This window comes from Gobio gobio (genome assembly GCF_949357685.1).
Source record: "Gobio gobio genome assembly, chromosome: 24".
NCBI lineage: Eukaryota > Metazoa > Chordata > Actinopteri > Cypriniformes > Gobionidae > Gobio > Gobio gobio.
The window spans coordinates 15276562-15420740 of record NC_137120.1 but is presented as its reverse complement, the minus strand read 5'-3'; the positions used below and the strand labels follow the sequence as shown (position 1 = coordinate 15420740).

Genomic DNA, 144179 nt, shown 5'->3' with positions numbered 1-144179 from the left:
TTCCTAATGTTGTATAATGCAAATCTGCAGGACCGGGTTGTTGCAGTAATGTGGTCAGTGAATTTTAGCTGATCATCGATCACAACTCCAAGATTCCTGGCTGTCCTGGACGGAGTTATGGTTGATGATCCTAGCTGAATGGAGAGATTGTGATGAAGTGCTGGGTTGGCTGAGACCACAAGCAGTTCACCCGTGCAGTGTTAAAAAAACAAAAAACATTTATCATTTATCTATTATAACTTTTATGTTGGTTTGGCTGTTTCCTTATAAAGGTCCAGACATTCGTGGGGTTTTTATTGTATAATTTGTCAAGATTTTTGCATGGATTTTTTAATTATATGATGTCATTACGTTGCTGTCTTGACGCCAGCCAATCGCTGCATTGCTGATCGTGGTTTCGAGTATCGATGCATCTGCCCTCTTCAGGGAACACAAGAACGCTCAGTAATCTTAGATCATTTAATTCAGATATTTTAATCCAATCCGCAAATTCGTTTGAAGAACCAAATTAGCCTGAGATCAGTTATCTCGATTAAAAGATCTGGGATCTGTCAAATCATCTCAGATGTAATAAGCAACGTACGAAGAACGGGCCCCTAGAACGATCAGCGAGTAAACGCATCTGCTTTAGTAAGCTTGCACTGCACTGCTGTTTGAGTCGAGCTGATAAATGGTCCATGTGGCGCGATTCAAATGAGTTATCGGGTTATCGCCCAGCCCTAATACTTATAGAGTAATAAATACTTATATTATAAATATAGTCTACTTTAATTGTAAGTCCACAGAATTCTAAGTCCAAAGAAGGCGAGTTGCATAACCCATGTGCAGTTTATCAACTTAAACGTAGACAAAATATACAATAAACAAAGACTTGGCATAACTTGACTTGAACTAAACTGAACACAAACAAACTCACCAAACAGTGGATTACACGAAAGTTAGACAAAGGAACAATGGGAACATGAGGTCTAGCCTTGTTTATACTCGCCGCGGCCGCAAGAGCGCGAGGGTGCGCACGGTAAAAATTACGTCAACGCGGAGGGGGCGGTCTCGCGCGTTGGCTCCGCAAGACCCCATTTCGCCTGGCGATGAGCAGCGCATTTTTTGTTACTCCGCGCGCACCTTCGCATCCGAAGATGTACGATTTTGAGGCGACTTTGTCCGAGCTGGTGCGTCAGTACCGGCATATTTATGACCCTTCCATGAGGGATCATCGCGACAGCCAAATGGCACAGAATTCATGGAAAGAAATTGCAAAAATTTTGGGGAAGGAAGAATCTATTTGTTAGCCTGGGAAAACCCAGACAACTTCCGGCAAATTTAGATTTGCTCTGCAAGTAGTCTGGCAAAGAGCCCATTCAAACCCATTTCTAAGCCCCAGAAATCGAGGCACCAATCAGAAACGTTGAGGCGGGCTTTACACGATGGCGACAGCACAGCGACAGTGAAGCAGATTTTGTACACTGACTACAAAGATGGATGCAGCAGTGGAACATCACTATCAGCTATCGCGGCTATTTTAAGCGATTTAAACTTTCCCATTCCGTTAAAACTAGAGCAAAGAACAACACTAGAAGCCTTCATATCTTAAAAAAGATGTTATCACTGTCTTACCGACTGGATTCGGCAAAAGTCTGATATACCAGCTTGCTTTACTTTTGCTTACAATTGTCTTAGCGAGAGCCCTCTGGTAGTGTTAATGTTTCACAAAATATAGTTTTAAGTCCTTTTCAGGCGAGAATGTAGTTGTTTTTAAAGCTCAAATCTGTGGTTTATTTATAAAGAGAGCGCCTTTTTGAAAATTTGATCTGCCGTTTTCGGGAGTTGTGAGCTCCAGTGAACCAGCGGCGCTCAATTGCTCAACCCCACCGAGAGGCGCCTTTCCTCGGCCAGTCCTTCTGCCATCTGCCGCTGGCTCTGATGTGAAGATATGATTCGTCTTGTGTAGATCTAATGGCTGATCTTTGCTCTCATTAATCTATAATTTGTTCCCTGACAGATCGTTTTGTCTGAGGGCAAAGTGAAGTTTCATAACTTTATATTTGTAAGCTATTAAACTTTATCGTTGTAGTCTCCTAGCGCTGACTTTCTTTGACTGAATTGCTTTATGTATTGTATAGCTTCTTATACCTTTTACTTATACTTTTAAAATGGATATTGATCACGCATTAAACTAACATTTAACAAAAAGAGACTGGATTTTGTTTTATGTCATATCTCATTGTATTACAGTGATAATCATTGCCTATATTATGCACACATATTACATGTTTTTATTTTTTAATGTAAACGAAAAGAGGCCGGGTTTTTTAAATATTTTGTTTTGTTATATACATGCATTGAAGATAATATGCATTGCCTTCACTACATTTGTGTGGCTATAATATGTTTAATATTAACTATTACCGTCATCGGGAGTTCATTCTCCACGCAAGTCAGAAGTTCGCGTACAAAATATGTCATAAAACACCACTGCCTCATTTCATTTCAAAAACTTAAACATATTAGCCACACACATGTGGTTCAGGCAACGCGTAGTTAGGCCTACATTCATTATCTTATATATTTATAATAAAACGAAGTAAAAAAACACCCTGCCTCTTTTCGTTTACATTTTAAAAATAATTAAACATTAATATGTGGTTTAGGTAAGGTGACCAGACTTTTCCTATTTGAGAACACAAGTACAGACCATAGACAGTGGTACAGACAAAAACGCATATTGAGAAACGGCCAGAGTAGATATTTCTCCGTCGCTCTGCATAGGCTACGTCATCTCCCTCATCGCTCTGATTGGTTTTAGGTCTATCCAATTGCGCCCAGAGGCATTTGAGCGACGCCCGTTGGTGACGCCCCTTTGGAAATGATTTGTCTATGAAGCTTTGCCAGACCACAACTCAGTCACTACTGAGAATGGTCTGGTTTTAACCAGGCTATCTATTGTAGGAAAACCTGGAAAATGCATTGATGGCCATCCATCCGTCCAACCATCCATTCCTTTTGTGAATAGGACTTTAGAATACATTTGCATTAAGCACCCAGTTTGCACTTGTCTTAAGTAGCCTAACTGCTTACATTTTCAAAATTAGCCTACACTAAGTGAAATAGAACCATTGATACAATAAGGCATGTTTTATAAAAACTAACTGTACAAAGAGGCTTAATTTAGTACGTTATTTTACAAGACACTTTCTACAGCATTTATTGTGCTTGTTTAGTGTTAATTTCAGAATGTACAAACAAAATCAGAAATTAGTTGTCATCTTCAGTTAACGCACTGTGAACTAATATAGTTAAAATATAGTATATATATATATATATATATATATATATATATATATATATATATATATATATATATATATATATATATATATATATATATATATATATATATATAGTATAAAAATATCAATATAGTGTATGCATGTTTTCACATCCATCTATTTTGTTCTAATGTCGACCAATGATTGGTCTTTGATGCTATAACAAGAAGGAAGACACAAACCACGCTTTCAGTTTTATGGTTTTATTACAAACATTCCATCTTCTTCGCCTTCGTCTTTTTGATAACATCAGCATACACAACAACTCTTCTTCAGCATTCCGCAACTCCACGCGGGACGCCATGTTCACCTGTATTGTTGTTCCGGTTAACTACTTCTTCGCTCCTGCTTTCGACGGATTTAAGAACAATTACTTCAAGTCGCCCCCTGTCGTTTCACAGAATACTACAACGGCATTTGGATCTCCTTCGTCTCCTGAGTGTCTCCTCGTCTCGTCCTGTCTCCTGGTCCTCGTCTCCTTCGATCCATTGTCCTGTTGTTCAACCAAGAAGAAACGTATCGTATTACCACCATATCCAGTATTCACCTGACCTCCCATATCTGACTCTCACCTCATCTGCTCACATCCTGGTTCTGCAAATAAACTCTGCTTTCACCTGCTTCTGTTATCCGTGTCACCTCTGTTTGTAACAATAGTATTATAGCGAAAACATACTGGTCAATGAAGTGCAAACTGTGAACGTCACTGGCAAGACAAAATGGGCAAATAATTGAGAATTATAAAATGGATAGTTCCAGATAGTTAGTGGAGCTCGCGCTGCGGAGCCAGGCGCGAGTATAACCGGCGCTTAATGAGTAACATGAAACAGAACTGATGAACACATGACCAAAAACAACCAATGAGAACATAATACATGAGACTAAGCTCGGGTATGGCACCCATGACGGCTGGAGGCTCAGGCATGGTGGCCATGACATGAAGAGGCTCTGGCATGGTGGCTATGACTTGAAAAGGCTCTGGCGTGGCGGCCATGATGTGAAGATGCTCTGACGTGGTGGCCATGTTGTGACAAGGCTAAGGCTTGGCATCATGATGTGATGAGGCTCTGGCTTGGTGGTCATTGGTATGGGGGCCACGACATTAAGAAACGTTTGACTGATGTGACTTGAATCTGGTGTGGAATAAAGAATAACTAAAGAATAAAGGCCCTGGCATGGCAGTCATGACATGAACGAGCCCTGGCGTGGCAGGCAGGACATGAACGGCACGACTTTGTTTGTCTGTCCTGGGCCTGGAACAAATTCTCCATAGAAAGCCGCCTCAGCATGTGGAGTTTTGGCACAAATGGCCCTCATTTTCATAGTGGAAGTGCTCTAACCCAACTCTCAACCTTGGCTTGTAGGTATGAACCCTTGTATAACTCTTGTGGTCACTAACTGAAAAGTAGAACATTTTCTTCCCACATGATTAAATTTTGAGATTTGTTTGTCATAATAAAATTTAATTTAAGTTTATTAAGATAAGCAGATACCTGTGATAATACCAATATTTGCTGAAACAAGCCTCCAGATTAAGCTAATTCAAAGGCATTATTGTGGCAGATAACTGAATCACTGAACAGACACCGCAAAAAAGCAGCTTGGCTTTAGCAGTCAATAGATTGTGATGTTTGTTTTATTTCCATACCATTGGTCTACATTCTACACTGATCCATTTTACAAGTGAGGTTGTCAATCTGCTTAGGGTGCTTTAACACTGGGCTTATTTGCTGCGGTCCTAGTCCGAGCGATTGTTCCTGACGCCCCCTGTACGCTTGGTCTGCTTTCACACTTTACTTGATTCTATCGAACCCTGGTGTACTTGCATTCATTTTGCACCATTACAAACGTGCATGCCTCATGATAGAAAACAGGACACGGGTCAATTTATTGTGTCTTTTATTCATTTGGTGGTATTATGCACAGCAGAGTGAACAACACTTGGGTTTACTGTATGTGTGTCACTTGAAGGCGGCTCTCTGACTCTTTTGATGAGACAGTGGATTGTGAGCTATTCATTTATCACAGTAGCTTTCACGCAAATCGTGCCACGGCACAAGTTTTAACCTCCACTAACTCCTCAAACTGTGGTGACTAGGGTGTGGTGTCCAAACATTGCAGCCGAGAGCAGAGCATTCTCAAGGGTAGACGCTCGCAATGCTCGCAATCAACCCCCTCGAGGGCTGACCAAGCATGCTCCGCTCCCAAACAGCTAACACAAAGATTGTGTGTATCCCCACCAGGAATGAAGCACCATGAAGCTGGTGTACAACATGACATGGGATGACGTTGCACCAATCAGAATTGGACTAAGTTGCACGTGTTTCAGACGCAGTCGCGCTGAAAACGTTCCCCAAAGTTTCGTCATTGGTGCAGGGCGAATTCCCTCGAAAGGGAACTATGTATAAAGCTTAAATAAACAATTTAATAATCAATTAAAAACGAATTTATGCCTGTGTGATATTACGCTGTAGCCACATTGGACCAGCGGTTTGGAAAACATTGGATGGATGGATGGATGGATGGATGGATGGATGGATGGATGGATGGATGGATGGATGGATGATTCAGTTGCAAGCGCCATCTTCTGGTCAGATGCGGGAATTACGGCACAAAGAAACAATATAATATGAATCACTTTTTTTTTTCAGCTGGTGAATGATAAAAACATTAACAGCCAATCAGAATCCAGTCTGCTTTAAAGTGCTAGAGAATTTAAAGTGGGAGACAACAAAACTGCAGCACACGTTTAGAATAAAGAGAACATTATTGTGTGTTGGTGTGGATGCTAATATAGTTATCGTTATTATAGTTATCATTCTTCATGTGAATGGGCCTTTAGGCTTCGTCTTCTCTACATTAATCCGAATACATCTGAAAACAGAGTTTTCATTTTAAACCACTTTCCATCCACACTAGCGTTTTCTAAAAGTTGCTCATCCACACTGAAACATCTGTAAAGTGTTATGTCATCTCTCAGCATAATACATCATAAAAGCTCGATGAGATGATACTGAGACACCAGACATAATGCATTTCTCATGCTATTCTTTTGCCACGATCGTTTTATTAGCAAAATATCTCACCACTCAATGGTGCATCCAGGTCGCACTCAATGGCCATTCCATTTGTACTCCATATTCACTGGACAACACTGTCTCAGTGTGGATGAAAGATGGTGAAAAAGAGGAAGATAGCAAGAGATCAAAGACAATGCAGGATCTGGTTGTTTGATTTTAATCAAATGTGCAGGTTTTACAAATGTCCATCATTTACATAGTGTAAGGGCTCTAACCCATTTCTCAACCTCGGTTTGCTTGGTTTGTATGATCCATCAAACCCTTGTGGTTACGGCTCGAGTATGAAAACATGTGAGGTTGTTATTCCTCTCATGATTTAATTTTGAGATTTGGTTGCCATTGTTTTTTGGTTACATTTTATGCCGCCTTTACATGCTATCGGAATGATCATAAATAAAAGTTTTCTAGGTGAAAATTGGATATGAACGCCCTCTCAAGTCATATTTACCACTGAAAAGCTGTGGATTAATTTTTATACCCAGATTCCTGTGTTGGATGTGCCATAAACTTTAAACATGGCGGAGGGGAGAGAACCATTGCTGCTGTGACTGCTATTCTTTATTAGTTTTTCGACAAAAGCTACATCACCTTCTCTTGTTGTTAAAGTAGTGCATATTTACATATATGAATAATCGTGTGAAGCGTACTTCATATTTTATACACGGTGAAAATAGCATGTAGTTGACCGCAATTCCAGAATTGTCATCAAACTGGCTATGAATGTTTATATGGTTGTCAATGAACGGAAAATCATTTTGGCTTTAAAAAGTAAAAAAAAGTTTAAAGTTTCCTTAAGAAATAGTCAAGAATAAACCTGGTGTCCTCCATGATTACTGTTCTTTCCGACAACAAAGCACTTGAATGCGGCAAGCTCGAAATCACGACTTCAGAAGTGGGAAATTTCCGATAGCATGTGAAGGAAAGCACAAATCCTCAACTGTTCTTATAGCATTTTATGCTAATAGGCCTACCTGTTGTCCATCTTAAACAGGAAAATATGAAGCATTAAGGTGTCTTATATGGATTCCATATAGCAACAGATTGATTTTTTTCTACACTGATGTTTGCCCTCTGGCTGAATGCCCTGTTTCAAGGGGCGTGTCTGCTGTGAGACTTCAGTGAAAACGCACACTGTTGTGATTGGCTGACATCTTTGCATTTGAAATGAGTATTAGATCTTGTAGCGGAGGGGGCGTGGTTTAACGAGGTCTACGAGGCACTAGCCTGCCAGAGAGACGGACGGACCTGAGTTCACTTCTCATCAGTTCTCTCAGCACGTCTCAGTTCAGTGAACTGTTGTAGTTACTAGCATATAGGATGAGGACTGTTGTAGTTTATTGAGGATGTCCTGCATCCTCAATAAACAAACTACAGTTAGTCCAAAACGCGGCTGCTAGAGTTCTTACTAGGTCAAGAAAATATGATCATATAACACCAATTTTATCATCTCTACACTGGTTACCTGTGAAGTTCCGTATCAATTACAAAGTATTGCTACTAACCTATAAAGCCCTAAATGGTTTAGCTCCAGTGTATCTAACGGATCTTCCATCGCCCTACAATCCATCGCGCTCTTTAAGATCACTAAACTCTAGGCTTCTGGTCATTCCTAGGATATCTAAGTCCACTAAAGGAGGGAGGGCTTTTTCACATTTAGCTCCTAAACTCTGGAATAGTCTTCCTGATATTGTTCGAGGTTCAGACTCGCTGTCCCAGTTTAAAACTAGATTAAAGACGCATCTCTTTAGCCAAGCATTCACATTATAATTATCTTTTTATACTACAGTTAAATCGGATCAAAAGCATTAATATAATATTCTGAACAGCAGCTACGCTAATCATTTCCCATCTGCTTTTCTGTTGTTATCTCGGGACACTAGTCCCGAGGTAAATAGTTCATCAGCTCCAGTTTGTATCCAGCCTCTCATGGAGACTTCGGATGCCCCGACACCTGTGATGAGACGACTCCACGCCTGTGAAGAGACGACTCAACGCCAGCGTTGTTATGGCCTAAATTAATACACGATTGATTAACTTTTTCGAACATTATTCTTTAACATTGTCTTTCTAACATTTTTACTGTACATCTATGAAATGCACTTTCTGTAAAGCTGCTTTGAAACAATGTGTATTGTGAAAAGCGCTATACAAATAAATTTGAATTGAATTGAATTGAATATACTCCAGGTTATTCGTTTATTTCTAGTCGAAGGGACTGTCACTCATGTCAGAAAGTTGGTAACTTTAGTAAATGATTGATCAGCGCTGACTCGAGACATGAACCGTTTAGAATGACTCAGTCCGATTTGGTGAACTGATTCGACCGGTTCACTAAAAAGAACCGGTTCAAAAGAACGATTTGTTGGCGAACCGGACATCACTAGAGATGGAGCGATTGCTAAGAAAGTTATATTGTAACTACTGAGTTGTGAGAGCGCTGTCGGTGTGAGTATTTTGTTTGTATCTGAGAGTTCTGAATAAACACGAGTCCCAGTCACGCCAAGTTATGACGTCATAACTGGAAAATTCAAGATCAGCTCGTCTGAGCTGTCATTTTCTCAAAGGCAGAGAAAGACAGCCAGAACTCGGTTTACACCGATTAAAATTTCTAGCCACTTGGGGATAATATTCAGGCTAGGGGAACTCATATTAATGTATGCATATTAACCTTAGTCAGTGGTGCAATATAGCACCTTAGCAAAAGAACCACTGAAGAACCGCTGAAGAACCACTGAAGAACCACTGAAGCACCAAAATTGGTGCTATATAGCACTTAAAAAGGTCCCCCTATGATTACGAGCCAAGAACCAATTTTCGTGCCATATAGAACCTTTTTTTTTTAGAGTGTAGTGTTGTATCAATATTCTTGTCTTTGTGAGTGGGTGAGATGGTTGAGTTGACCAGGTTCTTGGCTGTTTCTGATTTTATCTATTAAAATATTTGACTTTGAAAGACCTTTGTAACCACTTAGCAAAAATAATACAACTGTACCAACAAGCCAAAACTGCCAGTTACTGCCTGGCAAATAATCCTTTGGAAAACAAATGTCTGTTGGAAATGATGGTTCTTCAGGTAAAAAAAAAAAAACTATAATAATCAAACGCATGAATATTGAGATATGGAATATTGTGGAATAGCTGTAAAATATTGAGACTGAAAATAGAGAAATGGGTGTGAAAAAGGCATCGCCCCTTCTGGTTATTCTAATTTGTGTAAACAAATAAGTCACATAAAAAGCAAGTATTTAGGTTATGTTCACTAGCCATGGTGCTGTACAGACCTCCACCAAAGTAAACCCTGCTAAACATTTTGTTGCAGTCCAGTTGATTAAGGACCTGATGGCTTTTGTCCATCTTCCAAGAACACAGGTAAGACTAAGAAATGTATGATAAGTTTTGTTTCAACATTTAATTTAAATTGTATGTGTATTGGGCAAGGAAACTTAATTAATTTAGCTTTTTTTATTAAGGTTTCCTTATTTTGAAGTATGCCAAAATGTTAGTTGTTTCTTTTTATCTTGTGTTGAGGTTTTAATTTCCCCATTTATCACAAAAATCTAATTTTGCACTGTTTAATATCTTGGTAATGTTAAAGAATCTTGGTTAAGCTTTTGTACAGAAGGGAAGCCCCTAAAAGCACGTGGTGGTGGGAAAAAAAAATATCTTGAAACTTTCCCTCTTGAAACTTTGCCTTTCGACTTTTGCGTAAAGTTTCTTGATGGAACGCAAATGTTTGTGTGAGAACGCAAAAGCATTGAAATATAATTTTTCCACCCATCTCACATGTTTTTTTCCACCACCATGTCTTTGTACTTTTGTTTTAATTACTAGATGACATTGTAATTATTTTGTGCATATTTGCCATATATTGCAAATATTGATTCAACAGGCTACAACATGGTGTCCCGCTCACACTTGGTTCCAGTGGATCACCAACTGCGTCATTATACAATGTATGATATATTTCCATACAAATATATATTTTTTCTATTATAATTCATTTTATCCTTAACCTATTTTAAACGACTGCGGTTTTACAGCAAGAACATTTGAGTTTATTTGATAGTAGATTTATAAAAAATATATATTTTGACGGACCACTTTAGACATTCTACTGACTATAAGTAACTTCGCATGCAACATATTCTACTAACCCGAACCCTAACCTAACAGTCTACTAATACTCTAATGAGAGTTAGTTGACATGTAGTTGCAAAGTTACTTATAGTTAGTTGAATGTGGACAGTCGAAATAAAGTGTATCCAAAAAGATGCATTTACCAGACCTTTAATGTCTAGTCTGATTGACTTACATAGAATGTCAAATCCTGTATCAAGTTTTTTTCCTCCAGCTCTCTTGCTAGGATCTGTGGAGCAGCTAAATTGTTCAGAACCAACAACAAAGTCACTCCTCAATGCCTTGAAAGAGGAAGTCATCAGCTACAGCGAGGCAAGGCCGGTTATAAGTCTGAAAACTCCCACCAACGTCAGTGTGGATTTGACACTTTACGGCATTTTAGGAGTGGTAAACAAATCTATGGAAGCCTACAACTTTTATTATAATACTAATCCCACAAAAAAATGGTTACAGAATCCATATATCTTCCCTTTCAGAATGAAAAATCACAGGTGTTGGAAACATATCTGTGGGTGAGGATGGTAAGAGTCAACAAAGACACTGTTTAGACCTGGTATTAATAGGTTTGCGTGATCCAATCACATTTTACAATGCTTAATACATCCGTTTTAACTATTGCAAGTGCACTATTTGAAGAGCTGTGCTGATAGAGTTATCATTTTTTTGAAGTGGTGGCAGATTGAAGGTTTGACCTGGGATCCTGCTGAGTGTGGATCAGACAAGATCTCACTACCAAGAGAGAAGATATGGGTTCCAGATATTGTCATTAATGAATTGTAAGTTTGACTAGTGACTAGGAAATAACAACAAAATAGTTGTTCTATAGGGTTATTTCTTATGAATTGCCATTAGTGAGTGTGTTGGATTGTGCATATGCAAAAAGTACAATTCTTGGTGAATTTCCCTTTCTGTCTTTACTACCCACTGTCATTTTGCAGCATGGATGAAAACCGAGCCCCGGACACGTTTTACGTCTATGTGACCTCCACTGGTAAAGTGCTTGACGGACGGCCGTTTCACGTGTTTAGCTCATGCAAACTGGACATCTACACCTTTCCATTTGATTTCCAAAACTGCTCATATACTTTCAACTCCTACAAACACACTCGTGAGTGAGCAAAACTGAAAACTCGACATCCCTCGTTTGGCTACTTGTGATTACATTGTACCCGTTGGTGTCTTTCTCCACAGGTGAAGATGTTCAGTTGTTCTTCTTTCGGCCAGTGGAGCAGATATTCAAGCAGTCTCTTGAAGCAATGACAACTAAAGGAGAGTGGGAGCTGATCGACATGCGGGCAGAAAAACCTGTACAGCTCTTTCTGGACGGAAGATGGGATAACCTCATTGTTTATGTTGGTGGCATTTTAGATTTAGGGGTAATTCACTAAGAAAGAATCGAGGCATTGATTTCCTGTCATCATTTGGCACGTTACTCCGACTGTTCAGCATCAGCACAATCTGTTATACATTTTTACACAATATTCTGCTTTCACAGCCTCCTTATGTTTAGAATTACGGTCTTGCACACTATCATAACTCAATCCTTTAGGGAAAATGTTTTTTAACTCTTTCTCCGCCAGCATTTAAAAAAAAAAAAGCCACCGCCAGCGTTTTTGATCATTTTCATAAAATGTTCATGGCCCCTACAATATTTTGTTGTATTAATATCTGAACATGCAATATATCACAAGAAGAACACGAGGCCAACGGCACGCAGCTGGCGATCATCATCACTAATGACCGCGGCCTCGTCCCGTTCCCACAGTCCCTCAGCCTCGTTGCTCGACACATACCCCCAACGCCCTACGCAGGCCGGGGGGTACTCCCGAGCCTGCGCTCTACGCCCGGGGGGGGGGGGGGGGGGAGGGTAAGGGGGTAAGGAAGTCGGGAGAGAGAACGGAGTCGGGAGCACGAGGAGCGACAGAGACGAGAGAGTGGAGAGAGGAGAGAAAAAAAAAGTGGTCCGGTTCCCTGACACACTGCCGCTCGGTCCTCAGCCTGCTGAGAGGCTCTTCCTCACGGTGCCATGCGATGGCACTGGACGCTCGGTGGACGGCTCGATCCTCCTCCGCCCCCTGGCGGCCGATGGTGGCTCCTCCTGTCGAGGGCAGCCGGCAGCGAGTCCCGCGTGCTCCCTGCTCCTCCCCTACACGGCGGATGGACGCAGGCTCCGGCCCACGGCGAACGCCGGCAACTCCTCCGCTCCCTCTAGGACGGCAGCCACCCCACCTCAACCCAGGGGCACGGCAGCGAGCTTTCCGTCCCATCAGATCTGTACTCGCTCCAGCACCACCGCCTCGGGCAGCCACTTGTGGTCTTCTCTCTTCCGCGCTGCCCGAACTCCTCAGCACTGCAATCCCCCTCAGCAGCGAGGGCTCTTCGACAGCATGTCTCTCCTTCCTCCTGGGTTTCGGGACCAATGTAGTAAGATTTGTTCGTGTGGGAAGAAGGAGGCGAGAACCGGCAAACAATACAACATACTTCAATAAAACAAACAAACAAAGTGAAAGTAAAAGCGGCAGCCCCTCACGGACGACTGCCGCGCACACACATAACAAAACATAAATAAAAAGCAACTTAAAGTCCAGGCCTGGTCCTCTCTCGTCCTTCACTGTCGTCACTCCTCCTTTATACTCCCGTCACTCCTCCGTGAGACACGAGGCCGACGGCACACAGCTGGCGATCATCATCACTAATGACCGCGGCCTCGTCCTGTTCCCACGGTCCCTTAGCCTCGCTGCTCGCCATAGTATTATTGTAGCTTAATTTTTTTATCAACACTTGAATGTGGGTAAGTTTAATTTAAAAAAGCAACATTTTGATAATCTGACGTCGTCATACTAAGATTCTAGTCAGAATATGAGTCTGATACTTCTCAATTGGGCTGTGATTATGGGGCGTGTTTCAACCGAACCAGGAAAGAAAATGCCACTGCACACAATTGGATAGACCTACAACCAATCAGAGCAAGTGGCGTATGTTGAGCGATGCATAGTTGTCAACAGAACTCAACTGCACGTACGCTGGAAGAAGTAGAAGAAGAAGATGAGTGTAAACAATCTTTGCCGGTGTTGTAAAAATAATTTAAGGATACACAGAGTACTTACCAACACGATCCTCATTTTTGAGAGAAATAGTAAAGGTGAATGTATATACGAACAAGTTCTCTGTTTAGGATTAGAACTAATTCAACCCAAGTGCTCTTTGGTGACATGGATTCTTATCATCTGTCCATCATCAATTGGTCCGAACAGCTCTGGTTCGAGCATAGCTGCTCCACAACGGATCAAGTCCAGACCGAACTTCCCGACCGCAAATGTTGTGGGCGGGGCTAAGTTCAGCTAGCATTTTGAACAAAAATCTGAGAAAACAAAAAACTCCTTTTTGCTACTTCTATTTTTAAGAGTGCCGATCTTTTTTTCTGCAATAATCTAAAAGCCAATGAAAAAATCCCGTTTGGTGTTTGGTCAAATGAACCCGGGTGATGCTAACTTCCAGGAAGGCCTACAAAATTATGTCATCACTGCATCTCTCTATATCTCCGCAGATAGCACATGGTTAGATGGTTAGTAAACAAGCAAAAAGTATGATGTCATGCATGACATTAGTTTCACCATAAGTATAATGACACACTAACTCAGGGAAGGTAGAAGAAGGAGCAGGAGTTTATTGAAACAAACGTAGATGTGGAATGTGAGGTAAATATGCAGGTAAGTTATGCAGTCTTTATGCAGTTCAGAAAATATAAACAGAATGCGATTTACAGACGAATTATTACAGGTCTTTTCAAATCAGAAACTTAAAATCTCAGTAATTTCAAGAAATCAGGCGAACAAAACATTAAAAGGTCTTTTAAAATCCAAAAATGAAGGCACAGGTAGGTAATACAGGTAAGTATCCAATAAACAGTTCATATAATCACTTATCTCTTTAACTCAGGAAAAATCGTTCATCAACAGGTACCAAAAAATACAGGTAAGTCTTTTCCAACAAACAATAGTGCAAAAGGTGAGTCCATTTAACATACAAAAGGCCAGACTCTGACTGAGTGCAAGTCAACAGTTTAAATACAAGTCCAAATGAGACGGTGATTAGTAGAGGTGGGAATTGCCAGAGGCTCAACGATACAATATTATCGCGATACTTGAGCCATGATACGGTATATTGCGATTTTTTTTTTAAAAGCGATATGCTGAGTATTGCAATAACATATTAATATGGCTATTAACAATGGCCGTGCCCATTTTACTTTCACTTTAGAATTAGTGCCAATTCAGGGGAGGGTTGCTTGAATGGTGGGTTCGTTGTTATTCTAAATGAAAAACACAACAACAAAACAATACAATGACAAAGTCACTTAAATAGGCGCTTTTACATTTTGTTTTGTCTTGTCATCCAGCATCCACAGTATCTCGTGATGAATGAGATCTGACTCCTGTTGCTGTTCTGTGCTGTGACTCTCATTCGGCTCACGCTGCACATTCAGTTTTTAATTGTAGTGTCTTCTCTAACTGAACAAAATGATTTTTACTACTATAAATAATCAAAATGACAGTGGGGTGGTGCCGTGGTAGGCAAGTTATGTTACCTGTATTGCAGCTGAACACTGGTAACACTGGCCACACCGACTATCGCAGCAAGCCTTTTGTGTTGTATAATGAACGATTGCGCTGACAGTGTAGATATATCATAATATAGACAGCTTTTTTTATTGTAATTGCGAGCGAAGTTCTGTTGCATTGCAGTGCGCAGCTGGCTTGCACAACACGTAATTAACACATACACATGGACAGAGCAGTCCACGTTCAGAAATATGCAAGAATACGCTTACTGCACACAGAGCTTACCGTGTGAGAGTGATGTACTGTTTGTGATATTACAGTCTGAAAGAAATATTTTTAATTATTATTTCCCGCCTTAGCTCAGAGCTTACTGTAAAATTTTGCATAATACGAGTTACTTGCTGTCCTTGTATTGATATATATATATATATATATATATATATATATATATATATATATATATATATATATATATATATATATATATATATATATATATATATATATATATATATATATATATATATATATATATATTAGTACGATATGGATAGATCCCCAGACAAAATATAGCAATACTATGCTGTATCGATTTCCCCCACCCCACTGTCAAGGAGGAGGAGATGGAGGGAGTCCCACAGAAGAGTCGAAGGAGGGAGCAACCATAGTGGAGCCTTGGTGGAGAGGCCAGGGGGCCAGGAAGGCCAGGAAGTCCATGGCGAAGGCAGAGTGACGACTTACCAAGGTGGAGCCAGAAGGACAAGGAAGCCTAGTGCAGCCGTAAGGACGACTGTCCCAGGTGGAGCCAAGGACCTAAGTTGGAGCTGACAGTTCAAAGGGCCGGATATTGTGCCAGGGTCATGCTGGAATCTCCCACTGGTAACATTAGGCTGATATTGTTGTCCAGTCCACTCAGAAAAATGTCCGTCAAAATATGATCATCCCACAATGTCATGTGGCAGTATTCCAAAAACTCCTCTACATACTCAATTTCCCGGGCATTCTGGAAAATGAAACACTGGTCCGAGAAAAACTCATGCTGGGTTCATGGTCATTGGCCTGGCCTTTCTGTAATGACACACCAACATTGAGCGGGTAAAAGAACCCAGGAGCGGGAGTTTAAAACAAGAGGAGATCAAACAGGTGAGGAATGTGAGGTAAGTATATAGGTACGTTATGCAATCTTTTAGCAGTTCAGAAAACATAAACAGAATTTGATTTACCAATGAGGTATTACAGGTCTTTTCTTTTAAAAATCAGGAACTATAAATGTCAGTAATTTCAAGAAATCAGGCAATCAAAACATCATTAAAAGAAACAGGTCTTCAAAAATCCAAGAATGAAGGCACAGGTAAGTAATACAGGTAAGTATCCAATAAACAATTCACATAATCACTTATCTCTAACTCAGGAAAGACTGTCCATCAACAGGTAACAAAAACGCAGGTGAGTCTTTTCCAACAAACAATAACGCAAAAGGTGAGTCTATGTAACATACAGTCCAGGTCCAAATGAGACGGTTATTAGCTGAGATAGAGAGCGGGTGACTGAAGGAGGTTACAGAGTCCAGAATGTGCTGTGAGAATAAGCAGGTTCCACACAGACTGTGCACATTGCTTGACGTCTGCATTTGTGCCAGGATCTGAATGCACTATTTGGTGGGACCACCAGGTGGCAACACTCACAGTTGGGTCGTTATTTAATTTAAGAAGAGGATGGAAAATGTCAGAAATAAAATAAAAACAACAGAAGACTAAGTTGAAAACAACAAAAATGGATATACACTACAAGGAGGTTAGACATTGCGCTGCAATACCACACACAAAGTTGTGCAACTTCTTAGTGAATTCACCCCAAGTGTTATGTTGCTACTGTGAAAAGTTGTTTGCATTTTAGAAGTTCTAATATTCTCACTCAATGTTGTGGACTAGATTGTCTTGAGACGTCGAGCTACGCTGTATGTGGTGAACCTCCTGATTCCCAGCAGCTTCCTGCTTTCTTTGGATCTCTTCAGCTTCCTCCTGCCTCCTCAAAGTGTGGACCGTGCATCCTTCAAAATGACCCTCATCCTGGGTTACACCGTCTTCCTGCTGCTAATGAACGACCTGCTGCCTGTCACAGGAAACAACTTGCCTCTTATAAGTACGTTCTCAACCCTTATTCTCAAATTTTGCATCTTTTTATCTTTCTACCCTGCTGAAAAGGCCAGATGGTCATGCAACCTACCCAATAAGAGTATTTTGGTAAACCAAAGGGGTTAAAGTTTGGTTAGCAAGGCACAGTTAGTGCTGGAATATCATAAAAACCATCTGGGAGCACATTTCTCCATTGACGGCCATCCTTGAGATGAATGGGAATGCTAACGGCTAGCTTTTTCAAGGCATTAAAGACCTCCTTGAGTTGACCCGTTTAATCATGAAGATTGTTCTGGTCAGGGGCGCCGCTAGCAATTTTGGGCCCTATGGAGAGAATATGAGGTTGGGCTCCCTGCCGCACCAAACATACAGGCCAACCTATAGCGATCCAAAATCGCTGTCAGCTATTTAATTATATGTATATCTGTGTTAAATAGCACAATACCAGCTTCTCATCTCCATCACCTTCTCCCTCCTGACCTGCATATTTCCCTTCCCAAAGCTGAGCATTGGTTGATACAGTCTATGCAAACCGATTGTTTCTGTCGCGCGTTTTAAAACTTCTATCGTAACACAGCTGTTTAGTTTAGATACACATCTCATCTTACACTTTATGACCATCAACTGAAGCGTTGCGCTGGAATTTGCGCTAAGAAGCTGTGAACATAAAGCTTGCAGAACTTTGTCCGGTTAACTGTATTTTATTTTGGCAATAAACAGGCTGCGATGTCAAATTGGCAGTGCTAGAACTGACATATTATGCGCGCGTGTGAGGCGCCGGCGCGATCACTTGGATATTTCCCTCAGCAGTGGAAAAAACGTAATACTCTGTTATTTATAGTAATTTTATTTTTGTACATTAAAAATGACTTCAAAATATCAAGCCATTGAAAACTAAAGAAAACAAAAGGGATGCGCTTTTCTGTCTCCGTCTCCTTGAACATCTTTCTGGCTCACGTGCACAAAAATTAACCAAAACACTGTGAATACTTGACGCACGTAATTACATTACATCTGACAGTATTTTTGAGCTAATTTAAACAAAGAAAGCTTCAATACGTTGGCGTCCTCGCACAGGTTAAGAGGTTAAATGCATTATATAAGTCACATTTACAAAAGCCAACATTACATTCTTTTTATTTCAGTAGTGAAAAACATAACCTTTTGAATAGACTATCAGGTAGTGGTTGGCTATGCAACTAGCGCTAACATTACAGCAAAGGAAGCTCCGCGAAAAAAACATATAACCTTTCTTTTTGAAGAACTGGGTGAGTAATTGTCAGGCTGTTTTCTCTCTCTCTGCCCTCTGTAACCTCGGGTTTGATGACCGGACTTATACTTCTTTGTCGAACTTGAAGACATCTCTAATGGATGGAAAAACTGCAGTGAATGGGGGTGGGGGGTAATATTGCCGGAAATGCACAAATAAGACGTCATTTTGTTTTATTTGTAACTCTGGTAGATTATACATTTATAATTTCTATTACATTACTACTAGTACTATTGGACCTTAGAATTGTCCTAATTGTTCTTATAGCTTGTACATGTGTCTGTCTTATCTGTTTATTCTGTGTTTTCTTTGGCTATCTTGTGAATTTATGGCCCAAGGGCACTGTTGCCACCTTGTTAATAAAGTTAATTAGTGCACCAAAAAAGAATTGCGACCTGCGCAGTAAGCATGGTTAGAAAAATTGGGCTGCATGCATAAAGTATGTGTGTACTGTTTGGTGACACGCTGTGAAAAGTGAAGTATACTTTGGCCTTAGTTTTTCAGGGTCGAGGTTCTGGCATAAACCAGCCTGGGCTGCGTTTCTCAAAAGCATCATAGACCATCAATGGTACTACGATCAACTGTAATTATGCTTATGAGGCTTTTTGGAAAACAGCCCAGGACATTTTCAGAAGCATAGGTAATCCTTTTTCACCTCCAGCCTTGTCTGATCTTATCTTTCTCTCTCGGTCTAGATGTGTTTTTCTCTCTCTGCATGGCCTTGATGGTGGCAAGTCTGCTTGAGACTGTCATCATCACCAATATCTTGTGTCGTTCCCGTGACTTTCCTCCCTTACCTAAGTGGCTCAGGATTCTGGTCCTGAAATATCTGGCTCAACTTGCTTGTATGAAGAAATCTTGTGAAGAAAACGCTGAAGGTAAGCAGATATTTTCGTCTTCCTGCTTTTATACTAGAGTTATTGGTGCGATCTTGATGTCAGAGTTCATATCACTGTGTGATATGAATGTTTCTTGCCTACAGCAAACAGATCTGAGAGCACTTTCTACAAAAACACCATGATTGATATTCCAAAGAAAGAACAAGTTAGTGCAAGTCCAGCGAGAGTCTGGGAACAATGTCTAGAGGAAATTAAGAAGATGAGTAAAGATTTATTGGCCATCCGCCACCAAGTTGAAGAGCACTTCAGCAATGACAACAGCACCGATGAATGGATCATGTTTGGTCAGGTCATTGACCGTGTGCTCTTTATGCTGTATACTCTCTTTATTGTTGTGAGTTTAAGCACAATCATGGTTCTGTGGCTGTACTCGTACAGTCTGGACAAAAAGTCATAGAATATTATGGCCTGCTCTGTGAATTAATGCAAGGAATCATAAACAAAATACTCTTTATCGGGGCAAGCATAGATATGTATACGTAGATGCCTCATTAGCGACTGTTTCTATGGGCCACTATATGTTAACTGTCCGCCATTTTCAAACGGTCAAACCGGTCGTGAACGCGCATTGTGATGTGTGAACATTCAAAAGTTGCCTGTGCATCTGCAAATGTAGTTATACGCATGCTGCATGTATGTATATCTATATCTGCAATAGACTGAAGCAGATGATTTTATAGGATTTAGTTGATCATAAATGGTAGATAATTCTGCATGCTAAAAAAATATTGGTTATGGTTTATATTGGAAAGTAAACCATCAACCAATCAGCCATCAAAATAAAATTATAAAAATAGTAATAAATTAATGTGAATGTGTTTAATATAGCCTATTTATCAATTTCACACCATGTTTAATCACCATAAACTAGGTATTATTTGAAAGCTTAAATTCTCAAAAATCATCCTGTTTTGCAATCGTTTTATAAAAAAACTTTATAAAATTATGAACATCATTTTTAAGAACAGGGAAATTATAAATTAGGAGTCAAAATTATAAAATATTATAAATTTATTTAAAATACGAAATTATATGATATTCTAGATAGCTTATTATTCTACATTATTTGAATGCACATATAGATTTACAACACTGCGTGTGTAAAAATAGGGCTCGTCAGGGTCGATCTTTTGCATTCGTCTGAACTCGCTGAATGAAAATGCACTTTCACTCTCAGACATTAGGACGCGCTTATGGAAAAGCAGAAATATGTCGGTTTCTCTTCTTTATCTTGAATTTAGTTTAATTAAAGCACTTTCAAAGACCAATGTTTGTTTCCAGTTTCTTTCCAGTCCTTGAATACTGTGTCTGAAATTCAAGAACCGTGAAGCCTGTTATTAACTAACAAATGTTACGTGTTTTTGTGCAGATGCAAACATTATAATTCCCAAACATGAAGAACGCGTCAGCTTAGCTAACACGACATTAAAAAGTAGCCTAACCATAGTTAAATCCCTGTAATATTGAGTTAAAACATATAGGCTATAAAAACACTAACCAACACATTCTAACATGGTAAAGGTTATCCCATGTCTTCGCGTCGAGTTTTACAGAGGCTGCGCGTTTTTTTTTTATTGCGAGTAATGACAGCTTCTGAAGTGTTGACGTGTGTTGACCGTTCTAAAATGGTGGCACATCGACGTGCATGGAGCGGTCGAATGAGGCATCTACGTATACACATCTATGGGGGCAAGTGTCGCAATCATAGATGGTAAAAAAATATATACGTAGTGTCCCTGACGTCACCCATAGGGTTCTGAAGAGCAGTTTTGAAGCGTGGGTCGAGCTGGCCGTCGCCATCTTGGCAGCACGTCATTGCGTGTTACTCCCGGATAACAGAAAATGGGCAAAGAGGCGGGACGTGGCCGGAGCTGAGGTGACGACTAACAGACAGCAGACAAATGGCTATTCACTTGTCATTCAAAGTGACCACGCCCTTAATTATGCAGAACTTTAAAGCTTTATATAATGTAAACGAATGAGTTATAAAAAAAATCACCCCCTCACAGTTGTCATAAAGGGCAAAATTAGCCATATAGATCAAAACCACAATTTGTACCAGGCTGTAAACACGTTTTTTTTTCTGCTGTAAAGTTGGGCATTTTAACATGGGGCTCAATGAGATTCTGCTCCCTTCTGGAGCCTGTCCCTAATGGCCAGTCGATGAATTGCAGTTTAAGTCACTTCCGTATTGGCTTCAAGAGAAACTGGGGGAGGTTGCCGCTTTTTCCCATTACTTAAAATTGCATAGAATTATGGGATTTTTTTGCACTAGAATTTATATATATATATATATAAACGTAGTAAATGTGTAAACTTAATCTGACATTCTGTTTTATCTGTATCATGTAAATGTTTTATTAGTTTTGGTGCAGCATGAATAGTAATTTCAATTTTAGTCTTGAGAAAAGTTTGAGAAAATAATAATAATAATTAAACTATCAATCAAACATTGCTCTTGGTTTTGTGGTTGTTTATTGAGTTGAGTTACTGTGGCTGTACATTACATTTATCGAAATTAATAATTTTGAAATGTTTTAAAATATATTTTTTATGGTAAATAATGAAAATGCAATAAAAATGGCAGCATAATACAAATAATACAAACATACTAACAAGGCTGTTGAAGGTGGGATTGTGAAAACATAAAACTAGTCATGGCATATATATATATATATATATATATATATATATATATATATATATATATATATATATATATATATATATATATATATATATATATATATATAAAAAACAGATATACACGACAAATATTTTCAAGTAGATTTAATAAAGAAAGTATGGCAACATCTTGAAGAGCCATAATAGCTATTGTGTGAATCATTTGTACTTTCCTCTAATTAAATGTGTGGCACATGTTTTTTTCATCTAATGGAAAAACAAGGTAGATCACTAATGAGTTCAACCAAAGCTGTTAAAACGTGACAGGTCAGTGGTTACCAAAGGTGTTAAACAACATATGTTACCGCACATGATGTTGCCAGTAAAGAGTCAGTACATTTCACCTGTGGAAGTAAGGGTTATGATTTAAACTCAAAAGGATATCTCATCTACACGGAGCGCTATGGGACATCTTTGGCGTCTTCTTTTGGCATGTTTCATTCTACTTACAGGTAATGAATTGAACTTATATGTCGATCAGGGACTTTATACTTTTGGTCAATGTTGTCTTTGACAAAATGATAAAATATCTTCAATAAGGAAATATCTTCAATGTCTTACATTTTATACAAAATCAATTGTCCCTTTGTTCTTGTTTAGACTTTCACTGTTTACTCAAAAAAGTACATATTTACTTCTTGACATGAAGTTGTTTTTTTTTCTTTCTTCATTTGTTATCAGTTGTCATTTATCATCTAAAATGATTGCAAATCAAATTGTAAACCAGACGTGATATTTTACTTTCTTAACTCGAAAAGGTTTTTGTACAACTTCTCAGTCTTAATTCTGCTGTCATTGTGAATTTATTTGGCTTTCTAAGTGCAGTCAAATCGATTAATCGTGATTAATCACATCTAACATACAAGTTTGTTAGTATAATATGTCTGTATATATATTATTATAATTATACACTGATAACTGATAAGGCATAACATTATGAGCATTATGACCACTGACAGGTGAAGTAAATAACACTGATTATCTCTTCATCACAGCACCTGTGGGATATATTAGGCAGCAAGTGAACATTTTCTCCTCAATGTTGATGTGTTAGAAGCAGGAAAAATAGCCAAGCTTAAGGATTTGATTGAGTTTGACAAGGGCTCAATTATGATGGCTAGACGACTGGGATCATGGATTGGATCATCTCCAAAACTGCAGCTCTTGTGAGGTGTTCCTGGTCTGCAGTGGTCAGTATCTATCAAAAGTGTTCCAAGGAAGGAACAACAGTGAACCTTTGACAGGGTCATGGGCGGCCAAGGCTCATTGATGCACGTGGGATTTGAAGGCTGGCCCGTGTGGTCCGATCAAATAGACGTAGCTCAAATTGTAGCTCTACTTTATCTCAAATTGCTCAAGAAGTTAATGCTGGTTCTGGTAGAAAGGTGTCAGAATACACAGTGGCCGTGACTATGACCAGTCAGGGTGTCCATGCGCCAACAGTGGGCATGTGAGCATCAGAACGTACACATACCACCTACCTAAGCATTGTTGCAGAACATGTACACCCTTTCATGGAAACGGTAGGCCTATTCCCTGGTGGCCGTGGCCAGATACCACAGCACACCTTCAGGGGTCTAGTGGAGTCCATGCCTTGACGGGTCAGGGCTGTTTTGGCAGCAAAAGGGGGACCAACACAATATTAGGAATTCATTGTTATTCAATGTTATGCCTGTTCAGTGTACATAGACACATATAGTATACGCACACATAAAAATGGATTGATATACATACACACATATAAATTGATATATAAATGTATTAATCGCATCCAACCTAAACATTTGTTTATAAAATGTGTGTGTGTGAAAACATAAAACTAGTCATGACATTATATATATATATAAAACAGATATATGCATTTAGCTTCAATGCATTTAGGGCTGTGGTCCTGGTCAAGACAATCTCCTGAACATTTAAAGCTACACTGTGTGATATTTTCCCCCATCTAGTGGTGAAAAGGTATATGACCATCCAGTGAATATCAGTTTCTCTTCCTCTCAATTCCGATTTCGTTTTAACTCCTACGGTGGCCGATTTAGTCCAAGATTAATATGGCTTCCAGTTCGACCTCGTCCACATTCGACACGGTGCCATCGAGTGTTAAAACGCGAAAGGCGAAGCTTGAATTCATGGGTATGTCCCTCTTTGGCTGATGTACTTTCAAGATGGAGGGGCAACATGGCGACCGGCATTCGAACCCATTACCGTATGTATTTTAAATGCCATATTATAAACTTACGAGAATACTTTATTACTTGAAAGAAGTAAATATACATTAATGAGCACATATATTTTTGAAAGAACTAAGTGTTTTTAGCTAAGAATAAACTAAAAAAGTTACACAGTGTAGCTTTAAGCAATTTTGAGCGTGGCATGGTTGTTGGTGCCAGACGGGCCGGTCTGAGTATTTCACAATCTGCTCAGTTACTGGGATTTTCACGCACAACCATTTCTAGGGTTTACAAAGAATGGTGTGAAAAGGGAAAAACATCCAGTATGCGGCAGTCCTGTGGGCGAAAATGCCTTGTTGATGCTAGAGGTCAGAGGAGAATGGGCCGACTGATTCAAGCTGATAGAAGAGCAACTTTGACTGAAATAACCACTCGTTACAACCGAGGTATGCAGCAAAGCATTTGTGAAGCCACAACACACACAACCTTGAGGCGGATGGGCTACAACAGCAGAAGACCCCACCGGGTACCACTCATCTCCACTACAAATTGGAAAAAGAGGCTACAATTTGCACGAGCTCACCAAAATTGGACAGTTGAAATCTGGAAAAATGTTGCTTGGTTTGATGAGTCTCAATTTCTGTTGAGACATTCAGATGGCAGAGTCAGAATTTGGTGTAAACAGAATGAGAACATGGATCCATTATGCCTTGTTACCACTGTGCAGGCTGCTGGTGGTGGTGTAATGGTGTGGGGGATGTTTTCTTGGCACACTTTAGGCCCCTTAGTGCCAATTGGGCATCGTTTAAATGCCACGGCCTACCTGACCATTGTTTCTGACCATGTCCATCCCTTTATGACCGAAAGGGGGTCAAACACAGTATTAGTATGGTGTTCCTAATAATCCTTTAGTTGAGTGTATATACACACACTATACTGCCAAAAGTTTTGGGACGCCTGCCTTTACATGCACATGAACTTTAATGACATCCCATTCTTAATCCGTAGGGTTTAATATGGAGTTGGCCCTCTCTTTGCAGGGATCAACTCTTCTGGGAAGTCTTGCCACAAGGTTTAGGAGTGTGTTTATGGGAATTGTTATGAGGCACTGATGTTGCATGAGAAGGCCTGGCTAGCAGGCTCTGCTCAAATTCATCCCAAAGGTGATCTATCGGGTTGAGGTCAGGACTCTGTGCAGGCCAGTCAAGTTCCTCCACACCAAACTCGCTCATCCATGTCTTTATGGACCTTGCTTTGTGCACTGGTGCGCAGTCATGTTGGAACAGGAAGGGGACATCCCCAAACTGTTCCCACAAAGTTGGGAGCATGAAATTAGTAGTGAGGAAATTTCACGAATGGACACCTGGCAACCTATCACGGTACCACGCTTGAATTCACTGAGCCTCTGAGAGTGACTCATTCTTTCATAAATGTTTGTAGAAACGTCTGCATTCCTAGTGCTCGATTTTATACACCTGTGGACATAGAAGTGATTTGAACACATGAATTCAATGATTTGTAGGGGTGTCCCAATACTTTTGCCAATATATATATATATATATAATACACACGCACACAGATTATATAAACAAACTTTTATGTTGGATGTGTTTTCTCACGATTAATCGATTTGACAGCACTACTTTCTATACAATAATAAGATTAGAAAATGCCTTTAATGTACTGTGAAAATAGTTTCTACACCTAATTTTCAGTGTACAACTGTTTACAAAAATACTGAATAGTACAGTATTTGCATCTGACTTCAAATAAAAAGTGCAAATAAATGTGAAAATGGCCATCAGATGAAGTAAGTTTCCCTGGTTTATTGTGTTATTAAGTGTTGCCGTGTCTGGTGAATGTGCTTCGGTGTGAAGACGGACAAAGTGGACCCACGTATGAATCAATACAGAAAGTCATTGACAATAAGTCCTTCAGACCTTCTCTCAACCTCAGCAGCCCCACCATCACCAACATTTCCTTCACCCTCTACGCTATCTTAGGAGTTGTGAGTCAATACGGGACTAGCTATATGTGTCTGGTTGTGTAAATGATACTTGCGTCTGAACATTGGATGCCTGTTCTGTTTTGCAGAATGAAAAAGCACAAATTCTTACCACATTCCTCTGGCTCAGGCTGGTAAGTTTGCTGCATAAACACTAAAAGATGTTTGAATAATCACCTGAATATGACACAATCCTGTTCTTTAATCATGTTTGGTTATAGTACTGGTTCCATGAGTTCCTCATTTGGGATCCAGAACCCTGTGATGGCATCACGAAGATCTCTCTTCCTGTCAAAGATCTCTGGACTCCTGACATTATCGTTTATGAGTTGTAAGTGTGAAGGATCAGGACATTTTTAATTGCTATCAAGAGAATTAATAAAGTTCACAATATTTTGCCCACCTGCAGAATTCAGCACAAATTCCTTATATTCACTGTCATTTGTGACTTTCTGACTTCATAACACAATTATGAGTTTATATCTCACAATTTGGACTTTAAAACAAACTATGAGTTTATATCTCACGATTCAGACTTTATAACACAATTGTGAGTTTATATCTCACGATTCAGACTTTATAACACAATTGTGAGTTTATATCTCACGATTCAGACTTTATAAAAAAATTTGAGTTTATATCTCACGATTCAGACTTTATAACACAATTGTGAGTTTATATCTCCCGATTCAGACTTTATAACACAATTGTGAGTTTATATCTCACGATTCAGACTTTACAACACAATTGTGAGTTTATATCTCCCGATTCAGACTTTATAACACAATTGTGTGTTTATATCTCCCGATTCAGACTTTATGACACAATTGTGAGTTTATATCTCACGATTCAGACTTTACAACACAATTGTGAGTTTATATCTCCCGATTCAGACTTTACAACACAATTGTGAGTTTATATCTCACGATTCAGACTTTATAACACAACTGTGAGTTTATATCTCCCGATTCAGACTTTATGACACAATTGTGAGTTTATATCTCACGATTCAGACTTTATAACACAATTGTGAGTTTATATCTCCCGATTCAGACTTTATAACACAATTGTGAGTTTATACCTCCCGATTCAGACTTTATAACACAATTGTGTGTTTATATCTCACGATTCAGACTTTATAACACAATTGTGAGTTTATATCTCAAGATTCAGACTTTATAACACAATTGTGAGTTTATATCTCACAATTCAGACTTTACACAAAAAAATTGAGTTTATATCTCACAATTCAGACTTTATAACACAATTGTGAGTTTATATCTCACGATTCAGGCTTTATAACACAATTGTGAGTTTATATCTCATAATTCAGACTTTATAACACAATTGTGAGTTTATATCTCCCGATTCAGACTTTATAACACAATTGTGAGTTTATATCTCCCGATTCAGACTTTATAACACAATTGTGTGTTTATATCTCACGATTCAGACTTTATGACACAATTGTGTGTTTATATCTCACGATTCAGACTTTATAACACAATTGTGAGTTTATATCTCAAGATTCAGACTTTATAACACAATTGTGAGTTTATATCTCACAATTCAGACTTTACACAAAAAAATTGAGTTTATATCTCACAATTCAGACTTTATAACACAATTGTGAGTTTATATCTCACGATTCAGACTTTATAACACAATTGTGAGTTTATATCTCATAATTCAGACTTTATAACACAATTGTGAGTTTATATCTCACGATTCAGACTTTATAACTCAATTGTGAGTTTATATCTCACGATTCAGACTTTATAACAAATTGTGAGTTTATATCTCCCGATTCACACTTTATAACAAATTGTGAGTTTATACCTCACGATTCAGACTTTATAACACAATTGTGAGTTTATATCTCACGATTCAGACTTTATAACACAATTGTGAGTTTATATCTCACGATTCAGACTTTATAACACAATTGTGAGTTTATATCTCACAATTCCGACTTTATAACACAATTGTGAGTTTATATCTCACGATTCAGACTTTATAACAAATTGTGAGTTTATATCTCCCGATTCACACTTTATAACAAATTGTGAGTTTATACCTCACAATTCAGACTTTATAACACAATTGTGAGTTTATACCTCACGATTCGGATTAAATAACTCCCAATTGTATGTTTATATCTCACGATTTGAACTTTATAACTTGTAGTTGCGAGTTTATAGCACAATTCGGTCTATATAACTCTACGTGTTACTGCGTGTTTCAGAATCATTCAAAAGTAACATTCCCAATAAATAATAATGTTTGCAAAATTATAAAATGGAATGTTCACTTAACGTTCGCATTACGAAGAAAATGTAAAAAAAAACAGAACATTTTTTGAGTGTTCAGAGAACATTTAGAAATAATGTTTTCATAACTTAATGGGAGCGTTAGCAAAGCGTTCTTTGAACATATTTTCGTTAGCTGGGATACCGTTCATCTGGGTAATTTCCATTCACACAGAATGATAACTATAAATATAAAGTTTCAATTATCTATGTAATTTTATGAGAATAGAGACGTCCAAATCACAACTGTAACAATAATGGCTTAGAGGAATGTTATCATTGAATTCATGTTCAGAAGAATTTTTTTCTCCAGCTAATGAACGATAAAAACATTGACAGCCAATCAGACTGTACCTTTCTTGATGTGAAAGGGATTTAACTGAAACAGGCGCTACGTTTATGTCTCGCGTCACACTGAACATAAATTGGCTTCAAAACAATTTTCACAGAAATTTACACAGAAATGGCAAGTAATACTTTGAAATAAACATGACATTTAAAAGTTTTGAAACTGAAATTGTATTTTTCCTCGTAAAACGTATAAATTCACTCTCTTGTGTTTCATACAAACGAAATGGGTACCATCTTTCATCTTGGATATTGACAGTAGGGATATTGGCCTCAGAAGGTTTGTAGTAAGAATATTAGCTATGTAATATTTTTGCAGTGATCATCTTGCCAATTCTTTAAATTGTAATGGATTATTAGAAGACATACTACAGAAGATAAGTAATTTTATCATTTAAAAGTTAACTCAATATTTGTCCTCTCTCTCTCTTGTGGTGTTTAGTGTGGATGACGATGTATCCCAGGCCTGTCCTTATGTGTACGTGAACCACACGGGCCACATCCGCTATGACAGGATGTTGAGGCTGGTTAGCGCCTGTAACCTACAGATCTTCAATTTCCCTTTCGACATACAGAACTGCTCTTTCACCTTCGGCTCCTACATGCATACCAGTAACGTCTCCGCTTTCATTGCTCTCCACATTTCCTGCCATCTCAGCGCATATTTGCCATAGAGGCATTTCCTCTTGTGTGTTTCTGAGGTCTGTGAAGGTCCACTTAATCTGTCTTTGTGTCTGTGGACTTTCACATAGTTATTTAAAGTCAACACATATGGCAATAAGAGAATGTACATTTTAAACTGTTTAAATGTAATGCTTCTAAAGTGTCATGTGGTGTAACCATCAAGTAAAAAGTAATATAAAAATAAAAATACATCAGATAAAAAGTAACATATTCTATATCTCACGATTTGGACTTTATAACACGATTGTGAATTTATATCTCACGATTCAGACTTTATAACACAAGTGTGAGTTTATATCACGATTTGGACTTCATAACACAAGTGTGAGTTTAAATCTCACGATTTGGACTTTATAACACAATTGTGAGTTTATATCTCACGATTTTGACTTTATAACTCACAATTGTGAGTCTATATCTCATGATTCTGACTTTATAACACAATTGAGAGTTTATATTTCACGATTCAGACTTTATAACACAAGTGTGAGTTTAAATCTCACGATTTGGACTTTATAACACAATTGTGAGTTTATATCTCACAATTCTGACTTTTAAATTGTGAGTTTATAAATTCTGACTTTTAAATTGTGAGTTTATATCTCACGATTTGGACTTTATAACACAATTGTGAGCTTAAATCTCACGATTCTGACTTTTAAATTGTGAGTTTATCGATTCTGACTTTTAAATTGTGAGTTTGTATCTCACGATTTTGACTTTATGACTCACAATTGTGTGTCTATATCAAATGATTCTGACTTTATAACACAATTGAGAGTTTATATCTCACGATTCAGACTAACACAAGTGTGAGTTTATATCTCACGATTTGGACTTTTAAATTGTGAGTTTATATCTCATGGTTTGGAATTTATAATTCACAATTGAGAGTTTATATCTCACGATTCAGACTTTATAACACAAGTGTGAGTTTATATCTCACGATTCAGACTTAAATTGTGAGTTTATATCTCACGATTTGGACTTTATAACACAATTGTTAGTTTATATCTCACGATTCAGACTTTATAACACAAGTGTGAGTTTATATCTCACGATTCAGACTTAAATTGTGAGTTTATATCTCACGATTTGGACTTTATAACACAATTGTTAGTTTATATCTCATGATTCAGACTTTATAATACAATTATGAGTTTATATCTCACGATTCAGACTTTATAACACAATTGTGAGTTTATATCTCACAAATCAGACTTTTTAACACAATTGTGAGTTTATATCTCACGATTCAGACTAAATAACATAATTGTAAGTTTATATCTTACGATTTGGACTAAACACTATTGTGAATTTATATCTCATGATTTAGACTTTATAACACAATTGTGAGTTTATATCTCACGATTCAGACTAAATAACATAATTGTGAGTTTATATCTTACGATTTGGACTAAACTATTGTGAGTTTATATCTCACGATTCGGACTAAATAACATAATTGTGAGTTTATATCTCACAATTCAGACTTTTTTCTCAGAATCGTCAAAAAGTCCAAATTGTGAGACAAAATCACAGTTGTGAGTTATAAAGTCAGAATTGTGAGATTTAAATTCACAATCGTGTTTTAAAGACCTAATCTTGATATAAAAATAATAGTGAGCATTAACTGATTGCATGTTGACATGAAAACACAAATGATTACAATTCAACAACTAATTTAGCTGATAATCAAAGCAAGTTTCTGAATGTGTCTTTAATTGTCACCTGTAACCCCTTCAGTAAAGGATGTCCGTGTCAGTCCTGCCCTGTCCTTCGCGGAGATGACTGAAAACTCCTTGCGATACCTGCAGGCCAGTGGAGAATGGGAGCTGGTGGTTATACTGGGCGACGCAAGCATTTTGAATTTCGGAATTGACGAATGGGACATCATCACTTTCTGGGTAAGAACGAGATAAAAGCAGGCGGTATTAATGGCTATATTAAGAATAGCATACTACTATAATTTCCAGTATCGAGTTATGTGCTCATTAACTTTAATAAGTTGTGGGAACAAATTCTTATTGAATGGCCACAGTATTATTTTTTTTCACTTTGCATGTCATGAATTAATTCATTTTCAAAACTAATTAATTTGTGGTCGTTTTTTCCTTCGTTTTATTTAAACCATGGCAACATTGTACTAATTTGTTCTGCGATTTAACTACAAGGAAGGAAAAAATTAATGGCCATGGAATGTATGTCAGTCCACATCTTAAGGCCCGTCCACACCAAGAATGATGGCTATTATTATACAATTAAAAAAATCATTCTAAATTTAAAAGAATAGCCGTCTACACCAACTATAACGTTAAATGTCACAAATCACTTTTAGAATGTTTTTTTTTCCCCAGATGATGAACGAATCAGAATCCATCCTGCTTTAAAGAGCTTGAGCATAAAACAGCAGACGACATAAATGCAGTGTTTATAATAAACAGAATGTGCATTGGTGTGGACGCTAATACAGTTATCATTCTTGGAGTGAACAAGCCTTTCCTGTTTCCATCCTGCAGGTGGTGATAAGGCGACGGCCAATACTGTACGTGGTGAACCTGATCATCCCCAGCTCCTTCCTCATGATCATTGACATCTTGTCGTTCTACTTGCCGCCGCACAGCGTGGATCGATCCTCCTTCAAAATGACTCTCATCCTGGGCTACACAGTGTTTCTTCTCATTATGAACGACCTGCTTCCCAGCACTGCTAATGGAACACCTTTAATAGGTCAATTAGCCAAAATACACCTGTGTGAGGCGATGTGTGAACGCCAAATGACAAACACTGGTCAATTACATCGGGAGAGTAAAGTAGGCTGCTTTATTAAGACTCTAGTTAAAGGAACAGGTCATCTAATAATTGAATTAGGTTATTTACTCCCCGCATGCTGATAATTCCATAAACAAATCTGGAATTTCTTCAAAAGCCATGCAAAGACAATGTTCATATGTATATTTAAATACAGAAAGTTCATCAGCCTTGAATTAGCATTAGCAATGTTAGCCATTAAACAACGATAAAATTGCATTTGATTGTGTTGTGAACCACTATCTTTTAGTGGTTGATATTCTGAGCAAGTTTTGTTCTCTTGCTTCAGTTGGAGAATCTCTCGCTTCTAACCATCTATCAAAGGTTTTATGCTGCTCTTAACTCTTTCCCCGCCAGCGTTTTTGAGAAAAGTTGCCAGAAAAAAGTTGCCAAAAAAAAAGTAATAATAATTCACGCTTTTGTCAAAGACTACATGATCAATGATCATGTAGTCGATGATTAAAACACAGAGGGAGTAGACATTTCATTCAGTAACATTAGGCAGTTTTGATTTACACTCACCTAAAGGATTAATAGGAACACCTGTTCAATTTCTCATTAATGCAATTATCTAATCAACCAATCATATGGCAGTTGCTTCAATGCATTTAGGGGTGTGGTCCTGGTCAAGACAATCTCCTGAACTCCAAACTGAATGTCAGAATGGGAAAGAAAGGTGATTTAAGCAATTTTGAGCGTGGCATGGTTGTTGGTGCCAGACGGGCCGGTCTGAGTATTTCACAATCTGCTCAGTTACTGGGATTTTCACACACAACCATTTCTAGGGTTTACAAAGAATGGTGTGAAAAGGGAAAAACATCCAGTATGCGGCAGTCCTGTAGGCGAAAATGCCTTGTTGATGCTAGAGGTCAGAGGAGAATGGGGCTGACTGATTCAAGCTGATAGAAGAGCAACTTTGACTGAAATAACCACTCGTTACAACCGAGGTATGCACCAAAGCATTTGTGAAGCCACAACACGCACAACCTTGAGGCGGATGGGCTACAACAGCAGAAGACCCCACCGGGGACCACTCATCTCCACTACAAATAGGAAAAAGAAGCTACAATTTGCACGAGCTCACCAAAATTGGACAGTTGAAGACTGGAAAAATGTTGCCTGGTCTGATGAGTCTCGATTTCTGTTGAGACATTCAGATGGTAGAGTCAGAATTTGGCGTAAACAGAATGAGAACATGGATCCATCATGCCTTGTTAATAATAATAATAATAATAATAATAATAATAATAATAATAAATTTTATTTGTACTGCACTTTACATTTGGAACAAATCTCAAAGTGCTACAGTTAAGATCATTTAAGAAGGATAAAATACTAATAGATTGAATGGTTAAAAGTCATAAGTTCTCCTAAAAAGAAATGTTTTTAGTCCTTTTTTAAAAGTCTCAGTAGTTTGAGGTGCCCTCAGATGGTCGGGGAGGGCATTCCAAATCCGAGGAGCGGCAGAACAGAAAGCCCGATCACCCATAGTGCTGAGCTTTGTCTTGGGGAGAAGGAGGCGGTTTGAGTTTGTTGATCGAGTTGTAGTTGAATGTGTGAGTAGTTCTTTCAGATAGGGGGGGGGCATTTCCATAGATGCACTGGTGGGTTAGAAGGGAGACCTTATAGTCAATCCTGGCGGTAACAGGAAGCCAGTGAAGTGAATGGAGAATGGGTGTGATGTGATCGTATTTTCGAACTCTCATCAGGATCCTAGAAGCACTATTCTGAACGTACTGCAGTCTCTGCAAGCTTTTGTTAGGGATCCCGGTGAGAAGTGCGTTACAGTAATCCAGTCTGGAGGAGACAAAGGCGTGGACCAGTTTTTCAGCATCTGCTAAGGATAGCGTTGGACGGAGTTTTGCAATGTTTCTGAGATGGTAGAAAGATGTTTTGCAGAGGTTTTTGATATGGGCTTCAAAGCTGAGTTGTGGATCAAATCTTACACCAAGATTGGTGACAGTTGTGGAGAGGGGAACGTCATGACCAGAGAGTGTTATACCAGTTATGGAGGAAGACTGGGTTTGATGTGGAGTGCCAACAAGAATTGCCTCAGTTTTAGAGCTGTTTAACTGGAGGAAGTTGTGCTTCATCCACATCCTTATCTCCTCCAGACAGGCGGTGAGTGTTGAAGACGGAGATGTTGTTGTTGAAATGGAGTTGTGTGTTTCTGATTTCATGTACAGTTGTGTGTCATCAGCATAGCAGTGAAATGAGACTCCATAGCGGCTAATGACATGGCCGAGGGGGAGGATGTAAATGATGAAGAGAATGGGGCCAAGGACTGACCCCTGAGGAACCCCGCAGGTAACTGTGTGTTGCCGGGACCTTGCACTTCCAAGTGAAATGTACTCTGTTCTGCTAGTGAGGTACGATTTAAACCAGTTAAGAGCAGTGCCAGTGAGTCCAGTGGTTTGATGCAACCGGTTAAGGAGTATACCATGATCCACTGTATCGAATGCAGCAGACAGATCGAGGAGAATGAGGAGGGATGGTGAACCTGCATCAGCTGTCATCCGTAGGTCATTTGTGACTCTAACCAGGGCCGTTTCCGTACTGTGTGCAGAGCGGAAGCCAGACTGAAATTTTTCGAAAAGATTGTTGTATTTGAGATGATCCTGGAGGTGGGAAGCTACAACTTTTTCCAGTACTTTGGAGAGGAATGGGAGATTGGAAATGGGCCTATAATTTGCAAGCACATCTGGGTCAAGGGTGGGTTTTTTGAGAAGTGGTCTGATTATGGCAGTTTTTAGGGCAGATGGAACATTAACAGACTGGATGGAGTTGTTTATTATTGTGGTAATCAGAGGACTTAGGACAGAGGTGTTTACTTTCACTAGAGCTGAAGGAAAAGGGTCGAGGGCACAGGTGGTAGGTTTCATCTTTTTAATTATCGTCTCAACCTCTTGCTGTGAGATTTCTGGAAAGCGATGTAGGGGCTCCGAAATTACAGGCTGTGAGTGCATAGTCAGGGTGGATAGTGGTGAGGATCCAGGAAAGGTAGAGTGAATTGAGTCTATTTTTGTTTTGAAAAAGTCCAGGAAATTATTACAGTGCTCTTCTGTAGTTTCTGTAAGTGAGGGGGTTTGTGGTTTGAGTAGATGGTTTATGGTGGAGAACAGCTGTTTGGAGTTTCCGGGACTATTTCTGATGAGGTTTGAGTAGTAAGTTGACCGTGCCTCCATAAGTGACTTTGAATAGTCCTTTCGGTGTTCCCGAAAAGCAAGCTTGTGCACAGTGAGACCTGTGGTTTTGAATCTCCTCTCAATGGCACGCCCAGCTGTCTTCATCTTTCGTAGTTCACTGGTAAACCAGGGTGCTGATCGGGTGAAAGTGACTGTTCTGGTTTTTACCGGGGCATGAAGATCCAGAATGCTTCTGAGGGTGTTATTGTAATAGTCCACTGAATCCATGAGTGGTAGACAGTTTACAGAAAGGAGATGCTGGAGATCGGATGCCATAGTCTCTAGGTTGATGTTTTTCAGATTTCTGAAGCAGATTTGGCGTTTGGGCTTGATGAGGCTGGATAGTGAAGACATCTTCATGGAGATGACCTTATGATCAGAAACTCCCAGATCATACACCAGAAGATTGCTGAGAGAAACAGAGTTTGTAATGACTAGATCGAGAGTGTGACCCCTGTTATGAGTGGGGGCATCGACAAGTTGTGTCAGATTAAAACAGTCGAGTAATTGGAGAAATTCTGCTGCAAAACGGCAGGTTGAAGAGTTGACGTGAATATTCATATCTCCAAGTATGATGATATTAGCAGACATTATACAGAAAGTTGAAAGAAGATTGGACATCTCTGGGATGAATGATGGGTTTGGTTTTGGTGGCCGGTAAATAAGAAGTATCGTAGTGGAAAGAGGGTGCTTACATTTAAATGCAAGGCATTCAAACGAAGACAGCTCAGGCAGGGTTATAGGGGACAAGATCAGATCACTTCGGTGGATGACAGCCAGACCACCACCACGCCCTGTGCTGCGGGCTTTCTGTAAATAGCAGTAACCAGGGGGACAGGTCTCATTTAAAACAGAATAAACATCTGGTTGATGCCAGGTTTCTGTAAGGCACATCATATCTAAACACTTTTCTAGAATATGATCATGTATGAGGCAAGATTTGTTTGTGATGGATTGTGCATTAAAAAGTTCAATCTTGATATTCGTTGCAACAGTGTGTCTCTGTATTGGCCGAAGTAAACTGAGATCCACTCCATGTTTTCTCCGGTTTCCATCCAAGTCAGTGCGTAGCGTTGTCACGGAAACTCCAGCGCTACTAGTCCTAGGAGTGACGGCGCCCTGATGACGTGTTCGAGAAGCGACGGTGCGCACGCCGGACCAGATGGATGAGATGTTGTGATCAGACCGGGAGAAAACAAACTTTCGACGGCAACTTCTGTGAATGTAACGGGGCCGGCGAAGGAGTCCAAGTTGTTTAATGACTGATGTACACGATGGAGTGGTATAGTTGTTGAATTTCTGAAGTTGAATGGCTGAGTAGTTCAGCATTATGCCAGTCGTGGAGAGTGGTCTGCTAGCCGCAAGCCACGCCCGTGATGCACATAGGAAAGCCAACAGACACAGCAAGCAAACAACCGTGACAATGGGTGAACACCTCACGATCATCGGCAGCGACCCTAGGCGAAAGCCCCACGGCAACGGGTAGCGACGAACAGTCACGGGAATCCCCAAGCGATAGCAACTGGTAGGCAAACAGCCGCTTGAGTCGGTGAAATCCGTACAGAACACATACAAATCCACAATGTTTACTAGTGAGCAGCAACACTAGTAAGACTTACTGAACGTATTACTGGTCGATAAACGTTATGCTTATACCATAATAACAACTGTTGCACGGTAGAGGGTTTTCAGTTAGAGAAAACGGAGAAGGGGCGAGTGTCTGATCTGAACTCCAGCTGAAATGTGTAGTTTGGTTGGTGAGTAAATGTCCTTCAGATTAGAAGCAAGCCGTAACAATCCATAAAAAAAAAAAAAAGTTTTTAGACGTAACAACGGGCGTCCTCTCCTGTCATGAGTAAATCCATTCAAACTGCCAACGACCAACTGTAAACAGCCGAGTGGAGTCATCTGAGACGATAAGATCCAAAAAAAACGGTCCCAATATTAGCACTGACTGATTTTACTAGTTATGATAACAAAAAATTAAATAAAATCTAAATCTAACATTACAATTTAAACCAAAGTCGGGTGGAAAAGCGGCGAACAGACAACGCCAGCGTCCTCTCCCCCTCGTTGCTAGGCAACAATCCACTGTTACCACTGTGCAGGCTGGTGGTGGTGGTGTAATGGTGTGGGGGATGTTTTCTTGGCACACTTTAGGCCCCTTAGTGCCAATTGGGCATCGTTTAAATTCCACGGCCTACCTGACCATTGTTTCTGACCATGTCCATCCCTTTATGACCACCATGTATCCTCTGATGGCTACTTCCAGCAGGATAATGCACCATGTCACAAAGCTTGAATCATTTCAAATTGGTTTCTTGAACAGGACAATGAGTTCACTGTATTAAAATGGCCCCCACAGTCACCAGATCTCAACCCAATAGAGCATCTTTGGGATGTGGTGGAACGGGAGCTTCATGCCCTGGATGTGCATCCCACAAATCTCCATCAACTGCAAGATGCTATCCTATCAATATGGGCCAACATTTCTAAAGAATGCTTTCAGCACCTTGTTGAATCAATGCCACGTAGAATTAAGGCAGTTCTGAAGGCGAAAGGGGCTCAAACACAGTATTACTATGGTGTTCCTAATAATCCTTTAGGTGAGTGTATATGCTGTTGAATGTTGATGATTTTAATGAATTGTGTTATTTTACATATGCATCTGCTTACATATGAGATCACTTGTTTCTGCTTCTTTGCTTGTGTTTTGATCCGGAGATCCAGTACTCTTTCTGAAGATGCGTACTAGCACCCCTAAGTGAAAACACAGAAAGCCGCAAAATTCTGTCAATGGCAGGGAAAGAGTTATGCCCAAAGGGAGGAAAGAGTTACGCCTTTCGAGGGAACTCGCGTTGCGTCAAGGACACTCTGTGTGATTGCGTCTGAAGCATGTGTATCAACTACGTGACGAGACAGAACATCACGGGAGGGTGACATCATGACCAGGAAAGCATAAAAGCACATCTGGAATGACCGGCGTTAGCTTCTGTGCTTCAAAATTGGATATCATGGAGGGGTTAGAGACAGGCTCTGCCTTTTCTCTGCCTTCACCCACGGCACCCAGTGCTCTCTTTGGTTTCAGAAGCCCGCGCTGCGGTTTATTCCGCCCTGAGTGAGAGCCCAGTGCTTCAACAGTCTCTGAGGAGGTAGATGTGCTGAGCATTGATGCAGGGATTTGAGAACTCGACATCCTCATCCTGCATGGGCTGGGTGTGTTTCTTCATAAAACTTCCCGACGTGTACAGTGTACAGGAATGCACTAGCGGGACTTTTGTTCTCTTATGAAGAAAGTCTCATGCAATAAAGAATCTAGTGGCTCTGATCATCTTTCATGGTACATAAATTGGCTGGAAATGATGGCTGTCTTCATAACTTTGAAACATTTCCTCCCATACCTAAAAGGCTATAATGAGCTTGTTCGCAGACGGTGGTCTCTTATATAAATCATCAGGGGGGTCTGCGTTTGTGCCTGCTATGCAAAAAATGGCACGCCAGATCCTCCTGTGGTCCCAAGGAAAGTCGTTCTGCCTGAGAGCAGTATACATTCCAGGTACCAACACATAGGAGTGGACATTTTGTCGAGGCAGGGACTGAGGCCGGGGAAAAGAGACTTTCCCCCGAGATGGTGGAACTCATATGGGGAGTGTATGGCCAAGCAGAAGTGGATCTGTTTGCGTCTCAGGATATGGCACACTGTCCAGTTTGGTTCTTCCGCCCTCAACCAGCTCCATTGGGGATGGATGCATTGGTACAGAGGCTAAGTCTGTACACTGGGCCGTACTGGCCGAAGCGAGTGTGGTTGTCTCCCTTGTAGATTCCGGTCAGGAGGGACCTTCTGTCTCAGACACGAGGCACAATTCTTCCCCCCTGCCCAGACTTATGGAACCTGTGGGTTTGGACTCTGAAGAGTGGTCCAACTCATAGACTCTGGTCTCTCAACTTTGAGCTCCCTCCACGAGGAAGTTGTATGCATTGAAGTGGAGGGTTTTCACTTTATGGTGTGGAACTCAACAATGACTGCCTAGTTGGTACAGAGCTGGAGTTGGTGTAGGATCATTTTCTCTGTACGGTTATCCCCTTCCACACTTAAGGTGTACATGACGGCCATAGCTGCCCACCACGTCCCTTTGGGTGGTGTATCCCTGGGGAGAAACCTATTGGTGACGCATTTCCTCTGTGGTGCTTTGAGGCCTTATTATATAAGAGGTATTCCTACAGGATGTGGTATGCGGCATTCATAGGATTCATAGGACATTCATAGGATTACAATCTGGACCTGGGCTCTACACCTGGTTTGCAGGTGCTTTCTTCTTAGGTGTGCTCACAGTGATTAACACAGACAGACACTTGTAAGCATGGCATTTGGTCATTGTCATTCCCAAAGCATCCTTGATGGAGCGCAAGTTCCCTCAAAAGGTAACCCTGAGACGCTGCATCTCCCTGCCATACTTCCTTCATCCATGTAATCGAATTTGGCTAATTGAAGCTAACATCGGTCATTCCGGATGTGCTTTTATGCTTTCCTGATCGTGACATCACCCTCCCGTAACGTTCTGTCTCGCCAGAGGATACACGTGCTTCATTCAAATCATTCCTGACGCAGTGCGTGTTCCCTTCTCAGGGAACAAGGGTTACAGTCATAGCCTGAGATGTTTTGATGTGAAAGCTTAGTGTAACTGAAAGCATGGTAAACTGATAGCATTTGATCAGGTGGTCGATACATTGTCGCGCAATTTCTCTTAAGTTATGACAGATAAAAATGTATTTGTACTCACTAGACAACTAGTTGCGTGAATCTCTGAACCCACTAACACACATGCTCGTTAATAGGGGCATCTATTGTTTTTGCAATCTCAAATAGTTTGTTGTCTGATTAGAATCAAGAATTTACTTATGGTAATGTAATGTATGCAAGTATTATGTGAAATTTTCTCTAAAATTTGGTTTCACCTCCTTAGGTATCTATTTCTCCGTGTGTTTGGCATTCATGGTCATAAGTCTACTGGAGACGGTCCTCATTACCTGCGTTCTCCACCATAACTCAATGAGGTACAGGGAGGTGCCACACTGGGTAAAGGTGCTGGTGATGCAGTTCATTGCGCGACTTATTTGCTACAGTTTCCCTGAAGACCCTTTAGCCAAACTAGAAGAGAAACAAGTAACCAACCCAACGTCCAGTCAACAGATGGCCACTAATGGTGAGACCCCCCAGCAAAATTTGCTAGCTATGTTTCAATCTAAAGTTGCGGATTTAACTTGTGTACAAAATTGGAATATGGCATTAAACATTTGCCAATAAAGCTGCATTTCCATTCCATGTATTCCCCGAGTACAAAATCACTTTCTGGGAAATTGACGCGAAACATCTGTAATATAAATAGAAGTTGCTCCAAATGGGGAAGCCACTGTGGCTCTTTTTTCATACATCATAAATTACGTGCGTCTAAGGCCCTGTTTACAGCTAGTATTAAGATGTGTTTTGGTCAATCCGATCACAAGTGGACAATGCCAAGTACAGGTGTAAACGGGGTCTAAAACCAGGGACACACCAAGGCAACGTTGGGCCGGTTTTGAGCGTCGACCGACTTAGGTTTTTCGTTGTGTTCTGCACCGCTGGCTCTAGTCGGACGCCGTAGGAGTTTTTTTTTGGGCCAATTTAACATGTAGAACATTAAACGTTATGGGATTTCTTCAGCTGGAGACCCAAGTTTGGTTTGAAGAGGAAAAACATCCCGAGCACAATGTTCTCTCTCCATTCCTGATTTCCAACACAAACTCGCAGCATTCTGTTGGTCTTGTGTCTGTCAGAGCAGAAACGAAAGCTGATGCTATCCGTGTGTTTCTCCCTCGTCTCCATATGTTAATTACATTAGCTTATTTTGTCCATTAGATTGAAGATCTGAAAAAGCCCATAGATTTACCCGCCCACAGACCCTCCCCTCGAAGACATCAGAACAGAAGTTGCTGAAAGTGGACTAAAGAGATGGATTAAAACATTGGGTGTAAATACTGAGAATGTGTCACTGAAGAATGTGTCTTCCTTATCTACTTGTGATCCGATCAAACAAAACGCATCTTAATACCAGCTGTGAACAGGGTCCAAGAGCCTGCAAATTAATCGCAATAAACGCTCTCATGTTTGCGTTTAGAGGCGGATGCTGGTTTAGGAGGACAATCATGTGAGATAATTCCTGAGAGGTCATTATACCAAATCATTCTGATGACAGACTTTGGCTCAGGCATTTCATAACGACCAAACTAACATTTGAGATGCTGTACGATGAAATCGGTCTGCTGGTTAGTGGTTAGTCCAATCATATGATCTGTTGAGGCAAAGTCACATGACTCGATGTGCATTGAGGTATTTCAGTAAATGCGCTTCCATCTTAGTTTATGCACGTCTTCTTACCGGATAAAAAAAAAAAAATCTGTCCCCAATGAGCACAAGTTTTTGCGCATCTTGCCGTTTCCATCCAGCGTTTTTACATGTGATATCCCACAATAGGTGGATAGAAACAGCTAATGTATAGTAGGTAAGGTAGCAAAGTTTCCATAATTTCCCCCAAATTTTTGGAAACTTTCCAGGATTATTTGAATTTTTTTTAGAAACTTTTGTAAAGTTTTAGCCCCTTTACAACCCTAGCAAGAATATAAACTGATGCTACCTTTTTTTTGTCCCTTAGTGCCTGGAAGCATGACACTGGATGTGCCTGAGCTCAGACAGATCAGTCAGGATCTTAGAGAGATGAACTCGTATTTGACCATTCTACGAAAGGAAGACCATCTACAGAACCAGTGGTGCCATGTGGGATACATCCTGGACTTCCTTCTCTTCCGCATTTACCTGCTGATCATCACAGGTTATGCACTGGTCATCATATGCATGTGGTGCATTTGGATGAACCAATAGTAATAGTACAGACTTGAGGAAAATAATGTTTGAATATATTTTTGGTTGTCTTCACTGTGGCAGAAATAGGGAGCATGCGATCATGTATAGACCACAACAACACAACAATGACTCGAAAACAGTCTAAACATCTTTAATTGTCAGTGACATATTTATAACAATAAGAAATTATATATGTACATTTTCTCAAATAGTGCATCAAAAGCCCCTGAATAAAAAAGGCAATTCAGTAATTTTACATGAGTAAGCTCAAGTGGACACATCGTCAGCAGGATCAACTGAAAAAGTTATAAACTTAAATGTTATAGCTCATAAGAAACCATACAAAAGCAAGTTCATTCATTCAGTCTCATAAACGTATAAGTCATAAACAATCAGTGCATTCCAGTCATTTAATGCTTGTTGCAGAGTAGCTCATAGTTTGTTATTGCTTCAGATATACTCTTGGTCTTGAATGCATTTTCTTTTAGAACTCGTGTCCAGTATGATGTAGTGAATTATAACATAACTTATCTATGTAATAAACTCTTTTAATGAATAACACTTTGGTACAACTGTCTTTTTTGCACAACCACAGTTTAAAAGGAACACACCGACTTTTTGGACTTTAGCTTATTCACCATATCCCCCAGAGTTAGAGAAGTCCATACATACCATTCTCATCATCCGTGCGTGCCATAACTATGTATGACGCACCCACCGCTAGCCTAGCTTAGCACAAAGACTGGAGGTAAATAGCTCCAGCTAGCCTACTGCTCAATAAGTGAAAATAATGCCAACATTTTCCTATTTACATGTTGTGAAGTGTATAGTTACATCGTGTACTGTGACCAACGAAAAATGAAAAGTTGTGATTTTCTAGACCGTTATGGCTAGGAACTATTCTCTCATTCCTGCGTAATAATCAAGGAACTTGGTCCATTTTAGCGCCTGAAAATAGGCTAACTTCCATCAAAATTACCAACGTGACAACCTGCTTGCACAGGGAGCGTGCTGGGGACTATTTTCAGCCGCTGCGTAATATCATTGTGCCGCTGCATCCATGGTACGGCACAAAGTTCCTTGATTATTACGCAGGAATGAGAGTATAGTTCCTAGCCATAACGGTCTAGAAAATCACAGTTTTTCCATTTTCCGTCTGTCTTTGTACACAATGTAACTATACAAATCACAACATGTAATTAGGAAAATGTTGGCGTTATTTTGTCACTTATTGAGCAGTAGGCTAGCTGGAGCCATTTACCTCCAGTCTTTGTGCTAAGCTAGGCTAGCAGTAGGTGCGTCAATATGGCACGCTACATTATGGCACGCACGGAGATGAGAATGGTATGTAAGGATTTATCTAACTCTAGGGGATACGGTGAAAAAGCTAAAGTCCAAAAAGTTGGCGTGTTCCTTTAAGAGCATTTGAGAGTTTGGACTGAATGTGAGATGTTGGAATGATGTTCCAGTTCAAACATTAATACAGTTCTCGTTCAAACAAGCATCATCAAACTAGTGCAAATTTAGATCAGGAAAACAATACAAACAAAGTGCCATTTTTGGTAGGTGCAAAATGTTAAAGCAAAAAGGCCTTTAAATGAAGAAATAATGACCAGCATTGGGCCTCATTTGTGAAACATGAGCAGAATAAATTTCAAGTATATATTGTTTTTAAAATCATTCTCGCAGGTTGACGCGTTCAGTTTTACAAAGGCGCAAGTAGATTCTGAGTAAACCAACAAAATGTTGGAAGAACGGGTTCCTAACTACAGAGCAAAATACATTTCTGTCTGAATTTCTCCAAAAAGCAGAGCAAATTTATATAAATTCTTTGTGAAAATGACAAAAGACTTTACATATACGAACAAAAGAAATTTCTGGCTAAAATATTTGGCAAAACCAACAGAATTTTGGAAGAATGGGTTCCTAAAGAAATTTCTGTCTGAAGTTTTCTAACGTGCAGAGCAAATTTATATACATTTGTTGTGAAAATTACGCAAGAAAGACTTCACACATACGAGCAGAAGAAATTTCAGGCGAAAATATTAGGCCAAACCAAAAACAACTTCCACAGGAATGGTTTTGTGAATGAGCAGGAAAAAAAATCCTGTCCAAATCGCTAGCAAAACTAAAACGGCCTATGGAGGAATGATTTTATGCGCAAGAAAATTGAACTTTTGTTCAAAATTGTGCGTAAAATCCATTCTCACGGAAATTGCTGCATTCAGTTCGACCCAATTCACCCAAAATGTATCGTTACAAAAGAGCTTCTGTGGAAATCGTTCATAAAACCAACATCATTTAGGAAGGGATTATAACGAATGTGAAAAAGAATGAATTTATGGAACAATTTAAGCAAGTATAGTTTTTATAAATTCTCTGGGGGAAAAAAGGCTAAAATATTCACAAAACCAAAAGAACTTCTGCAAGAATGGTTTCTGACTAAAATGTTTGAAAAAATAAAATGTATTCAGTTTTTTTTTTCTTTTTCTTTTTCTTTTTTTTATGAACAAACAGAACAATTTTAAGTTCTTGTGCAAAAATTTGGTGAAAAATCACTCTCACATAGTTGTCTTTAGTTCAAAGCAAAAATTTACGCTTCATTCATTTACGGATGTTTACACACAAATTGGTTTCATTTTTATTTGCTCCATTGTTGTATTAAAATGAATGTTCACGATAACACAGGAATTAATTCTGCTGGCATTTCATGCATGAGGCCTGTTGTGTCTGTAGCTTTGATCACAGTAAGTTTGAACCCGACACTTTTAGAAACCTCTCAGGGAAACGGTTGTGCAAGACTCGCTGGAGTTCAGCTGCCCTTTTCCGTCTCTCATCTCTCACAAATGAACGGCCCACGAGGCACGCGATACATTAATAAATATAACCAACAAAACACAGACACAAAAAAAAAAACCAAGACTGTTATTCCAAACACATAAAAGTTTACGGCTCAGGACTTGACACCCTGTTAATTAAAACAAATTAGATTTTAACAGACGGACGCAACAGAGGCAAACAAAAACATGGCAAATCGTAAAAATTAGTACAGTTTTCTATCCAAAGGCATCAATCCTTAAAATCAGAAACATATTCTTTGCACATAAAACTCTTTGTATCTTTAATGATCAAATATGCTGAGGTCAGCAGGACTCATTTGGGACGGGAATCAAGAACGGTTTGGCTGAATATCAGTCTCTACATTCACTGCTGCGTTGTGCTCTGGTGAGATCTTACTGGTGTCATGTGCTAGGTCCCGCTCGGCTCGCCCTCGTCTCCGTCCTCCTGCTCCTCCATGTTCTTGCGAGCCATCCGCTCTCTCCTCTCGGCTAGTCTCAGACAGCGAGGACACTCCTTCCCCGCCTTAAAGCAGGTCTTATGATAGCACGCTCGACAATCTGCCAAACAAAAACACACTATTACAATCAACCACGACATGGGAAAACAAAAACACACATAGGTCCTTAAAGGGATAGTTCACCCAAAAATGAACAGTTTTTTTGTATCTATTTATTTATACTTTTATTTATTTATTAAACTAGGCCAAAGTGTTTTCTTTGGGTTCTCTGTTCATATTTCTCTCTTTCACTCAACAAGTATTTAAAGTGTTTTCAAACTGAAGTGTTAAAGGGTTTAGTTCACCCAAAAATGAAAATTAGCCCATGATTTACTCACCCTCAAGACATCCTAGGTGTTTATGACATTCTTCTTTCAGATGAATAAAATTTCCTTCTGAAGCGAATCGATACATTTGGGTATTTAAAACTTTATAAAGTAAAGGATCTAGCTTCAACCAGATCGCCTTCCGTATTCCACTTACGGAAAAAGTGTAGAGCCTCTCACAGTTCAAAACGCTTACGCTACGTCTGACGACATTGCACACCAGTTACGTTTTTTCCCTATCTGGCAGTAGCTAGATATTTTACTTTATAAAGTTTTAAATATGGATATTTTTCTTACACAAACGCATCGCTTCGCTTCAGAAGGCCTTTATTAACCCGCCGGAGCCGTGTGGAGCAGTTTTATGATGGACAGATGCACTTTTATGGACTTGCCATTATACTGCCATTAAAGCTTGAAAGAGCCAGGACATTTTTAATATAACTCAGATTTTATTTGTCTGAAAGAACAATGTCATACACTCCTAGGATGAGTAAATCATGGGCTAATTTTCATTTTTGGGTGAACTAACCCTTTAACACTTCAGTTTGAAAACACCTTAAATACTTGTAGAGTGAAAGAGAGAAATATGAACAGAGAACCCAAAGAAAACATTTAAGCCTAGTTTAATAAATGCATAAATAAATAAAAGTATAAATAAATAGATGCATAAAAAATGCATACATGCATAAAAAAAATGCATAAATAAATACATAAATAATGCATAAATAAATGCATACATTAATAAATGCAAATAAATTTGTATAAATAAATGCATATATAAAATATATAAAAATGTATGAATAAATAAATGCATAAATTAAAACATAGAGGTCGAGGGATTGATTGATTGAACAATCGGTTATCAGCAAAAATCCATCCCGATAGTTTTTCCGGGTTGTGTCCGTTGCCGGAGCGGCTGAGAAAGGTCCGCTGTCATTACACAGAACAAGAGCGGCCTCTAGAGGCCAAATAAAAACTCTCACTGACTCCTCATGGAGTTTGTTTTGACACATGAGTAGGGTTGGGTACTGAAACCCAGTGCCTATATAACCGGACCGAATCAGAACGCAGATTTCGGTGCCTCATTTCGGTGCCACTTAAATTCAAACGTGCTTTCACGCTTTGGCTGGCGCCGAGCCAGAGACGGACGCGCTCAGCGTTCGTCACATATCACAACTATTCAGTGTTTTCAACCACATGTTTATTTTAGGTTTCAGACATTTAAAAGCACATAATTACTAGCAGCAAATACACACTGAAGTCTATAGCGACAGTTATAATTTGACTACGTGTTTTATTCATATCAGATACACATTGTATAATTAACTATAGTTTACTCTATTCTTCTCCCACTTCACCGGTCACTTTCATGTATTTCGTGAGACGAGGATGAATTTATGTGATGTAAATCCGACAGATCTGGTTCTCTGAATTGCGGTGCAAACGAACATGGCGGCGCCATCACGCATTATAGATCAACTAACACAGATTCACTCAAACATTTTTGAAAATCAGGATATAAGATAGTACATGACATAGTTAAGAAGTTTGTGAATATTGTGAATAAATGAGAAAAAAAAAAAAACTGATTCAGCGGTCATACAGCACTCTTGCGGCTGCTGTGTGTCATGCGAGAAGTGCTGTAAAATATTTAGCCAGAGAATATGGTCATATTTCTAAATAAAGCTGAACCTTGAAGCTGGTTTGTAGCATACCAAGACACTACAGTACAGTTATTAGTACTGTAACTGTTATTTAGTGTTAAATTAGGCCTATTGTAGTTGGGTTAGGTGGCTTAGGTTTTACTTTGTAAATTGTGTTTTGTATCTATTTATAAATTTTACTTTAGTATACTTTAAACTTTTAATAAATTGTTCCATTTAAATATATATATATATATATATATATATATATATATATATATATATATATATATATATATATATATATATATATATATATATATATATATATATATATATATATATTTATTTATTTTATTTTTTTCAATAAAAAGCCATTATTTAATGTCATCTTTTTTTTCCTTTTAAGTATCGGTTCAGGCACCGTTACCGTTTTAAATGTATCAGTTTGGCACCGGTATCATAAAAAACCCAACCGATACCCAACCCTACACATAAGGCTGCACACTGCACAGAGTGACAGTTCAGATGCGGATTTATATACGTCTCATTTCAATACTATGGCATTTGTGTAGATATTTTAAGATGGCCATTTGTAAGCATGACTGTTGGATTTATATGAAATGGTAACACTTTACATTTGTAACATTAACTAAGGTTAATAACAAAAGTATTGTTTATTTGATGATTTCCACATTTACTAATCAATTTTTACCTTTTAAAGTTGTGTCTCTTAACATTAGTTGATGCTCTATGAACCAATATGAATGATCAGGGTAAGTTCAGCACAATTGTATGTCTTATGCTTGTTTTTATTCAATATCCATGTTAAAAAACTATTGGCTGATTAATCGGCCAGCGTGGGCATCCTAGTTTTTGTTATCGGTAAAACATCTATAAAAGGTTTTATCGGTCGACCTCTATAAAAATATGCACACATCATGCATAAATAACTATAAAATGTATGAATAAATGCATATATAAAACATGCCTAAATTAATACACATAAATAAAACTGCATAAATAAATAAATGCATATACGGAAGGACGGATGGATGGAAATGAAATGAACAGATGCTCACCATCACACCGAAGGCACTTGTTGAGCTCGTAGGGAAAGATAATGTCCTTATCATTTCCACAGAACTCACAGATGAAGCCCTTGGCCTGGCAGAGCTGTGGGACAACGTGAGAAGAACCAATAAACATGTCAGACAGCTAGAGAAAGGAAAGGACTTGCACAACCTCTCTCATCGGTTCCTCACCATACAGTCTGTGACGTGGCTGGAGCCGAGGCGGAGCAGGTCCCGCAGCTTTGGGGCCAGACTGCCGCCACGGACAGCCGTCAGGTCGCTGAGAGAGAACAGGTGGAAGTCTTCAGTCAGATGTCCAGGAAGTGTGTCAAACTGATCCAGCACGCTGCCAACAGAGAGGACACTGTAACGCACCGTTCTTCATGGGGGGTGTGATTTTCACAGAAAATAATCTCGATATTAATATCAATAATGATAATTTTGCTGACTGTGTTTATCCTGTTATTATGTACCTTTAAATGTGAAATTAAAACCACCAGGTGGCAGTCGATGAGTGAGTCATTGAGTTTCAATCGATTCATTCAAAACATTCATTCAGGAACGAAGCATTTGGCTGTCTTAAAGGGATAGTTCACCCAAAAATGAAAATTAGCACAAGATTTACTCACCCTCAAGTCATCCTAGGTGTATACAACATTATTCTTTCAGACAAATAAAATCAGAGTTATATTAAAAAATATGTCCTGGCTAATCCAAGCTTTATAAAGTCCAAAAAAGTGCATCCATCCATTATAAAATTTCTCCACACTGCTCCAGGGGTTAAAGGAATTTTGAAGTGAATCGATGGGTTTGTGTGAGAAAAATATCCATATTTAAAACATTATTAAGTAAAATAACTAGCTTCTAGCAGACAGCGAAAGAATAACAACCGAACTGACGAATGCTCAGAGGTTTTGCTCTATCCTCGACGCATGTGTCAGTTCAGTTGTTATTGTTAGTTATTTTACTTAACATTCTAAATATGGATTTTTCTCACACAAATGCATCGTTTTTTTTATTTAGAAAAGAGCAGTGCGCTGCGGTTTTTTTATGTTGCTAGGCAACCCCTGAAACAGCTGTCCTGTCAGTCTAATTAAGGTTAACCATCACCACAACTGAAGGTCCACCTCTCCATCCATTCGATTGGACAATAGAAAAAAAAAACTGTGATAACTTCGGGCACTTTTCTGCTTTTTTCAACTTCAGGCGCTTCGAGCGCTCCTAGAAAAACACGAGGCGCCTGGGGCCCATAACGCGCAAAACCCTCACTGCCAATAGAAAACTATTTAAAAAAGGCGTCTGTCAAAAACATGTTCTGTCTGAACACTCCAATTGTTTGGAAAATAGGCTCATGATATTACGCATATTTATATACGATATTAGGGGCTATTTTCAGGCGCTGCGTAATTTCATTGCGCCTGCTGCACCCATGGTACGGCAGGAAAGTTCCTTGATTATTACGCAGGAATGATAGTATAGTTCCTAGGCATATCGGCCAAGAAAATAGTAACTTTTCATTTTTCGTCGGCCTTTGTACACGTTTTAAATAGGAAAAAATAACACAGGTATTTGGTCATTTTTGAGCGAGATGCTAACGGTCTAATCAGATTCAACAATCTATGTTAAAAGTGCTACCGCCAGACCCGGAGATAGGTAGCCTAGAAATCTAGATGCACCCTAGCAGCATAAAATCTAATTTGCAGCCAGGGTAGTCTAGCAACTCTCCGTTGGCTTGGAGCTGGAAAAACCAACCTCTGGTCAGGCCAATCACATCGTGTCGGTGGGTGGGGTTGACATAATGACGGCAGATTTGCTGTGGTTCCGCGTGCTACTTGTAAACAAAGAAGCTGACGAACAGCGGTCTTTCGAATCCGCTTTGGCCGCAAATCTGGAAGACTTGGAGTTAAGCTTTTCTTTGAGAAAAGAACAAAGAATGGCACTGAAGTCATTCTTAAGAAAGGAAGATGTGTTCTGAGTTTTGCCGACCGAATACGGCAAAAGTTTAATCTATCAACTAGCTCCGCTTCACCTTCTTCGTTGCTCTGGTTGGTTGTAGCGCTATCCTATTGCGTGTGGAGGGAATTTGATCTTGATGTGGGTCTGGCTTGTCAGGCTAGGAGATTGGCAGAATGGATTCAAAAATGGTAAAACTCAACTGTTTAACTCTAGTGGAGTTGAAAAATGAGCCTATTTTCAAAAAAAAGGGGAGCGTTCCTTTAATGAGCGAGTCATTGAATCATTCATTCAAACGATTAATTAATTCAGTAATGAAACACTGCGGTGTGTTGCTCAGAGATGCAAAACAATCCTGTGGCTTTATTTGGAACGACTTTCATTAGTGAAATAGAGCAAAAACAGGCAATATTGTGTCTAAAATGTAAGTCACTTAATATTAACTTCATATTGAACTGTTGTATAAAATCAATAATCACATTTGTAATCATGCTGATATTTGGAGAATAAAACGGCACTGTTCGTGTGACACTGATTAACTACATTAAATGACATAAATATAGAACACCTTGAATTTTGGGGGCATTATACAATTTCTAACCCACCAGACTACATCACGTAGTGTATGTGTAAAGTGAGGGACATTAATCGAGTTAAAACAACAATCACGATATTATCCTAGATGACAAATAAATCGCACAGCCCTAGTTCTTCATAGTGTCTCAAGCAAAACAAAAATGCAGTGAAGACACTTACTCTTTAGCCAAACGGCACGTTTTTAGGAGATTCTTCATGTGGTTTAACTGTTCTCTCAATGCCTGTAATAGAACCAGCAGAAATATAAAGATGAAAAATATTACATTTATAATCACACTGTAACAAGGACGCCTAATAAAGTGTTATGGAAGACACGATCATGTTGACTTGACGTACGCGCACTGTCTCCAGGGCTTTGACCTTCTTGTACAGGCCGCTGTTGATGTCGTTGGGGTTGAAGAGCGGGTCTCCTTCGATCTTGGCCAGCAGGTCCCGGGAAAAGTTGCTGACGTAGCTTTTACTGAAGTCCCACTTCCGAAGGATCTTCCCCGGCACTACGGCCTGTGCATTCTCATGACAGCACTGGCAAAAGTAGCGGCCCAGATACTCGCAGTACCTCATTCTCTTTATGTAGTCTATTACAAAGAGAACGCACTCGTGTAAACGCACATGTTTGTACCTGGATCGATTTTTACAGTGCATATGTGTTTTGTACCTGGATCGACGCGGATGCCGCAGCCAGCGCAGCGGTAGTTCTGCTTTGCTACCACCACTTTCCTCCTTTAAGGATCAATGGAGAGATAGAACAAATACTGAATCATGTGATAAAGGGAATGAAACTCAACACTGATGGTGACGCTCTCACTTTGGAGGAGGGTGGATGTTGAAGATGATCTGTGGTCTAGGAGGAGCCCACTCCAAATTCCCTCGCACTCGGATGCGTAGTTTGTAAATGTCTGCGTGTTCGCCATCATCCGGTGAAATTGGAAGAGAATCAGGCATTGGAAGAAGCTGTAAAACAGAAGAAAACATGCTAACATTGGCAGAAATGCAAACATTTTCAACTAGAATTCAAGACCCTTGCTTCAGTCACATTAAAGTGTTTATTTGATTAAACTTTATCTATATGCATCTGTAGAATTCAGTACAATACATATATTTAAAGGCAGTTTTCTCCCGAACGGAGCTGGAAATTCGGGGTTTGCACTAGTGTTAATTCCGTTAACTAAATCTATAAAGAAAAATGTTCATCGATGAGCTTTTTTCCCCTCCATGACTGAGACAAGACGACACCAGACCAACGGCATTAACCTCTTACACTCCAAGGACCCTGATAAGGGTCCAGAATTACATAATCAAATATATACTTTAAATTTTAAATGTCTGTGGAGGAGCTCTGACCTCATATGTGGAACCATTTGAAAGCTTAGAATGTCTACTTCCTGGAGATATGCATCATAGGGATGCTCATTTCGGTAAATTTTCTCGACCGACAACCGCAGCTCATTATCAGATTATTAACTGTTAGCTGATAAGATTATAATATTGAATTGGCATTAAATAAAAATACAATTGACGAGTGTCTGTGACCCGTTAAAAAGACACTTTTTTTCACGGGTTTATTTTAGAAATGATCCCACAGAGTAGGCCTACTTCTTCATTTTGCGAAATATGTCTGTGTAGACACTAGGGGTGTAACGGTACACGTATTTGTACCGAAGCGTTTCGGTACGGGGCTTTTGGTTCGGTGCACACGTGTACCGAACGGTTTCCGAATGCAATCTTTAAACAGTTAACAGTAGGCTTGTTTTAAATGCGGAACACACTTCAATCCTAGTTCACACACGAACATATTAAGTTTCCAGTCCATTTTATCACGAAATTCAAACGATAAATGCCGTTTTGATGCTCTTTAATGTGGCATGACTGATCACTGATCACAGTTCAAGCGGCGGCGCAACGCACACGAACACAATCATCTATGAACGCGATCATCTGTGAAGGCGATCAATCATCTCTTCCTGAAGAATAAACATGAATGAACATCTGAAGGTATATTGAGGATACATTACAAATTACTGTCACGCATCATATGTGGTGTAATCACTCAATCGGTGTTTCAAAGGCGGAAAGATGTCAATATCTGCTTGTAAACTAAACAATGTCATGTAGCATCACATTTACCTCAGGCAGTCATTCAGTGTCCACAGAATTTTATTGACAAGAGAAATCAACTCTTTCACTAAATATATGCACTGTATTAGCCTATATATTCATTATATTCTACTGAACCTGATGTATTGATTATTTCATGTATGTTTAAATAAACCTGTCATGAAAATTACAGTCTATAAATGATTATATTTCAACAACGAATTGAAGGAAAAAAAAAAAAAAATTATAATTAGATTTAGATATTGCAAAAACTGCCTTATGTGAAGTTTACATGTTTGCGTAGGCCAGGGGTGTCCAAAGTCCGGCCCGCGGGCCAAATGCGGCCCGGGGATGAATTTCAAACGGCCCGCAGCGCGTCTATTAAAATGTATTATATGTGGCCCGCCACGGATCATTTACAAATCATGCAGTTTTGAGATGTCACCGCAAGGTGGCAGTACTAGACTTTAGGCGAGGGAAACCGCGCCCAAAGCGGAACGAAACAGCGCTGCTTGTGCTCTGCGCAACTCGCGAGCTCTGACTCTGAACAAATGTGTTTACCTGCTGAGAGTCTCGATCACGCGGCCACTAAACACTGTGAGAAGAAGTGTTCGAAGAAGTGTTCGAAGAAGTGTTCGAAGAAGTGTTCGAAGAAGTGTTCGAAGAAGTGTTCGAAGAAGTGTTCGAAGAAGTGTTCGAGTTCGGCGCAGAGGTCTCCGGTACGAGCTGCGAATCTCTCTGTGATTTGATTTAATTTAAATCCAGTTAAACAGCGCTGACTTAAATCAACAACACTAACGTGCAAATCAGCTGAGCCGATTCAAAATACTTTTCAAACAACAATTCGCATTTCGAATTTATCATGGATTTACTGTGGTAACACTACCTGTAACCATGGTAATTTGTCAGAAATGTAGGTTAATATGTCATTTGATTTAATTTGTAATGTAGACATGTATTAAATGAGTAATAAAGGCAAAATTGCAGACTATTTTTTGTAATAAACTTGCAGTTTTGTGCATTTGTACGTCTATAGACTAAATACCATTCTAGATATGGAAATATATAATATACCGAACCGTGACTTCAAAACCGAGGTACGTACCGAACCGTCAGTTTTGTGTACCGTTACACCCCTAGTAGGCACGTGTGGTTGCACGTGTTGACACGCCCTGTGAGTTAACAGCATATTTTTCTTATTTTTCCATGCAGCAAAAAAAAACAAAAAAACTTTTAAACCGTTTAATTGATAATATTAAAATCGGTCAAAATTCTTACTTTCGGTTAACTGTTAAACGGTCAATATGAGCATCCCTAATGCATCACTTTGGCATTTGTTGTACACAAAGTAACTTATTAACACTAAATTACTCAGGGACAATTTCCGCCTGGATTTGGCCTACCCAAATTGAAAAGCTCTCCATACCCACATACAGTGGTCTAAATACAAAATTGTGGTTTAATTTTACAGGAAACCTTTGCAGGTACATAAACCACTGCTAAAATTGATACACATTTAAGTATATGTTGTCGGAGCTGTAATTGTGGTTGCCATTGAAGTCTATGATGTGAACACAATACACAGTCATAGATTGAACATATTTGGGTTTGGTGTAAGCACTGAAAGCGTTGAGGTATCATCGTAGTAGTTTTAAGCGCGTGTGAACGTCATGGCAACGTACAACACAAAGTACCTCACGCAGGAAACACTTAACGTAATGCGTAAATGTGTGTAACTAACGTAAATCAAGCAAGCTAGTATGCATAGGCCACGAAGTGTTGGAGAAATAACACATTAGCGGACCGGAGGGAATTAAATTGAATTTTTCCCAGAAATTCAAGCACTTTCAAGGACCTGTATCTACGTATATTTATTTTCAACAAAAAAAATATATATATTTTTTTTTTTCACAAACTTTCAAGGATTTCAAGGACTCGTGGGACCCCTGGAAAGAGTTAAAAAGCCCTTCTCAGCTGAACATTAGTCCAGAAAACACTTCACACAAGGAATCTGTACGTAAACTATGTTCATGTATTTGCAGTCAGTTTCAGGCCTAAGTATGTAAACACAGGTACTGTACTTTTTGAGGGGCGTCCTGCTCTGGGACCAGCCAGTCGAGCTCCGAGGCAGCGGGCAGCTGCATGCCCTCAAACTGCCGGAGAAGACCCATAGCCACGGACTCGGCTGAGTTGGACTGCAGCATGGATGGAGAGCTGTGCAGAGAGACATCACAGCAGATCAGTGGATATACATCAGCACATAAAGACCACAGATCAGTCAAAAACACAATGACAGGTTTCAGAAGCGCTCACATGGAGTCTGAGCTGAGGAAGGATCTGCTGCTGGACGCGCTGCGCTTGATGTCTGCATCTGAGAACAGTGACAACGAACAGTCAGTGCTTCCTCCAATCACTGAACAGAGGCGTACCACTGATAGACCAACACATTAGTCACAATTCTGCATTTTTCTATTATTTTTCTATTATTAAGAGTGCGTGTGTGTGTGTGTGTGTGTGTGTGTGAGTGAGTGTGAGTGCGTGAGTGTGTGTCTGTGTTTGTGTGAGTGTGTGTGTGAGTATAAGAGTGTGTGTCTGTGTCTGTGTGTTTGTGTGAGTGTGTTTGTGTGAGTGTGTGGGTGTGACTGTGCATGTGAGTGTATGAGTGTGTGTGAATGTGAGAGTTTGTGACCATAAGAGTGTGTGTCTGTGTGTTTGTGTGTTTGTGTGAGTGTGTGGGTGTGCGTGTGAGTGAGTGAGCATGTGTGAGTGTGCGTGTATAAGTGTGTGTCTGTTTGTTGGTGTGAGTGTGCATGTGAGTGTGCATGTGAGAGTTTGTGACTATAAGAGTGTGTGTCTGTGTATTTGCGTGAGTGTGTGGGTGTGCGTGTGAGTGAGTAAGTGAGTGTGCGTGTATAAGAGTGTGTGTCTGTGTGTTGGTGTGAGTGTGTATGTGAGTGTGTGTGTGTGTGTGTGTGTGTGAGAATGTGAGAGTTTGTGACTATAAGAGTGTGTGTCTGTGTTTGCGTGAGTGTGTGTGCGAGTGAGTGAGTGAGCGTGTGTGAGAGTGAGTGAGTGTGCATGTATAAGAGTGTGTGTGTCTATGTGTTGGTGTGAGAGTATGTGTGTGTGTGTGTGTGTGTGTGTGTGTGTGTGTGTGTGTGTGTGTGTGTGTGTGAATGTGAATGTGAGAGTTTGTGACTAAGAGTCTGTGTCTCAGTATTTGCGTGAGTGTGTGGGTGTGCGTGTGAGTGAGCGTGTGTGAGAGTGAGTGAGTGTGCGTGTATAAGAGAGTGTGTCTGTGTGTTTGCGTGAGTGTGTGGGTGTGCGTGTGAGTGAGAGAGTGAGTGTGTGTCTGTGTGTTGGTGTGCATGTGAGTGTGTATGCGTGTGTGTGTGTGTGTGTGTGTGTGAGAATGTGAGAGTTTGTGACTATGAGTGTGTGTCTGTGTGTTTGCGTGTGTGAGTATAAGCGTGTGTTATAAGAGTGTGTGTCTGTGTGTTTGTGTGAGTGTGACTGTGCATGTGAGTGTATGAGTGTGTGAATGTGAGAGTTTGTGACTATAAGAGTGTGTGTCTGTGTTTGCGTGAGTGTGCATGCGTTTGTGTGTATGCGTTTGTGTGTAAGTGTTCTGGTTAAATTGTGCAAAGGATTGATCAGTTTTTATTTCCCAAAAGCCCTGTGTCATAAAATAACAAACAAAGACAGAGAGTTATTTGAATAAAAGCTTTGGGATAAGAACTAAAGATTAATAATTAAGTAATCCATCCATTCTTATCTTATCATTCAGCAGCTAGCAGTGCTAAAGGTTGCAGGTTTATGAGTTATTGCCATAAATGAAAGACAGCAAGCGGCGACATGGCAAACAAGAGGCTGATACGTCATGCATGAGGTAATGAACAAGCAAAGCCAAGGAAACAGCAGAAAGAGCCATCAACTACGGCTGTAGAAGACTAAAGCATCTGACGCCAGCGCCTATCATTGATCAAGCAGACTTCCCTTCGGTACCTGAGAAGAGGGACGCGAGTGACAGGGACAGGCCGCTCTGAGACACCGCCAGCAGGGACTGACCTTCACTGCCATCTGAGAGACACAGACCACAGACTGAGCCGCTCAACACGTCTTAACAAACGTCCTGTCACGACTCGTCGTCAGCGCAGAAAACACTGCACATTCTTTAAAGGGCAATGTAAAAATATACTTTACCAAGTTAAAATAAAATTACATTTATAATTAATAAAATGTATATTTATCACTTTTGCTCAGCAAGGCTGTTTGTTTGATCAAAAATGCAGTAAAAATAGTAATATTAAACATTATTCCAATGTAAAACAGCTGTTTTCTATGTGAATGTATAGTAAAGTGTGATTTATTCCTGTGATCAAAGCTGTATTTTCAGCATCATTACTCCAGTCTTCAGTGTCACGTGTCTCCTGAAACACCGTCTGCACACACTTTTTAGGCTTTCTGCATTCGAAACGCGAATTAAAGCAAATTTTGTTGTCAATTGTGAAGTATAATGACATCTGCAATGACTATTCTGCTTTTTCCTGATAAAACACACAAACCAATCAAGAAAAACTTGATTCAAAGTTACAAATTAGGAATTAAAAATGAGCATAATCAGTGAGAAATTGGTAATGAGACTGGGAGGCCAACACACTTCTCATCACATGGCATTATGGGTAATGAAGGCAATGGTGAGGATGATTATATGATCACAAGCAGGAATGAAAGCATGACATTCAGAGAGATCCAGAGTTCCTACCTCCGAGCTCAATGTCGTCCACATCTCTATCCGAGCCCGAGTCCGAGGGGTGAAAGGAATCCTGGGAGCTCCTCCGTGAGCCCCCACTATCAACAGATGGGACCTCTGTGGGGAGAAAAACTGAATATATTAGGGCTGCTTAACCCCGTGTTATTATCGTCTGTCTAAACCCTGCGCATAACCCCGGGTTATTATCGTCTGTCTAAACCCTGCGCTTAAACCCTGGTTATTATCGTCAGTCTACACCCTGCGCTTAACCCAGGGTTATTATTATCATTCTTAACCCTGCGCTTAACCCCGGGTTATTATCGTCCGTCTAAACCCAACGTTTAAACACAGGTTATTATCGTCGGTCTAAATCCTGCGCTTAACCCCAGGTTATTATTATAATTCTAAAGCCTGCGCTTAACCCCGGGTTATTATCGTCTGTCTAAACCCTGCGCTCAACCCCAGGTTATTATTGTCATTCTAAACCCTGCGCTTAACCCCGGGTTATTATCGTCTGTCTAAACCCTGCGCTCAACCCCGGGTTATTATCGTCTGTCTAAACCCTGCGCTCAACCCCAGGTTATTATCGTCGTTCTAAACCCTGCGCTTAACCCTGGGTTATTATTGTTGTTCTAAACCCTACGCTCAACCCCGGGTTATTATTATCGTTCTAAACCCTGCACTTAACCCCAGGTTATTATTATCGTTCTAAACCCTGCGCTCAACCCCAGGTTTTTATTATCGTTCTAGACCCTGTGCTTAACCCCAGGTTATTATTATCGTTCTAAACCATGTGCTTAACCCCAGGTTATTATCGTCTGTCTAAACCCTGCACTTAATCCCGGGTTATTATTGTTGTTCTAAACCCTGCGCTCAACCCCAGGTTATTACCGTCATACTAAACCCTGCGCTCAACCCCAGGTTATTACCGTCATTCTAAACCCTGTCCTTAACCCCAGGTTATTACCGTCATTCTAAACCCTGCACTTACCCTCGGGTTATTATCGCCGTTCTAAACCCTGCGCTCAACCCCAGGTTATTATTGTCATTCTAAACCCTGCGCTCAACCCCAGGTTATTATTGTCATTCTAAACCCTGCGCTCAACCCCAGGTTATTATCGTCTGTCTAAACCCAGTGCTTAACTCCAGGTTATTATCGTCATTCTAAACCCTGCGCTCAACCCCAGGTTATTACCATCATTCTAAACCCTGCACTTAACCCCAGGTTATTATCGTCTGTCTAAACCCTGTGCTCAACCCCAGGTTATTATCGTCTGTTTAAACCCTGTGCTTAACCCCAGGTTATTACCGTCATTCTAAACCCTGCACTTAACCTCGGGTTATTATCGCCGTTCTAAACCCTGCGCTCAACCCCAGGTTATTATCGTCTGTCTAAACCCTGTGCTCAACTCCAGGTTATTATCGTCTGTTTAAACCCTGTGCTTAACCCCAGGTTATTACCGTCATTCTAAACCCTGCACTTAACCTCGGGTTATTATCGCCGTTCTAAACCCTGCGCTCAACCCCAGGTTATTACCACCGTTCTAAACCCTGCGCTCAATCCCAGGTTATTATCGTCTGTTTAAACCCTGTGCTTAACCCCAGGTTATTACCGTCATTCTAAACCCTGCACTTAACCTCGGGTTATTATCGCCGTTCTAAACCCTGCGCTCAACCCCAGGTTATTATCGTCTGTCTAAACCCTGTGCTCAACTCCAGGTTATTATCGTCTGTTTAAACCCTGTGCTTAACCCCAGGTTATTACCGTCATTCTAAACCCTGCACTTAACCTCGGGTTATTATCGCCGTTCTAAACCCTGCGCTCAACCCCAGGTTATTACCACCGTTCTAAACCCTGCGCTCAATCCCAGGTTATTATCGTCTGTCTAAACCCTGTGCTCAACCCCAGGTTATTATCGTCTGTCTAAACCCTGTGCTCAACCCCAGGTTATTATCGTCTGTCTAAACCCTGTGCTCAACCCCAGGTTATTATCGTCTGTCTAAACCCTGTGCTCAACCCCAGGTTATTATCGCCGTTCTAAACTCTGCGCTTAACCCTGGGTTATTATCGTCATTCTAAACCATGCACTCAACCCCGGGTTATTATGTTCGTTCTAAACTCTGCGCATAACCCCAGATTATTATTATTGTTCAAAACCCTGCACTTAACCTTGGGTAAAAGAACGTTTCACACTTGTAATTTAGAAGTGGGGTTAGTAGCACTTTTTACCCGGGGTAATGAAGCCCAGCAGTTTCAGCGTTTGAGGGGAAAAATGTCAAATTGTGAAAGAAAACAGTTTAATTCTTACATTTATAGTCCAAAAAGTAAATTCAAGATAAATATGAGGATGCGAAATACTGGTGCATTTATGAAAACATTGCATGTGTCGTTCATCCAATCAAATATGCAAATACCCAGGGTTTAGGAGTCTACCGTGTTAAACAGCAATTTATATACTTCGGATAAAGTATGAGCAATGTGAAACATGAAGAAAGATAACCCATGATTGCATTTACCCACACTTTTTCATGTGTGAATAGCCCTATAGTACATTTCCTGTTTACATTTGATTTCTCCTCCTTGATCTAAAAGGCCCTGAAATATAAGAATGAACTGGTGTGAATAAAATCAGGACAAAATGAAAGTTCATTTCGAGAGTTTGAAACAGCTTGCCAAAGCAAACTTTCTGGAAAAGAATTTCTCTGGCTGGTAAACGCCTTCGAACTACCATTGGTCCGTGGTGATGATGCAATAGGTGGGCGTGGCCCTGAGACTCTGCCTTCTTTGACATGGAAATCTTTTCTGGTTCATTTCTTCAGATCGTTTTACATGAACACACTGGAGAGACGCTTTATAGTGTCTATGAATTGCAGATCTTGTGCAAACATATCCACATCACTCTGATCAGATTCTTTCTGAACTGCTGTTTTCTTACCACTGTTATTTTTGTTGTGCGTTTATTGTGTTATTGAGAGTAAAACATGCAGAAAATTTACATATTCATCAAACGTGGCTCTCAGCACTGTGTCGGCGTTGGGATGTTCACTAACAGTTTATCGCTGCAAAGGCATTTCTAACTTCAACTTAACCCTGAGCGAAAGAATGAAAAAGAGCTTCGCCATGAGTATGTCATGGCCATAAACATATCATCTTACGGTTATTTGAGGAAGCCGGTGGCTTCAGCCGCGTCCGCCGTATTTGCAGTCTGCGGAGGCGGATCTTCTGCTTGAGCTGCTGGATTTCCGAGTCACTGTCACCCTCTTCCTCAGCCTCCTCCGCCCTCCTGCGCATGTTACACTTCATCAGCTCGATGGCTGCTATCAGGGACTCAGAGATGCTGAAGTGGGCGTTTTCCTGCAGTGAGGGGACAAGAATGCGAGTTATGAAAAACATACAAAAGATAAGAAAGAGAAATGCTGACCGCAGTGAGGAGTTTGTGCTCGCCTTTTCCAGATCAGCACAGCTGCCGAAGTCCTGCTCGGAGAGGTAGCTGATGAGACTCTGACCCTCGGACGGTCTGCGAAACGATCCGTCCGGGACGCTGTTGTACTGGCTGCCGTCTGCAAGAGCGCATCAAGGCATGTTAAGCATGCTTATTTTAATATGATATAACACTGTCCTAGTTTAATCTAGTTTAACCTGTAACTGTCACCCCTTTTTGAGCATAGATCTGAGCTTAAATGATTGTAGTTCATGAATGCAGACTTAAATCTACTGAAATAAACATTTGTTTTATCCAAAATATGTATATTACAAATTAATTAAGACTCATAAAAGCCATGTGTCTAAATAAGTTGTGATCCAAATTTAAAGTTAATATCCTAAAATTGTTGCCCACTCAGTACCGTATCCATGATAACACAAATGTCAAATTTCGAGAGTTTAAGTTTTCAAATGACACCTAATTTATGATTACTAAAATGTGTACTAGGGGGAAAAAAGGCAATAAAAAGGCATGCTAAAATGTACTCTTTGGTTTTATATAGTTCAGAAAATCTTATTTTTTTAAAGAAAAGTTTCTGTTTAATAACTAAAAATTACATGTGGTGTAACTATACATATGAGTGAACACATCTTGTCCATCATTTTCTAAAATGCTTTTAAATGTACTTAAAGTAAAAGGTTTTGGGAGTCGCACCACATGACATGTTACAACCAAAGCTAAAAGGTCAAATTATTGATATTTTAAGAATGTTTTTCTTCATGTTTCAGCATTTTGATTGAATCACATGACTTTTTTTGGTAACACCACATGACTTTGATTGATGGGCAAATGTTTTTAAATATTAATACGCAGAAAAGCAGTTGAAATTTTAAAATTTTAAAAAGTTCATGCCAAACTACTTTATTAGTTTTCCTCCCCATTTCAATTATTTCTTCATTATGATATCAGGACAGTTCCTGATGGGCTCCAGACTGCGACTAAATGGTCACATTTTGCGACCTTTTTTCCTGCTGGTGCGACTGAATTTCGTTGGAGGTGGCACTGGTGTGCCCAACTGATAAGAGCTGCCATTTCTGTTACATATGAGAAAAATCGGATGGCAAACGAAACGAAAGCGGAACGGAACCGCGCTACTCATTTGAGCTGTGCTGTGCGGACCGTTTATCAGCTCAGAGCAATAATAGACATTGCAGCGCAAACTCATACATGGGCCGATCTCGATCACGCGACACCATTACTAAACAGCGCTGGGAGAACCAGTGAGAAAGCATTTGAATTCAACTCAGTATTAATAACATCGCTACTGCGAGACCTAGTGGGAAGCGTTTGGTGCAGAATTCTCTGTTATAAACCACAGATATCAGAGCAAACAGAGCTGACGTGGAGACCAGGAGAAACATTTTGAAACATTCAGGGGTTTCAGTCCACAAATCATAAACATTCACCATGGATTTAATGTAGTAACACCCCATGGTATTGTGGAAGAGATAGTAACATTTTTATTACATTATTCATCTCAGGGTTCGTACAACCTTTTGAGAGTGAAATTCAAGCACTATTCAAGTGTTTCACACTTTTTCCAGCACTTCAAAGCTCTAAATATTATCCAATTTTAATATTTTTTTAGTGCGATGATTTGTAAAACTAAAAGTTTAAAGGTGAAAGCCACTTTATGGCAAAAAAACTAAAAATACTATAACCAGTAGGTGGTGGCATAGGAGCACTTATTTGACTTATTAGACATTTCCACTCCTTAATAGTCAAAGTCCTCAAAGTCTCATGAAAAACTAAAACTTCTCTTCAGATTGTGACTGGATTACACAGAAAACAAGTAAAGAGTGTTCAGTATGATCCTATAGAAGAACAATAGTACATTTAATAAGAGTGGAATATTACCATTTTCATTATAAATATATGGTTTTTGCACCTTATTGTTGTTAATAAAAGTTCCTTTTTTTTTTTGCATAATTCAAGCTCAGCGCTTCACTGTTAAATTTCCAATAAACAAACATGTACTATTATTAGTATCTGCACTTATTTACAAAACAATGCAAAACAATAGTAATTTTATGATTAAATTAACCATATGATAAATTTTCCTCCACTGGTGCCACTGCTCTCAAATGTTAGTCTGGAGCCCTGTATTATCAAAGTATTTATTTGTAATACAGTGGAAATTAGTAGATTTGGTTAGCATGTTGATTTACGGTGTGCGCCCCTAAATTTTCTGGTTGTGCCCCTAAACTTTTCAATTGGGGGCCCCTGTGCTCCTAGTGAAAAAAGTTAGTCTTTGAGCCCTGGTACCACCATTTTACAACCAGAGCTAAAAAGGTCAAATTATCTGATATTTCAAGAATGTTTTTCTGCATGTTTCAGCATTTTGATTGAATCACATGACTTTTTTTGGTAACACCACATGACTTTGATTAGATGGACAAATGTTTTTAAATATTAATACGCAGAAAAACAGTTATTAAAAAAAAAAGTTCATGCCAAACTACTTTATTACGTTTTTTTTCCACATTTCATTATTTCTTTATTATGATCTCAGGACAGTTGTATCACATGACATTTTACAACAGGAACTAAAAGGCAAATTGTCTGATATTTTAAGAATGTTTCAGCATGTGTGGTTGAACCACATGACTTTGATTAGACGGACAAAAGTTTTTAAATATTATTAAGCAAAAAAGCAGTTGTGATTAAACTTTTTTTTTTTTTCATTATGATATCAGGACAGTTGTACCACATGATGTTTTACAACCTGAACTAATCTTGCCATCAGAAGAAAAACAGGGTCAAATGATCTGATGTTTTTGATTGGATGGATTTGATTGGATGGATATAAAACAATATTTTTTTTTCTATTTCATTCTTCATAAAAATATTAGGACAGTTGTACCAAATGACATTTTACAAACCAATAAAAAGTTTGTAACTTATGCGACCATAAAAAGGTCAACTCATCAGATATTTTTAATGTTTAAACATGTTGGTTGTACCACATAACTTTTTTGGTCGCGCAACATGACTGATGAGATTGACAAATGTTTTTAAATATTAATAATAATATAATATTAGGGGTGTAACGGTACACGTATTCGTATTGAACCGTTTCGGTACAAGGCTCTCGGTTCGGTGCACGCGTGTACCGAACGGTTATGAATGCAATCTTTAACAGTTAACAGTCGGCTTGTTTAAAGCGTGGAACACACTTCAATCCTAGTTCCCACACGAACATATTGAGTATTCAGTCCATTTTATCACGAAATTCAAACGATAAATGCATTTTAATGCTCTTTAATGTTACGTGACTGATAGACGCGTATCAGTTCAACTTCAAGCGGCAGCGCGCGCCGCGCGAGTGAACGCGTCGCGATCAGGAAGAGAATAAATATAAATTAATATCTTGTTGAGGATACATTACAACTTACTGAAACGTATCATATGTTGTGTAATCACTCCATCGGTGATTCAACCGCGGAAAGACAATAAAACAGCTGGTAAACAATGTCGTGTAGAATCACGTTTACCTCCGAAGTCAGTGTCCACAGCTGTTAGCTCACTAACGTTAGAGAGATTAACTCTTTCACTGAATACATGCACTATATTAGCCTATATATTCATTATATTAGCCTATATATATTCATTATATACTACTTAGCCTGTTAGTGATGTCTTGTTTATTTAATGTATGTTTAAATAAACCTGTCATTAAAATTACAGCCACTAAATGATTATATTTCAACAAAAAATTGGAGAAAAAATTATAATAATTCGATTTAGAAGTTACTGCAAAAACTGCCTTATGTGAAGCTTATGAGTGTTGATTATTATATCTAAAAATAAATAGCAACTGAATTTAGGCTAATAGTTTGGGCTCTGTTGTTAATCTTTAATAGCAATATGCAAGTAAGGGCTCCCTATATAGTTTACAGCATTATCTTTAAGAAACTTTTAGTTATAACTGAATTAATTTAAGGACAGACACAATTTTTTTTCATTAAACCACTGTTGAATAAAAATTAATAAAAAGCAATTTTGTAAAACTGCTGTACCGAATCCGTACCGAACCGTGACTTCAAAACCGAGGTACGTACCGAACCGTCAGTTTTGTGTACCGTTACACCCCTATATAATATATAATTTTAAATAAAATTCTTCGTTATTTCAGGACAGTTGTACCACCCTGACATTTTTTACTTTTTGCTCTCAAACTATATCAAAATTAATTTTACTGGTGTATTCAAGTAACTGTAAGCACAAACTGCAATTTGTCATGTATTTTTGAACAGATTAATAGATAGAGGCGCATGAAAGATGTGTTCACTCACTAGACTCCATATAAAGTGAACTGTGTGAGCTGCTGTCGCTGCTCTGGGGCGAGAAAGGGCCACAGCTCTTCGAACATGGTGTAGCGGCAACAGATTCTGGGAAATACAGAAAAACATGACACCAATTATTAACAAATAGGTGATCTATGATAAGGAAGCCGAAACATGCTTCTTCCTGGTGGCAGGATCTGATCCATGATGACAAACACCAATGATAATGTAGATCTACATGCTTGATTGTTTCTAATTAATAACAGAATAGGCCAAAAAGAAAAGACAATAAATATTCAAAACTTCCCAGGCACAATTGTATAAAATTTCGCTACACAGAAATAAGAATGAATGGGAATGGCACAGGACTGGAATGTTGTGTCACAGCTTTAAAAACGATGCTGACGGCTGAAAACAAAAAGAATCAAAATAAGAAGCGGCGAAAATGAATCATGCAAGGTTGGCAGAAATGGAGGGGTGGACAAGATGCAGCACCAAGGCACTGCGAACCTGCAACAGGGTCCTCGATAATAATGGTGATTTTCCTGTGACCCCCTCCTTTACATACAGAGAAGAAGAGAAGAGAAGAGAGAGAATAGAGTTGAAGCAGAGCACATTTCACCCTCATCCACAGCAAGACGATAGAGTACAACAGCTTGGAGATCCATTTTCAAACCTGACGCAATTTGTGCGTTTATATTTACTTTTGTATTTGCGTGCAGTGTTGGGGAGGCCATTTTGAAGTTTAAATCAAGCTAATCGTCATTTAAAGTAGATAATTTAATAAAGCCTTCTTTAGTGGCGCGTTTGTGTAAGAAAAATATCCATATTTAAAATTGTATAGACTATCTATATAAAATAACTATCTTCCAGCGGTACGCAAGTCGACTTGCGCTAAAAGAGTAACCCCTGACGTGATGTACAGGAGCATCGCAATCTTTGACGCCTCTCGTGGGTAGTGCTGGGCAACAAACTCAAGCCCCCCTTCTCTTATATCGAATTCCTCCGTGATTTCTCTTTAAAAATTCTCGTTTTAGACTCAGTAGCAAACGCTGCTCCGTCTAATTGTACTGCGTGCTATTAGAATTTGAGTGAGTTTGAAAAAGCAACACATCAAACATCTTCACAAACTAGTAATGCGAAACGTTCATATACCTGTTGTCCAACAAAAGACGTTTAATAACATATTAATAACTATTACTCACTTCATATCGTCAGTCGAGTGTTTGAAATGTCCTTTTTGTGAGCTGATGTGGCTTATCATCACAGAATGAGGCAGATATGTATTATTATTTTATAGTATTCTATGTCGATTAGCACTGCTTTATAATATACTTTATAAGTATGAAAATGCACAAGGCTTGAAGAACTCAAATGATAGATAGATAGAGTCTTTATTGTCCCATAGGGATATTCTTTTTCACACATCATCTTATTTCCAAAAATACAGCAGCAACATATAACATGTAACGTTTGACATATAGTATTAAGAACTATATGGCGTAAGAAATACGCCATATATTGTCACAGTCGTGTGTTTATTGTCATGTTTAATCAGTCAGTTTTTATTCAGCTAAAGCGCTAGCTTCACATTAGGGATTTCCTGAAAATGTCATTATATTACTTCTCTCTGAGGCATGTGTGAAGCTATGTGTTGCACCCTCTGGCGTCCAGTATGAATGAAACATGAGTGTGTTTAGTGCAAAGCAGTGGTCACTCCATCCTATTTTGGGTAAAATAAAAAATAGATACTTCACTAAATAAATGTATATGCCAATCCATATGTTTATGAGTTTTGTCCTTACGGTGGATGCATAAGAGGCTCATATTTCATATTAAAGACATAGACTTGTTCTTGATTTTGCATACCTCCTGACAAAAATTAAGAAATTTATATCACAGATAAAAAGCACAAATTTTTATAATAATATAATACTTTATAATAAATACTCAGACCTTTATAATGATTTTAGTCATAGGCTGCCTGCATCTTAACAGGTAACCCTGCAGTTTTTTGTAAAATAAGTTTTCTGTAAATTATTATTATTATTATTTTGTTATATTTATTCTTCATTTTTTAATAATAAAAATGTTACTGTAATTGTAATATTTCTTATTTTGTTAAATATTTTTATTTAGCAATAATAATAACCATAATTATTATTAGTTATATATATATATAATATATATATATATATACACACACACACACACACACAAACTTTTCATTTATAAAAAAAAATAAATAAATAAAATAAAACGCATTTTAAATCGCAATTTTAACCAAATTACGGTAATCATAATTAGACATTTTCCCCAAATCATGCAGCCCTACTTTGTATCATTATAAATGCGGTGTAGACTTCGCTCTTCTCATAGAATTTGAATGATTATTAAACGTTATAGTTATCGTTATTGCAATAATTGTTGTTCTTGGTGTGAACGGACTTTACACTAATAAATGTTGTTTTGTTAGTAGTTTTGCACAAGGCCTGTGTTCTCGAGAACCCGATTAATTTAACCGTTTGTACGTACCATTTTTCAGTTTCTGCGAGATGCCCGTGTCGGACAGAGAGCGGATGTGCCCCCTTGTGCTCCGCCCTGTAGTTCTCGGAGCCTCTGAGAAAGAGCAACGGCGTGGTGGGGGCGGAGGCAAAGGAGTGTGGGCGTCGCCCGGAGTCCCCATGTGTTCGCAGCTCTGAGTGGAGCTGGACGAGTCGCGGCGCTTGTGCTTCCCCAGATTACCAATAGCCAGATATTCCGGGCCGTCATCCAGATCGGCTTCCACACACTCCCGGATCTCAGGCGGAGCGGGCGTGCCAGGTTCAGTGAAGGAGATGTGGGGGATCCCTGCGTCCTGATGTCCTGTGCCGCACACCCATGGAGCGCCCTGAGTACTGCTGGACGGAGCAACATCTTAAAGACAAACAAAGAGACGCACTGTGATTTATGAGCAACGGTCACATTTCTTCACCGCAAGCACTGCTAACAGCCCACCTTCCATGCCCAGTTCTCTCGCCAATCAACATACTGTTTTCTGTCCGGGACATTTTGTGTGCGAACAAGGCAAGCATTTAGTGTGGTAATGGAGCCACAGAGCGGCCTGTTGTTCTGGCTGTGAAATCTGCTGACCTGAGCTGCTCTTGGAGTGGGGGGTGCGGGGAATCTCCGTCAGGCAGCTCTGGGAGGTGCTGAGCCTGAGGGATTGAGAGCAGTCTGCTGGCCTCCAGCTTCCTACGGCCCCGGGCAGCAAACACAAACTCTGACTCTTCAGCAAACACAACGCAGGGGACTCCTTCAAATGGGAAAGCTTGGAAAAAACAAGAGACAGAAGATATTGACATGTGTGAACGTAGAAATGAATAACTAAAATTTGAATGGCTGACAATGAAGAAAGATGGTGTAGTTATGGTATCTACCAGCAGGGGCTAAAAGGGCTATGCTAACCAGACAAACCAAGACCCCTATGAACAACTGGATGTTAGAGCTAGCTATAAACATATTGACAGTTTAAAAAACATAAATTGAAGTAATATGGTGTAGTTATTCAGGGCTGTATGCTAACTTTTTTTGTACATAGCACTGGTGCTACAGAGGTTGTAGCACAGGTCAGCACAATTGTAGCAAAAGTATAAAACGTATGTTACATCTCATAAAACAACTGCAAGTAGCACAGTTCATCGCTTAAACAGACAGATGACTGGCAAAAGGACTGATAATGTCTCATTCAGGGCACGCAAAATCCAACCCTTAAAGACCTAGAAAACTTTGGGGGCGCCTGACTTGCCTCTACTTTTCTTTATTTTTCTCACCCATTCTACCAGTTAGCATCAAATGTCAGGAGAACGAAGTTTCCATTTAGCTCATTTGAATTTCCCGATTTTACATTTATTTAGCCTGAGAATTAATAGAATTTTAAGAAAAACGGCAGCAAAAACTTGGTGTTTTTACTGTGAACTCAAATAGAACTTCATGAAGTTTGGATTTTTTCCTTTAGAAAGTTAGACTTGGTTGTTTTAGACTTCCAGATTAAATTGTGTCTACATGTAACAATCCCTCAGCAAGTTATAGACATTTATTATAATATTATTCTCAGCGTTTTTTGAGAGAAAACAGGTGTAATATATTTACTGACAATGTAGATGTGTCCAAAAAAGTTCAGGGAGTAAAGTAAATAGAAAGATTGTTATATAATAACAGAACACTGAAACGGTGTAAAACACAAACTGCATACAAATAGAGAAATACACTGACTTTTGCTGTGCTATGTGAGAGAGTGCTCGGCATGCATTTATTTTAATGCACGCAAATACACACCCACTTCCACGTTATGTCAGAGAAATATGTGATAGGTGGTTCAAAAGACCAAACACTATGTTTATTGGTTGAGTTGATGACTGTTTCAACTAATCTGGGCACGGTGTGGGTGGGACTAATGATCAACAATCGTTTCTGTTTGGCTCAGGGTAACAACCCACATGCCTTTCCTTGACGAATCAATGCTGCAGATTTTGATGACGCATCCACGCTCACCACGGAGCCTCTGAATAATCAATCGTGATACTTCTGAAAAGCTGAGATTCTCCTCTTTACAGCGTACAGATTGGATTAGCGGTTTAAAAGTTATTAAACATTTTAGAACGATAGTTATTTTTAGCTGAGGGCGGCTGTCTCTGTCTTTAAGGGTTAAAGGGTTAGTTCACCCAAAAATTTTAATTAGCCCATAATTTACTCACCCTCAAGTCATCCTAGGTGTATAGGACATTCTTCTTTCAGACGAATAAAAATAGGAGTTCTATTAAAAATGTCCTGGCTCTTCCCAGCTTTATAATGGCAGTGAATTGTTGGGTCATTTTTAAAGTCCATAAAAGTGCATCTATCCATCATATAACTGCTCCACACAGCTCCAAGGGGTTAATAAAGGCCTTCTGAGGCGAAGCCATGTGTTTGTGTAAGAAAAATACCCATATTTAAAACTTTATAGACTAAAATAACTAGCTTCCAGCGGTACGCAAGTGGAAGAGTAAAAAGTTATGGTGAAAGAGTAACCCCTGACCCTTGAACCCTTGACGCATGCGTATTGACAAATGCAAAAGCACAGAGGATAGAGCAAAACAAAACACTGGTCATGAATTAGAAGTCTAAAACGAGACTTTTTAAAGAGAAATGGCGGAGGATTTTGATATAAGAGAAGAGGGGCTTGAGTTTGTTGCCCAGCACGATCGAGCACGCGAGAGGCGTCAAAGCTTGCGACGCTCCTGTACATCACGTCAGGGGTTACTCTTTCGCCGTCAAGTCGACTTGCATAACGCTGACTGGAAGCTAGTAATTTTAGTCTATAAAGTGTTAAATATGGATATTTTTTCTTACACAAACACACCACTTCGCTTCAGAAGGCCTTTATTAACCCCCCGGAGCAGTTATATGATGGATAGATGCACTTTTATGGACTTCAAAAATGATCCAACAAGTCACTGCCATTATAAAGCTTGGAACAGCCAGGACATTTTTAATATAACTCTGATTGTATTCGTCTGGAAGAAGAATGTCATATACACCTAGGATGGATTGAGGGTGAGTAAATCATGGGCTAATTAAAATTTTTGGGTGAACTATCCCTTTCATTTCTTATTGGACACACTGATCTCATATCAAGCGTCTCTGATAGGAAAGAGATTTATTGATTTATCCAATGAAAGCTCTGTGGAATTTGTGCCAGACACTCGAATCAGTGAGATAACAAACCTATAAAACGCACACAAACACTGACTGTTGTTAATCCTACAGACACACATTTCATGGGACAGCTTGATGAAGGGAACTGTGTTCTGAGGAACTCGTACTATTAAACCTTTCTCAGCTTATTACAAAAGCTCTCTGTGGACTTTGGCCTCCATAAATCCAAACAAATTCATTCCTACTAGTGGACGATATTCAAAACCATTGTTAGTCTGCTCAGGCAAAGTTATAGGTTACATTGCCAGAGCAAATAAAAAGGTGCCCTGAACTCTAAATCTTTGTATTATAGCCTACATCTTTCAAGTTTCAAGTCAATTGTTTACAAGTTGAGTCAGTATTGATTTGCGACTTGAGTCATATTCTCAGACGCGAGTGTCCATGCTAGGAAACTGTGTTCAATAAATGCCACATGCCTTGGATCAGAGGAATGCAAGAAGTGTGTAAAATGTCTGACCCTGACGGTGTCTATGAGAGCCAGCAGCCGAGGGTTATTCTGCTCCACCGCCTCCAGACACTGGAACATGGCGGACACGTGTGCTTCGCTCAACAGGAAGGCCCCATCTACAGGAGGAGACAAGCCATCAGAACCAAAGCATGTGTGTGCAAGTCATGACGATGACAAATGTGTGTTGATGCTGCTGAGCTACCGTTGTAGTACTTCTGTGTGTTCGCCCTGTGCTGCAGCAGTGGTTTGAGCTGGGCAGATAAGATGTGGCCCTGGAGACTGTGCAGAAGCCAGCGCTCGGCTTTATAGCCCTCGCCGAAGCACTGAACGCCACTGCTCAGCACCGGCTCCAGCTGGCTGAACTGCAGAGAAAGAGTCACGGGTCACTGGAGAGGTCAACGCAAGCACTCTATCAAGTGGGCGGACAGATACCTGCTCTACATGACGGGCCAGATGAGGGCAGAGATACCGCACGCACCACACGAAACGCCAGTAATCCTTCTGTTTATAGAAGACCTGCAAAACACAACAACCACGTTAGATCTCGTACCACAGTGTAATGATTCATATGGTAAAAAATTATGAGATTCACCAATAGCAAACCGAAACTATCCAAACAACAGCAAAACAAAACATTTGATCAGCCATCCCATTTTGGGACATACACCAACCAGGTATAACATTATGATAACACTGATTATCTCTTCATCACAGCTCCTGTTAGTGGGTGGGATATATTAGGCAGTAAGTGAACATTTTGTCCTCAAAGTTGATGTGTTAGAAGCTGGAAAACTGGGCAAGCGTAAGGATTTGAGTGAGTTTGACAAGGGCCAAATTGTGATGTCTAGACGACATGGGTCAGAGCATCTCCAAAACCGCAGCTCTTGTGGGGTGTTCCCGGTCTGCAGTGGTCAGTATCTATCAAAAGTGCTCCAAGGAAGGAACCACAGTGAACCGGCATCAGGGTCATGGGCGGCTGGCCTGTGTGGTCGAAGGCTGGCCCGTGTGGTCCGATCAAACAGCTACTGTAGCTCAAATTGCTCAAGAAGTTAATGCTGGTTCTGATAGAAAGGTGTCAGAATACACAGTGCATCCCAGTTTGTTGCGTATGGGGCGGCATAGCCGCAGACCAGTCAGGGTGCCCATGCTGACCCCTGTCCACCGTCGAAAGTGCCAACAGTCGGCACGTGAGCACATCTTGGTGCCAGATACCAAAGCACACCTGCAGGGGTCTAGTGGAGTCCATGCCTCGACAGGTCAGGGCTGTTTTGGCAGGAAAAGGGGGACCAACACAATATTAGGAAGGTGATAATGTTATGCCTGATCGGTGTATTCCTGGTGTTCCCGCAGGACATTCTGGGTACTTTCATGAATCCCAGAGACATGTTTGTCCGCACCTGTTCATGTTTGAGGCCATGGCCCAGAATGTTGTTCATGTCCTTGTGTAGGCGCTGAAGGCCCCCATAGCGGGACCACACATTGGGGTTGTTGGTCGACAGCAGCCCTTCAACCGTCGTCTTCAGATTAGACAGAAGTTTCCAGAGCTCCCATCTGAAAGACATGAAACACATTTATAAACACAGAGCGCGTCTCACACCCCAAACAGTGTTTCTCCTCTTCTGAAAAACAAGTGCACTTGATTATATTGAATCTTCAAATATTAAATATATATATATATATTTGTAAAATACTGTACTTGGAGATGGTATCATATTAATGAAATAAAAGAAAACTTAAGTGACTTTAAAGTACATTTTAAATCTATAGGTTTAACAAATCCTTCCATCGTGGGTCAAAATGAACCAAAGCCCTAAAATTATCATTTTAATGTAATTTGAAGCTGCTGTCCGTAACTTTTTTAGTGTTCAAGATTTACAAAAACTGTATAATGAGAATGTACAACATGAATCTATCTTCCAAACAGTGTTTTTGTCTTACCCTGAACCATTATGGTACATTTTTGCATATGGGGAATTCTTCTAATACTGTTTCATGATTCTATTTACATATGTCGTATATGTGGCCCCAGCTGGACCTTTGTCAACACCGTCAGTATTTGTCAATTCTGTTCACATGTTGAAGGGCTGTGACACAGGACAAAGATGTGGTCGTCTGAGACAGCAGTGAGTGACTAGCGTTCTGTAGAGAAGTTTGTCCGTTTAGGGTTACTGTAAAAACATGGCGCAAAATGGTGATTTCACTGTAAGGGGACCGGCGGTGTATATAGATAGAAATGGCTCATTCTAAGGTAATAAACACATTCATTATGTAAGGTCTTTATAATCCACTGATAACATAGTTATGTATTATGTTGCATTTCTGTCAATAGATACTCATAAATACTACACACTGCACCTTTAAGTGTCCGAAAGCATTGAATTCAGTTCTTTTAAAACACAATATTTCCATAAGCACTCTTTTTAAATTTTTGAAAGGTTTCATCAGGTCATTAACGTTACACTGCGTAATGTGTCATAATTGTTATGTCATTTTATGCGTGTGCGTTTGGAGGGGCGTCGTGAAATAACTTGCAAAAATAGTAGTTTAAAATTAAATTTTGCGTAGCGTGTCATGAGACCGCTGTGTTTGTGTCGAAGCTGACTAGGGTCTGCCTCATTATTATTCATTACTATGCGACCCTTCCGGGAGCGCCAGCTTTCCTATTGGTTGGTTCTACAGAACCGACTGCCGCCACTTACTAATGTCCACCGTTCAGCCAATCAGAGGATGGCAACAGTCATGTGATGCATTAATATTCATAAGTGAAGTCTACGCCATAGTAGGATTAACAGTTTAACTAGCCGGCTAGCTCGATATGAAAGCTGCAATCGATCATTTCTGCACAAACTAGATGGTTATTTCACAAATATCAGTTTAATACACATATATAAGTGCATGAGGTGCTGAAATGACTCGTTAAGCGCAATAACCTGCTCAAGTAACGCAATGTCTGTAGCTGTCAAACTCAGGACGGTTGTGAATATTCATGGTGTTTGTTTACCTGCGCTCTCCATCTTCCGCCTCCGTGGAGATCTCCATCCCCGGCCCAGGAAACGGCTTGATTTGGGGTTTAGCTCAGATTTAAACACAGAAAGTCTCCGGGCAGGTAGTAGGTGTTTCCACACTGGGCGACCCGCACCATAACAAGATCTGCGGATATGACGTCAGCTCTGATCGGATGAGCATTCTTGAAATAGCGGAAGCAGATAATCTTTTTAAAATAAAAGTGAAAAGCGGGATTTTATAAATTAAAAGCATATGCGCTATCTTGGTCAGTCCCTTTAATAAGCGTTTGAAGATAATCTATATGACAAATAATTCATATTTGACCCATATTAAGTGTAACCTCAGTAAAGATAAACGATTAAAAATAACTACTAAAATTCTGAATATAACTTTAAGTAAATTTCCGTCGCTAAACTAATATAATATTCTTCTAAGTGGAGGCCATTTTATCTCCCGGAGAAGAAAGAAACGAAACGTTAAGAACTTATTTTTAAAATTCTTATTAATAGTTTTTAAAACCATTTTAGTGGTTGTATTTTTCAGTTAAATTCTGAAACTTGTTGTTCGCTCATTTACTCAAAAAATATTTGATACTGCCTCATATTTTTCAAACTGTGACTTTATTGCCAGCCTGAGTGAACTGCACTCGCTTTATTGTGACCTGACTCGTCTTGGCCACACGGTGGCGCTGTTGCGCAGTATTTTCTAAACGGCGGTAAGCGTGTCATGTGACACAGAAGTACAGGATCTGTTGGGAATCTTTGACAGTTAGAGCCCAGGGCAGGATATTTACATCAAGCTAATAAAGGAAAAATATATGGCAACCAGTTACACAACACCATAATATATAATATAACATAATGAATATAATATACGAGATAATTGACGACAGTCCGTTAAAATATTACATAATCTCGGCTGTGCATTATTTTCGAATAATTCAACAGACTGTCCATTATTCCATTATTATTTAGCAGTTTGAGATTTTGTTTAATGTAAAATGCGTTACAAATAAAATGTATTATTATTATTATTATTATTATTCCGCTTATACTCTGGTTACCGAACCTCACGTTGCTCAGATGATGCATTTCAAGACATTTGTCAGGTTTTGTTTTAAGTTTGAAAATCGCGAAATTATTTTGTTTTATGTTTGAAACGTTTACAAGAGGAGCTTATAGTCAGCGTGTGTGTGTGTGTGTGTGTGTGTGTGTGTAAGTCTGTTTTAGAGTGTTTTAAGTCTGTTCGTGAGTGAGTGTGTGTGTGTGTGTGTGTGTGTGTGTGTGTGTGTGTGTGAGAGAGAGAGAGAGAAAGAGAGAGAGAAAGAGAGTGTGTGTGTGTGTGTGTGTGTGAGAGAGAGTGCGTGTGTAAGTCTGTTTCAGTGTGTGTGTGTGTGTGTGTGTGTGTGTGTGTGTGTGTGTGTGTGTGTGTGTGTGTGTGTGTGTGTGTAAGTCTGTTTCAGATTGTGTTAAGTCTGTTTCGTGAGTGTGTGTGAGAGAAAGAGTGTGAGTGAGTGTGTGTGTGTGTGTGTGTGTGTGTGTGTGTGTGTGTAAGTCTGTTTCAGAGAGTGCGTGGGCATGTTTTTGTGAAATATCAGGACACAAATGTGTATAATGACATGGGTATGACATAGGTATTACAAAAAGAGGTGTGCAAGTCTGTATCAGAGTGCGTGTGTGTGTAAGTCTGTTTCAGAGTGTGTGTGTGTGTGTGCAAGTCTGTTTCAGAGTGTGTGTGTGTGTGTGTGTGTGTGTGCAAGTCTGTTTCAGTGTATGTGTGTGTAAGTCTGTTTTAAAGTGTGTCTGAGTGTGTGTGTGTGTGTGTGTGTGTGTGTCTGTTTCAGTGTATGTGTGAGTGTGTGTAGGTCTGTTTCAGTTTGTGTGTGTGTAAGTGTGTGTGTGTAAGTGTGTTAATGCGTGTGTGTGAGAGAATGAGTGCAAGTGTGTGTGTGTGTTTGTAAATCTGTTTCAGAGTGTGTGTGTGTGTGTGTGTGTGTGTGTGTGTGTGTGTGTGTGTGTGTGTGTGTGTGTGTGTGTGTGTGTGTGTGTGTGTGTGTGTGTGTGTGTGTGTGTGTATGTGTGTAATTCTGTTTCAGAGTGTGTGTGTGTGTGTGTCTGTTTCATAGTGTGTCTGAGTGTGTGTGGTCTGTTTCAGAGTGTGAGTGTGTAAGTGTGAGACAGAATGAGTGCAAGTGTGTGTGTGTGTTTGTAAATCTGTTTCAGAGTGTGTGAGAGAGAGTGAGTGTGTGTGTAAGTCTGTTTCAGTGTATGCAAGTCTGTTTCAGCTTGTGTCTAAGTGTAAGTCTGTTTCAGAGTGTGTGTGTGTGTGTAAGTCTGTTTCAGTGTATTTAAGTGTGTGGGTGAGTTTGTTTCAGAGTGTGTGTGTGTGTGTGTGTGTGTGTGTGTGTGTGTGTGTGTGTGTGTGTGTGTGTGTAAGTCTGTTTCAGAGTGTGTGTGTAAGTCTGTTTCAGAGTGTGTGTGTGTGTGTGTGTGCGTGCTTGTGTGTAAGTCTGTTTCAGAGTGTGTCATGTGAGTGTTAGTGCGCGTGTATGAGAGTGTGTAAGTCTGTTTCAGTGTGTGTGTGTGTGTGTGTGTGTGTGTGTGTGTATGCGTGTGTGTGTGTGTGTGTGTGTGTGTGTGTGTGTGTGTGTGTGTGTGTGTGTGTGTGTGTGTGTGTGTGTGTGTGTAAGTCTGTTTCAGTGTATTTAAGTGTGTGGGTGAGTTTGTTTCAGAGTGTGTCATGTGAGTGTTAGTGCGCGTGTATGAGAGTGTGTAAGTCTGTTTCAGTGTGTGTGTGTGTGTGTGTGTGTGTGTGTGTGTGTGTGTGTGTGTGTAAGAAGCACAATAACACCAGAAAACATGTAAAATGTTCTAGTTCTCAATGGAACAGTAATTTATTTCTGACAGAACTAATGTTTGAGAACGGCATGAAGAGACTCTCAAAGGCTCAGTGATCAGTACAACACATTTCCTTCAACAAAAGAAAAGAAAACAAGCAAACCTAGAAAGTTCAGAGCGATGTACACTGATAGTACAAGATTTCAGTTTGGCTCAAACAGAACAGAATGGGAGAGGCACAAGAGACCGAACCGAAACACTTCTGACGAGCCGTCAGTGTGACCTACACCTGGAAAACAAACCCTCGTTCATCTGCACAGAGCTAACACTCGTCTGTATATCGCAGAGGAACACGAGACGGCTCGCGTTCTTCTCCTCCAAGCGTCGCTCACAGACGGCTAAAGGTATTATAGAGTAAAAACAAAACATGAGGTAAGAAAACGGTCGAATCAGCAACAAAGGAAAGTCAAAAGAGCGGGAAAATGTGCGACGCTAAACCCATGTACACAGCTTTTCTTCTTTGGTTACAAACACGATCAAATTCACAGCTTCTTCCCCATCCCAGGTTTGAAGTAAAGAGTGTAAGGATACTCAATGAACACTGTACATCCGGCGGTAATACTGGACATCTCTACACATGTACATTCAGCCCCCCCGCCGTACAGGACCACCGTTAGTGTTGGACTGTGCCACGGGACATTATTGCCTAAAACGCATTATCTTACATCTCAGAAACCCAAAGAAAGTTTCCATATATATATATATATATATATATATATATATATATATATATATATATATATATATATATATATATATATATATATATATATATATATATATATATATATATATAATAGACCTCTGTTACATTGTTCATTTACATTATGAAAATAGCAGCCCTCTAATAAATATATGCAAACAGTGAAACTAAACAGACGACGGGACTTAATCATGCACGTCTCCCTCCACTTGCGCTCTCCTCTTTCCCATCCTTTCTCCCAAAGTGATTGTCTAATACTGGGAAAGCCATGGATAATCGGCGCATGGCTCTCCGCACGGGGCCAACGCGCCCGGAAACGGCTCTCCTGTGCAGGTGTGTGTGTGTCTGAGTCCAGCGCTCCTCACACCGTGGACACGTTGGGCTGGGGGGGCAAGGCCACGAGCTCACTTCCTTCCTGCGGCGGAGAGGAGCTCCCGGGGGCTTGAGAGCCGAGCTGGGTCAGCTGATCCGTGTTGGCCAGGGACTTCAGCACAGCGTTCTCCCGCTCCAGGACAGAGTTCCTCTCGTACAGCTCCTTGATCTGCTCCTTCAGCACCTCCACCTCCTCCCGCACCGCGTACATCAGGTGGCTCTTCACCAGGTCCTGCAGAGGGAGCAGATTGGTTACAGGCTTACGATTCATGTGGATTTGAAAAACTTTGATGCCAGTTTCAATTTAACCACTCTAAAAAGGTCATGTGGTGCAACCATTAAGTCTTGAAATACATGAAACGGTATCCATAATGATAGAAAAACGTCCGGAATAACCCTCGAGTCGGTGCTGTCCCACAACCAAAAAACACATCTAATATAGCGAAGGAGGGGCATAAAATTTTGGACTTAGTCCCTGTCCCAAATGGCCTAAATACTAGCAGTCTTTAGCCCTATTCGGACGGGATTAGTTTAACATGGGGAGGTGGGGGTAAAGTAATTTTACCTCAGGACGTCTGTAATATTAATGGCCAATTCGCACGGGATAACCAATCTCAGTAAAACTAGCAGAAGTGGGAGGGGTAACTCGCTTTACGCACCACCGTAACCTCCTTGTCGTCATGTGCGTTGCTTCCTGTTTTCACGTGAGCAAACACACAATATATGTGTGTGTGTGTGTGTGTGTATATGTGTATATATATTTATATATATAAACATAAACATTTAGGTCCAGTCTAACATTTCTGTTTGGATTGTGTTGGTAAACCTAGAGCTAAAAGAAGAGTTGTGCCTCTAAAAAGTGCTTTCGATCTTATTTTTGCTTTAAATTGTATGCGGAAAATACTGGAGGTTTGCCACAAAGTTGTCCCACCCAGTGACGACGCTACCATCATCATAAAGTGATCGCACTTAGGGCATCAAAGCGGCCAGCAACGGGACTGGTCCCAGGACAGGGCCTTAAACGCAAACAGGTTGAAGCTAAACTCTCCCAGATGTTGGCACTCCAGGAGCAGGATTGGACACCCCTGGTTTAAAGGTGTGGTCACATTAGTGACATTTTGTGGGCAGGATAGTTTATAGCAATGTATGACGCACATTTTCAAGTTATTCAATAACATTTTCTGATATGGGGCGCTATCATACACCTGGCGCCAGGTGCAACGCATGTGTGTTTTGCTAGTTTCAGCCCGACGCAGTTCTCATTTTCACGTCCAGCGCTCACATTGTTTAAATAGTAAATGCACTGGCGCCCATCTGTTCGCCCATGGGTGTGCTGGTCTGAAAACCAGGTGTGTTCAGGCGCATTGTTGGTATGTTGTTATCTTGAGGAACTGAAAACGACTGCGTCATTGACCAACACAAACCTGCTCAATAGTGCAGTATTTTTGTGTTATTTAAAGGGTGTGTTAGTAATATGCACCTATAGGCGGTGCCCAACGTGCATACATTCTCAATATTACACACACAGGGACGCGCAGCAGCACACACACATGCCAAATATTAAAAACAAAAGGATTCCTCTCTGGAGAAGCGTTCAGTCTTTCCGCTCACATGTAAATAGGTGCGCGATGGTACAAGCGCAACTGGCTTTTAAAGGGAATGGGAGATGAGACTCTGATTGGTTTATTGCACGTTACGCCCAAAACACACTCTTGATTCATTAAGAGACTAAGGACAACCCTTTTGGACCATGCGCCTGGCGCCCCGACCGTTTTTTTTTTCCCGTCGTTAAACTAACAAAAGTGGATTCGGACACGCCCTCAGTGCACCTGCGCCATGAGCTCAGATCACTTTAAACGGCTATAGACGCTGAACATGCTGATTGGTTGAGCTCAAGCAGCATTTTATTTCAACCTAAAAGTCAGTTGCGGTGCGTGCAATAAGAGTTGTTTGCTATTTGAATCAACAACGGAGTTTAAAAAATTCAACCAATGGACCGACGAGGAGGTTCAGGCTTTATTAAGTGTATTTGCGGAGGACAAAATGCAGTGGGCTCTGGAAAGTCGTGCGCAGTCCTACGTCACCTGACTAATCTTCACGGTACTTTAGACCGCAATGGAAATGCAGACAGCAGCAGGTCTGGGGGAAAAAAAGAGTTCCTGGGACAAATTGTTCTGGGTAATTTGGGTGGAAACGGGGCTTTAGATCGCTAAAATAGGGCCCTGAGTGTGGTATATTAATATTTTGCTCACTGCTCCTCTTGTGGCCTCAGGAGACAAGCCAAAAGCTTCTTTAACACTTATTTAATCTTCATTTAATATACAAAAATCAAGATGTTTGTTTAAATGTTATCTTGTGTTTGACTGTTAAAACTAAAATTATTTGTTTGTCATAATATAAAATTGGGTAAATTAAAAATACAGTGGGTAAAAGTACACAGGTCTTTGTTTAAAAACATTTTTCAATAATTATTGATACTGAATAATACGAAACATTACATTGTGATACGTTGTTTTTTTAGCTGCATTCTTAAAGGGAAAAGTTCACCCAAAAATGAAAATGACCCCATGATTTACTCACCCTCAAGCCATCCTAGGTGTATATGACATTCTTCTTTCAGACGAACACAGTCTGAGTTATATTAAAAATATATCCTGGCTAATCCAAGCTTTATAATGGCAGCCCAAAATTTGAAGTCCATAAAAAAGTGCATCCTTCCATTATAAAAGTGCTCCCGTGTTTCTTACACAAACCCATCGATTCGCTTCAGAAGGCCTTTATTAACCCCTGGTGCAATTTTATAATGGATGGATGCACTTTTATGGACTTCAAATTTCGGGCTGCCATTCACAGTCATTATAAAGTTTGGATTAGCCAGGACATTTTTTAATTATAACTCTGATTGTGTTCGTCTGTCATATACACCTAGAATGGCATGAGGGTGAGTAAATCATGGGGTAATTAAAATTTTTGTGTAAACTATCCCTTTAAATATCATTACATTTTGCGGAGTCTCACTACATGACGTTATGACCCGAACTAACCTTGCGTTGTTGTAAAAACGTCAAATTATCAGAGATTTATTAAACCCGACACACGGTCATGAGGGTCTGCGGGGTCGTACATTATCAGTTTACTTCTGTGTGTTGGTCGCACCACATGACTTTGATTTCGCTGACAAACATGTTTAAATATCAATAAGCAGTATTTAAGAAATGTGACTTTTCAAGAATGTTTCATTCATAGTGAAAGCAAGAGTTCATCTTTTAAGTATTGATTCAGAAGTAATGCATCTATGTTCAGAGAAAGCATCCAATACTCACCATAGCTTGCTCTATTTTGTTATCGATGGCAACGACGCTGGCACCAGAGGCACTGCAGAACAGAAACACACAGTTTACAGTCAGATCTCATATTCAAGTCCTGTCAGGCGAAACACTTCTAACGCACTGCCAAATATTCATCTGCAATAACTCAAGAGCTGACATTTCCTCCTTGTGCTTATCAGCTGAAATCACACAATCAGTGCTACGAGATCAAATTCAGGTCCGCTTTCACAACCTTATATTCAGGATTTATGCATAAATAATCACGTTTATGAAGGTGTGACACTATTGCATGGTGCAAGAATTGTCAAAAACTAACAAGTCAACCAGCAGACAGATGATATAAAGCGAAACTCTCATTGTTTATGATGTTTACAGTACATTAACGGTCTGATTTTCCATATTTACCACATCTATAAATGCATGTAATATATATATACACAAGTTAAAAACAGCCTCGAGTTCAGTTTTGAGCGCAATAATGCGCGTGTACGGCCAGTCCGCGTTCTAGTGTACATTCAAAACAGTTATTATAAACTAATAACGCGCATAAGTGTTTTAGTATAAGCTGCACTCTCACACAAGATGAGTATGATACATGTAAAACCTTGTGTGAGTATTCATATATTCATGAGTTTCGCGCTATTGACATACACGCAATAAACCCAACATTTACACGTCTAATATAATAACAACACCACATAGATACACCTTTCTCACAGTTATTCTCTTACAGACACACAGCTAATACACAGAGGAGTGTTTTCGGAAGCACAAGCACATCAGGCGACAAAAGTAAGGCGTTTTACTATGGTAATAAAGTGGTAATGTGTACCTGCATCGCGCTTGGTATGAGATAAGTCTCGCGGAGTATGTAGGAGAGGATCCGGGCGAGTACGGCAGACAGTAACTCGTCCTGCAGCGCATGTTGGTAGCGGTTTAGTCTCATACAGAAGTGTGTGTGTGTGTGTGTTAGCAGTGAAGGCGCTCCTCAGGATTTAAGGAATCTGTGCGCTCGTAGGGAGGGGGGCGTGGTGGCGCAAACCGAGGGGCGGAGTCACGCATCTGCACGTTCTACACGCGGTTGTATTTTTAGAGCGGTTTCGCGCATGCGCAGCTTCAGTTTATCTCTTGTCTATCCTGTTTCTTTATTAAACAAGATTCATATTGCACATACACCATACAGATGACTTTTAATGCATTTTAAGTAAACACATCTTACAGTAGAAAGTCAAACGTTGAGATTTAGAAAAAAAACAAGCTAGTTGTGATCTTTTATTTGTAATATACATGCTTAAATATGTAAAAGTAGATCTGTAATTACTATTAGTGCTTTCAATCGATTACAAAAATGAACTAATTAATCAAAAATGTTCCTGTAATTAATCACAATCTCCAAATGATTGTAAAAAAACTGGTATCACTGATACCATGAAACTGATTTTTTAAACATTAATGATAGACATTCAACATTACAGTATAATTGAAAGCTATCAATTTCAACATTTATTAGGCTTTAAAAAAATAACTTTTTATTTAAGTGAACTTTAAATCCCCCTGTAGTCAATAATTGTATACCTTAAAATTCATCTTTGATCACCAAAATAAGATATTTGTGCCTTAAAATAGCTTGAATGTAACTCCACACCCTTCATTTAGTATGCGTAGATTGATGAATATGCAAATGAGCCCAGCCCAGCTCAGAGATCCACTCGCTGTTGATCACGCCTTGACGTGATTGGTTACAGGGTAGTTTGTGACGTCAGAAACACCAGCGATTTCAAACCGTGTTTTTGAGACTGTCTTTGGTTCACTGCAGTTTTAAAGAGAAAATACTCAGCAATGGTGTTGACTATGAATCTGCACATGTTTTTTCTGAAAGCATATTAAAAACCACATAGACACATAAACAACATTAAAAACCTTATTTTCACAAAACCTGATCTTCATATAAACCCATTTTAATAAATGGCATATTTACCTGTGCCCTTCCTACCTATCTAACAGGAACTATGAAGAATAAAGTTGAGTAAAGTTATCAAACAGTCTGCACTGCATACATAATAAATTAAATATAGATAACTACTTATTAAAGCTACATTTTTCTTATCTTTTGTTCTGTGATGAACATTTGGGCATAATTCAGTGTGTTATTGTTTGTTCAAGCGCGAAAAAGAACTTGATTCTGGACATTCAGTCTTGTGTGTGTGTCATTGTCAGGACATTCACAGAATTGTGTTCTCTTCTGTCTTGTCGTGTGTGTGTTTGTGTGTGTCATAGTCAGGACATTCACAGACAGCGTGTTCTCTTCTGTCCTTTTGTGCGTTGTGTGTGTGTGTGTGTGTGTGTGTCATAGTCAGGACATCCACAGAGAGCGCGTTCTCTTTGGTCTTGTCGTGTGTGTGTGTGTCATAGTCAGGACATCCACAGAATTGTGTTCTCTTCTGTCTTGTCGTGTGTGTGTGTCATAGTCAGGACATTCACAGACAGCGTGTTCTCTTCTGTCCTTTTGTGTGTTGTGTGTGTGTGTCATAGTCAGGACATTCACGGAGAGCGCGTTCTCTTTGGTCTTGTCGTGTGTGTGTCTTAGTCAGGACATACACAGCGTGTTTTCTTCTGTCTTGTCGTGTGTGTGTGTGTGTGTGTGTGTGTGTCATAGTCAGGACATTCACAGAATCGTGCTCTCTTCTGTCTGGTCGTGTGTGTGTGTGTGTGTGTGTGTGTGTGTGTGTGTGTGTGTCATAGTCAAAACATTCACAGACAGCGCGTTCTCTTCTGTCTTGTTGTGTGTGTGTGTGTGTGTGTCATAGTCAGGACATTCACAGACAGCGCGTTCTCTTTGTCTTGTTGTGCTGGAATGGTCAAGCAATTGCATGAATAAGAGCATGATCATATAATGTAATGCTAGCCAAAGGTTGACAGAAAACGGATGCTGCGAATATTTTTAACACGTCAAATTGAGAAAATGTGTTAACGCACTAATTTTGACAGCACTACTATTTATACAGATGGTAAACATGCACAAACCTGGAATACATTTCAATTTGGTTAAAAGTAAACAAACACAAAAAGGAATATACATATATAAATGTATTGATCAATGGAATGTTTTTCAGTAAGCATGTGTTGTGCGGTGTACTCAAGGACGAAAACCACGAGAAGTCACCAGTCTCCAATTTAATTTCAGGCACGTCATGAAAACAAGACGATGCTTTCTAGGGCTTATCCTGGAGTCAACTCCGGCAGTAAACTGGACCGGGACCGCAGGCGAGTCGAACAGATGTGTACATGCAAACCGACACATGCTGCCGCAGAATTAAGGCGTTTCCCAAAGTGCATCGAGTGTCTTCAAGTTTCACAATCTCACACAACTCAAGCCAACACATTGCTTCAGGCTGTACACTATCTGAAATGAAAACGTGCAGTCAAGTACGTCTCAGTCCACAAGAGTCGTCCATTGAATGTCTGATGGTGATTAAAAGCGTTCATGATTTCACTATCACCGATTCAGCCGAGGTCATTAACCCAAACACAACCTTAAGGGAAGACTGTCCACAAGATCCAGGGACACTGTTTCCACATGATCCACAGTTCTACTTTCTAGGAAAGTAATCAAATAAAACAAATTACTGACTTTGCGCTAGTTGTTGCCAGAAAATGCAGTGGCTTAACTTGGGAGTCAGATTCTGATCGCTCGATAACAGACAGAGCGGATATCAAGATTTAAAAAAAGGTATGCCCTGGAAAAAAAACATTATTTATTGAAAAATACATGTTGAAATATGGAATGCCTTTGATGATTATACTGATTCACCAACTCAAGCACTTTTCCCTTGTTTTAAAGAGTTATTTTGCTGAATTCATGAGATGATTGAATAGCTGTATGTGTATGTTGACATCAGTTGACATGACAACATCTTGTTACCTCATGCTCAGCAACCTGTTTTACACAGTGTGGTTTAAGTGTGTGACGTCAAGTATATCCACTAACAAAAAAACTCCAGCATGTTTCAACTGTAACTTCCTCCAACACACATAAAGGAGGAAACTCAGTTCTGGAGAAAACACTCTGGAATTAGTAATAAACTAAAGGAACACGTATAAAACGATTCTTCTGAACTCACAGGGAATTCATACAAAAAAAAAAAAAAGGAGATATTTCCATCTCAGGTCCAAACTTGTTTCATGATGAAGTTCAAATTTCAAATTTCACTTTAATCCATGTGCAGATTCATAAGTCTACACCATTGCTTTGAGTATTGAGTATTTTCTCCTTAAACGTAAAGTGAACCAAATACAGTCTCAAAAACACGGTTAGAAATCGCTGGTGTTTCTGACGTCACAAACTACTAAACTACACGACTGTGACTAGGGCTGTCGAAATTAATCGCTTCTACGATGCATTGCGATGCAGACAAGGACGATTCGGTATCGGTTCAGTAATAGACCATAACCGATTATAATGTACTGATTATTTTCTGAAGTCATTTGTCACGTACATGCTTTGTTGCGGTAGCATACAATGGCAGAGGGAGGCGAGACGCGAGTGCGAGTAATTCAAATGCTCCAACTACTTTAAAAGCAGACATCTGGGCTCATTTCGGGTTTTATGAACAACCTGGAGAAAACACACAGGAGGAAATTCAGTTCTGGAGAAAAGACTCTGGAATTACATTAGCAATATAAATTAACACGGATATATGTGGAGAGGAACAATTCTTCTGAATTTACAGGGAATTCATACAAAAAAACAAAACAAAAAAAAAAGATATTTCCATCTCAAATCAACAATTGGTTAGTGTTTTAACCCCATGCCAACTTTTTATGTTGAGTAACAAGCTGAAATACTATAAAAGAGCCATTTAAACACATATATAAGGTATTAAAAGTTTGTTTTGGACTATAATGGATTCAGGGTTGACTGTTCCTGGAAAGTGTTTGCATTATTCTTTCATCAATCACTCCACCTCATGACCTTCTAAACATGTATAACTGAATTTCTTTAAGAAACACAAAACAAGTTGTTTTGAAGATACTGCTCGCTCTTTCCCATGTAATTACAATCAATGAGGACTGAAGTTGTTACGCCTTAACAAGGACCAAAAAAACACTTAGAAAGAAAGAACGATTTTTTTAAGCGTCTTAAAAGAACGATTTGTCCACAGATTCGGAGCCTAGCTACTTCTCTCACAGATGCCCCAAGAACGGGTACATTTCAAGATATAGTGCACTAGTTGTATTTCATACAAAAGTCTTAGGGTGTTTTCACACTTGGTCCTTTTCAGGGGTCTGAGCGCGGTGCGCGTGATTTTTGGCCCATATGTGAACACTCCAAACGATCTCAGACCCCTTTAAAGCAAACCGAACCGAGACCATCTCAGGAGGTGGTCTGGGTACGGTTCAATCTCATCTTATGGTACGGTTCGCTAAAAACACACAATCTGAACACAAACCGTTCTGGGCTTACTTGATTTTTCTGTTCGGTTAAATCGGCTGTTCATCATGGCTGCTTCTTCTGGCAAATCTCTACAAATTATTTGTACACAACTTACGCTTGTTTATTGCGCTTTCAACCGCTTCCATGTTTAGTGGAGACGCGGCTGTGCGCCTTGCCAGTTTAAAATGGTGTTACGAGCGCACACACACCTAAAGCGTGTGCACAGAAGCCAGCTGTCAGCGCGTGTACTAAATGGAATCTTTAGCGGCTTATTGCGTTTATTTTAAAGTGTCAAAAACACACAAATTTCACATAAACAGGTGGTTTTGTCTCAAGTGAATGTAAATATCTGCATTACTAGCCTAATATAAGAATCAGCCGAGTACGTCATACAGTGAAGAATATGCAGTTTTATTATTCCATTTCTTACTTGAGTGCTGTTTTAGGCATACCTACTTTACCTGGAACTTTTAAAGCAGTTATTTAATTAGCATCTTTATTATTTTATTGTATTGTTAATTTTTATATGCTGATGTTATCATTGCCTTCTGCAATAAAATAAACATGATTCAAGGAAAACAAAAAAATAAATGTTATTTACAAAGGTGGATATGTGTGATATCGCTAGTGCAAGAATATGTAGTATTGCAAACATATATATTTTTGTGTAAAAAGATAAACAACTTAATTCAAAAGCATTTGTAGCAATGTCATTTAAAAAAAATGATGACCTTTACAAACAAATACATTGGTTACTGAGGCACAAACAATGTAAATAAATGGGATCAAATGTTGAAGGCCATAGGGTCAGCCATCAAACACTGAACTGGACTAGATTCAAAAAGCAACAGTAGGAACACAAAGGGGTCTGAGACCACATTCCTACAAAAGTCCTCTTTCAGGTACAGGGACAGGGTGAACGTGAAGAGAACTGGGTCCTTTTTCACTTGGTTCACCTCGTACACTTAAAGGAGTCTGAGTTTGGTTCTTTTAAAGAGGACCCAAGAGTGAAAACACCCTGAGGGGCCACCCACTCACACTGAACAGTTTTGCATTTAATAAAGCGATACACAGGAATGAAAAAAATGCATAGAGACTAGGTGCACCAACGATTAACCCTCTGAGCCCTGAGCTGTTTTCTGGGCCCTGGAGGTTTTGAGACATGCCCTGACATTTGAGCTGATTTATTTTACTTATAAAATTACTAAAATTACTTATAAAAATGGCTAAAGTCTGATTACACTGTATTCAGCACAAACTCTTCTACAATAATATGTGAGCAGCATGTATGTCAAAGTTTGTAGTTTTGAGAAAATTACGTTTATGCGTGGTTTGTGAAAAAAAAAATTTGGAAAAAAAAGCCATGAAACCCATACTGAATATTTGTTCACAAGACTTTTGAAAACTGGATCACGTAGGCTAGAATTTTTTGCTTCAAGACGATGTAAAAATCACTCTTTCACTAATTCACATAAAAAAATATACAGACTTAAAATTTGTAAGACATGTTTTGTGTCAGGAAAGCTTCTGCGGGGAGGACATGAATCATCATGAATACTGATGTGTTTCACACCTGCAGACAAAGACCCTCCCCTGATGGCCCTATATCAGCTGAATGACTGAGGGAACTATAAACAAAGAATGTGAATGTAAACACCAGCATACATGTCAGTGTAAGGGTCCACTCTTCAAAATGCATCCCACTTTTTAATCCAAAACAACGAAAAAATAATAAGAAAAAAAAATTCCTCCTTTGTTTGCATGAGCGTTTTGAGTTAAGAGTAATCAATCATGTCCATTTTCAATGAAATATTGATTCTAATCAGTTTCTGGCGATATCCCCAGTAAGCTTAGAATCTTCCACTATTGTTAAGCCCTCACTCGTCTCTCTCCTTCAATCACAGGCTTTCTAATGAGTCATTATATACAGGAAGCGCATTACAGGCTCCGTGAGCTGTCAATCATTCCACAAGGGTTGCTACGATAGTCGGTGTTGCCGGTGTTCAGACTCAACACCGGTTACATCACTTGCCCACCGTGGCACCGCCCACCGTCTTTTTGATTTTTTTATAGTAATAAAATAATTTCGTTCAGTTAGAGAACAGACAATACAAATAAAAACTGACGTATCTGCTTAATAAAGCAGGATCCGACCGTGAGTCTCGGCAGGAGTCATTCATCAGATTTAAGAGTGAGGAGCTGACTGAGATGATCGCGGAAGATTTGGTTTAAAAGCGAAACGTAAAAGCGCCTATTTAAGGGAGTTAAATATTTAAGTGAATTTATTTCATTTAAATGACTCAATTTTATCAATAAATAATTATTGATAAAATCTAGTAATTTAAATAAAATTTAAAATTCCTTTTTTAATATAATTTTAGGACTTCGGTCTTTTGACCCGTGAGGGAAGGATTTGTTATGAAGTGCGAGAGATGGAAGAAAGTGATCTATTGAATAAAGTGCTGTATAAATAAACATGACTCGACTGGAGAGCTGAATCTCAGAGCTTCTGAGCTGAAACATATCCACATCACTATGATCAGATGCTTTCTGAACTGCTGTTTTCTCAGTTTTGTTGTGTATTTATTTTATTATTGAGAGGAAAGCGTGCAGCACATATTCATCTAAAAGTGTCTCAGCACTGTGAAGTCGTCGGGATGTTCGCTAACAGTTTATCGCTGCAAAAGTGTTTAGAACGTCTTTTTTACCCCTAAACGAAGAACGAAAAATAACATTGTTTCAAGCAATGATTTTGGCCATTCCAAATATCCTTTTGTTGCCGAAATGTTAGTGCATCGCAACTAGAAACGTAAAACTCTACTAAACTTTTAACTCTCAGAATGGCATGTGATGCTGCAAAAAAAGCAACCGTTGAGCGTACACATAGCGTGTTATATAAAAGCCTATATTTACATGGAACTCAACGGAAAACATCGCAGCCAAATACAAAAGCTGTGGTTGTGTGGTCTGAGATGGCCTGCACTGGATGCCCTGTAAGGCATGTAAAGGTCATGTAATTTCTTCAGCTCCAAATCAGAGTCATGAGTGATTCATCCTTAACACACATTTGCTGTAAACAAGTCCAGAGTCTTGAGAGACGCCGCTAATTAATTCGTTGAGCGGTTGCATAATGTTGTTGGGCAGCACACAGCTGGCCTGGGATCAGTGCCGTCCTCCTACCACTGGCGGGGTCATGTGGTTTCGTGTGGATCAGCCTGTGTTTCCACCTCCATCCACACGCACTCCAACGGACGCCTCCTGCAGTCTGGCTTAGTTACAGCTTATTTCAATCTGCAGTCCATTGTTTTATAGGGGAAGTGAGGATTGATGTGCTGATGAGTCTCTACTACACTACTCCATCTAACATTGAATTATTTTAGCTTGTCAAATGGTCCAAACAACACACACACTTAGTCAGTTAGTCAACACTGCAAATGACAAAAGAGCCCAGTGTGAGAGTGATGCTTCATTCCAAACACATGCTGTCCAGAGGGGCTAAGTTTTATTTATTTATTTTTTTTATTTTTTTATTATTATTATTTGATTTGATCCGATTAATTTTTTTACAGTCAACCCAACTTCTAACAACACACTGATTTGTTAGCTAGTCATCTACATTAAAGGAATCTGAAACTGTGACAAAGCTATCTTGAGTCAAATCCTAAGAAAATTATTATCTTTAATAAATTGAATTAAAACTGATTTAAGAATATAGCTTGTTTCTGTCAAGGTCTCCCTAAAGCATTTATCCCAGTTCATTAAATGGCTATTTGCAGGTTATTTTTCTACTTTGACTACATAACACAGTTCAGAGTTCTTTCATTAACCAAGTCTGGCTATTTTTAGATGGAATTTCACAACTGAACTCTGAATTGTTGGATAAGCAATTTCTTGATCTACTTCTAAACAAGACTCTGGACAAGCTACAGAAACTTGTTCGCTATCTTTGCTCTGCTTTAGCATATCATTAACTATGACTATAACTTTCTCTAGAGCGGCTGCAGCAGACTGCACAGACTCTGATGACGACACAGCTGTTCCACGATTGTCCGGATTCACGTGTGTTTCGAGTTTATTCTAAAACCTTCAGTTCCACGAATGCTCACAAATCTGTTTTTTATAACAGTAAAACCTCCTTTCATGTAGGCACGATGTTATATTGTCATGTTTATCTAAATAAAACTGATCAAAAACGTAGACCCCACTTCATTGATAGTGTAGGTTTATATGTTGAACTTTATTCTTGTACAAACACGCGCTGTATTAAGCAGTGCTTAAAGTATTACATTTCAATAATGTCTCTGAAACGTCTGTGTATTCACAAATATTGCATTTATTTCACTTCAGCTGTGATAAAGTATGCAAATACAGCGTGAGTGTGTCCGACTTCACGTCTCCGTTTGCAGCTCCTCCCCGTCCGCAAGCGGCTACTCTCGTCGATCGGTTGCATCCAGCAGATGTCAAACACACCTTATGACTGCTTTGGGCGGGCTTTAGCATATCATTAACTATGACTGCTGTGGGTGGGCTTTAGCATATCATTAACTATGACTGCTGTGGGTGGGGCTTTAGCATATCATTAACTATGACTGCAGTGGGAGGGCTTTAGCATATCATTAACTATGACTGCTGTTGGCAGGCTTTAGCATATCATTAACTATGACTGCTGTGGGAGGGCTTTAGCATATCATTAACTATGACTGCTGTTGGCAGGCTTTAGCATGTCATTAACTATGACTGCTGTTGGCAGGCTTTAGCATATCATTAACTATGACTGCTGTTGGCAGGCTTTAGCATATCATTAACTATGACTGCTGTTGGCAGGCTTTAGCATATCATTAACTATGACTGCTGTGGGAGGGCTTTAGCATATCATTAACTATGACTGCTGTTGGCAGGCTTTAGCATGTCATTAACTATGACTGCTGTGGGCGGGCTTTAGCATATCATTAACTATGACTGCTGTGGGTGGGGCTTTAGCATATCATTAACTATGACTGCAGTGGGAGGGCTTTAGCATATCATTAACTATGACTGCTGTGGGCGGGCTTTAGCATATCATTAACTATGACTGCTGTGGGTGGGGCTTTAGCATATCATTAACTATGACTGCTGTGGGTGGGGCTTTAGCATATCATTAACTATGACTGCTGTGGGCGGGCTTTAGCATATCATTAACTATGACTGCTGTGGGCGGGCTTTAGCATATCATTAACTATGACTGCTGTGGGAGGGCTTTAGCATTTCATTAACTATGACTGCTGTGGGAGGGCTTTAGCATATCATTAACTATGACTGCTGTGGGCGGGCTTTAGCATATCATTAACTATGACTGCTGTGGGTGGGGCTTTAGCATATCATTAACTATGACTGCTGTGGGCGGGCTTTAGCATATCATTAACTATGACTGCTGTGGGTGGGGCTTTAGCATATCATTAACTATGACTGCTGTGGGTGGGGCTTTAGCATATCATTAACTATGACTGCTGTGGGTGGGGCTTTAGCATATCATTAACTATGACTGCTGTGGGTGGGGCTTTAGCATATCTTTAGGCTTGTTCGACTTCACCCAGCGATGCGCAGACCGATCGGCGGCTGACTTGAAGCAGTGCATGCCGGTTAGAAATTTTGTCCGACTTGAGGCAGCGCCGACGCCACGTGACAGTGACGTATGTCAACAAAGTGCCGCGAGAGCGATTCGAGAGCAGCCGGCGAATACAGCCGGTGCAGGCTCTGATGACGACACAGCCGTTCCACGATTGGCCAGATTCACCGCATGACAGCGATCACGTGTGTTTCGTGTTTATTCTAAAACCTTCAGCTCCACTAATGCGCACAAATCTGTTTTTTATAACAGTAAAACCTCCTTTCATGTAGTCGCGATGTTATATTGTCATGTTTATCAAAATATAACTGATTAAAAACATAGACCCCACTTAATTGATAGTGTAGGCTTATATGTTGAACTTTATCCTTGTACAAACACACGCTGTATTAAGCAGTGCATAAAGTATTACATGACAATAATGTCTCTGAAACATCTGTGTATTGCCAAATATTGCATTTATTTCACTTCAGCTGATAAAGTGTGCAAACACAGCGCGAGCGTCACTGCGGGAAGCAGAAAGTGTCCGACTTCCCGTCTCCGTTTGCAGCTCCTCCCCGCCTGCATGCGGCTACTCTCGCCGATCAGTTGCATCCAGCCGCAGCCGATGTCGAACACACCTTTTGTTGACATACGTCACAGTCACGTGACGTTGGCGCTGTCTCAAGTCGGACAAAATTTCTAACCGGCATGCACAGCTTAAAGTCAGCCGCTGATCGGTCTGTGCCTCGCTGCATGAAGTCGAAGAAGCCTGATGACTATAAAGCCAGTACATTACGCGTATACAGACAGGAGCCATCTTGGAAAACAGTCTCGACGAGTCGAGCCACGAACGCTGTGCTAAGTGAGCTGGTCGATAGGAACTAAGTTTGTGAAATCTAATTACATGGAAATGAATGAATTGTTAATTACCCCTAGGTTCATTTTTCCTTTGTTGTCCTTTAGTTCCTATCGACCAGCTCACTTAGCACAGCGTTCGTGGCTATATAAAGTCTCTTCTTATTAAACTGTTTGTACACTTACAAAGTTCTCAATGCTTCGGTTTGCATGTAGGGACCCTCATTATGCTACCGTGTTAGTGTGAGGCTATTTTGAGCCTTATTAGTGGTATTAACTAGCGATTTAATTTGACTTATTCTATGCCCCATAGACTAGCGTTATAAGCTAATCTGTTTTTAGAGATAAAACTCTTTACATTCGATCTTCATGAAAACGCATCCCAGAGAACGATCTACTCGGTAACCATGTGTTAATTACCCCCAGGTTCATTTTTCACCAGAGTTGTCCTTTAAGTGTTGCGAAATCATATGGCGGAGTTGTGATTAATGGAGTTTTACTATGGAAAGATCAGATGTTCAGCTGGCATCTCACTTTGTTGTTCATGCAATAAAGTTAATATCTTCTGAGACCTGGAATTTCGACTCTGAGAGATTGAAGAAACTTGGAAGAAGTCAAATTCAAAGAGAACTTAGAATATTCCACAACACCAGTCAAACCAATTCAAATATTCATCAAGTCCAACTGATTGCATGTTATGAATTAGTGAGGGCATCTTTACAAAAAGAAGAAAAATGGAAGGCACACTAGTGTTGTCAAAAGTACTGACCGCGATACCAAGCCGGAACTGACATTTTTTCAAAATGGGACGCTTTGAGCGCTGTTGAGCTGGAATCGTAAACACCTCTGACTGGCCATTGTGCTCACGCGCTCATCGGATGTGTCTGTGATTGGCTACAATGATCAACGCACGGGAGCATTTGAAAGCACAAGCAGGCGTCGACCAGCAGACCGGTAGGCCGATAAGACGCCTGCATTCAAGCACTCTTTTCACTACTAAATAATAAAAGGGTAAAGCACTATAAGAGTAATGGAAGAGGGAAAGATTTTCAGTAAACAACTCTTCGTTCATTGCATGGAGAAGAGCAGCTTGAACACTCTGCAAAATATCTCTTTCTCTGGCAATCAAAGATTAAATATTTTTTTTTTTTTAAAGTTGAATAATTAATAACTAGTTAATTAATAACTTTAATATAACTAGGCTATTCTACATAAATGTATGAATGTATTGTATTTTTGGAACAGTTACGACTCATATACTGATGGAATCAGCATCTCTATATCAAATCTATATCAAAAAAAAAAAAAAAGCATTTGCACTTGATATAAACAAATGAGAAAAACGCATGCAAATACTCTCAAAGAGACAAAAGTACTTTCATGGAAAACCGCCTGTAACTAAAAGCCCTGGAGTGTTTGGATGGTGATGAAAAGAGCAGGATAAACAGTCAAATGAGAAGGACAAGCTTTGCTTATGTGCACTGATGCATGTCCCATAAACACTGAGACGTCAGACTACGAACAAGCATTGCACATTAATATAACAATTGTTCTCATGCTTTTCCTAAAAGTGCTGCAACCACCAAAGCAGCCGTTAAATTCCTTTAAGGTTTTGCATGTAAAATCTAATTAAAATGATCAAAATCTGCAAGTGAGTCACAGCACAAAAAAAAAAATCAATAATTTAGACCTTCTTTAGAAGTGGATATATGTGTGGCCTCTTTCAGGGCAATGCTTTGACAGCTTCTGTGGGGACAGGAGCGAACATGTAGCAAATCTCAGAAATCTGCTCTCGACATGAATCCCATCCTTCCTACCAGAGCTGTGAGTCATACAGAAATCTGGCTCACTTTCAGTACAACCCTGCCTTTGTTCATGAACTACCGACGTTTCAATCATAATCAAATGTCAATTTGCGCCTCTGAGGATTTAAGTAAACTAGCACTCAATGTACTTTTATAAAGCACATAAAAACACCTCTCATAGGGAAATAGTTCTACAAATGACACATTATAAATCAGACGTTTACTAAGAATTCTTAGAGCCAATTACAAATCTGTTTAGATTACACGTGACATTACAGATCACTACACTTGCAGACTTGTTACAGATCGATCCGAATGCAACAAGCTCATGCCAAATAGTTGTGTTGGAAAATGTTCCAACTGGATGGAATCAGAAACTTGACGTTTAAAAAAAGAATCTGTGTGCAACATACATTACACGATTTTCTATCAAAACTGTCAAACTCAAATACACAGGCTCTTTGGCAACTGGCGTAGACTCGTCCAGACTGTAAATCAGGGAAAAAGTTGGACATAACACATGGGTCATTTCTGAAATATTCATTATTTATCATAGGTCATAGTTCTGCAGGAAACTGAACCATAAATGAGGAATCCTAACATAGAGATGTAACGTTACGTCATGTGTCCAAAAGTTGGGAAACACTTTGCTGTGACACTAGATTAGCCTAGAAATCTAGACGCACCCTAACGGCAGCAAATGTAATTTGCAGCCAGGGTAGTCTAGCAACTCTCCGTTGGCTTGCGAGCTGGAAAAACCAAACTCTGGTCAGGCCAATCACATCGTGTATAGAGTCGGTGGGCGGGCTTAACATAGTGATGGCAGAGTTGCCGCGGTTCCGTGTGCTACTTGTAAACAGCGGCTTTGGCCTCGACTCTGGAAGACTTGGAGTTAAGCTTTTCTTTGAGAAAAGAACGGCACTGAAGTCATTCTAAAGAAAGGAAGATGTGTTCGGAGTTTTGCCGACCAGATAGAATTTGGAAGACAACCGTTTATCCCGCCCCTCGGATTGAGCCCTGCCAATGGTGAGTTCCCAGACCCAACATCTTGATGTGGGTCTGACTTGTCAGGCTAGTCTTATATTAAACTTTGCTAGTTTCGTGTGTCATGCATTTTGCAACCTGGCTAGTTGTCACTCTATTCCACTGAAATGCACGCATTTATTTGTAATGAGGATGTGCATTTTGTCACGCTTTGTTGTATTTGGGTGGCTCACTGTGCTATTTGCACTTCTGAAGTACTATAGAAGGGGACACAGTACGCTAGGCTGAGTGTACTTTCTTCCTGACGAGGGAAGGCCAAGGTTCAAGAGTCATGGTTCACTAATACAGGCATGTGCGTGTAAGTCAATAACAGTCTATATCAGCAGATATCGATAGTCTATTTACGTCATTCAAAAAGGACCAGGACTGTAGATATACAAACCATAAACAAAGCAGCGCTCACTAACCATTATGACTATCAGCCACGCTGACCACATTCCAGTCGGCTCATGTTATGATGAAAAAATTCACACATAGGAAAGCTCAGGTAAGATGATGTAAAATTAGAACATTCTTCTTGACTTCTCCGCTCACTTTAATTTCGGTGCGCTGACTCGTTCGCTGAAGGGAAGGGCCAGAGCGCTCTGACCATCGGCTCTTTGACACTTGAGCCAGAAACCACTTCCAGAAGCGGCATGCTCACTCCATGCACACGCACAGCTGCCAAGAGTGCAATGTAATACACACGCAGCGATCATACCCATCACTGATGACCTTTGACCTGCCGTTTGGAAAGGCTTGATAGAAAGCTGTGGAGGGGTTCCTTGCACATAAAAAGAAAGAAAGAGAGAGAGAGAATGATTTAAAATATGACGTCAAAGGTTTGGAGGGAAAGATCAAAACAAATTTGCTTTGACTGTAGAAGAAAATCTTTTTAAAAAGAGCTCGGATGCCTTTCGAGGCAAAGCTGAAGCGAATGGCCAATGATATCTCAGCGAGAAGAGACCGGGTGTGAAACAGAAAAGGCCCTGAAGGATTCAGAGCTCGGAATGAATATGCCAGACAGAAAAGGCCAGAACAGCCTTTGAGTGAGAGACATGATCCCTTAAACAAATGATCGCATTGATTTACGGCCAAGTTTATACAGCCTTACTAAAAGGAGATTAATTCGATTTTCTTGGGTCGATCATGCAACACACTGAAAGTTACAAAGTGACCATTATCCTGCGACCATTCATTTGTTTTAAATCAGGCTTCACTTCTGTAAAAAAAAAAAACCTCAAAGACGTATGGCAAATTATAAAATCTATAGCGTCTAAAAAACAAATCTGTTTAAATGTGGTCTTGGAGTCTTCAAAATACTGATGATGCCATGTATTTTTTTAACCTTCTGGTGCTTTCGGTGTGTTGGGCAAAAATTTAAAATTTCCCAATGAAATTACCGTACTATATTTTAGTTCAATAATGTTTATTTATTGAATATTTCGTATTTTGGGGGGATTTTATGCCACTAAATTATATTTACACTGTATTTATAATCTATTTATGCACTTTTTGAGCATAGACCTGAAAATTACTTTTCCAACTTAAATTGTTAAAAAATCTTGAATGCTTTGGAGCACAGACTGAAGTTTGGTCGCTTTTTAAAAACAACACATGGCAGATTATTATATTAGTTTTGAACTTAAGTTATAGAAGTTTAAATTTATTGTTATGTAAAATGCACAAAAATACAATTTAAAATGTTATATAAAATATATATTTTACTCTAAAACTGCATAAATCTAAACAAGTTGTGTTCCAAATTTGAGGTTGATATCTCAAAAAAATGAGCTTTCACACAAGTGTGACTATGAGGATTATTTATCCTTTTCAAATCATATCTATGTTTTTTTTGTGTGTTCACACAGCAAGTGCCAAAATCCTTACCAAGTTTCCGATCGATGCAAAAAAAATAAAAACAATTGGTCAAAAATGACCAAACAACACCAATAAATGGAAGTCAATACGGCAGTAGGAAATGTTGTACGAGCGTTCATCAGGTGTAATATTTTGTTTCTAGAAACATCTTTGCGAAGACACTTCCATTCATCAACATAACGGCTTTGCACTCGGTTCTTATCAATCATTATTATGTTGTTTTAACATTATAAATAAATTACATGTTTTAATATACAGACTGCTCTCCAGTCAGAGTTGGAAATTTTGTTTCATTTCTGGATGAATCTATGTTTTTGAACAAATCGGGCGAATCACTGATTCACTGAGGCATTCATAAAAACAGTCGTTGAATGAGCCGTTTTGAACGAATCAGTTGAAGGATTCACTGACTCAATCATTAACACTTTAACTGATTTCTCAACTGTACGGTAGACCATACTTTGAGGACTAACAATATTAGGACATAATGTTATGCCTGATCGGTGTATACAACTAACATTTTTACAGGTATGTTTATTATTCAAAAGGCAAGAAAAAAGCTCATAATTTGCTGCAAATGTGAAGCAAGATTTACCATAAACTGACATCTCAACTGTACGGTAGAGTTTTATATTTTTTACATAAAAACAGCCTGAGGTCTTTTTTAATATGTTCAATAATAACAATTTTAAGAAAAGAAATCTCTCATTGGCTCCTTCTATGGGGGGATGGTTAAAGGGTTAACACTGCAACTGGGGGCTTTAGTTTCCCCTTCTAAAAGTTGGCCTATTTAATTTTTTACAACATTTCATATTTCTATATTCAGTTTAATATTTAAAACATTAAATCTCATAACATTATTTATGCAATTGTAATTTGATTGGTAACAATAGCCAGTTATTCATTGTCATTAATGAAGTATTCAGATGAAAATCTGGTCTATTTTCATTTACATTTATGAAAGTTTGGTTCATTCACTTCATTTTTTAGATTTTAATTATAAATTAACACAATACTACTTGGTAACGTGATACTTCAGCTGGTATAGTATGTCACAAGACACTTTTACGGTATTGTGACAACCCTAGAATAAAATACTTTATTACTAAAATACTAAAATACTTAAAATCCTTACATTTGTAGATACAAAAAAGCTGTCACATAGCGGTCACCAAGCCAACAAAGTCTTAATAGAAAATGCAGACCAATTCATGGGCCAAGACCGAATCTGCAAACTTCACATTTTCTGTGCTAGTTTTGAGGAAGAACATTATAAAATGTGTTAAATTGAGAAGAGAATGCTACAATCTTATTGATACATTAAATTAATTTGGGCAATCTAGGCTAAATTAATAATTAATAATAAATAAACTAACATTCAAATGGAAGGAGGGGGGCACTTTGAGAATGATTAGCGTGTAAATCGTTATCAATAACCAATATCAATAATATCACACCAAATAGAAAAACTAAATAAATGAGGCACAAAAAATTATAGAAGAAAAGCAACAACAACAAAAAAGATAGATCTTCTATCTCCATAGATCTTCGCTCAAATTCGTCAAAATCTGTCAAGTTTCCATGTGGGCTTGTTCATGCAGAAAAGAGTTTCAGAGTAAATTCGCCCAAAACAGAAACAAATGCAGTAAAACCAGGAAACTCACAACAAGTGAGTTATAATTAGTGAAATTCTCTCAAATGGTGCACGAAACAAACAGTTGTGGAAATATTCTTTCATGTTTCCATCTAAAGATGAGGAGTGACGGATGGAATTGCCCCGGGGACGTGAAGCTGGCAGAGGATTACAGAGAAACTGGTTTCGGAAACACAAAGGGGTAATGACTCTATGAGTTAAAACAATCAATCTATACAAACATCTCAAAGACAGTTTGAGGATGTCAGCTATCGACTGAATTTGAAATAAAGTGTCTAAAACACAGAGAAATTCAGAGACTTCTTTTCAATGATCATCCCTTGCATTTAGTTAAAAAGTTACAATGCGATTCTACAAGCGAGTACAGAAAAAACTATTGTGTGATAAACCATTAAAGATGTGATCAATGACCTATCACCATGCACAACCTAAATTAGCTTGAAACTAATAAAGGGATGAATGTGCAAACAGAGGAAGTGTTGTTCATGTTAAATTTAAAGTCATTTTATCACCATCAACACTTCTCAAATAACGCCTTGCACGACAATCTGCTGCTTTCTTTTAATATTCAAGTTGTGACTTTATCCATCATATTTTGGTTAAATCATCCATGTGTCAAATTCTAGAATTGTAAATGTCATAAGAAACTAAACATTTACATTTACATTTACATTTATGCATTTGGCAGACGCTTTTATCCAAAGCGACTTACATTGCATTCAAGGTACACATTTTACATTTTGTCAATTCTTGCTTTCCCTGGGAATCGAACCCATGACCTTGGCGTTGCTAGCGCCATGCTCTACTGTTTGAGCTATAGGAAAGCTATAAACATATTCCAGTTCATGGAGTCACAAATACAAAGAAATATAAACCAATATTCAATGGATATTCAATACTTGAATCAAATATTGTCCCCAAATGTTGTCCCAAATAGTCAAACATAGTTGCCTGAACAGTATATTTCATATTGAGCTGAAATAAGGGTTTGTGAGTTCCCAGCATGCATTGCAGCATGAATAAATTATGCAGTTACTGTTATACGATGACTGTTTTGCTGTTGTGACTTCAATGTCAACCAAAATATTCGTGATCATGATTCTTGCCATAGTCAAGTACCGTAAAACTTCAAATAATAGCCCGGGCTTCTATTTACCCAAATCGCCGAACTGCACCGGCTTGTATTTGAAACAGGCGTCTATAAGAGACAGGCCTTTAATTTAGTGTTGAGATGTTCAAGCATATGACGGTAGGAGGTTACCACATTATATTACGTTTTATTTATAATTAATTCGAATGTGTTTAACAAATCTTTTAATGTAAGAAATGTCTTAGATTATTGGCAGCACAAAAAACGAAACGATGTGACAGCAATGGGCAGAACAATATAAGTTACCGCTAAAATCGAGCATATGAACTTGTTGCCCGAAACACATCAACAAGAAAGAATGAAGGCTACCCTGTAAAACAACTGCAATCATGTGATAGAAAATTACTCTAATCATCACTATCATCATCCCCGCGATTCTTTATTCAAGTTCATGGGCGAATTCCTCCTCCACTTCTCCCTCTCCAGCCTCCGCTAACTCTGCCTGCCTTGCTCGCACTAACAGCTCCGCCCAGATGCGCACGGCTCTCCCTCTTTGAAACAATGGATAATGTGGTCCTCGCTTCCATCAGAAGCTACTGTCAGGCCACATACCTAAGGATAACATCCCGAAGTTAATGAAATACATCTCCTCCTTCTCCCTCGCACACACAAACACACGCGCACGTCTGCGCGCAAGCATTAAAGGAATGTTTCAGCCGCTCCGTATCCAGCTTTACCCACGCTTGAAATCAGCTTAAATGTCAAATTATACTTTTCTCCATGGTGGTATTGAGAGAATTAAGAAAAACTGAAGACTGAAAGTTCGTTAACCTCTTTGTTATGTTGCCATAGTGATGAGTCGTTATGAACGGTTCCGTCTGTCACGTGAAATTTAATCAAAACCTAGAACAGACGATCTGACGGGTTTGAGAAGATCAAATACAACCCGATACTAAAAAACAGACCCGACGTCTATTTGAGACCGGCCTTTATTTACCCAAACCTGTCGTCACACCAGGCGTTTAAAAGAGACAGGCGTCTATTTGGGACTCAGCTATTATTTGAAGTTTTACGGTAGCCTAATATGGTTACCAAAAAGATAAATACATTTATTGTGGTGCTAATTGTAAATATGCTAAACAAGTTGGCTCGGTTAACCTTATTAACCAATTGAGTAAAGATTCCATTTAGTGTGCAAACTAATTCTAATTGACAAAAAAGTAGTTAAGAAGAGAAATAAGACAATCATTGAGAGAACTTAGTTCCACTGTGGGGTCAGGGCTAACAACAGGGCTAAAATCCAGCTGTGTTTCCACAGTCGGCCCAGTATCCCTGCAGCGCTGCCCTAAAACCCAGCCATAACACACCTCTATAGGACGATGTCACAACACCACACGTTTCACCAGCTGACTGAAAGCTAACCAGTAATTTATTAATTTGTGTCAGGAGTGCATATCAATCATGCTGAATCACAGGAATGCACAAAACAACTCCAAAGGTTAGATAAAATATCATGCGTTTACATCACATTTCTTTAGAAAGAGTAATTTCCAAGGGAATGATGCGATCTGAAGAGGTTTGAGCAATCTCTCCTGTCTCACTGTACTGTTGTATTCAGCCAGAGCACAAGATGGCACTCATGAGCAGAAAACACGAGTTAGGAGTTATACCAGTTAACCGGAGTCCATGTTATTTCATGACATTTATAATGTCACATATTATGACATGTTTACTTTCAAACAGCATACAGCCTTTAAATGTTTGTATTATTTACTTATAATGATTATCATAAATAATAAATACATTTAATAAACCATTTCCTTGGGAATTTTGGTACCGTGACATCCCTAGCTCCAGTGTATATTTGTGTCTATAGAACGTCTAATGTATCCATTTACAACGCGTTTCTGCAGCGGTGACAGGCTCGCAAAACCTCTCATGATGAACAAACAAACAAAGTGTAGACACGAATCGACGCAAGTGAGATATTTATTGTGCATTGTTAGCAGCTTCATTGAACTTTGTACTTTGTGAGATCGCGATGAACTGACATAGCGACAGCGTTTAGCGATCGTAAATGGAGCGGTCTTGGCTAGTCTATATAATCCATTGAATAAAACTAGTGTTTTTCATGTTGCAAAAAGGATTAGTGGCCAATTGCCGCGCTGCAAAGTTTCGGAAGGGACATCATGAAATAGTATTTAATAGCATTAAAGCAATGTAAAGGCAGAATAATAGATTAACAGAAAAATATTTGTTGCAAAATATTTTTGAATTTCTAAATAATCTTACATGTGTACACTCACTGCTGTGGTGGAGCCGTTGATTAGCCTACATGTGCACTTTAATAGAGCACCCTCAGTGGTTTGATTATGAGACCTGTAGGTATACTAGGCCAAAGATAAGATAAAATGGTATTAGATAGCCAAATAAAAAGATATATTTGAAGTTATATTGTGCTTTGTTTGTATAATGTCTGCTGGAATGCTAAAAAATGTTCAGTGTTAAATAAATCAATTGTAGTTTTGTATATTTTTCTAAAAAAAAAAAAAAAAAGTAAGACAAAAAGTAAAAAGCTAATTTTTACTATTTAATTTATGCAAATGTGAAGAAAAATAAAAAAATTTAAATTAAAATTTTTTTTTAAAAAAGCATTCGGCTTTCGGCCAAGTGTTTTATTATTATTCAGCTTCGGCCAAGAATTTTCATTTCGGTGCATCCCTAGTATTATAACTTTTTTTTTTTTCAGACGAATACAATCAGAGTTATATTAAAAATGTCCTGGCTCTTTCAAGCTTTATAATGGCAGTGACTGTTGGGTCATTTTTCATCCATAAAAGTCCATAAAGGTGCATCTATCCATCATATAACTGCTCCACATTAGGGCTGTCATTTTTTTGAAGAATCTAATTCGAACGGATATCAAATATCAAGCAATGTATTCGAATATCTACGAGCCGCCCCCAACCGACAAAACCCCCCCCCCAAAAAAACGACAACAACAACAACAACAACACCGTAACAGAGATTCAATCACAAATGCATTAACAGTCTGACAGTCATAAACAGGACTCAGGCCATAGCCTGTCTGGAAAAACAAATTGTTAACTTAATGTTTGAAACAGCAGGTTATCAACTTGATCGATTTGAAGTACCACTATGCATAGTATCAGCACAGGCACAAACAATAACGTGACAACTTAAACAGCAGCAGGAGTACGGCCTATAGCCTAGCCTAATTCATTTCTTTATATTGTTTGCTAGAAACACTAATCTATCAACTTGATCTGAATCAAGTGCGGCTCTCTTTTTATTGACGATGTTCATGTCAATGTTGAGAGAAGTGGTTATCTTTAACGGTTACTTTACCATTTACGGTGTAGAACCCAAAATGTTTCCAGACACTACTTTTAAGATGGGTTGGGGTCGTAATTGTCCGCTCAGGCTGGCCGTTCTGAGAGTTATCTTCCATTTTCAAAACAGACTGGCTATTATTCGCTTGATTTGGTCATGGGCCTACGCTACAATACGTTTAGAGCGCCCTCTATTGGAGGAGATGGCAAACAATAAAAAATAAACGGTCTAATCATAGACTGTAAAAAAAAATGTGCTACATGGCACTTTAAAAACCGAATAGTTTATTTATAGTTCAAGTACGGATATTTCACGTCATGTTCGAATGCATATCAAATAAAAAGTGACAGCCCTACTCCACACGGCTCCGGGGGGTTAATAAAGGCCTTCTGAAGCGAAGTGGTGCGTTGTGTAAGAAAAATATTCATATTTAAAACTTTATAAAGTAAATTATCTAGTTTCCGGTGGATCGCCTTCCGTATTCAACTTATGGAAAAAGCGTAGCGCCTCTTGCAGTTCAAAATGCTTATGCTATGTCTGACGAGCATTACTGGTGGGCAATGTCGTCAGATGCAACGTAAGCATTTTGAACTGCGAGGTGTAGTCGCACCAGCAGGAAAAAAGATCGGAAAAAATAACCATGTAGTCGCAGTCTGCAGTCCTGGTTTGGATGTTCAATGGGGAAGAAGAAATTTCGCACAAAAAAAAAAATTGTGTGACGTTTTATCTACAGCCTTCTAGAGGAAGAAATGTCACTAGTCCACTACACTCTAAAAAAAAAAAAAGGTTCTATATGGCACCAAAAATGGTTCTTGGCTCGTAATCATAGGGTAACCTTTTTTAGTGCTATATAGCACCAATTTTGGTGCTTCAGTGGTTCTTCAGCAGTTCTTCAGAGGTGCTATATAGCATCTTAGTCAAAGAACCGGTGAAGAACCTCTGAAGAACCGCTGAAGAACCACTGAAGCACCAAAATTGGTGCTATATAGCACTAAAAAAGGTTCCCCTATGATTACGAGCCTAGAACCATTTTTGGTGCCATATAGAACCTTTTTTTTTAGAGTGTAAAGAGGTGGGCACACAGTCAAACGTTTCAAAATGTTTCACATAAGAAAATCTTTGAAAGCCTTTTGAGTCTCAGCTGTAAGGTCAATGCCGTCATGTGCAAGAGCACTCATCCAAAACATGAAGGCATAATGGCCTAGTATACACACAAACAAACACCTAACTGTCAGAGAGCCAGGTAGGTACAGGGCGGAATCTGTGAGCCGACACCACACCTGCTCTTCAAGTCAACAAATAAACTGCAGCTACCTCCATTTCTCAAACAGGTGCAAAGTACAACAGCGTGGAAAGATGCCAGACTCATTCTTCAAAATCAACACTGTGGTCAGGTAAGTGTAGTTGCACAAGAACATAAAAGCATACACAACACAGGATTAAACGAATAATAAACTTTCTTTTGAGAGCAGAGCTTCACTGCATACGTGAGAGAGACAAAAGTCCGTTCATTCGTATTCAGAGTTAAGCTGCCCTGAACCCTGGTATGCATTCTCTACAAATCCTGAGGCGTTCACCACCGCTTCAACCGTGATGCCGTTTCAATAAACTTTTTCAATAAAAGTCAATAAACTGATCCATATCTTCATATCTGTTAAAAGGTTGCTTCCTCTTTCGCGTGCTGTTTATAGGGGAACAGAAAGTGATGAGTGAAAGTCAAAATTATACAGGGCCATTTCCTTGGCATTTAGTGGAGGAGGATATGCTAGAAAACAGATCTTGTATCATTCTCGGTTAATGCAACAATATTCAGTATCCGTACAGAAAGATTAACCCTTAAACAGGCACGACTGGAAAATGATCGGCAAAAAATAATTTCATGCCACTTCTTATTTCATCTGGACTTAAGTAAAACATATCCAAAGGAATTTTTTAAATCTTTGATGTAGTTTTGATTTTATGAGTTGTAACTCCCAGTTCCCATTGCCTGTTAAGGGTATAAAAAAGGATTATCCACAGTATTGACCATGAATGGTGTTTCAAGGTAAACTGGGCTCCCTGTACTGGTCATTGCATTATTTTGCGAACTCCAGAGTGAGGGGTCGGTTGTGGGTGGTGGGAGGCTCAGTAGAAATCTCGTTCCAGGACCGAGGCCCTTAGGGAAGACCCTTAGAAGCCCTCCAGGCCTCTGGGTCCATTGTACACTACAATCCCCCTTCAAAAAAATGTGCAAATGTTAATATTCATATGTAAAACTAAGGGCCCCGGTCCTGGGACAAGATTTCTACTGAACCTCCCACCACCCACAAACGACCCCGCACTCGTCACCCTGGAATTCGCAATAATGCAAAGAGCAGTACAGGGAGCCCAGTTTACCTAGTATAACTTAATTTTCTGTTTCAACATCTTAAGACAATGTTCACAATTAATATTAGCAATTGTTTTGCATTTTTTTCTGAAAAAAGTAAGATTAATATACATTTACTTATGCATACCAGCATACTCAAGACAGACCAGGCTATGATAAATTATAAAAGGATTTGATGAAAACGTCTTTCTTATGCCCCAACAAGACACTAAAGATGCAACTCTTGATTCACGTTGCCCGTTTTAGGGTTAACTAGTGAAACGCTGGTGTGAATAGCTCTGGTGTGAAAAGATTGTTTGGAAGAAATCCCCCTTCGTTTACTAGCAGAACAAAAATTGGATGCGCATTCAATGCTTTACCTGCATCCTCCATTATACACTCTTAAAAATAAAGGTTCTTTGGCGGGGTGTATGGCTCCATGAAGAACCTTTAATATCCAAAGAACCTTTCCCATCGCACAAAAGAAAGAAAAGGTTCTTTTGACTATAAAATGGTTCTTTAAAGAACCTTTCACAAAACGGCTCTTCAGGGAACCAAAAATGGTGCCATCAATCATCATTTTGAAAACGTACACTTCCTCAACCTTTACTTTCCTTAAACCTCGAAACCATTTGTTGGCGATGTTGCAATATTTCCGAGCATTCTCAAAATAATACACAGATCTTGCACTTCTTTCGGCATCTTTGTTCCCTAATCTAAACTCAACAATAGAAAAGCCAATAGTAGGCTACTGTGTTATAGTAGTCAAATGAAAACTTAAGTACTTAAGAAATCTACTGTAACATTTAGATAAATTGGTTTAAATCCGCCTAATGGTCAATAAAACAACATCATACTGGAAACAACAACTGGCCTTATGCAAAGAAATGCGTCGAGTTGAACCTAAACCCGTGTAGGTAACAGGTGGGACTCTGAATACTTCTCAAAAGCCTGTTGTTGAACATGCTGACGGCATGTGCGCAGCACACATTGTACAGATTTCTCCTGGATTCCTACCAAGTAAACAACGCGCATTCGCAGCACAACACGGTGCAGATGTTACACATGTTTGAAGGTCTTATCAGTGCTTGTGCGTCGACTGGATAGCAGCTTCTGCACTTCACAAGATAGGAAACACACGCTAACATCAGCTATTAAGTCTGATGAAACGGCCCAACTTCTGCTGGCACGGAGACAGTTGCATTAAAACAAATCTTTAGGAACTGGACAGTGCATTGGGTTAAAATTAAAATTCGTTTTTTTTCCACAAACACAAAAGGTCAATTGAGTCCGATACGAATACATCCAAACTTTCCAAATGTTTTACCAATGAACTGGTGCTTGTAACCGCAGGCAGTGTTTTTTAAGCAAGTGTGAGGTGGTTTGCAGGGCAAAAAAAAGTGCAGCTGATGCGCAATGTTTCCTCTCAACTACACTTCTGAGCTATTTATGCACTAATTCCGCTCCAATTCACAAAAGTAACCACACTATAGATATGAATATATTCAAGTTTGAGAGCCACAGTCTCAAAAGGTTTTTATTCATTTCTATTCTGTGAAACTAGATTAAAAGCAACAGAAAACATCACTGTTTTGAACCCCACTGACTTTCATTGTACAGACAAAATAGCTCCTATATCATCTCTTTTTTGTGTGTTATCCCGAATGACATGAGAGCAAATAAAGAATAACAAACTTCAGAATTTTTTGGGTGAACGGTCCCTTGAGCTAGAGTAAAGCAGAGTTTACAGGGCCCTATGATTCCTGTGATGTAGAAAACACGGACAGAATCGTGGAATAGTCATAAAAACGGAATTTGGGTCACGTGGCGTGTCAATTCTGGTGTCCAAAGCATATTTATAATATTAAAAATATGCTATTTTAAATACACTACAATAATTGACTCGACTTCCCCCTCATGTGAGTATTCAGTATAAACAATTAATCTCTAAGGAACTTTTGTGCTCAAAAGTCCTAAAATGTCATTCCATGTTAACATCTGTAGGGTATACAAAAATTCGACAAATGTAAAAAAAATGTTTTTGAATAAAAGTATTTAAAATCTATTTGGGCATAATTGAATTGATGTTTTCAATGATACCTACAAATATAGTGATAATACTAAGCTTATTTACATTTATATGAAAGAAAGACTTATGATTTCTCTTATGTCATTCCTGGATAACAGACACCAGTGACTATTTTAATTTGGACCATAATGCATTTTGGTATGTCATGTGACATAATATTGTATGTTAAAGAAGAAGGACCCCAAAACATGTGCAACGGTTACTAAGTATCTCTTAACCCTCCTGTTACCCTCAAATATGGTAACATTTGTTACCCACTATTGACCCCAGCAATTTAAACCTCCAGAATATGATTTTTTTTTTTACAAAAGGTTTATGTCTTATTTCTCAGTCATTTATGTCTGACAGCATATCTGGTGGGCCCTGGAACCATTTTGATGACATTAGCAGCAGTATGTCTACCCTGTCGTTCACGTGGGGAACGGGACCATAATAACGTGAACTACTAGTGGTTCTCGCAATACTACAGGTATAGTTTGGTTAGGTTAGAGCCCTAAAACAGAGGGAAGTTGTTTGAATATTACATTGAATATAAAATTAAAGCATGTTATAGTGACCTCAATAAAACAACCTAAACAAATGTGTGTAAAATGTTGATATTTCTTATGTTTTATCCAGCTAAAAGAGCCTGGGGTCAAATTGACCCCAAAGAACACCGATGCTACCAAATGTGTACAGGACATTGGAAAAATATCATGATGTTAATTTTATGTTTACAGAGTTGTCCCCATTAAAGGTGAACTATGTAGGATTTTTGCAGTAAAATATCCAGAAACCACTAGGCCAGTGTTATATATTTTGTTCAGTTGAGTACTTAGAATATCCCAAATGTTTCCAACTATTTGTAAATCGTGAGAAATTGGAATGATTGGAAAAGAGGAAGTGGCGACGGCAACCGTGTCATAATAAAAGTCCCGCCGGCGACTATGCCATAATAACAGTCCCGCTCTTCAATCGCTCCTGCGGCCTTGCTCAGCTCCATAACACTCGGTCCTGCTCTGCTTCACTACAGTAATGTTAATAATCGCATCCATGAACATGATTTCTGCCCGAGTCCTATCCTGACTGTTTTCCACCGGCTGTGAGGTGAAGACCACATGTCCCAAGATTCTGCGCTCAAACGTGGCGTCATCAAACTACGCCTTTGTTTTGAACAGGCGACCTCTAGTGGACGGAAAAGTTACATAGTGTAGCTTTAAATTAGGAAAAGTCATTCAATCTGAAGCAAAAAAAAAAAAAAAATTATGTCAATCGTGTTTTTACAGACATTAAACATTGAATTGGGTCAAATTGACCCCAAAGATAATAGGAGGGTTAATGTTGATATTTTGAGCTTTTTGGTCACTGGTGCACTTTAGCAATATCATGTGTCCTACAGTAATAAAGCATTTATAGTGTATTTATATAAAAAACAAAAATCTATTTGATCTAAAAGATCATCTTAAAGTGATGATAGCCAAGTTTTAGCTTTCCACAGGTGGTTAAGTTAATGCCTAATTATAAACATATTTGTTTTGTCATTCCTGGATAACAAAAAAACTGTCAACCATTATCCAGAATGACATGAATAGCGATCTAGTTAATTAATATTTATAAACTTTTAGTAGGGATGTAACGATATTCAAACCGAACCGGAAAAACCGCGATACACCACCCACGGTTCGAACCGCGATCCTCTCATGTCAAACCGAACGTGCCCCGCCCCCTGCTGCCCCAGCCAAGCTCTCACTTCACCTTAAGCCACAAAATATATTTTTTCTTCCTTGACATTTGATTTAATAGTAATTAGTACACTTTTAATAATTAATAAGAGCTGTATTTTTACTAAATATTATTATAATAATTAGGGATGCACCGGTTGACTGGCCAAAAATCGGAACCGGACGGTTTTTGCTTCCAGTGCGCGATCGGCAACCGGACGGTTTTCTTTGTATTTTTCTGCCGATTTTTCCGGAAGTGCGCCCGCGTGCACATACGCCTATATTGCAATCATTCGCGAACATGTCACTTGTGTGTTACAAACGGAAACTGGAGAACTGAGGGAAGGAGATACGCTGAAGGGAATGAAGAGCCCCTTTCCTGCGCGAGCTGAAGTTGCGCAAGCTTACCTCTCTGCCCTGCACAAGCGCAGATAGTGAGCGTTTGTTCAGCTTCTCACGTGTTGGATCGGATGAGAACGAAACAGACTAACTTGTGACAAAGCCGAAATACTTCTTTTTGTAGCCTAAAGAAGAACATGCATGCACTTTTGAAATGAAATACTATCAGTTCTGTAGCCTATAGGATGATACATTTTTATTTTACCTTAAAATTACATTATTACTTAATTTGATTTAAAAAGCACCTGCTGTAGCATCTTAGTTTTTTTCGTTGCACTAAACATTATTTGATTTAACATTTTGGAACAATTATATACTTTGGTTTTATGCAATTTCACTGGTAAAGACTTTTTTTCTTTACACTGAATTTAAAAACAAATGCTGATTTAAGTAACATCTTTGTTTGGATTGCAGAATATGCAGTTGTTGCCTTTAATTTCACCTTTCAGCCTTTTAATTTCCAATTCAATTTCCCGTTATTTTCCGATTGCAGACTTGTTTTCATTAGCCAAAAGCCAATTTAGCCTGTTAAATACCAAATAAACATCTTGTTCATGCATACTTTCATTCTTTTATTATGTAAAAAAAAAAAAAAAAAAAAAAAAAAAACTAAAATCGGTATCGGTCATGTAAAATCATGATTGGTGCATCACTAATAATAATAACATTAATTACTAAGTATACACTAACTTTTGTCTTCCAAGTGCATGTCACGTGACTTGGGCAACATCGTCATTTTCGTCGCTTGTTACAAAATAAAAATAAATATCTCTCACCCCTCAGAAAACCGCTTTCCTGTCCTGTAAGCAGTTATACTGCACTCGTAGCGCACACTCTTTAGTTACGCGCGCCCTATCATGCCATATATTATAAGTGCAAGAGAAACTACGAGTATGAAGCGTTACGATGTCAATTTGTAAGTCATGAAATGAAAGTAAAGTACCACCAATAAATCACATAACTGGTTCGACGTGTGGTAGCTGGGAAGGATTTTCATGCAGTTATGATGTTCATTCTGTTCATCAGGAGCAGTTTTCATGTTTCATTAACAGTTCATGATGTAGGCTATTGTGTATTCGCCATCGGATCTGTTGTTTCCATAACCACAAAATGCCATTTTATTTTCACTATTTTGTATATTTTTAAATTAGTGTGGTGGCTACTTTATAGTATTAACAAAAAACACTATTTAATATCTTTACTTTATAGGCCTATTCATTCATCAGTATTAGTCATTCATACAATTAATGTGTTTGTTAAGTAGGCTACAGTGGGACATTACTTGTGTGTGTCATCAATTTTTATGAAATAAATTAGCTTTTTTTTTTTTAACATTATGGTAAATGGTAAAATGAGTAGATTACTTCTGACTAGTCTACAGTGCAGACATTTATTTCATTTGAGTTTTCTCACGTATGCTAACTGCTCTAAAGGAAACGTGAAGCCAATGTATAAAGTTACATTTTTGTTGTTGTTATTATTAAGTTAAAAGTTAATCTAGTGGTTATTATTGCTGGTGCCCACCATGAACCATGACTCCACAGCAAACAGAACCGAACTGTGGCTCCAAAACCGTGATATGAACCGAACCGTGGCATAGGTGCATCGTTACACCCCTAACTTTTAGGCATAGTTATTATGAGGGAAGTGGGAGACTAGTGGATTAAACGATAGTTCTGCTGCTAGTCAACTTGGAAAATACTAGTAATGTACAAAATTTTGCTTTATATTTCTACAAAGGCTAGGTTTAAATTAGCATCATGTTTAAGTTACATCTTGAAATTAATATATTAAATTAATTCATTAATATTAATTGTGATTAAAATGTAGTTTTCCAAGCACTAATTGTTTGTTGAGCGCCAATTATGGATATCAGTAAATTTGTATATATACCTACAATGGTAGAAACGTAACCCAGGAATGACATTTTGTGGGTGAAAATATCTGATTCACCCAAAAAAATTATTAATTACATTCTTCCAATAAGTATAGAAGGTCCTAAAATGAGATTTGTTTGCTAATTTTATTTTATTTATCCTTATCCGTCATTCACCCATTTACTGTAACGCAGAATGCCGCCAATGTCTGTGAATATTAAACTGCAAAAAGTCTGTGTAAATATGAATCCTGCATGTTCTGAGTGTCTCTGTGAACGAATTTCACTCACACACACACACACACACACACACACACAAACACAAACACGACGCTCGTGGTGTTATGCATTTCAAAAATGTGATTTGAATATGTAGGTACATTTCTGAAATGCACAACTTGGACACAGTCACCTCTGATAACAGATCACTCCAAAATTGTAATGTAGCATGCATTTCCTGTAAAACTGCTTTGAAATGATATGTATTGTGAAAAGCGCTATAAAAAATAATGTGAATTGACTTGAAATTAATTTTCAGCCTCTGCCACCTCTTTATATGAGGATATTAATGCATGAACTTCATCTCCAGAGCCGCTCTGAGAGTCACTTCATTAGCATTTTACCAAGAAAAACTATCATAATATCATAAACACACAGAAACTCAAAGCTCTTCACGGGAACCCGTCAAAATAAAAGTTTGGTTTCACTTGAAGAAAATGTGACCGAAATATATTACTGTTTTACAGTAGAATTTAGCTACGTCTCAATGTAATAATGATACTGACACTTATATTTATAAATTATTTAAAATAAAATAAGGAATAATACATTTTTCTACATGATTTAGTTTAAACAGTAAAGCTATTTTGTGCAGCGCTTCAAAAAAAAGCAAAAAAGTTGACACAGTTTGTTTAATATAGTGTTGCCACGATACTGGAAATTCTAACTCCGATATGATAACTTGAAAAATATTGATATTCAATACCATTTTCGATAGGGGAAAACGGCCATATAGATAGGCGTATTTTTGTTATTATCTCATGATTGCTTGATAATTTGGGTCATTTTGTTGCAATAGCCTTCACAAAGTGCAGGGAGGCTTTATTTGACTAAATAAGACAAGTAAACAGGCAGCAATAAATTAAGAACAAATAAACAAATTGCATAACAAGTTTTTCAGTGGGTCTAACAGTATTCAGGTAAGAAATACTCCAGAATTTAAAGTGATCAAATGTAAAATTACTGGATATTCTTCACTGTAAAAATGAAATAGTTTAATGCTTAAGGCCTTTGCACACTGAGTCCGTAATTTTCGCATGCGTTTTTTCGTATTTGTGATCCGAAAAATTCGTCACGCAGAGACCTTGCACACTGAGTCCGATGCGTATTAATGAATGCGTTACGGAAAAAAACGCAAAACAACACAAAATGCCGTCTTCCACCTCCTTCAAGGAGCTGCGGATTATCCAGACCGATTCAAAGTTGAATATCAGTGGCTCCGTTTGATGCTTTGCTAGTGATACTGGAGCCACATATTAAAAAGAAGACCACCAATTTCCAATCCTGAACAGAGACTGGCAGTATGTCTAGGATCCGCACGCACACACACACAGACGGTTTACAGGGAGTTGGTGTGCTATAATTATAGCAGTGATATTGAAGTATTTTTGATTCAATAATATTTGTATATTTAATTGTAGGTATCTGAGGAGCACTGGCGATTCATTCACCACCATTGCCAGCAGTTTTAGGTTGGGCATCAGCACTGTAGATGGGAAAACGGATGCGAAAAACGCAGAAAATGTAAATCCTGGGTTACGGTAATGAATTTTGAAATGAATTACATTTCTACCATCGTTGGTGTATATATACAAATGTACTGATATCCATAATTGCCGCTCAACAAACAATTAGTGCTCGGAAAACTACATTTTAATCACAATTAATATAATCATTTTGAGATTTCATATAGACATGGGCTCACTTTTGGCTGCAGATAACTCTGGGGGAAAAATCTGGGAAATGTCTTAAAATATTTTCCAATAAAGTAAATAAGACTTGTTTTACTCAACAACAACAAAACACACAAATATGTGTTAAATTAATTGCCTGTGTCATTGTTAGATGGAAGGACATTCTGCAATATTTTTCAGGATTACCATAAAAACCATCCTCATGCAGGGCTCGACATTAACACTTGTCCGGGACAAGTGGATTTTTTGAAGGGACAAGTGAAAGAGTTTTACTTGCCCAACCGGACAAGTAGCCTAGCCTGATTAAAACTAGGGAATCACCAAAACGCGCACATGATTCAGCATTCATTTAGTGTATGTGGTATGAATAATATAACAATATATTAATAAAACTATAGTGAATATAATAAGGTTATGCTGTTGAGGCATGCGCAGCCTCTCAAGGAGAAATGGAAACAAATGAGCGCAGCTCAAAGAAACTCAGAATCCGTTCATCTTTCATTTTAAATTCTAAAATTTGATCAATATACGATTAGGGGGGAAATGCCCTTAAAGATTAAAATATCATACATATGTCAAAGCTGACTGAACAATGATGAGAATATTGCTTCAGAATAAATTATATTTACATCAATTAATTAGACATGAATAAAATATATAAAATTTAAAATCAAACTATTAAAATGGAATCAGAAAATTTAAACACAATTTGAGAAGAAACGGAATTTGAGAAAAAAAATATATTTCATAGGTCTCCAAAAATGTACCTATTTTTGTTAAACTTTCAATAAATTGTAATAAGTTTCATGATTTAAATTCATTAGGCATGCTTTTGATTACTAAAAATGTAATTTAACTATTAAAATGGAGTCAAAAAAATTATTTACGGAAAAAAAATAATTTGAAAAATTAAATAAAACTAAATTCAGGATAAAAAAAATTTATTTGATAGGGCCCTAAGTTGAGCTACAAACCTAATCAAACACCTAAACCACGGAGTTCAGGATTACTTCACTGCTATCTTGCTAACTTAGTCGAATCTCCACACGGAAAAATAAACAAAAATAGGTATTTCGCTCAAAACATCTAGATTAATGATTTTTTTTTTTTTTTTTTTTACTATTTTTGAAAAATTCTGAGGGGGGACACAATTTTCCTATGGAAGTATTTTGCACTGAAGCAGAACTTGCCAAACCTGTACTGGGAGCCTTTTGGGATGTCAATACAATGCAAATGAGCTGGATTTTAATCTAGTCAGGTGTGCAAAGTTAAGAAGACATCCAAAATGTGCTGAGGGGCCTCCCAGGACAGGTTTGTTGGGGAAACTAGCCACAAAAGCAACATGAGAGTCATTTTGATTCAAACTGGACCTAGGACAAAATTTACTCCTACAACAGGACATGTTTTCAAGGTAGCATGGAAATACTAGATAAATAGTACAGGGTTTCACCAGGTCTTATGAAGGTAAATGTAAGACCTTCTTAAAAACAAACTAAAGAACATTTAAGGAATAAACTGAAGGGAGGTCAACACATCAGTATGTTCTCTAAATGTCTGAGCACACAATGAGTTGTGTTAGTGACACTTCAGAGTTTGAAAATACAATTACCAACAGATCTCAATTACTTGTTTTAATTCATTTTACATTCATGTTTATCTTGGGAAATCTTGTGAGAGTGAGTTTATGGTTAAAACAAGAACAAATATCTGCCAATGGGTTCATAAAAATCAACTTAATTCAAATTTGAGTAATTTTCATACCCAAATGAAAGATATTTGTCAGATATATTATAAGCATAAACTCACTTCATTTTGTTCAATTTCTCAGGAAACAGGACTTAATTTCTTAATTTTACATCTCAAGTAAATGTGTCTTGATTTAAGGATGTTTAGATGTTTTTACTGGAAAACCAAAATCCTGAGGAAGAACGTTATTTTTTGCAGCATGCAATTTAATTTAGGGCCCTATGAAATCCGTTTTATGTATTTTTTATAGGTTTATTGTTTTGAATTTTTCTGGACTCTGCTTTAATGGTTAAATTCAATTTGACTGACTTTCGTTAATCTTCAGAACACAAATGAAGAGATTTTTAATGAAATGGGAAAGATTTCTGTCCCTTCATTGACAGTCTAAAGGCCTGTACACACCGGGACGAATATCGCGCGCGCTTATCGCCAGCGTTTTTCGTGCCGTTTTTCGGCGCGTCTTGAGTGTTCACACCCAAGCGATTTTCACTGGCGCTGCGCCGGGTGAACGTGCACATTCAGTCGATGCGCTCCCGGTACACAAGATGGTGCTGCGGCACTTTAAGCCTCTGACACTCGCTTGTCACACAGAAGGAGAAGAGAGAGAGTATTTACGTGCTTGCCAAAACCATAGACATATTATGTATATGGACAAAACCATTCACACACTTTTTGCTAACTGGCAAGCAGCATTAGCCGTTCATCTTCTTCTGTCTACTTACTACTTCTTCGTCGTATAAATGTGTGCTCGGCAAGACCGTTTTGTGCTTGAGCGCCACCAAGTCGTGTTTTACTGTCACTTCAGCAGCTCCAGGCACGTGAACAAAAGCGCCGATCTCATTGGTCGGCCAGTTTTTTACGCGCCGCGTCAAAATAAAAAAACGAACCCGAGGCGTTTTTTTTAAAAATGACGCTTTTACGCCTGGCGTTTTGCGCGTCGGTGTGCACACTCACATTGGCGCCCATTGTTTAGTCCCGAGGCGTTAAACGTCGGCGATAAACGCGTGCGAAAATCGTCCCGGTGTGAACAGGCCTTAAGCCAGGGGTTTTCAAACTGGGGTCCGGAGACACATAGGGATCCTCCAGAAGGTTCTAAGGGGTCCCCAGAAAATTTCAGAGAATAAAAAGACAAAGCAAAAACGGATAGTCTACTGAACATTCTAACCGTTTCATTTCTAAATGTTTCTTTTCATTCCTGCCGTATACTTTCCAGTATTGTGTCAGTTTGCTTTGTATCGTTAGTGAATTTATCCTCACTATAGTCCCCTTGGTCTTGCTCACTGGGGCTGTAAGGCAGTTTTCTTAATACAGTATGGACGCCGCTTACATACATTTATTGTGAAAGTTGCATATACAAATAATTTTTAATTGAAAATGTTCTTCTTCAGGTTTATACATCTAACATTAAGTATAGCCAATTTAAGTTGGGAAACAATGTTATACTTATAATGTCACTCTTGCTATTTATCTAGTTTAAATGTTTTTTCATCAGGGCTCGACATAAGCAATGGCCCGATGGCCCGGGGCCAGTAAAAGAGTATGTCGGGCTAGTTGAATGGCCAGTGATTGGCCATCCGCAAAGGCAAAACAAACGTCATACCCAGTGGCACGAAGAGTGTCAATGTTACTTAAAGGTCCCATGGCATTTTTCTATTATTTTATAATGTTTCCTGAGGTGTACTTATATTGTTAGTATGATTTTTACATCATAAAATGTCATAATTTAGAAATAAAAGGCATTTTTTCTGTACTGCTGTTTGCCCAGTGGCTGAATGCCCTGCTTCAAGAGGCGTGTCTGCTGTGAGACTTCAGTAAAAACGCCCACTGTTGTGATTGGCTGACATCTTTGCATATGAAATGAGCGGAGGGGGCGTGGTTTAACGAGGTCTACGACGCACGAGCTGCTGCCAGAGAGACAGATGGACCTGAGTTCACTTCTCATCAGTTCTCTCAGCATGTCTCACTTCAGTGAACTGTTGTAGTTACTAGAATATACTTCAGGTTATTAGTTTATTTCTAGTCGGAGGGGCCGTCACTCATGTCAGAAAGTTAGAAACTATAGCAAAAATAGAAGGAAGGAAATTGTAACTTTCATTGCTTTACTGTAAGCTGTCTCACTCATTCAATAAAAAAAAAAAAAATAAATAAATAAATAAAGTTAGTAACTTTATGCTGGGTACACACCAAAAGATAATCGGGCTGATTTTGGGCCGATTTCCCCCCTTCCGACAATCCTAGCTATGTCCCGATTATCTTGATGGTTCTAAAAGATTATCTTATCAGATTTTCCTGTGATGTGAAGTGTGTTAAGAGTGTCCGAACCTGCTCGGAAGAACGTCGGAGCCGTCCCGATCACGAATCGTAAATATTCAACATGTTGAATATTTACGATCAGAAATCCTGATGTGTGGGGGGGAACCCCGAGGACAAACGCGCGCACACTCATGTGAAACGAAATAATATTCAATCCGAAAGCACGCTGAGAGAAACTCCATCTCTCTGTCACTCATGCGTCTCTCTCTCTTTCTCTCAACCCTGCTTTTGATATGAAACTTGAAAGTCTAAGCTTTTAAAATTGAATACGAAATTCAAACAATAAATATAGCGTTTTGGCGCTAATGTGGCATAAAAGTTAAAGCCAGAGGCGTGGAAAAACAGAGTTGCGACATGCTCTCATCTCCCGGCGGCGTGTGCGCTCATGTACGTGGTTCACAGAGTGCTCAATAGGTCCACAAAAGCTATTGGTAGTAAATAGGCCTACTATTTGTGCAATAATTATGGTCAATTAATGACCACTTAAAATATTTTTTTTTGTATTATTTATATTACAATTAGTGTAGTAATTAAGGTTAAAATAAAGAATTCCAATGCAAAGAAGCAAATTAGAGTCATTTTGTGGCTGGAAAAATCATTTTTATTTGTAATGTCATTACCCACCATGTGGATGAATGGCTCTTTAATACATTTACATGTATCTAGTCTGGTTGCTCAAAGTATTGCAGATCATAACTGCTTACTTATTTTTAGGTTTTGCATTTAAAAACATATTTATGATCAAACACTAGATTTCTTTAAATGTGAAATTTTAAAACGTTAACAATTTACATCCTAATTTTTTTAATGATACTTATATAAGCACACACAAGTGAATATTAATGAATGCAAGCAAATATAATTTACCCAAGAAAAGTTTAAAATAGTGCTAAAAAGGCAAACTTTCCTTATATGTACATAGGCTATATGAATTGATATTGAATCAAGATCGAAATTGATATTTGTGCCAATCACCGCCATACTTATTCTGAAGTCTCGCGAGATTTTGTGAGATTTCCTGTGTTTACAGTCGGGACTCTGGTTGAAAATCTGTTCGTGTGTGGTGTGCTGTCTTTGTCACATCATGGCACACCACACACTATAGGAGCAAAACGGTTAAATCTAGGATTATTTGTCCTCATGTGTGTGGTCTATCACATTTTGAAAATCTTATAAGATGTAAAAAATCTTTTGGTGTGTACCCAGCATTAGTAAATTATGGATCAGCGCAAACAAAGACACAGCGCAAACAAAGACACAACAGCACAGTAATCGAATGTAATCCAGTTTATTGTGGGGATAGCTGGCTAGCCTAGCCGGATACCCTCACGCTTACCCCCCTTCTGCTTAATCTCACGCCGCGTTTGGTGCCTCCGCTGTGGGCCAGATGCAGTACTGGGGGTCGGTGATGTTGAAGGCCGACCGGCCAGTGCAGCCCGAGCTTCAGCGTGCGTGAGGTTTATCTCTAAAGAGATGTGGCTCTGCCGATGTTGAGCAGAAACTCATGACTGTATGCACATTGTAGAACAGATAGACGCGACGAGGACGTACAAAAACACTGACTCACAAGATAGAAAAAACGAAACACCGTTCTGTCAGGAGAGAGAGAAGCCGCAGTGTGTGCACGAATAATAAATAATTAGCTACACATAAGAAATCACTGATCACAGATCAGAAGGAACTGAAGAAAGACTTCTGTTTTCATTTGTACATCCAAACACTGAGAAACTGCCAGCGTTCACTCGTTCACAAGCAATGATCTCTCGAGTGCTTGCATGGGCGTGCCAGATTCTCTGGGTGGAGGAAAGGGAGGAAACCGTTCCTGCTTGGACGTCAAACCAGGAGACTTCAGGATTGGCTCGTCTGGCCTGTCATTTTCTCAAAGGCAGAGAAAGACAGCCACAACTCGGTTTTACACCGATCAACATTTCTATCCACTTGGGGACAATATTCAGGCTAGGGGAACTCATATTAATGCTGAAATACCTCATAAAATGAAAATGTCATGCAATGGGACCTTTAAAAAAAATGTATTACGTATTAAAATGGCAAAGAACTATGAGGCTAATAAACACTGCTTACCATATCGTGAAGAGTGAGCTCCCCTTTAAGGCCCGGGTATACTTCGGCCGCACACCCCGTCCCCGTCCGCGCGCAGCCCAAATTTCGAGACCGCGCGGACGGTCCACGTGCAACAGCGCATGCGCCAGCAGTACAGAAGAGTCCACTAGGTGGCAATACGCACAGTATTGAGCACAGTGTTCAGCCGTCGAAGAAGAGTGTGCAAAGACCGGTTTAAAAACAACACGCTTGAAAAAAAAGAGAGAATTTTTGATTCTTCAGTGTTTCTTCCAAACTATGTTGCAATGGTGGATGCACTACAGTTCTTCTCCGATCATGCCCAGCGAATGTCCCGTTGATGACAGGACTCAGTGCTGCCCTCCGATGTCTGGTAGAGCATAGACACTTTTTTACTGCGCATGTGTCGAACGCGATCATCCGCGCGCATCCGTTGTGTAGTATACTTTGAAAGACGCGCGGACAGGGCTGCGCGTGTGACGCGTCCAGGCGCAGTAAGTGAAGTATACCCGGGCCTTTACTGCCTACGAGAGAACCGTCGCTCTTCTCAAGAAGAATGGCGAAGACGTTGGCTCTCAGTACCTCACCGATGTAGCATGTCGAAGGTAACTTAAGTTACTCAACTAGCTAGCTAATATAATCACCGTAACTTTGCTCATAAATGATAGATCCAAAGTGCGAGTGCTTGACTTGTGTCATGAGTGAATTTGGGTGTCATTCTAAAGGCAGCGCGCGCACTCCGAAACGAGTAAATTATGCTTTCGGTTTCATGTGCACGTCAGGGATGGCTGACACAAAACTGTAGTTCTGAAGCTTTGCGCGATCCAAAGCGCAGATGTTTCCAGTTGAACGATCCGAAGCGTGATTCAAAACACCTATGTCACGTAACTACAGCTAAATGACGCCAAAAATATCTTGTATAGTGTGTATCTTTGTTAATTGTTTATCTTTTGTTTTATATATATATTTTTTATTTTTTTTGTTTGCTACAGTTTTTAAATAGTTCATATACATTTTTATATTTATTTTTCTGATGCTTTTCTTTGTCATATATAACAATAACTTGCATTTAATTGTTGAAAAGTTTTCCTTATATTTCTTTCAGGGCCAATAAAAATATAGAAGGGGCCAGCAAAACTCTGATCTACTGTCCCCAGGGGCCAGTGGGAATTTTTTTTTATGTTGAGCCCTGTTTTTCATGCATAAAAATAGATGGATTTAAGGAAAGGAAAGGGTCCCTCATAAAGGTTCATCATATTTGGGGGTCCTTGGCATCATAAAGTTTGAAAACCCCTGGTCTAAGCGACTTCCACTGACACTTCAGAAAGTTCATATAACTGATCCATATAAATCAAGCGGATTATTCCAGATGTTCTGAAGAGACTCGATGGCTTTATCTGATGAAGGAAAGTCTTACAGGTTTGGAGCGACATTAGAGCTAATAAATGATGACAGGATTTACAGTTTTGGGTGTACGGTCCCTTTAAGTGTTCTGACCTACTTTTGATTCATTTATGCAAAATTTGACAAATTATGATAGTTCCATCTCTTAAAATATGGCTGAGTTGACTCGTACACTACATTTAGAAAGAATTAGGTATACCCTAAAAGACAAGATTTTGTTATTTTTAAAAAAATCTGTTAATTACCACCTTGTGTCTTTTTTTCCATCCATATTTGTTAGGATTCAAGTTTTATTTGTTCTTCTGCTGAAATACCAATTATTGGTATTCCGCATTATACAGTAAATTTCATTTTTATGAACAAATTCTGCGATTCTGTACACGTTTTCCGCATCACAAAAATCATGATATTGAAATTAATGCTCTTCTCACACAGAAAAAAAGGGTGTCAAAATGTTACATTTAGGGGAACAACAACTTGTCCCTGGGGCAGTACCCTTAAAAGGACATCTTTGTACCTCTTTTACCACAAAAAAAGGTTCATAGTAGTACCATAAGGTACGTATTTGTACTATAAAAAGGTACTAATATGCACCTTTTAGTAGTAAAGGGTCCTTTTAAGGGTACTGCCCTAGGGACAAGCTGTTGTACCCCTAAAGGTACAATTTTGACACCCTTTTTTACCTGTGTGCTCAAATTTAAAGGGATAGTTCACCCAAAAATTGTATTTCTGTCATCATTTACTCACCCTCAAGTTGTTCCAAACCTGTATGAGTTTCTTTGTTCTGCTGAACACAAAAGATGATATTTTGAAGAATGTTTGTAACAAAGCAGATAGAGCAACCATTGACTACCATAGTATTTTTTTTTTCTCCCCTACTATGGTAGTCAATGGTTGCTCTTTCTTCAAAATATCTTCTTTGTGTTCAGCAGAACAAAGAAACTCATACAGGTTTGGAACAACTTGAGGGTGAGTAAATGATGACAGAAATTAAATCTTTGGGTGAACGATCCCTTTAAGACCTGTTTAAGACCTTAAACTGTGGAAGGTCAAATTAAGACTTAAGACCTGCGGAAATCCTGTAGTAAATAATGTAACGCCTGCATAAAATGAAGTTAGATTTTCATTGAGATCCAGGTGAGCATCATGAAGATTAATGTTTTACCTGTCCTCATCCCCATCAATGGGAATGGCGATTCCAAACAGGCTGTTGACAGCAGGTGTGTGAAGCTGCAGGCCCTCGGGGTTCAGGGGTCGGATGGCATCCTTCCCTATGAGAACAGAGCTGTGGAGCAGCATATTGGCCTGGCTAAAGAGTCCGACTCCTGAACCGCTGGGGATTCCCTGAGGCTGGCCCTGTTGGGGCGGTACAACAGGCACCGGAGTCTGTTTTGGCATGCTCAGGGGGGTATTAGAGGCACTGGGCATTACAACAGGCACGTTTTGCACACCAGGGACAGACACGGTTACTGCTGGCTGAATGAGCGGCACTGGTGCCTGTGAAACAACAGCGGCGCTGAGGCTGGACTGATGTAAAAGCCCCAGAACATGCTCCGGCAGGCCGATGGGAAGCCCTCTGCCGTCCACGGGCTGAGGAACTAATCCTGGAGACGGGCCCTGGGTCAGTGCCTGCAATCTATAGTCCGCCTGATTAGATGGAGCAACAGCTTTCTGTGCCGGGTAAAACGTCTGTGGCTGAGCCGTAGAAGGCATGCTGGGAGATTTGACATGTTGCGCATGGGCATCGCCGAAAAGGTTCTGGGCTACAAGCCCTAATCCCTGGTGCAAAATGCCAAAGGTTTGCTTCTGAAGCTCCACGGGAGGGTTTGACGGTGCAGATACGTAACCACTATCAGTGTGTGGATCTGCAAGCGTTGATATATGAGCGGCCACAGGTCCATCCCTGTCCGCGCTGTGGTCAGCGGTGCCCGCGTGTTTAACGGCGTCCACAGTCCGAGCATCCGTATCTCGCTCATAGAACTCAGTGCAAGTCCACCTACCTCTTTTAAAGGGTTCACCGGTGCCATGATCCAATTTGATGACCCTGAAACGGGAGCTGCAAGTGCTTACTGTGGCAGGACTGCTGACTGAAGTCTGGGAAGATACGGGGGCGGCACAAGCGTTTGGGTTTACGTGCACAGAACCAGGAGTCTCTTGGGCGCTCGCGCCAGCTGGTTCAGGTTCGTCCGACAAACTGACGTCACACGCCTCCGGCTCGAAATCTCCCGCTTTTGACACGTCGTACATCTCAGATGAGGACATGTCCTCGGTTCTGGACTCGTCCGGGTCGTCCAAACTCTCGGTGTCGTCCGCGATGCTGTTCGCCGCCACCTGCGCCTGCGTTACGCTCGTGATCTGGAAGCAGCTCTTCTTTTTCGACGGCATTTTAGACATTTTGTTCGCTTTAAGTGTCACTAAAGTACACAGCTTCGTTTTTAAACGTAGTAACGCAATTTATATGTATGTAATTGTCAGTTAGCGTCACGCTAACGATCCGTCAGCGCGCGCGCGTCCTCATCGCGGCGTTTCTAGCACTTTTAATCCTTTAAAATGAAGCTCCAAACACAATGACAGCTGTATTCCAGGTGTGTTTAATCCTCACAGGCCCGTATCCGTGTTCTCCGTGGCCTAAGCGAAGGCCATGTCCGGGTGTGAGAGTTCCCCTCAGGCCGCCCTCGCGAATGAAACTCTCCAGTCACTGGACTCACTCGACTCTCAGGCGCCGTCAGTTTTCAACACTCTCCCGTCTTCAAAAGCACATATCCTCCACGAAACACATGTGATATACATCTTGACACATGACAGCCCATGTTTACCATCCGTTTCTGGCGTTAGTGCTGGCTGTCGAGAGCCGAATGAGGGTTTGTCAGTCTGTGCTGTCAGTAAATCTCGAGCTAACGGCTCCTCTTCCTCTGCTGTACACAAGATGGCTAACGTTACGTACAGCACGCGCTGAACTATGGGTGGACTGCGCTCCGGCGTACGTAAGTCAGTCAGGAATACCGATTACTACGCATTATTCTTGGCTTCTTATCAAAATAAATGTCATTGGGGAATCGGACGGCATAAATACTTTTCACACATCCCAAAAACGTATTATTACACATTTTCTTCAGGGACTGTTATTATTTTAATAATACGTTTAATTTAACTTGTTCACCTGTGTACAGAGACTAAAATCCGCGCTGCAAATATAATATATAATATAATATAATATAATATAATATAATATAATATAATATAATATATTCCCAGTGTGGATTTTAATCACTGTACACAGGAGAAATATAATGTAATACAATATAATATAATATATATAATATATTCGTAGTGTGGATTTTAATCACTGTACACAGGAGAACTATAATACAATATAATATATATAATATAATATAATATAATATAATATAATATAATATAATATAATATAATATATTCCCAGTGCGGATTTTAATCACTGTACACAGGAGAACTATAATACAATATAATATATATAATATAATATAATATAATATAATATAATATAATATAATATAATATAATATAATATAATATATTCCCAGTGTGGATTTTAATCACTGTACACAGGAGAAATATAATATAATACAATATAATATAATATAATTAATATAATACAATATAATATATATAATATAATATATTCGTAGTGTGGATTTTAATCACTGTACACAGGAGAAATATAATATAATTAATATAATATTATATAATAAATATAATATATTCGCAGTGTGGATTTTAATCACTGTACACAGGAGAAATAAAATATAATATAATATAATCGCAGTGTGGGTTTTAATCACTGTACACAGGAGAAGTATAATATAATATAATATAATATAATATAATATAATTATATTATAATATAATATAATATAATATAATATAATATAATATAATATAATATAATATAATATAATCGCAGTGTGGGTTTTAATCACTGTACACAGGAGAAGTATAATATAATATAATATAATATAATATAATATAATTATAATATAATATAATATAATATAATATAATATAATATAATATAATATATTATATTATATTATATTATATTATATTATATTATATATAATATAATATAATATAATATAATATAATATAATATAATATAATATAATATAATATAATTAATATAATATAATCGCAGTGTGGGTTTTAATCACTGTACACAGGAGAAGTACAATATATAATATAATATAATATAATATAATATAATATAATATAATATAATATAATATAATATAATATAATATAATTCATATAATATATTCGCAGTGTGGATTTTAATCAGTGTACACAGGAGAAATATAATATAATAATATAATATAATATAATATAATATAATATAATATAATATAATATAATATAATATAATATAATAAATATAATATAATTTAATATAATATAATATATTTGCAGTGTGGATTTTAATCACTGTACACAGGAGAAATATATAATATAATATAATATAATATAATATAATATAATATAATATATAATATAATATAATATAATATAATATAATATAATATAATATAACATAATTTAATATAATATAATTAATATAATATATTCGCAGTGTGGATTTTAATCAGTGTACACAGGAGAAATAAAATATAATATATAATATAATATATGTAATATATTCGTATTGTGGATTTTAATTACTGTACTCAGGAGAAATATAATTAATATAATATAATATAATATAATATAATATAATATAATATAATATAATATAATATAATATAATATAATATAACATAATTTAATATAATATAATTAATATAATATATTCGCAGTGTGGATTTTAATCAGTGTACACAGGAGAAATAAAATATAATATATAATATAATATATGTAATATATTCGTATTGTGGATTTTAATTACTGTACTCAGGAGAAATATAATATAATATAATTAATATAATATAATATATAATATAATATAATATAATATAATATAATATAATATAATATAATATAATATAATATAATATAATATAATATAATATAATATAATATAATATAATATATTATAATATATTTGCAGTGTGGATTTGAATCACTTTACACAGGAGAAATATAATATAATTAATATAAAATAATATAATTTAATATAATATAATATAATATAATAAAGGTTATTTACATATTTTATTTATTCCACCTTTTTTCTGTCAAAGGTTTCATTTATTTTTGTTAAATGCAGTTGGTTAAATTCTGAGCCACACACGTGGATTTTTAGGTGGTTTTATGTAAATTTGGAAAGGCAGACAGGACACTACCAAATATGTTTTCTGTTAGTTATGGTGGAAACATAAATTCTATTTTAATACTTCACCTTTAACAGACAATGCAGACCTAAGGACATCATTTGCACTAATTACACCATCCTCTACAAAAAGACTGATAACGCAAATGTATTACTGATGTTATTTTTAATGAGTACGTATAGATGCATTTGTTTCCTTATAGCAAAATCAGGTTACGAAACACAATTTGTTCTTTGTTTCGCCTTTCTGGAAAAGTTCACGCAGGGGGCGAGGAGGAATGCAGTGCAGACAGAAACATCTTTCTGGAGTTTGTTTATTAGTTCAGCTCATTATTTTAGGCATGATATTCCAATAAGTAGAGGGGGCTGTGTTTGTTTTGCTGTCGAGTTTGACCGTCCTCTCCGCAGTGGAAAGTGTGCTACACCGAAGGAAACACTTGCCAAGCGTTTTATATGAGAAGACACAGATGGAGCTTTCTAAAAACTCCTTCCTACTTCAGTAAACAGTTGATTTAGTAACAGTAAATCCTCAAAGAGAATTCTGTTCATAAAAGTCCAAAATATCAACAAAAAGTTACTTGGGAATTCAGAGAGTCACTCAGAAGTTACACAACACATGACTGTTTATTGTGTTTGCCTCCGTCCCGTGGCGGACGGGACACGCTTGTTATTTTAGCTGGCTGTTCTCAAAGCAGTTTGCATTTAGCCACACGAGGGCTTTGAGTCAGTCGTCTGAAGACAGGTGCTATTTGTCACGGCCAGACATACAGACATTCTTTGTTTTAGTTGCGGTTTCGTCCAGTTCATACAGCTTTTCCGAGATATAAAAAAGGCTTGGAGGGAATTTCTCTAAATTTAAAATCCAAACGGGAAGTTGTTTCGTTTTTTTCAAGGGTTTGACAGGTTCATTCTGGCTGGGAGTTGTTATCGGTGTGATTTAAGCTTTTGAATGAAAGATTACGTGAGTTTTCTGGCCGAAGTTCTGTGGTTGTGAAGGGAAGTGGACATCCTGTACATCTACTTTCAAAGTCAAGTCTCAAATCCCTTTTGATGATACTTTTGCTGCAGGTTAGTTCGACAAATCTATAAAAATAGCAAGAGTTCTATAGGGGTTTCCTTGCTCATTTCCTGTAAACTTCGAGGTTCATATTGAGATGCATGGAAAACACTATCATCAGTATAAAAGTCCTACATGTTTGAAAAGGTTCATTGAACTGACATGTGAGGAGGAATTCCCTGAGGATACTTGGAAAAGAGCGTGGAGCAATGATTTATGGAATTAAGGCATTAGCTATGCACGTCTTCTGAAGTGTACGGCCTTCACTGTAAACATGTGTTGCACAATGAAGGTTATGTAAGACTCCTTGTGGGTAAACATGAACGTTGCAGGATTTTTAAATATTTATTATTAAAGACTAAGACTCTCAGTAACTATACATTTTTCAGTCAAATGTAAATTCAAAGCGGTTTTAAAAATAGATTGATTTTGTGAACTATATTTTACATATTTTGGGTAGTTTTAGGTTTTCCAGCTACTGGATCAGACGTTACAACACAGTGTTTGGGTAGTTTTGTGTTACCCAGATTCTGGGTCAGACATTACAACCCAGTGTTTGGGTAGTTTTTGTGTTGCAAATTTGAGACGGTCATTTTATAAAGATGTTTCTTTTTCAAAGACATTTATGCATCATAATCTAGCAGTTATTTTTTGTTTTATATGTTCATGTTTTCATATACCCGTTTTCATGTCACGTTTGTATTTGTCAACAACCATTTTCATAACAGTATTTTCATTATCTCAATGACGGACATGCCCCGCCCCCTGCACATGCCCCGCCCCCAATTACTCAAGTACTCGTTTTTGAGACCTATCGATGATCGAAATGAGAAATTGACAAAAATGCCCATCCCTACCCAGATCCTGGGTCAGACATAACAACCCAGTGTTTGGGTAGATTTTTTGTTACCCAGATTCGGGGTCAGACGTTACAACCCAGTGTTAGGGTAGTTTTTGTGTTACCCAGATCCTGGTTCAGACGTAACAACACAGTGTTTGGGTAGTTTTGTGTTACCCAGATTCTGGGTCAGACGTTACAACACAGTGTTTGGGTAGTTTTGTGTTACCCAGATTCTGGGTCAGACGTTACAACACAGTGTTTGGGTAGTTTTTGTCTTACCCAGATCCTGGGTCAGACATTAGAAAACCCAGTGTAAAGGTTGTTTTTGTGTTACCCAGATTCCTAGGTCAGACGTAACAACCCAGTGTTAGGGTAGATTTTTGTGTTACCCAGATCCTGGGTCAGACATAACAACCCAGTGTTAGGGTAGTTTTTGTGTTACCCAGATCCTGGGTCAGACGTTACAACCCAGTGTTAGGGTAGTTTTTGTGTTACCCAGATCCTGGGTCAGACGTAACAACCCAGTGTTAGGGTAGTTTTTGTGTTTTCCAAGATTCTGGGTGAGACGTAACAACCCAGTGTTAGGGTAGTTTTTGTGTTTCCCAGTTCCTGGGTCAGACGTTACAGCACAGTGTTAGGGTAATTTTTGTGTTACCCAGATCCTGGGTCAGACGTAACAACCCAGTGTTAGGGTAGTTTTTGTGTTACCCAGATCCTGTGTCAGACGTTACAAACCAGTGTTAGGGTAGTTTTTATGTTACCCAGGTCCTAGGTCAGATGTTACAACCCAGTGTTAGGGTAGTTTTTGTGTTACCCAGATCCTGGGTCAGACGTAACAACCCAGTGTTTGGGTAGATTTTTTGTTACCCAGAACCTGGTTCAGACGTAACAACCCAGTGTTAGGGTAGTTTTGTGTTACCCAGATCCTGGGTCCGACGTAACAACCCAGTGTTAGGGTAGTTTTTGTGTTACCCAGATCCTGGGTCAGACATAACAACCCAGTGTTAGGGTAGTTTTTGTGTTACCCAGATCCTGGGTCAGACTTTACAACCCAGTGTTAGGGTAGTTTTTGTGTTACCCAGATCTTGGGTCAGACGTAACAACCCAGTGTTAGGGTAGTTTTTGTGTTTTCCAAGATTTTGGGTGAGACGTAACAACCCAGTGTTAGGGTAGTTTTTGAGTTACCCAGATCCTGGGTCAGACGTTACAACACAGTGTTAGGGTAAGTTTTGTGTTACCCAGATCCTGGGTCAGACGTAACAACCCAGTGTTAGGGTAGTTTTTGTGTTACCCAGATCCTGTGTCAGACGTTACAAACCAGTGTTAGGGTAGTTTTTGTGTTACCCAGATTCTGGGTCAGACGTTACAACACAGTGTTCGGGTAGTTTTGTTTTACCCAGATTCTGGGTCAGAGGTTACAACACAGTGTTTGGGTAGTTTTGTGTTAACCAGAATCTGGGTCAGACATTACAACCCAGTGTTAGGGTAGTTTTTGTGTTACCCAGATCCTGGGTCAGACTTAACAACCCATTGTTAGGGTAGTTTTTGTGTTACCCAGATCCTGGCTCAGACGTAACAACCCAGTGTTAGGGTAGTTTTTGTGTTACCCAGATCCTGGGTCAGACGTTAAAAACCAGTGTTAGGGTAATTTTTGTGTTACCCAGATCCTGGGTCAGACGTAACAACCCAGTGTTTGGGTAGTTTTTGTGTTACCCAGATCCTGTGTCAGACGTTACAAACCAGTGTTAGGGTAGTTTTTGTGTTACCCAGATTCTGGGTCAGACGTTACAACACAGTGTTCGGGCAGTTTTGTGTTACCCAGATTCTGGGTCAGACTTTACAACACAGTGTTTGGGTAGTTTTGTGTTACCCAGATTCTGGGTCAGACATTACAACCCAGTGTTAGGGTAGTTTTTGTGTTACCCAGATCCACGGTCAGACGTAACAACCCAGTGTTAGGGTAGTTTTTGTGTTACCCAGATCCTGGCTCAGACGTAACAACCCAGTGTTAGGGTAGTTTTTGTGTTACCCAGATCCTGGGTCAGACGTAACAACCCAGTTAGGGTAGTTTTTGTGTTACCCAGATACTGGGTCAGACGTTACACACAGTGTTTGGGTAGTTTTGTGTTACCCAGATCCTGGGTCAGACATTACAACCCAGTGTTAGGGTAGTTTTTGTGTTACCCAGATCCTGGGTCAGACGTAACAACCCAGTGTTAGGGTAGTTTTTGTGTTAACCAGATCCTGGGTCAGACATTACAACCCAGTATAAAGGTTGTTTTTGTGTAACCCAGATCCTGGGTCAGACGTAACAACCCAGTGTTAGGGTAGTTTTTGTGTTACCCAGATTCTGGGTCAGACGTTACAACAGTGTTTGGGTAGTTTTGTGTTACCCAGATTCTGGGTCAGACGTAACAACCCAGTGTTAGGGTAGTTTTTGTGTTACCCATATCCTGGGTCAGACGTAACAACCCAGTGTTAGGGTAGTTTTTGTGTTACCCAGATTCTGGGTCAGACGTTACAACACAGTGTTTGGGTAGTTTTGTGTTACCCAGATTCTGGGTCAGACGTTACAACACAGTGTTTGGGTAGTTTTGTGTTACCCAGATTCTGGGTCAGACGTTACAACACAGTGTTTGGGTAGTTTTGTGTTACCCAGATTCTGGGTCAGACGTTACAACACAGTGTTTGGGTAGTTTTTTTTGTTACCCAGATCTTGGGTCAGACATAACCCAGTGTTTGAGTAGTTTTTGTGTTACCTAGATTCTGAGTCAGACAAAACAACCCAGTGTTAGGGTAGTTTTTGTGTTACCCAGATCCTGGGTCAGACGTAACAACCCAGTGTTTGGGTAGATTTTTTGTTACCCAGATCCTGGTTCAGACGTAACAACCCAGTGTTAGGGTAGTTTTTGTGTTACCCAGATCCTGGGTCAGACGTAACAACCCAGTGTTTGGGTAGATTTTTTGTTACCCAGATTCTGGGTCAGACGTTACAACCCAGTGTTAGGGTAGTTTTTGTGTTACCCAGATCCTGGGTTCGACGTAACAACCCAGTGTTAGGGTAGTTTTTGTGTTACCCAGATCCTGGGTCAGACGTAACAACCCAGTGTTAGGGTAGTTTTTGTGTTACCCAGATCCTGGGTCAGATGTTACAACCCAGTGTTAGGGTAGTTTTTGTGTTACCCAGATCCTGGGTCAGACGTAACAACCCAGTGTTAGGGTAGTTTTTGTGTTTTCCCAGATCCTGGGTCAGACGTAACAACCCAGTGTTAGGGTAGTTTTTGTGTTACCCAGATCCTGGATCAGACGTTACAAACCAGTGTTAGGGTAATTTTTGTGTTACCCAGATCCTGGGTCAGACGTAACAACCCAGTGTTAGGGTAGTTTTTGTGTTACCCAGATCCTGGGTCAGACGTTACAAACCAGTGTTAGGGTAGTTTTTGTGTTACCCAGATTCTGGGTCAGACGTTACAACACAGTATTAGGGTAGTTTTGTGTTACCCAGATTCTGGTTCAGACGTTACAACACAGTGTTTGGGTAGTTTTGTATTACCCAGATTCGGGGTCAGACATTACAACCCAGTGTTAGGGTAGTTTTTGTGTTACCCAGATCCTGGCTCAGACGTAACAACCCAGTGTTAGGGTAGTTTTTGTGTTACCCAGATCCTGGGTCAGACGTAACAACCCAGTTAGGGTAGTTTTTGTGTTACCCAGATACTGGGTCAGACGTTACACACAGTGTTTGGGTAGTTTTGTGTTACCCAGATCCTGGGTCAGACATTACAACCCAGTGTTAGGGTAGTTTTTGTGTTACCCAGATCCTGGGTCAGACGTAACAACCCAGTGTTAGGGTAGTTTTTGTGTTAACCAGTTCCTGGGTCAGACATTACAACCCAGTATAAAGGTTGTTTTTGTGTAACCCAGATCCTGGGTCAGACGTAACAACCCAGTGTTAGGGTAGTTTTTGTGTTACCCAGATTCTGGGTCAGACGTTACAACAGTGTTTGGGTAGTTTTGTGTTACCCAGATTCTGGGTCAGACGTAACAACCCAGTGTTAGGGTAGTTTTTGTGTTACCCATATCCTGGGTCAGACGTAACAACCCAGTGTTAGGGTAGTTTTTGTGTTACCCAGATTCTGGGTCAGACGTTACAACACAGTGTTTGGGTAGTTTTGTGTTACCCAGATTCTGGGTCAGACGTTACAACACAGTGTTTGGGTAGTTTTGTGTTACCCAGATTCTGGGTCAGACGTTACAACACAGTGTTTGGGTAGTTTTTTTTGTTACCCAGATCTTGGGTCAGACATAACCCAGTGTTTGAGTAGTTTTTGTGTTACCTAGATTCTGAGTCAGACAAAACAACCCAGTGTTAGGGTAGTTTTTGTGTTACCCAGATCCTGGGTCAGACGTAACAACCCAGTGTTTGGGTAGATTTTTTGTTACCCAGATCCTGGTTCAGACGTAACAACCCAGTGTTAGGGTAGTTTTTGTGTTACCCAGATCCTGGGTCAGACGTAACAACCCAGTGTTTGGGTAGATTTTTTGTTACCCAGATTCTGGGTCAGACGTTACAACCCAGTGTTAGGGTAGTTTTTGTGTTACCCAGATCCTGGGTTCGACGTAACAACCCAGTGTTAGGGTAGTTTTTGTGTTACCCAGATCCAGGGTCAGACGTAACAACCCAGTGTTAGGGTAGTTTTTGTGTTACCCAGATCCTGGGTCAGATGTTACAACCCAGTGTTAGGGTAGTTTTTGTGTTACCCAGATCCTGGGTCAGACGTAACAACCCAGTGTTAGGGTAGTTTTTGTGTTTTCCCAGATCCTGGGTCAGACGTAACAACCCAGTGTTAGGGTAGTTTTTGTGTTACCCAGATCCTGGATCAGACGTTACAAACCAGTGTTAGGGTAATTTTTGTGTTACCCAGATCCTGGGTCAGACGTAACAACCCAGTGTTAGGGTAGTTTTTGTGTTACCCAGATCCTGGGTCAGACGTTACAAACCAGTGTTAGGGTAGTTTTTGTGTTACCCAGATCCTGGGTCAGACGTAACAACCCAGTGTTAGGGTAATTTTTGTGTTACCCAGATTCTGGGTCAGACGTTACACACAGTGTTTGGGTAGTTTTGTGTTACCCAGATTCTGGGTCAGACGTTACAACACAGTGTTTGGGTAGTTTTGTGTTACCCAGATTCGGGGTCAGACATTACAACCCAGTGTTAGGGTAGTTTTTGTGTTACCCAGATCCTGGCTCAGACACAACAACCCAGTGTTAGGGTAGTTTTTGTGTTACCCAGATCCTGGGTCAGACGTAACAACCCAGTTAGGGTAGTTTTTGTGTTACCCAGATACTGGGTCAGACGTTACACACAGTGTTTGGGTAGTTTTGTGTTACCCAGATCCTGGGTCAGACATTACAACCCAGTGTTAGGGTAGTTTTTGTGTTACCCAGATCCTGGGTCAGACGTAACAACCCAGTGTTAGGGTAGTTTTTGTGTTAACCAGATCCTGGGTCAGACATTACAACCCAGTATAAAGGTTGTTTTTGTGTAACCCAGATCCTGGGTCAGACGTAACAACCCAGTGTTAGGGTAGTTTTTGTGTTACCCAGATTCTGGGTCAGACGTTACAACACAGTGTTTGGGTAGTTTTTTTTGTTACCCAGATCTTGGGTCAGACATAACCCAGTGTTTGAGTAGTTTTTGTGTTACCTAGATTCTGAGTCAGACAAAACAACCCAGTGTTAGGGTAGTTTTTGTGTTACCCAGATCCTGGGTCAGACGTAACAACCCAGTGTTTGGGTAGATTTTTTGTTACCCAGATCCTGGTTCAGACGTAACAACCCAGTGTTAGGGTTGTTTTTGTGTTACCCAGATCCTGGGTCAGACGTAACAACCCAGTGTTTGGGTAGATTTTTTGTTACCCAGATTCTGGGTCAGACGTTACAACCCAGTGTTAGGGTAGTTTTTGTGTTACCCAGATCCTGGGTTCGACGTAACAACCCAGTGTTAGGGTAGTTTTTGTGTTACCCAGATCCAGGGTCAGACGTAACAACCCAGTGTTAGGGTAGTTTTTGTGTTACCCAGATCCTGGGTCAGATGTTACAACCCAGTGTTAGGGTAGTTTTTGTGTTACCCAGATCCTGGGTCAGACGTAACAACCCAGTGTTAGGGTAGTTTTTGTGTTTTCCCAGATCCTGGGTCAGACGTAACAACCCAGTGTTAGGGTAGTTTTTGTGTTACCCAGATCCTGGATCAGACGTTACAAACCAGTGTTAGGGTAATTTTTGTGTTACCCAGATCCTGGGTCAGACGTAACAACCCAGTGTTAGGGTAGTTTTTGTGTTACCCAGATCCTGGGTCAGACGTTACAAACCAGTGTTAGGGTAGTTTTTGTGTTACCCAGATCCTGGGTCAGACGTAACAACCCAGTGTTAGGGTAATTTTTGTGTTACCCAGATTCTGGGTCAGACGTTACACACAGTGTTTGGGTAGTTTTGTGTTACCCAGATTCTGGGTCAGACGTTACAACACAGTGTTTGGGTAGTTTTGTGTTACCCAGATTCGGGGTCAGACATTACAACCCAGTGTTAGGGTAGTTTTTGTGTTACCCAGATCCTGGCTCAGACACAACAACCCAGTGTTAGGGTAGTTTTTGTGTTACCCAGATCCTGGGTCAGACGTAACAACCCAGTTAGGGTAGTTTTTGTGTTACCCAGATACTGGGTCAGACGTTACACACAGTGTTTGGGTAGTTTTGTGTTACCCAGATCCTGGGTCAGACATTACAACCCAGTGTTAGGGTAGTTTTTGTGTTACCCAGATCCTGGGTCAGACGTAACAACCCAGTGTTAGGGTAGTTTTTGTGTTAACCAGATCCTGGGTCAGACATTACAACCCAGTATAAAGGTTGTTTTTGTGTAACCCAGATCCTGGGTCAGACGTAACAACCCAGTGTTAGGGTAGTTTTTGTGTTACCCAGATTCTGGGTCAGACGTAACAACCCAGTGTTAGGGTAGTTTTTGTGTTACCCATATCCTGGGTCAGACGTAACAACCCAGTGTTAGGGTAGTTTTTGTGTTACCCAGATTCTGGGTCAGACGTTACAACGCAGTGTTTGGGTAGTTTTGTGTTACCCAGATTCTGGGTCAGACGTTACAACACAGTGTTTGGGTAGTTTTGTGTTACCCAGATTCTGGGTCAGACGTTACAACACAGTGTTTGGGTAGTTTTGTGTTACCCAGATTCTGGGTCAGACGTTACAACACAGTGTTTGGGTAGTTTTTTTTGTTACCCAGATCTTGGGTCAGACATAACCCAGTGTTTGAGTAGTTTTTGTGTTACCTAGATTCTGAGTCAGACAAAACAACCCAGTGTTAGGGTAGTTTTTGTGTTACCCAGATCCTGGGTCAGACGTAACAACCCAGTGTTTGGGTAGATTTTTTGTTACCCAGATCCTGGTTCAGACGTAACAACCCAGTGTTAGGGTAGTTTTTGTGTTACCCAGATCCTGGGTCAGACGTAACAACCCAGTGTTTGGGTAGATTTTTTGTTACCCAGATTCTGGGTCAGACTTTACAACCCAGTGTTAGGGTAGTTTTTGTGTTACCCAGATCCTGGGTTCGACGTAACAACCCAGTGTTAGGGTAGTTTTTGTGTTACCCAGATCCTGGGTCAGACGTAACAACCCAGTGTTAGGGTAGTTTTTGTGTTACCCAGATCCTGGGTCAGATGTTACAACCCAGTGTTAGGGTAGTTTTTGTGTTACCCAGATCCTGGGTCAGACGTAACAACCCAGTGTTAGGGTAGTTTTTGTGTTTTCCCAGATCCTGGGTCAGACGTAACAACCCAGTGTTAGGGTAGTTTTTGTGTTACCCAGATCCTGGATCAGACGTTACAAACCAGTGTTAGGGTAATTTTTGTGTTACCCAGATCCTGGGTCAGACGTAACAACCCAGTGTTAGGGTAGTTTTTGTGTTACCCAGATCCTGGGTCAGACGTTACAAACCAGTGTTAGGGTAGTTTTTGTGTTACCCAGATCCTGGGTCAGACGTAACAACCCAGTGTTAGGGTAGTTTTTGTGTTACCCAGATCCTGGGTCAGATGTTACAACCCAGTGTTAGGGTAGTTTTTGTGTTACCCAGATCCTGGGTCAGACGTAACAACCCAGTGTTAGGGTAGTTTTTGTGTTACCCAGATCCAGGGTCAGACGTAACAACCCAGTGTTAGGGTAGTTTTTATGTTACCCAGATCCTGGGTCAGATGTTACAACCCAGTGTTAGGGTAATTTTTGTGTTACCCAGATCCTGGGTCAGACGTAACAACCCAGTGTTAGGGTAGTTTTTGTGTTACCCAGATCCTGGGTTCGACGTAACAACCCAGTGTTAGGGTAGTTTTTGTGTTACCCAGATCCAGGGTCAGACGTAACAACCCAGTGTTAGGGTAGTTTTTGTGTTACCCAGATTCTGGGTCAGACGTTACAACCCAGTGTTAGGGTAGTTTTTGTGTTACCCAGATCCTGGGTTCGACGTAACAACCCAGTGTTAGGGTAGTTTTTGTGTTACCCAGATCCAGGGTCAGACGTAACAACCCAGTGTTAGGGTAGTTTTTGTGTTACCCAGATCCTGGGTCAGATGTTACAACCCAGTGTTAGGGTAGTTTTTGTGTTACCCAGATCCTGGGTCAGACGTAACAACCCAGTGTTAGGGTAGTTTTTGTGTTTTCCCAGATCCTGGGTCAGACGTAACAACCCAGTGTTAGGGTAGTTTTTGTGTTACCCAGATCCTGGATCAGACGTTACAAACCAGTGTTAGGGTAATTTTTGTGTTACCCAGATCCTGGGTCAGACGTAACAACCCAGTGTTAGGGTAGTTTTTGTGTTACCCAGATCCTGGGTCAGACGTTACAAACCAGTGTTAGGGTAGTTTTTGTGTTACCCAGATCCTGGGTCAGACGTAACAACCCAGTGTTAGGGTAATTTTTGTGTTACCCAGATTCTGGGTCAGACGTTACACACAGTGTTTGGGTAGTTTTGTGTTACCCAGATTCTGGGTCAGACGTTACAACACAGTGTTTGGGTAGTTTTGTGTTACCCAGATTCGGGGTCAGACATTACAACCCAGTGTTAGGGTAGTTTTTGTGTTACCCAGATCCTGGCTCAGACACAACAACCCAGTGTTAGGGTAGTTTTTGTGTTACCCAGATCCTGGGTCAGACGTAACAACCCAGTTAGGGTAGTTTTTGTGTTACCCAGATACTGGGTCAGACGTTACACACAGTGTTTGGGTAGTTTTGTGTTACCCAGATCCTGGGTCAGACATTACAACCCAGTGTTAGGGTAGTTTTTGTGTTACCCAGATCCTGGGTCAGACGTAACAACCCAGTGTTAGGGTAGTTTTTGTGTTAACCAGATCCTGGGTCAGACATTACAACCCAGTATAAAGGTTGTTTTTGTGTAACCCAGATCCTGGGTCAGACGTAACAACCCAGTGTTAGGGTAGTTTTTGTGTTACCCAGATTCTGGGTCAGACGTTACAACAGTGTTTGGGTAGTTTTGTGTTACCCAGATTCTGGGTCAGACGTAACAACCCAGTGTTAGGGTAGTTTTTGTGTTACCCATATCCTGGGTCAGACGTAACAACCCAGTGTTAGGGTAGTTTTTGTGTTACCCAGATTCTGGGTCAGACGTTACAACGCAGTGTTTGGGTAGTTTTGTGTTACCCAGATTCTGGGTCAGACGTTACAACACAGTGTTTGGGTAGTTTTGTGTTACCCAGATTCTGGGTCAGACGTTACAACACAGTGTTTGGGTAGTTTTGTGTTACCCAGATTCTGGGTCAGACGTTACAACACAGTGTTTGGGTAGTTTTTTTTGTTACCCAGATCTTGGGTCAGACATAACCCAGTGTTTGAGTAGTTTTTGTGTTACCTAGATTCTGAGTCAGACAAAACAACCCAGTGTTAGGGTAGTTTTTGTGTTACCCAGATCCTGGGTCAGACGTAACAACCCAGTGTTTGGGTAGATTTTTTGTTACCCAGATCCTGGTTCAGACGTAACAACCCAGTGTTAGGGTAGTTTTTGTGTTACCCAGATCCTGGGTCAGACGTAACAACCCAGTGTTTGGGTAGATTTTTTGTTACCCAGATTCTGGGTCAGACTTTACAACCCAGTGTTAGGGTAGTTTTTGTGTTACCCAGATCCTGGGTTCGACGTAACAACCCAGTGTTAGGGTAGTTTTTGTGTTACCCAGATCCTGGGTCAGACGTAACAACCCAGTGTTAGGGTAGTTTTTGTGTTACCCAGATCCTGGGTCAGATGTTACAACCCAGTGTTAGGGTAGTTTTTGTGTTACCCAGATCCTGGGTCAGACGTAACAACCCAGTGTTAGGGTAGTTTTTGTGTTTTCCCAGATCCTGGGTCAGACGTAACAACCCAGTGTTAGGGTAGTTTTTGTGTTACCCAGATCCTGGATCAGACGTTACAAACCAGTGTTAGGGTAATTTTTGTGTTACCCAGATCCTGGGTCAGACGTAACAACCCAGTGTTAGGGTAGTTTTTGTGTTACCCAGATCCTGGGTCAGACGTTACAAACCAGTGTTAGGGTAGTTTTTGTGTTACCCAGATCCTGGGTCAGACGTAACAACCCAGTGTTAGGGTAGTTTTTGTGTTACCCAGATTCTGGGTCAGACGTTACACACAGTGTTTGGGTAGTTTTGTGTTACCCAGATTCTGGGTCAGACGTTACAACACAGTGTTTGGGTAGTTTTGTGTTACCCAGATTCTGGGTCAGACGTTACAACACAGTGTTTGGGTAGTTTTTGTCTTACCCAGATCCTGGGTCAGACATTAGAAAACCCAGTATAAAGGTTGTTTTTCTGTTACCCAGATCCTAGGTCAGACGTAACAACCCAGTGTTAGGGTAGATTTTTGTGTTACCCAGATCCTGGGTCAGACATAACAACCCAGTGTTAGGGTAGTTTTTGTGTTACCCAGATCCTGGGTCAGACGTTACAACCCAGTGTTAGGGTAGTTTTTGTGTTACCCAGATCCTGGATCAGACGTTACAAACCAGTGTTAGGGTAATTTTTGTGTTACCCAGATCCTGGGTCAGACGTAACAACCCAGTGTTAGGGTAGTTTTTGTGTTACCCAGATCCTGGGTCAGACGTTACAAACCAGTGTTAGGGTAGTTTTTGTGTTACCCAGATTCTGGGTCAGACGTTACAACACAGTATTAGGGTAGTTTTGTGTTACCCAGATTCTGGGTCAGACGTTACAACACAGTGTTAGGGTAGTTTTTGTGTTACCCAGATCCTGGGTCAGACGTAACAACCCAGTGTTAGGGTAGTTTTTGTGTTACCCAGATCCTGGGTCAGACGTAACAACCCAGTGTTAGGGTAGTTTTTGTGTTACCCAGATTCTGGGTCAGACGTTACACACAGTGTTTGGGTAGTTTTGTGTTACCCAGATTCTGGGTCAGACGTTACAACACAGTGTTTGGGTAGTTTTGTGTTACCCAGATTCTGGGTCAGACGTTACAACACAGTGTTTGGGTAGTTTTGTGTTACCCAGATTCTGGGTCAGACGTTAAAACACAGTGTTTGGGTAGTTTTTGTCTTACCCAGATCCTGGGTCAGACATTAGAAAACCCAGTATAAAGGTTGTTTTTTGTGTTACCCAGATCCTAGGTCAGACGTAACAACCCAGTGTTAGGGTAGATTTTTGTGTTACCCAGATCCTGGGTCAGACATAACAACCCAGTGTTAGGGTAGTTTTTGTGTTACCCAGATCCTGGGTCAGACGTTACAACCCAGTGTTAGGGTAGTTTTTGTGTTACCCAGATCCTGGGTCAGACGTAACAACCCAGTGTTAGGGTAGTTTTTGTGTTTTCCAAGATTCTGGGTCCGACGTAACAACCCAGTGTTAGGGTAGTTTTTGTGTTACCCAGATCCTGGGTCAGACATAACAACCCAGTGTTAGGGTAGTTTTTGTGTTACCCAGATCCTGGGTCAGACTTTACAACCCAGTGTTAGGGTAGTTTTTGTGTTACCCAGATCCTGGGTCAGACGTAACAACCCAGTGTTAGGGTAGTTTTTGTGTTTTCCAAGATTCTGGGTCCGACGTAACAACCCAGTGTTAGGGTAGTTTTTGTGTTACCCAGATCCTGGGTCAGACATAACAACCCAGTGTTAGGGTAGTTTTTGTGTTACCCAGATCCTGGGTCAGACTTTACAACCCAGTGTTAGGGTAGTTTTTGTGTTACCCAGATCCTGGGTCAGACGTTACAACCCAGTGTTAGGGTAGTTTTTGTGTTACCCAGATCCTGGGTTCGACGTAACAACCCAGTGTTAGGGTAGTTTTTGTGTTACCCAGATCCTGGGTCAGACGTAACAACCCAGTGTTAGGGTAGTTTTTGTGTTACCCAGATCCTGGGTCAGATGTTACAACCCAGTGTTAGGGTAATTTTTGTGTTACCCAGATCCTGGGTCAGACGTAACAACCCAGTGTTAGGGTAGTTTTTGTGTTTTCCCAGATCCTGGGTCAGACGTAACAACCCAGTGTTAGGGTAGTTTTTGTGTTACCCAGATCCTGGATCAGACGTTACAAACCAGTGTTAGGGTAATTTTTGTGTTACCCAGATCCTGGGTCAGACGTAACAACCCAGTGTTAGGGTAGTTTTTGTGTTACCCAGATCCTGGGTCAGACGTTACAAACCAGTGTTAGGGTAGTTTTTGTGTTACCCAGATTCTGGGTCAGACGTTACAACACAGTATTAGGGTAGTTTTGTGTTACCCAGATTCTGGGTCAGACGTTACAACACAGTGTTAGGGTAGTTTTTGTGTTACCCAGATCCTGGGTCAGACGTAACAACCCAGTGTTAGGGTAGTTTTTGTGTTACCCAGATCCTGGGTCAGACGTAACAACCCAGTGTTAGGGTAGTTTTTGTGTTACCCAGATTCTGGGTCAGACGTTACACACAGTGTTTGGGTAGTTTTGTGTTACCCAGATTCTGGGTCAGACGTTACAACACAGTGTTTGGGTAGTTTTGTGTTACCCAGATTCTGGGTCAGACGTTACAACACAGTGTTTGGGTAGTTTTGTGTTACCCAGATTCTGGGTCAGACGTTACAACACAGTGTTTGGGTAGTTTTTGTCTTACCCAGATCCTGGGTCAGACATTAGAAAACCCAGTATAAAGGTTGTTTTTTGTGTTACCCAGATCCTAGGTCAGACGTAACAACCCAGTGTTAGGGTAGATTTTTGTGTTACCCAGATCCTGGGTCAGACATAACAACCCAGTGTTAGGGTAGTTTTTGTGTTACCCAGATCCTGGGTCAGACGTTACAACCCAGTGTTAGGGTAGTTTTTGTGTTACCCAGATCCTGGGTCAGACGTAACAACCCAGTGTTAGGGTAGTTTTTGTGTTTTCCAAGATTCTGGGTGAGACGTAACAACCCAGTGTTAGGGTAGTTTTTGTGTTACCCAGATCCTGGGTCAGACATAACAACCCAGTGTTAGGGTAGTTTTTGTGTTACCCAGATCCTGGGTCAGACTTTACAACCCAGTGTTAGGGTAGTTTTTGTGTTACCCAGATCCTGGGTCAGACGTAACAACCCAGTGTTAGGGTAGTTTTTGTGTTTTCCAAGATTTTGGGTGAGACGTAACAACCCAGTGTTAGGGTAGATTTTTTGTTACCCAGAACCTGGTTCAGACGTAACAACCCAGTGTTAGGGTAGTTTTGTGTTACCCAGATCCTGGGTCCGACGTAACAACCCAGTGTTATGGTAGTTTTTGTGTTACCCAGATCCTGGGTCAGACGTTACAACACAG

The 144179-nt window shown here is 39.5% G+C and overlaps 4 protein-coding genes across 6 annotated transcripts; 2 read left to right on the top strand and 2 right to left on the bottom strand.

The window, feature by feature from the left end:
- Positions 1-1136: 1136 nt before the first annotated feature.
- On the top strand, positions 1137-19805 carry LOC307120156 (5-hydroxytryptamine receptor 3A-like; the record flags this gene model as incomplete). Its single annotated transcript, XM_079807043.1, has 9 exons — positions 1137-1284; positions 10757-10929; positions 11019-11063; positions 11212-11318; positions 11481-11650; positions 11734-11894; positions 17036-17246; positions 19205-19387; positions 19492-19805. 9 exons carry the CDS (start codon positions 1137-1139, stop codon positions 19803-19805), a joined length of 1512 nt encoding a protein of 503 aa, XP_079663169.1.
- A 5573-nt stretch (positions 19806-25378) lies between these two features.
- LOC307120155 (5-hydroxytryptamine receptor 3A) lies at positions 25379-42525 on the top strand (the record flags this gene model as incomplete). The annotated part of the gene is made up of 9 exons (XM_079807042.1): positions 25379-25430; positions 26109-26275; positions 26362-26406; positions 26494-26603; positions 29372-29541; positions 31360-31520; positions 32133-32343; positions 40574-40813; positions 42299-42525. 9 exons carry the CDS (start codon positions 25379-25381, stop codon positions 42523-42525), a joined length of 1383 nt encoding a protein of 460 aa, XP_079663168.1.
- A 2486-nt stretch (positions 42526-45011) lies between these two features.
- On the bottom strand, positions 45012-75414 carry rubcn (rubicon autophagy regulator). 2 transcript variants are annotated; one of them, XM_079808287.1, is made up of 21 exons: positions 75240-75414; positions 73636-73789; positions 72671-72754; positions 72441-72600; positions 72248-72354; positions 69187-69364; positions 68590-68970; positions 66064-66159; positions 61729-61844; positions 61440-61638; positions 58296-58400; positions 57536-57610; positions 55844-55901; positions 55612-55744; positions 52242-52387; positions 52092-52156; positions 51773-52011; positions 51596-51657; positions 49079-49232; positions 48896-48989; positions 45012-45905 (listed from the first exon to the last, which is right to left on the bottom strand). In XM_079808287.1, the coding sequence occupies exons 1-21, from the start codon at positions 75275-75277 to the stop codon at positions 45757-45759; spliced, it is 2793 nt and encodes a 930-aa protein (XP_079664413.1). In that variant the 5' UTR covers positions 75278-75414; the 3' UTR covers positions 45012-45756. The 2 variants fall into 2 exon arrangements, with proteins under 2 accessions (XP_079664413.1, XP_079664414.1); XM_079808288.1 differs by lacking the exon at positions 57536-57610.
- Positions 75415-78946: 3532 nt separating this feature from the next.
- Positions 78947-126064, bottom strand: tsc22d2 (TSC22 domain family 2). Of its 2 annotated transcripts, none has more exons than XM_079807957.1 (3): positions 124320-126064; positions 82540-82591; positions 78947-79448 (listed from the first exon to the last, which is right to left on the bottom strand). In XM_079807957.1, exons 1-3 carry the CDS (start codon positions 125546-125548, stop codon positions 79206-79208), a joined length of 1524 nt encoding a protein of 507 aa, XP_079664083.1. In that variant the 5' UTR covers positions 125549-126064; the 3' UTR covers positions 78947-79205. The 2 variants fall into 2 exon arrangements, 1 of the variants encoding a protein (XP_079664083.1); XR_013815871.1 differs by lacking the exon at positions 78947-79448 and adding an exon at positions 97805-98033 and having other exon boundaries at positions 82560-82591.
- Between the last annotated feature and the right edge of the window lie 18115 nt (positions 126065-144179).

Coding starts and splice junctions, on each gene's coding strand:
- rubcn (XM_079808287.1), bottom strand. CDS start 75,277: ATGGAGATCTCCACGGAGGCGGAAGATGGAGAGCGCAG. Junction 72,601..72,670: donor TGGCCCGTCATGTAGAGCAG/GTATCTGTCCGC, acceptor CTTTCTCTGCAG/TTCAGCCAGCTGGAGCCGGT. Junction 57,611..58,295: donor GGACGACATTGAGCTCGGAG/GTAGGAACTCTG, acceptor TGTGTCTCTCAG/ATGGCAGTGAAGGTCAGTCC.
- tsc22d2 (XM_079807957.1), bottom strand. CDS start 125,548: ATGTCTAAAATGCCGTCGAAAAAGAAGAGCTGCTTCCAGATCACGAGC. Junction 82,592..124,319: donor ATTGATGGGGATGAGGACAG/GTAAAACATTAA, acceptor TCTGTTCTGCAG/TGCCTCTGGTGCCAGCGTCG. Junction 79,449..82,539: donor ACAAAATAGAGCAAGCTATG/GTGAGTATTGGA, acceptor CTCCCTCTGCAG/GACCTGGTGAAGAGCCACCT.